Raw genomic sequence first — 144,179 nt, forward strand, 5'->3', positions numbered from 1 at the left:
ATTGTGGCCAGAGAAGAGAAGGGTGAGAATATGTGAGAGGAAAAACTATGCAGACACCAAGGTCAGTGGAGAAGGAAGGGGAAGAGGTGATCAGGCATAGGAGCTGAGACTCCTCTGCAGCCCATGGTGAAGACCATGGTGAAGTGACTGTACATCTGCAACCCATGGAGGACCACAGAGATGCAGACCTGGTGTGGAGGAGACACATGCCAGAGCAATTGAATACCTGAGAGGAGGCTGTGACCCCATGGGGGGCCGATGGAGATCCCCCACTTGAGCAGCTTGTCCTTGAAGGACTTGAACTCTGTGGAAGAGTGACCCATACTACAGCAGTCTGGGAACAACTATTGCCTGTGAGATGGACTCACATTGCAGAAGTTCTTGGAGAGCTGTCTCCTATGGTGGAACTCCTCAGTGGAGCAGGGGAACTACTCCTCTCCCTGAGCAGTGGGTGAAACCACAGGGGATGAAGTGACCATAACCACCATTCCTTGTCTCCTTGCACTGCTGGGAAGAGAGGCAAAGCTAGGAAGGAAGGAGGGGTTGGGGGAAGGTGTTTTTAAGGTTTTATTTTACTTCTCATTATCCTGCTCTGATTTTGTTAATAGTAAATCTAATTAATATGTCTAATTTCAGCCTGTTATTCCCATGGCAGTATTTGGTGAGTATTTTGTTAAATTCTCCATCTTTGTTGAAGTGTTTCTGAATTTAAAGTACTCAGCAAAAAGTTTAAAAAAAAGTAATAAAAGTCTAAAACCATTATTTTGATCAGCTGGATGGTTTAGCCTTGTGTTTGTCTAATAGGGTAGGATCTCTATTTGTGCAGCTGAAGAGAGTCAGTGTCTTTGTGCTTGCAGGACCCAACACGAAGAAGAAAATCCAGACTCCTGTCCCCCACAGCAACACAGTGGGGCATGTCCACAACTTCATGCTTGCTGTTTATTATCAACCTGACAGAAATCAACTCTGAAATAGAAACTTCATAACTTAAAATAGTCCTGAGCCTATGGGCAGTTACCTAAAAGTGCAGGTTGATGATAGACTTTACCAATGTTTCTGGCTTGAGTGCATGCTAAACACATAGTTCCAGACTAGTAGGGCTGTGTCGTGGCGAGGGAGAGCTCGGACGCTCAATATGAGTGATCAGCAAGCTTCATTTATTGATGAGAGCATCAGATATTTGTGCACAATAAGTAATAAGCTCATACATATTCTGTAAGCCAAGCAGTCAATTGGTTATACTATAGATATCAGCTCCTCTCTTACTTCCTCATTCCTTACGACTTACATCTTCTTTTTCTCATGTCTCTCTCTCAACTACAGCATCTTGTTATCACACCACAGCTATGCTCAAGGACACAGTGTCCTTGCAGCCCTCAGGGACTCAGATTAGCTGGGTCCAGTACTTTCCCAATTCTTGGTCAGCAATCCAGAGCATGTCTACGTGGCCTTTGTCATGTAGCCATTCCTCCACAGGGCTGTTTTGCTCATCATTTCTCCATACGTTGTGTTCAAGTCAGGCATAACTCTGTCAGCCTATTACAATCTCTGGAATGATGTCTTCTGGTTCTTGGTGTGTGTTGTTCCTTGGGGTTCTTGCCCCAAAGTTTTCATGCTTCAGCTGCTGTTACTGAGGAGAAATCTGTCAGCCCTTTCTGAATATTGAGAGTTCTTTAGGGTACACACACTTCCCTAAAGGGAGCATGCATTTTCTTTAGGAATGTTATTCTATTTATTTAAAAATAAAAAACATAAAAGAAAAACATACTTTTCTGAAAAGTATCCTGGCAGTTGGTTGTGCTGTTAAATCTACAAGATTATTTTGTGAAAGTATAAAGTAATATAATGAATGGGGTGATTTTGAAAACATCTTTGTTTTCTTTCTGTATTTCTAGAGCAATGTCAGTGAAGCCATCAATAAATTTGTTGTCTGTAACAGAAAATCTTATTCAGCCCCTTTTACCATATGTTGCAAAGCAGCAATCATTAAAAAAAAATCCTCTAGTCATTAATAGTATTGGAAAGACTTATTATGTGAAATGTCTGGCCTTAAAATACACATTACAGTCACCTTGAAGTCCCAGACACCAATATCAATCACATGGTATTCTGTCATTACTTGACGGTGGAATAATTTTATATGTTGACTTGTGACCCCTACCACAGTAGGTGCTTGTGAGAACATATTTGAACTGCATCTACAGCATGAGGCAGGGTTGAAATGATAACTGATCAGATGAAGCAGGGAAGAACCTTCGTCTGTGCCGCAATTAAAACCAACGTTTTTTGGTACTGTATATAAAGGAAGTTAAGTCTTGAGGAGCCTCTAAATATTCAAAGTATTTTTGATTGACAGTGTTTTCACCCCAGTCCTGGGAACATGCAAATAAAATCAAATTAATAAATTATGTTACTTAGAAATATTTTATATAAATCTGAACATTCAAGACTCTTTATGGATTTGCAACTGCATCCTAATGCTTTTCTTGTCAACACTAATGAGTGTCAGTGCTACAAAGACATAAATGTGACCATAGTTTTGCTCACCTGCAAGACCCATTGTTTGCTTATTAGGAATCCCATTTTAGTGCTCTTTGCTGAAGTAGGAGCATCGCCCTTCTCTTCTGATGCCTCTGCACTGGTGCTATGCATTCATATATGGCAGCTCTAGTGTCTTATGCCCCCTTTCTTCTAAATTTTTTACTTTTTTGGGAAAAGCTAAACTGAAGAAAAGTTCTTCAGTTATTCTTGTTTTCCTGGTCTAGCTTGTCATAGTTTTAATTCCAAAAGTTTAACCTGATTCTGTTAATTCAAAGCACCTCATTCAGTGAGGTGAGCTCTCCCGTTGATATGTAATGTGAAATTATCATTATGTCAGAGTAAGGATATTTGTACAATGTTATACCATCTGCAGGCTGTAGAGATAGCCTGCATCTTACACACAAAGATGACAAGTAACTTTGTTTTATTGACTTTTGCTCTTCAACCCTCTGAGGTACCAACATTAACTCTTTTGTTTAGTTGTGACTGAAGAACAAGGAATTAGTGCTCACCTGAATGGAATTTTAGTGCTTTCATCTAAGAAGCAGCACAACCTAGCAGAATTAGGCTCTACTAAGGAGTTTAAAACAAATACTTAACTGTTATTTATCTGTATGAATAAAATAGGAGTGAGGCTGCTGAAAGAAAGAAGGAAGTGGGAAATTTACACTACCAGAAAGATAACAAAACTAATTTAATTTGCTCAGTTTTAACTTAATATACTTGATTTACAAGAGATTGGATATGTTTCCATTCCAAACTATTAAGAGAACTAAAATTCTGACTCTGCAAATAAATTTCAGAAATTTGAAATTTCAAATTCAGTGAAATAATTTTAATTGGGCTCCTGTGTCAGGGCAGAATTTTTTGGTTGGGTGATATTGAGCTACAGAACTTTGTGAGTGGTTTTAGGGGCTAACTTGGGATTGTGAACTAGAAAGATTACTAGGCCAAGCAAGCTGAAAGGAAGAAAACAGAAAGCTTGAAGAAAGGCTATAACCGTGAGAAAAATTGAGGACAGTTCTTAAAAAAACATCTTGTGCAATTTTGTTGGCTAATTTGATTAATAGTGGAAAGATAAATTTTGAGAAAGAAGATGTGCTCATCTTAGCAATGTGAAGAGGGAACTAAAAATACCACTTTTTATTGTGTTCACCAACATGTCTGGTTTCTCAGATGATGAATATCTGTAGTCTGCCTGTAGGGATTTGAAGTGATGTACAGTTTATACATCTGAACATAGTCATCCTCTCTAGTATTTTTTTGGAAGGTTTTAGGGGTGTTCCTATAGATTGGATTAAGTGGGGAAAAAATACTCTGTTGGACAAAATGTTCTGGCCTGCCTTACACTGCTGTATAATAGGTAGACTAAGGTGTGTGGACTTGGAAGAATCATCTCAGTACCCTTTTCTCTTATGTATGTCAGCCAAGGCCTTAAACATGACAGAGGCCACAGAGAGGTGGAAATAAAACAGAGGAAAACAGTCCTTATGAGATAATTTATTTGATGACTTTAACCTTTTTTCTACCGGTTCTTGAATGAGTAGTGAACAGAATGTGATTTGTGCCCATTTTTTCATTATTTATAATAATTAGTTAAATGATTATAAGGCTATGGGTATGAGGATATCAGTCTGGATTTGCTTCTCAATGACTCACTGAAATTACTTCTTGAAGCGAAGTTCACTGCTAATTTTCTGTTTCTTCTGGTCCACCAAGGGCATGAAGTAGTTCTTTATTCCTGGACTGAAAGACTTTCACATTTTTTCAGATGGTGGTGTTCTTTCCTTATCACCTTGTCAGGGTTTGATGCTGGCACAATGCCAGTGCCCCCATGAAAATACATTCTCCCTGGTGTCTACTGTGAGATGTGACCAAGAATAGAGCAAAGCAGGCTCCAACTTAGGAACAAAAGGAAAATAAAACCAACTTTATTAACTTACAATATATAAAAGAAACACACAGAACTCAGGATAAAAACCTTCCAAACATTCCTCCTCCCCCCCACCAAATTCCCAATACATCACAGTGAGACAAAACCTTGGATTCTCAATTCAGTTACCATCCCTCAGATCACCAACTCTCAGTCCATCACCACCCTTCAGTTCATCAAGGAGTGAGGAGTCCCTCTTGTGCCATAGGCTTCCCCTGGAAACACACTTGAGACCTCTTGTGTTTCCTGTCACATGTGGCATCGCCCGGAGATCATTTGCCATGGTGACATCTTCCTTCCATGTCCAGTGCTTTCACCACTGTGCATGGACCAGAGCTGCTTCTAGGGTTCCCCTTTTAAGGATGCTTTGCCCAGTTCCAAAAAAAGCACAGTCTCTCACTTTTGGGACACCTGTCGCCCCCTAAATTCACCCCCTGGGGCTGAGGGGTCTCGAGAACAGAGATCTTCTTCTTCTCTGAAGACGGAGGACACCACCACCGTCCTCACCTGTCATCTCTGTTCACGCACTCCTTCACATAACATCACTGTATTCTCTTGGCTCCGAGCCATTGCCTCCCCCTAAATGCAGTCTCTGTGTCACAGGAAAAATGGTTCTGTCCATGGCGATACAAGAAAAGTCCAGCCAAAGGCCACTCCATCATCTCCTCCCACCTAAGATTCTTCTCAACTTCTCTCGGACATCTTTCACTTGCACAAACTTGCATCACACTTGCCCATTTCCTGCTATTCATCCCTGTCTCCCTTCTCATTCAACTCCAGGAGGATCAACATCTGTAAGGTTTCCATCATGCAAGGAAAGGGTTAAAAATCTCAGGCTCTGCCTGTCCAGAACTCCCATGGCTGCCCTGCTGGGCACCTTCTCGCTGAATCCCCCCTTCTCCTTCTCCGCTGGCCGTGCTGTCAAAAGGTGGCACAAGCACAGGCACCAGCTCTCTCTCTCTCTCTCCTGGTGGGTGGGTGGCTGCCCGATGCCTCTTGATGCTCCTCCACCCTTCCATCCTGCAGGGGCCTTCACCTCCCTTCTCTGTCCAAGGCCCGGCCTACCTCACCGGGCCGCACGGCTTCCCCTCTCCCGCCCAGCCCGCAGCCGGGCAGGGGAGCTCTGACCTCCCTCACGGACTGGACAGAACCCAGGAGAGCTTCCCCCTGGGAGTTCTCTGCTTTTAACCCCCTGTGTTCTCAGAGGCGTATCCATGTCCTCAGTGGCCGCACCAGGTGCCAATATTCAAATATGAGCACCCAATGGTTTGACCACAGCATCCCAAAAAACTCACTTCCTCTCAAACCAGGACACACCTGATTTCTAAGTGCTCATGTGCACATGCCATTATGCCCTTTAATCCCTTGGGGTTTTTCCAAATATCCTATTGAGTATGAATTTTTTTCCTCAGAGACCTGTATCAGTACTGAAAAGAGTTCAGGAATGTTACCTTTTCCATCAATGGTTCATGATTTTTTAAAAAATGAACCCAAACTTGGTTTTTCAGTGCTTGGCTTGTGTTAATAAGTTACTACTGCACAGCATTTTATGCAATGAGTAAATAACTCTTCCGGGGATGGAGGATAGGAGACTTTTTTTATCTATTAATAAAATGGCTTGTAACTTTCATTTCAAGGCAAAACCAAAGATTAGTCTAGAACAGTTTTATTAATTTCTAAATAATGTCTTGTAAGAAACACTGTACCTTTTCCCCTTAGTTAATTTTCATTTAACATTGGAATAGTGGGTTAACATTGAAAATAGTGCATCAGAAACAGGTTACCAGCTGTGGAAAAGGGACTCCTTTTTGTTCCTCATTTAAATATAATCATGTCCACTTATACTCCTGTCCACTTCTATTAGGCCCCAAGTCACACATTATCAATGCACCACTTCTCACTGTGTCAGGGAATTTTAATGAGTGCCCTTTTGTTGAGCATTCCTGAGGATTTCTCTTTAGTCTGTCTTTCATAGTTGTATGCAGTAACAGATCAACTGAAAGAGTATCATGAGGGATGAACCTATGGGATTATAATTAGATTTTACTTGGTGATTTTATTTCACTGAATATGTAAATAAAAAAGCATAAGCAATTGCTTTGCTATGAGGCAGCAGACACTGACCAATATTCAGTGGTATTGCTGACTACTCATGAGCAGATGTCTGTTTCATGAAGTGCAAGTCATCATGCTACTGAGCTTTGAAAATGAAGCTGAATTTTGATTTCAAGCTGCAGTTGAACAGGAGATGTTTTGAAAATGCTAAAATCTTTTCTTTTGCAGTTTTACTTTTGCACATCCTGCTTCTGTGTCCTCCTCCTTCTCTGGCTCTCAGCAACCCTATAGGAATGGGGTCTGCTAAGATGTAGAAGTGAGTAATTTTCCCCAGAAATGATATATGCCTCTCATTTCTCCCAGACTCTGGAAGAATATAATTTCTATTTCAGCAGGCAATATCTGAACTTTGGTTTCCAAATGATGAGGTATCTAGAAGGATTCAGCACAGTGTAAGCTCTACTATGTCAGTGATTTAAAAAGTGATTTGGAAGGAGGCTGCTGAAGTGAAAATTATAAAATTTCCTTTATTTTACAAATGGGGCAAACTGCAAATCCAAAACCTAATTTTGGCTGCTGCTTTAATCTAGTAAATGTCACTTAAAACAGTATTTCCTATTTTGCATAAAAGGGAGGCTTAAGTGAAACATTTCTCTCGTCAGCTTTCATGCTACCAGAGGAAAGTTTTTCCTTAGTATCTGGGGTCTCAGCTAGCGACGGGATCAGGACAAGGAGTAGCTAAGGGAGGCAACACAGGTCTAAACAACTGCTGATGTCTCACTCTTCCTCCCCACCAGTGGTGGGAATGACAGCCTTGTGTCCTTGGGACCAGAGATTCCAAAGGCATCTCCTGATGCTTTCAGGGAAAAAGGCAAATTTAGGCAGAGACTGAAACTGGAATAAAAACATTATAAGCCCTTCCCTGCTCTATTTCACTCTTTAGTGGTGTGTGAGAGCTTTGAATTCCTATGAGTGAAGGTTTTTTTGTGAAGAGTCAGTTGACTGTAAGGAAGAGTGATTTGGCAGGGTGGTATTTTAGGCCCCAGTAGCCAGTAAGTTGCAGTGGTATGTGTTATGAATGAGTGAGATTGCTTAAAAAATCACTGGTAAGGGTATAACTAAGAACTGATTAAATATTAAGTGACAGCACAACATTTGTTGGCAAGATTCAATCTACTACTTACTGGACAGTGGCACATAAGGGAAAAACCCAATGAACAAAATCCAGTCTGTGTGTGTGACAAAAGGAAAGCGAGGGCAAGGATAAAAAGGAATATGGCCTAAAAGTGTAACAGTACTCAAACCTAACAGTACTTACCCTTTACTTATAGCTTAACCTTAACAATTTAACAAAAGAACAACACTTAGCTTAAGCCTAACTTAACTGATAACTTATAACTTGACTGTAATAATATAACAGAAAAATTACACTTAACAGCATTTAACATAACTTGGAGGTGAAACTTAGCAGCTTAGAAAGAAACAATACTTAGCAGCATTCTACTTAGCTTTTATACTTACTTACATATCTAAGGTACTTAAAAGTCTAAGAAAGCAGCATTTCTCCCAGCTTTGCCATAGCATATGCACATGTGTATCACACAGAATAACAGGTTAGTGCAAGCAAGGTACCTGTGAAAAAATTCTCCTTGAAGGTAAGTGAAATACTTGTCTTGGATACCTTTGCATTTCCCCAATGGGTGAAGGGTTGAGTATTGAGGAGTGAAGATATTGGCCTAGGATTCATCATTGTTCGTTGATCCTCCAAGTACAAAAACCTGAGAATTCACTAGCTCTGAGAAAATTCACTAGCCCACTCAGAAAATTTCTGGTCACAGCCTGCTACACTCCAGGAGAGCCCAAAGCCCATTTTGGCTGCTTTGTCAAAGATTTCAGACAGGTCTGTTCCCCTCTGCACAGTCAGGTTGATCAATTTAGAATCATCCTCTAAGGTGTCTGTCAGCAGCATACATGCCGACTTATCCATGGACAAGACCATTGATTGACTGAAGCTACAGGTATTGGAGGAGTTTCAATTCTCAATAACTGACCAGCTTTATTCTATACAGCTCAAGAAGTTCAGCTCAAGGAACTCTCAGTTTACTAATACCAGTGTTTTATATCTTGTTACAGTCATTTTTGTGTAATACATATTCTTCAAAGTAAAGTAACAAATGCAGTCGGTGCTCAGTATCACAGTGGAGGGAATTAATTCTTTTGAGATAACGAACTTGTCATCAATGATAGTAGCTTTTGTGTTACAACTATCTTGTCACAGGGGTATACAGTTTGACCCACACACATCCTGCTGTTCACTTGACATGAAATTTAAATCAAATAATTCTCAAGAAAGCATAGGTTACTAGAGAGCATAGTAAGAGTTAGTTATTATTAGTTGCATAAGTAATGGTACTCACTTACAAGTTTCTGCTGCTGTTACAGGTTAGGTTTTGACTCCACTTCTGCTCAGGCACCTTTTAATTAAAAAATGTAGCCACAAAAACTGAACACAAACCTTTAACATGCCAAAAAATCATTAGCGTCATTATGAGACAACGAATTATAAGTAATACTCATAAATTCTGGTCTCTCTGCAGCTGAGGGGATGAGGACCTGGATCTCCATTCTGTTTTTCTAAGATAATTAAAAATCATCTTTGTACTGCATTTTTCTGTCATCTTCCATACTTAGGGAGATGCAGAGGTTTCTTTTAAACTACAGGAACTTCACAGTTTTTTCAAAAAATAAAGAAGCCTAAAGATTTATTTGGAGATTTGTTTTTAATCCTGTGACTTGCTCCTTGACCCAGGAAAGTAAATTGCTTACTCTCCTCTCCGTGGAGGATTTACTCACCAGGGCTGTCTCATTGAGATCTGTGCTGCCTCTAGTTTCCATGCCAATGTACCTGGCTCAAGGTCAGCTGGGACCGCATAGTCCTGGACAGTAGAATGATTTGTTCATCATCTAAGAGGAGCAGGAAGCAGTTGGGATCCCGATAGCAGTAAGTATCTGCTCTACTGTGTGATCAGAAGTGCTAAGTGATTGGCTTGGCATAAAACACAGCTAAGTGTATATAACGATTTTTTTCCACCTGTAATTATTCTTTTCTTGGTTTTTAATTAGTTGATAATTTTTGTCCAACACTGCAAAGCTGAATGGAAATATAAAAACAGGGATCTCTAAAGGAGATATGTCTATGGAATTTAGAGAAAGAAAAATGTTAGGTTAAATCTGTGCTTACACTTGCCTTAATCTGGTGATTTCAGTGGTGCCCTTCTGTTCTCTGATGATTTGTGGAGTACACAGTGTTTCATGTTGTAGATAACTCCAGCTCAAAGCTGGGACATGGTGGTTTTAATAAAATGCAACTAATCCTTAGAGCCATTTAGCATCTGGAAAGCAAGTTGTTAAAAACGTAAAGTACATCTAATCCTATGAGCTGCTCAGAGAGTAGAAGAGGAGCTTTTTCTTTATGGAGTGCTTTAAAGATGTGAACTCCTGCAAGTCTGCAAGTCTGGAGTGCTATTCAGGTTGTTAGGATTGTCTACCAAGTGCTGCATGAAAATGTTTATAGCATTGTCTATTACATTCTTCATTTAACATATGTATAACTCATATATATTTAGAAACAGAGAATGACAATGAGTGTCAGAAAAAATAAGCATTCTTTTTAAGAGTACATAAAGAGAAAATGCAAGAATATATGAACATCTGCAATAAAGATTTTTCCCTGCATTTATGATATTTTCCTGATTAATGAAAAGGACTTTGTTCTTCTCAGCAACGAACTGGCAGTTTGTGGATTCAAACCCCTTAGCTGGTGAATCTGAATATTTTTTTTTTTTGCTCTAGCAAAAAACTAAAAAGTGAGAGCCCTTTCATTTGCTTTATTAAACAGCCATATATAATTCTCACACCCTCTAGACTTACAGACATTGATCACATCAGAAGTCAAACACATAGGTGAATACAATATAAAATAGTATTTTTAATTCATTCTTCATAGTGCTAAGATGAACCCATATTCCTTCTCAAAATTTATCTTTTCACTATTTTATTCATCATGATAGCAAACAAAATTGCACAACCTGTTTTTTGTTATCTTTCTTGAATTGACTTGACTGTTATAGCCTCTACTCAAGCTTTCTGTTTGCTTCCTTTCAAATTATAGTTTATAGTAGGATACAGTGCTATAAAATATTCCTTAAAAATGAGGATTAGAATTGTGTGATATGTAGTAAATATGCTTTTACTCCATCTATGCTACAGAGTAGAATATTTAATAATATATTTTACCAAAAAAAGCTGTTTTGTTTGGCTGTGTAGGAAGTTGGGAAGCATGAAATATTAAATGTCTTAAAAATGAGAAGATAAAATTCAATATTTTTAAAAATTTCAGAAATAGTTATATCAAAAAGATTCACAAAGTCAAAGAATCAACTATGTTGGAAAAGACCTTTGATATCATCATGTCCAACTTATGACCTAACACCACCTTGTCAACTAGACTATGGCACTAGGTGCTATATCCAGTCTTAAACACCTCCAGGGATGGTGACTCCACAAACTCCCTTGGAAGCCCATTCTAATGCCCAGTCGTTCCTTCTGTGAAGAACTTCCTAATGCTCAAGCTGAACATCCACAGGTGCATCTTAAGGCTGTGTCCTCTTGTCCTGTTGCCTCGGAGAAGGACTGACCCCCACCTGCCTACTACGTCCTTTGAGAGAGGTGTAGAGTCAAAAGGGCTCCCCTGAGCCTCCTTTCCTCCAGGCTAAACAGTCCCAGCTCCCTCAACTGCCCCACACAGGACTTGTGCTCTTGACCCTTCACCAGTCTTGTTACATTTCTCTGGACATGCTCCAGCATCTCAACATCCTTCCTAAATTGAGAGGCCCAGAACTGGACACAGTCCTCAAGGTGTGGCCTTAGCAGTCCTCGGTACAGAGAAAGAATCACTTCCCTCATCCTGCTGGACACACTATTCCTGGTACAGGGCAGGATGCCACTGGCCTTCTTGGCCATGTGGGCACACTGCTGGCTCATGTTCAGGCTGCTGCCAATCAGTACCCCCAAGGTCCCTTTCTGCCTGGCCAATGTCCCGTCACTCTGTTCCCAGCCTGTAGTTCTGCAGGGGGTAGTTGTGACCAAAGCGCAGGATCTGACATTTGGGCTTGTTAAACTTTATATTGTTGGATTCATCCCATCAATCCAGCCCGTGCACGTTGATCTGCAGAGCTCTCCTACTCTCCAGCAGATTGATATTCACAACCAATTTGGTGTCATCTGCAAATTTGCTAATGGTAGACTCGATCCCTTCATCCAGATCATCAATAAGGATCTTAAACAGGACTGGGTCCAGCACAGATCCCTGGGGAACACCGCTAGTGACAGGCCACCAACTGGGGACAGCACCATTCTTCACCACTCTCTGGCCCAGCCATCCAGCCAGTTCTTAACCCAGCAAAGAGTGCACCTGTCGAAGCCATGGGCTGTCAGCTTTTCCAGGATTATTCTGTGGGAGACGGTGTCAAACACTTTGCTGAAGTCCAGGTAGACAACATCCACAGCCTTTCCCACATCTACCAGCTGGGTCACCTGGTGATAAAAGGATCAGGTTGGTTAGTCATGGCTGGCCCCTCCTAAATCTGTGCTGGCTGGGTCTGAATCCCAGGCCATCCTGTAAGTGCCATGTGGTCACACTCAAGATGAACTGGTGCATAATATTGCTGGGCACTGAGGTCGGGCTGACAGGCCTGCAGTTCCCTGGATCCTCCTTTTGGCCCTTCTTATGGATGGGCATCACACTGGCCAGCTTCCACTCATCTGGGACCTCCCTGGTTATCCAGGACTGATGATAAATGATGGAGTGCAGCTTGGTGAATCAGCTCCCTCATCACTCAGGATGGATCCCATTGCATCCCATAGATTGTGACCAACTGAGCATCAAAATGGCTCAGTTGGTCACTAACAGCTTCCTTGTGGATTACAGGGGATCTATTCTGCTCCCTGTCCTCATCCACTAGCTCAGAAGGCTGGTTGTCCCGAGGAACATATCTTATTGTTGAAAATGGACAAAAAGGTTTCAAGTACCTTAGCTTTTCCTCATTTTTGATAACTATGTTTCCAACAATGTCCAATAGAGAATGAAAGCTTTCCTTGCCCCTCCTTTTGTATTAAAGTGTTAATAAATCTGTTTTTTATTATCCTTTACAGAAACGGCTATGTTAAGTTTTAATTGAGCTTTTGCCTCTAATTTTCTTTCTGCATAACTAATGACACACTTAAACACTTCCTGATTTGCCTGCCCCTTTTTCCAGATGTGACATGTCCTCTTTTTTCTCCTGGCTTCCTTCACAAGCTCCCTTTCCATTCAGGCTGGTCATTTTCTCTGTCAGCTCATCCTTCAGCAGATAGGAAGAGCCTGCTCCTGTGCCTTGAAGATTTCTTTCTTGAAGTATGTCCAATCTTCCTGGATGCCATTGTTTTAAAGGCTGTTTCCCAAAGTACTGTCTGAATCTGCATCCTTAGTAGGCTGAAGTCTCTTCTGATAACCTTTAGCCATCCATTGCAGCACTCCAGTCATGCAACTCATCCCACCATGTTTCTGTGATGCAACTACATCATAGCTTCCCTCCTCTACAATGGCTTCCAGCGCCTCTTGTTTGTTACCCATATTACATGCATTAGTGTACATGCACTTCAGCTGGGTGCTGATTTCACCCCTGACTCTGGCTTACCACTCTTAGGCTCCTCTCTGGAGATCTTGGTTTAATTGTCTTCCCCATTCAGACCTAATTCAAAACCCTCTCAATCAGCCCTGCCAACTCACAGCCTAGAATTCTTTTGCCCTTAATTATGACCTCTGTTCTACTTTACATAATGGAAAGACAACAATGCACCAACATAGTCAGCAGTGATTAAATTTGGGGCAAGAATAATGTGGGGTTTTTAATGAATTTTAAAGTACTTATTGACCTGTAGAAGTGTGTTTAACAGAGTTGTTAACCGGGAGAGTTTAATGACAAGCCTGATGTGGCAGGCTAGAAAAATATATTGCTTTATTCTGAATATTTCAGTCTAGAAATATGATAGAGAAAATAAAGGAAAGATTACTTGTTCAGTTTAGTGAAAAATGCTTTTAAAATTCTCTTTTATTTTGCTCTTGTCTTTTCTGTTTAAGGAAACAAGAAGTCTTTTTCCCAGTTAGTTATAATGAGATTCATCTTGAAATAGGGTTTTCTTCAACCTATACAAAATGGATCTTTTCCAGCTAAGAGACATTAGTTTTTCTATATGCAATATAAAAGAAAATTTATGTCCTCTGGAAAAAGACTATTTTTAGTACAGTGAAGGTTAATTATTAGCTGTGGATATATTATTTTTTTAATGTGCAGGCTTTCCATCAGGAGGGGAGGCTGGAGACAGATGCATGTAAATCTCTCAAATTAAGGGATGTTGAATGAGTAACTAACTCTGCTTCTCTTTAATGACAGATTAATGACAATTAACCATTAACCTTAGGTTTCAGATGTTAGGAAGGCGTAGCAGCCAAACTAGCTGCTAATAAAGTCCCGGGTAAGGAAGCAAAAGGGCCTTTGCATAGATCACAGATGTTTAATTCAGCCACGTGGTAAGATGTTCAGGGTCTAAAGGCTCCACTCATGGGAAGAGTCTAGGTTTTTTGTGTATGGAGAGGTAGGGGTTGATCAGTGCAATGGGGCAGTACAAAGATGAGGGCCAATGGGGGAATAGGGACGAAGGGGTTGAGTGACATAGGAGCAAGGGGAAGGAGCCAACGGGGTCTAACAGAACAGGGTATCTTTTGAGAGAATCTTCTTGTGTCTCCCTAAGTCAAGGAATGCCCCTCAGGTTCTCCATAGGAAGGCATAAAAAGCATGGTAACAACTGCTCTCGAATTTATTAGTTCTGGCATATGTTCTATATATTTAGCCCCAAGGATTTAAGAAGAAACAGGGTCTTAAAGAGAACTTCCATAGCTCTTAGGCTCATTTTAATACAAGTGTTTGACATTTGGATTTTTATCTATCAATCAGATTTTTTATTTTGTCTTTTCATTAGTTTATCCTTGTTTCAACCAACTCTACTATTTCTTTCTTTTTATGACTTTCTCAAATTGTAATTCATCAGTGTTAAAATAACTGAAATAAAGGAATCTTCTCATGGGATAAAAGAACAGGTGTAGTGTTAGCAACGACACTAGGAAGATGCAATTTTAAACACCTCATGTTTGGGAGTACAACAACTGAATATGTAGTCTTAGCAGCACTGTACAAAAAGTGTAATTTTTAAAACCTGTGAAGGAAAATGGGTAAAAATATCAATAGAAGGAGTTTATGTAAAAAATACATAATACAGACAGATTGGGAAGGTTTTATCCATTTTACTAGTTCAATTTACTGAAGGGGGTTAACTGCTCTTGACTTTCCAGTAGTAAACAGTTATGCTGATAAACATTATACCCAAGAAAGACTGGTTTCATGTGGCTCTGGGGCCTCTTATTAGACAGATATAGCATCCAAAAACATTGCAGGCTTTTTTATGTCTTTGAAGCATTTACAGTATCACTGCTACTTGGAAGCCCTGAGGTTTAGTAAAAGTTGTGCTAGTACTGATACCTCTCTCAGATGCTTCTGTATACAGGTACTACTCAAAACTTTGAAAGTCTGTAACCTGATCAAGAGGGTGATCACACATCACCTGTGTATAAACACCCAAGTTTTAAAAAGAAAAGGATAGTATCTTTCATAGACCATTTGGAGAAAAAGCAAAGTATTTGAGACCTGAGGGTTTTTAAAGTTAATAGCATACTTTTTTTCCCTTCAGCTCTTCTAGGTGATCCAATAAAATATGCTTCCTCTCACAATTAGCTTTATGGTTTGCAGCCTTAAAACCTCATGTCTGCAGCCAGGATGATTGCACTCCGACTGGTGTAGGAAAATGAATAATTATCACAATATCATTTTCCAGGACTAAAATGAGTAAAATTGTTAATAATCTGTGTTCCTCTTTTTACTTGCAGAGGCCTTATTGTCACATAATTGCTTGGCTAACTTCTATATGAAACACACCCTCTGGGGCTAAGAAATATACCCCCACTCTTTACACATGTAGCTGATTATTTTTGTCTCTTGCATTCATCCCTTTTGTTTATTTTAGCAGTAACTTAATGTTTTGTCTGTACTGACTTCTAAAGATTTTTTAAGATTTCTTTTATAATAACTTTTTCAGTATATAGTACCCTAAAGTATCAACAGTATTTAGTAAAGATCCTTACTCTTCTAAGAGGAAAATCAGTGTTGACTTCCAGTAGAAATTGACATCACTGAGTGGAAAATGTCAAACTTGAGAGGAGATCAGAGAGTTTTGCTACTACTATCCTTCGCAGAAGTAGCCTACCTTTTGCTTGTGTTGGGTTTTATTTGCAGAGTAATTTCTGCTCACTGATGTTAATGTTGTTATATTCTTGGACCATGTGATAACACATATTGATAGTGATAGATGCTTGTGCTTGTGGGGCTGGAATGGAGAGCCAATTGGATCAAAGGGATGTTTTTCCCCAAAACTGACCATTTAAAGACTGAGCTCTCAATCATACAGACTCTCTTTAGCATTTGTTCTACACTGAAGCTCAGAAAGTTACAGTGGTGTCAGATGTCTCTTCACTTGCATTTGTAATCTGGACTATATATTCATTCCTCTAGGCCGAGAAATGGGCAAATTGTGAGTGCACTATAAAATTATTATTTTCCTCTTCCATTATTATTTGAAGGACTAATTTATGTAGATGCATTTTAAACAGTTTGGATAGATTCACTCCTTTTGAAAGCTCACCTTTTCATATAAGCTCAAAAGCTTTGCCTGTATAAATGAATAATCTTACTGACAAATTGAACTGTTGCTGAATGCCCTTGACAAACATGATAATTTTGTTTCTAAAGCACTTATTTTGCTCAAAGGCTTTCTATTTCTCCGATCCTCTTGCATGCTCATGGACAATATGAAAGAAAAGGAAGTATTGGCAAACAAGAATCAATCCAGCTCTGTCTCAGTTTGAACATGATCCTTTTTGATTTCTTTTACAAAGTCCAACTTGGGTCAAGTAGTTAGTCAAAAGTCAAGAACCTATTCAATTTGAAGGCTGGAATCTGGTCACTGCCCATACTAGGAGGAAGGCTCCTTCTCCTGAAGATTAGATGATGGCAGGAGGATTGGCACTTTTACAACAGGAATAAGGCCCTGGAACTAGAAGGACAGACAACTGATGAGATAGACAAAGGTCCTTCTGGGATAAAGGGGCAAACAAAATCTACCCCCAAATTGCAATCTCCTCTGCTAAGATGAAATGAAGAGTAATTGTCATAGATGACTCCCTTCTAAGGGGAACAGAAGGTATGCAGCATGCAGACCAGACCCAAACCATGGGGAATTCTGCTGCCTCTGAGAGGTTCAGGTAAGAGACATTGCTAGATAACTCTACAGTTTAGTAGGGCCCCCTGATTATTATCTGTATTGGTTCTTCAAATAGCAGTAACAAGATAACAAAGAGAAGTGCAAAGGAAATCAAAAGGCATTTCAGGGTCTTGGGACAATTGCTTGAAGGTTTAGGAGCACAGGTCATGTTTTCCTTGCTTATTCCACTGGCAAGGAATAATATCAAAAGAAGTAGACAGATCCATCAGATCAATGCATGGCTTCAAGGCTGGTATCATTAGAAAATTTTTGGGTTTTTTGGCTGCAGGATGATATATACAACTCCTAATCTATTGACATCTTGTGGGATGCACCTTTCTCAGAAAGGCTCATTGACAGAGCTTCAAACTAATTTAGAAGGAGCAAAGGGACAAAATCTGGCTTGCCAGTGATGAGCAACGGGTTGTATGCCAAAACTTGAGGAAATGAGCTCTAGTGGTCTCCCTCAGTCTGCTCCATGAGGTGTCAGATGCAGCGAAGCATATCTGAAATGTTTCTATACAGTGCATACAGCATGAGTAATAAACAAGATGAGCTCAAAGCTTTGGCCCAGTCCCATTTGACATGAATAGCATAAGCAAAACCTGGTGGAATGGGTCCGGTAGCTGGAATGCCATGTTGCCACAGGCTCTTTAGAAAGGATAGGCAGGGCAGGTGAGGGAGGGTGGATGGTGTTGTATATAATCAGGGGACTGGCTTACAGTTGGTGATGGCATGGTTGAGAGCTTCTGTGCCATGGCAGCCAGAAAGGCCAGTCATGTCCTTGGGTGCATCATCCCTGGTCAAGGGAGGGGATTGTCCCACTCTGCTCTGCACTGGGGAGACGTTGCCTCTAGTCCTTTGTGCAGTTTTGGGTGCCAAAATACAAGAACTATTTAAAGCTACTAGAGAGGTCCAAAGGAGGGCTATGAAGATGGTGAAGGGTCTAGAAGGGGATGGTATACAAGGAGGGGCTGAGGTAATTTGGTTTGGAGAAGAGGAAACAGAGGGGAGATCTCATAGCTGTTTACAACTTCCTCACAAGAAGCAGAGGGGCAGGCACTGATCTATTCTCTGTGTATTCCAGTGACAGGACCTAAGGGATTGGTATGACACTGTGTTAGGTGAGGTTTATTTTAGATATCAGGAAGAGGTTTTTCACCCACAGGGTGGTTGGGCACAGAAGCAGGCTCCCCAGGGAAGTGGTCAAAGCACAAAGCCTGCCAGAGTTCAAAAAGCATTTGGACAAAGTTCTCAGGCACATAGTGTGATACTTGGGACTGTCCAGTGCAGAACCAGGAGCTGGACTTTGATGATCTTGATGGTGCCTTCCAGCTCGAGACGTTTTATGATTCTATGCTTCTACCTGCGTCAACACTAGTAGCTGAAGTCAGAGAGTAGGGGTCAGGCATATTATGGCTTTTACACTAAGCTAATTGGGATGGTCTTTAATATATTCTGATTTTCTAAATTAAGAAAAATTCTTTGTCTTCCCTGGTGGCAGAATTAGACTAGCTCTGAGCATAGTAAAAACTTTTTCCCTTTTTGGACAAGTCGGAAATGAAACTCAGGCTGTCACAGTTGCTGCCACTCAGGTTTGCTGGCCAAGAGCCAGAGGGCAGAGTGCTTTTGCATCTTTAGCTGAATGAAAAAATTTTTGTTCTCCTTCCTGAAACAAATATTACTTTTTACTATACAAGGTGATTAGCTATTTAGCTGAAATCTGAAATGTTTTAGTGAACTATAACACTATCTAATGTAACTGTATGATTGATTGATTTTTCATATAAATATTCCTATCCTTGCTTGTAAAGTGTTGTTAGCATGGTTGAAAAATGTTTAGTGAACAATGCAGGATTTGGGATTTGCTGCAGACACATTAAAGTATTTTTTTTTACAATTTGATTGAGGCTGTCAAATCAAAATAGTGAAGATTCCTTCAGGATGTGCATGCAGCATATTTTAATGCAGAAAGGCCCCTCCAGGTGTGTATTAGGTTTAGACAGGATGGTACATGCTCCAGAATCATATTGCTGATCCAGAATAAATGGCCAAATCCCTAGTTTCCAGCTATCAGACCTGTGTTTTAATTGCCATGGTAATAAGTCCATCTTCATGTATGTTTTTAAGAAAGCACACTGATTCTGGGACACAGTAAGACCATATTACATACTGAGGTCAGTGAAAACTAATGAAGCAAAGAAATTTTAAAAACTGTCCTGTAGAAATCTTCATTATTATCCTTTACCTCAACTTTAAGACCAGTTCAAATCTATGTTTTATTACTTATCAAATACTACTTTAGAGGAATTCTGGGTCTTAACCATCTAGTGCTCCCTCTAATTACATTTGATTTATAATTCCTTAACTGTGTTCATTGGTTCTCCTGTGCTCTCAATCTGTTTCCAGAAGCTTTCAGTATCCCACTCTCTGCTAATTAACTCTTACTGACAAAATAGTTATGGCTCCTTCATTTCCTCTTTTGCAACCCTGAGGAAGACAGAGTGTTGTGGTAACAAGCATAGATATTTCAGAAAAACATGTAAGTCTCTTGTCATCTCAGAGATTATAGTGAGAAGGAGCATGAGCTATTGGTGAGATTACTAGTTATTAACTCAAAAGAAGTTTAATGAAATGCAGACAAAATTAAAATTACAAGGGGTTGTTAATTGTTAGAACTGAATCTGAAACAGCTTAACTTTAAGAACACTGCTTATTTGAGATAAAATTTCTCATTGTCTAAGGTGATCCACATGATTTGGGAAAACAGTCCCTCTTATCTGAAGGATCTATAAACCATGTTTATGTAATGTTAGACATTTTAGCTTAATGAAGCACATTCACACCAAAGCTTTATTGGTTTTGTTGGTGGCTTGTTAGACTGTGTTACTAGTCATTGAGAAGCAGACAGATTTTTCTATATACAGAGAAATGCTAATATTTTCAACTGTGTATAAATATAGCTGTTGGTTTATAGCTGTTAAGCTGTTAAACAGCTGTATAGCTGTCTCTCCTTATTCTGTTGACTGTGTTACCTGAACAATTTAATTTTTAAAAGAGATCATCTTTTTCCAAACGATGTAGCTATATAGTATTCACCCATGTCATTAAGATCTGCTGCAACAGATCTTAATGATGTGGGTGAATACTATATAGCTACATCAACAAATACAGCATTTCTGTTAAAAACCCCATTTCCCTAAAATAATTTTGTTAAATTTTATACTTTTGAGTATGAAATGGGACAGGAGGCTTTTTCAGTTCTGTTGTATCTTTGACCTATACAAAAGTGTTTTCTCAGGCTGCAGACATGTTTAATTACTTATATTGCAGAAAATTGTAATTGGGGAGCTTAAAAGCCATAAAAGTTGCTCGGTCAACTATTGTCAGTGTGCCATTCACTATTTCATGCAGTTCTAACTCAACAGTGTGGAACCTAAGTTCTTATGTTTCAAGTATGTAAAAGATTTAAAAAGTAACTTTATAGAAATGCATTTATGTATGGCAATTTAAACACAAAGCAGAGAAAGAAGACACAGTATCCCACAGTGAAACAATGAATACAGATGGATCCACATTTATAAATTTTTGCATAAGCATTGCCTATTAATCTCTTTTTTAACATTTTCTTCCCCAAAGTTATCAGTCACCAAGAAGAGGAAGAATGAACAGTATCATTCATGGGAAAAAAAAAAATAAACACCAGACAAAACAAAAACCTAAAACTGCATGCTTCTGTGATTTTTTTTTTTATTTTTTTTTTTTTTTTACTCACTGGAAAGCAGAGATGGTAATTTTATTGGTTCTTCTGTTAATCACCAACTCTAAAAGGGCTTAAGTTATTGGACTATGATACAGTAATATTTTTAGATGTTGACTAGTTATTTTTAGGAATCTTAACAGCTCCTTCTGCTCTGCAAAATTAATCTCAAGGCATTTTACAGAATGTTTATTAGAAATCATCTTATAATTAGAGATAAATTAGTTCAAAACCCTATAGCTGAGGCAGCTCTTCTGGTTTTTATATGCAGCAAACAATTTATTAGGGCTGTAGGAATCAGCATGTCAGGCGCCACCATGCCTAGCTGGTGGAAGAATGGCTCCTAGCTGGAGACCAGCACATGGAGATAATTCATGGTGTATCATTACTCCTGGGGCTTTTTAGAGGGTAAGGTGCTATAACATCTGAAGAACTCAGTACTCTACCTTTAAAATAATAATTAAAATGCTTACTATTTATTTTGTGATCTAGTATTTAGACCACTGTCATTGATAATGCCAAGAATTTGGCTCAAGGCCCTACATCTCAAAAGACAATTTACATAAAGTGACACAGCTGGAAGATCTCTAGCCCAAAGAAGTGTCAGATTTGTGAGGCCATACAGAAAGAAAGCAAGAAGAAATCACAGAATATTCTGAGCTTAAAGGGATCTGCAAGTCCCTTAGGGAATGACCCATATAGGAACTGAACCCACAACTTTGGCATTATTAGGACCATGCTCTAACTGAGCTAATCTCCTAATGGTTAATGTTGAAAGAAAGATTTCTGGATGCTAATTCCAGCTTCATACTTGGTTAATACTTTTTCTCTTCTCCTTTATGAAAATGGTAAAAATCTTTAGCAACAAGGCCGGGCAAAACTGTACTTTTGTAGATGTGACAATCAAATTATTGTTGTGCTCTATTTTACTTAATCTGTATTCTAAAGTTACAAGTCAAAACATCATGTCTAGTTTCATAGACACCTAAAGGAAGGAATTTGAGGATCTAAGTGGGAATTGGATCTTCTCACAGCATGAAGTAGTCCACCACAGATGAAGTATCATGTTTTAAGAAGCAGGATGGAAAGCAAGTAGCTAAATCTTGGCTGTGGCATTCCAGTTAAGCCACCTGCTGGCAGGAAGCTGAGTTTAAACCTTTCATCACTGTTCAGAAAATATTAAGCTTCCAGTTTTCGAGTCATGAGATCAAAGGGAATTACTGTTAATAAGACCTTGAATTTAATGTGTGAATTGTGCCATGGTACCTGATGCTGCAAAACTGAGTTAAAGGCTCCAGGGGTGGATGTGGAGCATTGTGGCAGGGATTGGCAGGCCCTGCCAGGCTGGGATACTGGCTCTAAGGGGGTGGTGTATGCAGGACAGTGTGCTGCTTCACCAAGGCAAGGCCCAACCTGTCCCTTCCCCTCTGCATGCGTCCCAAAATGTCCTGAGACATCAATCTTTCCAGTCTCTCACATCCTGCTTGATTGCAGTGTATGTTTTACAGTTGAGGATAACCTGAGAGATGGTGTCTGTGTTTATGTCCCCTGCTCAAACATGAGCCCGCCTGTATGTTGCATGTCTTCCTTAATGGCTCAAGGTGTCATGGGTCCACTAAGCCAGAAATAATTCACACTTATGCTGTCAATCCAGATCCACCTGAGACACTTTAATCTTGGCAGCTTGATCCACCTATTCATTGTTGTGGTGTTCTTCAGTAGCCCGACTGTTGGGTGTGTGTGCATCTCCATGACGTACCTTTACAGCCAAGTTCTCTACCTCTGCAGTGATGTGCTGCCACATTTCAGCAGCCCAAATTTGTTTCCCTCTGTGCTGCCAATGTGTCTTTCTTTCCATAGGTCTAACTATCACATAGAGAATTTGCTACTGTCAACAAGTCAGTCTTGGAGTAGAGCACTGGCCATTTATCTCTTTCAGTCACATCAGTAAAATGCAGCTGGACAGCTTTCAGCTCTGCAACCTAACTTGATCCACCTTCTTCCTTAATAGCTTCTGTGACTCACTGCATAGGACTCCATACAGCTTTTAATTTTTTATGTATCCCTACAATACAGCGGGAACTGTCAGTTAAGAGGATGTATCACTTTTCTTTTTCAGGTGGTTGATTATATGGTGTGGCCCCCTTAGCAGATGACATCTTTTCCTTTTCATCCTCTGCAGATAGTTCAAAATTTTTCCCTCAGGCCAATTCATGATGATTTCTGAGATCCCTGGGTGACTAGGTTTTCCTATTCAAGCTTGCTGTGTGATCAATGTGATCTACTTACTCCATGTATCAAAAGAGGCATGATGTGTGGAAGGGACTTTCCTTTTGAACATTCAGCACAGCAGTGGCTGTCAGGGGGCCAAGAGGAGCTGGTGCCAATCACTTCTTAAGCAGCTTGAACCCCTACATAAGCTGCCAGTATCTCTTTTTTGGCAGGGGTGTAGTAGGCTTTGCTTCTTTTGTATTCCTGACTCCATGGCTACTGCATGAACAGTCTCCTGTTTATTTGTTTAAAAGGTTGTTGTTGTTAAGGACCCCATTTGAAACCATTCTTCTTCCCCATCACTTGATAGAGAGGGCTTATGATCTGACTGTAATTCAGAACATGGATTCTCCAAAAACCCACAGCACTGAGGAAAACTTGTCTTTACTTTTAGCAGGTTGGCGGGGACATGGCTGCAATTTTCTTGACCACATCTCTTGGAATCTGATGATGTGCCATTTTATCCCTGAAAACTGATAATCTTGGGCAGGTCCTTTGACTTTGCTTTATGGCAATACCAGCCTTCAGGGGGTACGAATTATTTTCTCCCCTTTCTCAAAACTTCCTCAGCTGTTTTGCCCCACAAGAGGTACTGCACTGTTCTGGAGCTTCACCCTTTTCCAGTGCAGTCTGGATCAGCCCATGGCAAATAGTGGAGCTGTATTTCCTCCCTTTGGACAGCTATCTTGCTAAAGGAATGGAGAAAAATGCATTAGCAAAATATCAGTGGTGGCACTATTTTGCTGCCTAGGACTCCAGTTTGTACTGAAGCTCCAGCATGTCCACAGCAGCACTCAGAGGTGGTGTGACTTTGTTCAGGCCATGATAGTCCACTGTCAGCTTCCTCTCTTCATTGGACTTATGCACTGTCATATAGGGATATTAAAGGGTTGCTCTCCAGTTTATGAATCATCCCATGGATGGGGGTGACAGTCCTGGTTTGTGTGGTACTGTTGGTGCACTGTTGTGATAGCAATCAGTACATGTTGTTCTTCGATCATCACCCATCCCACAGCAGAAGATCCTCTGAGAAACCAAGCAAAGTATTCAGTTAATTTCCCTATCTCAACAACAGTTACCCCAAAATCCCAACAATCAACAATGTCCTTATGGATCCTTGAAATACCCTCTCTTGAGTTAATATATGCCAAGGACACTCAGGGCCTCTTGGCCAATCAGAATTGGAGTGTTTTTGCCATTCATTCCCAGTCCGGTTTGTTTGAGTTCCTATCCTGTCAGCTGTGACCCCAGAAATAGAGATAGATTCTGCCTCTATAAATCTTGATGGCATCAGGGTACATTGTATGCCAGTGTCAACTAAAGTCTTATACTCTTGCAGGTCTGATGCACAAAGCCATCAGATCCACATAGTCTAATAGATCAGATTGTCCCTTTCCTCCTGCTGGAGGCACAGCTCCTCTAGTTGTAGTCATAGTAGTCATTGTTCATGTCTTGTAAATATTAACTTTAAGTTCCTTCAGGAGGATCATAAATAACATTCAGCCCTTCTGTTGTGTCTGACAACTAGCCCACTGGAAACTGGAGCAGCATGTATCCTTGAAGAATTTTCTGTGGTGGTTGCCCTTCCTCTCAACTCACACACCTGTGCTGCTGGGACAGAGATGGGTTTTCCATCCCACTTCCTCACGTCCTCTCTGTGACCATGCAGGTAAAAGCACAGGTTACCTTGTGGTGTGTACTGTCTCTCAAGAGCAATTGGAATTGTAGTTCCCAAGTAAGTGTCTACTGAGACCCTGCAAACGATGCTGCTGCTCCTTTTGCTTCCCCACCTCACCCTCCCTCTGCCCTCTGTGGCAGGCTGGAAAGGAGAATTGGAAGTACAAAAATTAAAGGCTATGAAGATAAGAACAATTTACTGGAAACAGCATTTAGATAAGAACACAAACATAACAGCAACAATACTAAAAACAGAAGTGTACAAAAGAGAGAGATTCACATGCAAAATGTGAATGTGAATGCTCAATGCTCAATGATGCCAGACCCAACTGCAGCCACATAAAAGACCAGAAAAGACCTCTTAACCCTGTAGGAGACTCCCTTTTCCACTGGTAATGATGTGAGGTGATACAGAATACCCTCCAGGTTCTGGCCATGTTCCCTCTTGCTTACTGCAAAAATCTTCCCTGTCCTTGCTGGAACCAGAACAAGTTTCAAGTCCTCTGCCATAAGCATGGACTTCTCCCCCAAGAACAGGTTGCTTAGAGCCCCATCCTGCACTCTTAATGTTTTCAAGTATGGAGAATCCACAACAACCTGTTCCAGTACCTCACCACACTCACAATAAAGAATTTATTCTGTATATCTAACCCAAATTTCCCCCTTTGAATATGTTACTCCTCATTCTATGTCTAGGGGTCCTAATGGAGAGTCCCTCTCCAGCTTTTCTGTGGACCACCTTCAGATAATGGAAGGTTGCTATGAGGTCTCTATGCAGTTGTCCTGGTGTAGGACAAATTAGGGGAAATCTCCAAAAGGGAGCCCCCCAAAACAAAACAAACCTCCAACCACCCCTCCCCCAACACCGGGTTCGGGAAGGAATTTCTCGGAGGAGCAAAGTGGAAAACAAAACCTATTTATTTACAAGTAACAAAAGAACACTCCCCAACACAAGAAAAGGAAAGAAACAGACTGTGTATGGTGAGGGCGTCAAGCTTCTCTTGCAAGCTCCAGGTGTCCTGGACGTCTCAGGTCAGGTCCGGAACCAGTCCAGTATCTTCAGGGGAGGGTAAAGAAAGAGGGAACAAAAGAAAAGGAAAAAAAAACAGCGCAAAAAGCAGAAAGCAAGCAAGCAAAGCGGCTAGCCAAGCCAAGCAGCAAAAGGCCAAAAGCAAAAAGGCCTGGTCAAACACTCCCCCCCTCTCTTCCCCGCCCCGCCGCAGCAAGACGGCCGGTGGGGGGGGGGAAGAGAGAAAAGGCACAGCTGCCAGACACAACACACGATATTGGGATAAAGGCTGTCAACCCACGACACTCCACCCCTTATCCCATATCATGAACATACAATAAAAACCTTTCATTTCACTTACTCACACCTTTGACACTTACGCATTCCTCTCATCTTACTTGCTCAGACCTTTGACACTTACAGTTTCCTTCTGTCTCACATTCAGCAAACAATGACATTCATATATGAGTCTCATCCCACAATCAGGTCTCCCTGAGGTACACACCGTGTTGTTCCATCTTTCTGCATTATCCACCATGTATAACCTGGTCCTTGAGCAAAGACAATCCCACGGATGGGTTTGTCTGTGCTCGAGGCAGGGTTGATCCATACTGTCTTTCCCAACAAACCTCTGACATGGGCCACTGGGGCTTTATCCCCATCTACTATATTAAGGAGCTCAGACTGAGCAGGACCCGCTCGGTTGGTGGAACCTCGAGTGTTAACTAACCAGGTAGCCTTTGCTAAATGCTGCTCCCAGTTTTTTAAAGACCCCCCACCCAATGCTTTTAAGGTGGTTTTTAACAATCCATTATACCTTTCCACCTTCCCTGCAGCTGGTGCATGATAGGGGATATGGTATATCCACTCGATGCCATGTTCCCTAGCCCAAGTATTAATAAGATTGTTTTTAAAATGAGTCCCATTATCCGACTCAATTCTCTCGGGAGTACCGTGCCTCCAAAGGACCTGCTTTTCAAGGCCCAAGATAGTGTTACGGGCTGTGGCATGAGACACAGGGTAGGTTTCCAACCATCCCGTGGTGGCTTCTACCATGGTCAGTACATAGCGCTTGCCCTGGCGGGTTTGAGGCAGTGTGATGTAATCAATCTGCCAGGCCTCCCCGTATTTGTACTTAGACCACCGCCCCCCATACCAGAGGGGCTTCACCCGCTTGGCCTGCTTAATGGCAGCGCATGTCTCACAGTCACGAATAACCTGAGAGATACTGTCCATGGTTAGATCCACCCCTCGGTCTCGTGCCCACTTATAGGTGGCATCTCTACCCTGGTGGCCTGAGGCATCATGGGCCCATCGTGCTAAGAATAACTCTCTCTTATGCTCCCAGTCGAGATCTATCTTCAACTCCCCTATCTTTGCAGCCTGATGTACTTGCTGGTTGTTTTGCTGCTCTTCATTAGCTCTACTTCTGGGGACATGGGCATCTACATGGCGAACCTTCACAGGTAACTTCTCTAACCGAGTAGCGATATCTTTCCACTCTTCCGCAGCCCAAATTGGTTTTCCTCTTCGCTGCCAGTTCGCCTCTTTCCATCTCTTCAGCCATCCCCATAGAGCGTTGGCTACCATCCAAGAATCGGTATACAAATAGAGCCTTGGCCACTTCTCTCTCTCTGCAATACCTAGGGCCAATTGAATAGCTTTGATTTCGGCAAATTGACTGGATTCGCCTTCTCCTTCAGTAGCCTCTGCAACCCGTCGAGTGGGACTCCATACAGCTGCTTTCCACCTCCGTTTCATCCCTATGACGCGACAAGAACCATCGGTGAATAGAGCGTAACGCGTTTCTTCTGCTGGTAACTGATTGTATGGCGGAGCTTCCTCAACCCGGGTCACTGGCTCTTGTTCCTCATCCGCGACACTAAAGCTTTCACCTTCGGGCCAATTTGTAATTATTTCCAGGATCCCAGGGCGATTTAACTTCCCAATTCGAGCGCGCTGCGTAATGAGGGCAATCCACTTACTCCAAGTAGCATTGGTGGCATGGTGGGTAGAGGGAACCTTTCCTCTGAACATCCATCCCAGCACCGGTAGTCGGGGTGCCAGAAGGAGTTGTGCCTCTGTACCAATCACCTCTGAGGCGGCTTGGACTCCTTCATAGGCGGCCAAGATTTCCTTTTCTGTTGGAGTATAGTTATCTTCAGACCCCCTGTAGCTCCGACTCCAAAATCCCAATGGTCGGCCTCGGGTCTCGCCAGGCACCTTCTGCCAAAGGCTCCAGGACAGACCATGGCTCCCGGCTGCAGAGTAGAGCACGTTCTTCACATCTGGTCCCGTCCTGACTGGACCAAGGGCTACAGCATGAGCGATCTCCTGCTTGATCTGGATGAAAGCTTGCTGCTGCTCAGGGCCCCAATGGAAGTTGTTCTTCTTGCGGGTAACCAGATAAAGGGGTCTCACAATCTGACTATACTCAGGGATGTGCATCCTCCAGAAACCTATAGCACCTAAGAAAGCTTGTGTTTCCTTCTTATCAGTTGGTGGGGACATAGCAGTGATTTTGTTAATAACATCTGCAGGAATCTGACGCCGTCCATCTTGCCACTTCACTCCCAAAAACTGAATTTCTCGGGCAGGTCCCTTGACTTTGCTCTTCTTAATGGCAAATCCGGCTTCCAAGAGAATATGAATTATCTTCTCTCCTTTCTCGAACACTTCTATTGCCGTGTTCCCCCAAACAATGATATCATCAATATATTGTAAATGTTCTGGAGCCTCACCCTCTTCTAGTGCAGCCTGGATCAGTCCATGACAGATGGTAGGACTGTGTTTCCACCCCTGGGGCAGTCGGTTCCAGGTATACTGCACTCCCCTCCATGTAAAAGCAAACTGGGGCCTGCATTCTGCTGCCAGAGGGATGGAGAAAAACGCGTTAGCAATATCGATGGTCGCATACCACTTTGCTGCCTTGGACTCCAGCTCGTACTGCAGTTCCAGTATGTCCGGTACAGCTGCACTCAGTGGTGGAGTCACTTCATTCAAGGCACGATAGTCCACAGTCAATCTCCATTCTCCGTCAGATTTTCGCACGGGCCAGATAGGGCTGTTGAAGGGTGAGTGGGTTTTACTGACCACCCCTTGGCTCTCCAGCTCTCGGATCATTTTGTGGATGGGGATCACGGCATCTCGATTCGTCCGGTACTGCCTGCGGTGCACTGTTGAGGTGGCAATTGGCACTCGTTGTTCCTCTACCTTCAAGAGTCCTACTGCAGATGGGTTCTCTGATAGTCCAGACAAGGTATTCAATTGTTTAATACCCTCTATCTCCACTGCAGCTATTCCAAAAGCCCACCTGAATCCCTTAGGATCTTTGTAATAGCCATTCCGGAGGAAGTCTATGCCCAAAATACACGGAGCCTCTGGACCAGTCACAATCGGATGTTCCTGCCACTCCTTCCCAGTCAAGCTCACCTCAGCTTCCAACAAAGTCAACTGTTGTGATCCCCCTGTCACTCCAGCAATGGAAACAGGTTCTGTCCCCACGTGTTCCAATGGCATTAAGGTACACTGTGATCCAGTGTCAACCAATGCTTCATAGTCTTGTGGCTCTGATGTGCCAGGCCATCTGATCCACACCTTCCAGAAAACCCGGTTCTCCCGTGCCTCTTCCTGGCTGGAGGCAGGGCCCCTCTAAGCCAGATTGTCCTTCTTTCCTTGGGCATATGCCTTAGAAGTTCCTTCAAGGGGATCGGACATGTCATCGTCATCAGCATACTTAACATCTCGGCTACGAGCGACCGGAGCTGCTATCCTTTTGGTGATACTTTCTCTTTTCTTCAAATCATGCACCCGTTGTGCCAAAGCAGCGGTGGGTTTTCTGTCCCATCTCCTCATGTCTTCTCCAGAGTCACGCAGAAAAGCCCATAACTCAGCCCGTGGGATGTACCTTCTCTCCCCATCAAAGGAGCGCCAGCGTTGGACACCAGGGCCTCTAATTTGTACAGCTGAGATTTGAATAAGGTCCTCCTTAATCTCTTCCCGGAGTTTCTTATGATTCTCCTCTATTTTGTCCTCTAGTTTCTGCAGTCGGGTTTCCACTGCTGCAATTCTGGCATGAGTTGGGCCATGCACAGCATCTGCATACGCTCGAAGCTTCTTTGCCATATCGAGCACAGTCTCATATGTATCATCCCGCTTCATTATTGCTAGGGCAGAAGCGTATTCAGGTGGCCCAAGTCGCACAAGTTTCCTCCACATTATAGGTGTGCATGGTACCAGGTCCGGATTCCTAGTTGTTGTATCATCTGAGAAAATGAGCTCTGCCACCGCCATCTCTCTCAGGCATTGGATCCCCTGTTCTATGGTCTTCCACCGTGTCTGCTGCATATAGAGATCATCCGTACACAGGTATCGTTCTGCTACGCTTCTTAGGACCCGTTCCCAGAGGCTGTGAGGGTTAGCCCCCCTCATCATACCTTGATCAATGACAGGGTCATGTGACAGGGATCCCAAATGCCTCGCTTCAGTACCATCCAAAATTGTAACCTCCCCTGCAGCATCCCAAAGGCGGACTAACCAACTAATTATAGATTCGTCAGGTTGTCGTCTGTAATCCTTTCTTAGGCCTCTGAGGTCCTTCAGAGAAAAGGAGTCAATATTAGCTCCAGATTCTGTGCCCCTTGATGTGGCCTCTGATTTTGGTGAGGGTCCTTCTCCTGCATCATCATCATCATCCTCCACCTTTCGATCAGTCTTGCCTTTACACTTTCCACCTCTTGTATTAGCTGCAACAGCCATGGGTTGGGGCCTATTGTCTGATTCAGCTGCTAGCCTGGAGCCTGGGATGTTAGCTGCAGCCTGGGTCACTGGGATAGTAACTAACTTATCTCCCTGTTCCCTTTCTGCTATCTGCTGCTCCACAGTATCTAGCAGAGTATGGTAAACAAACGCCAAGGCCCAGCTCACTGCAGTAACCCTTTCCTCCTTAGTATTACCGTGGCACTTCTCCCTCAAATACTTTGCCACCTCGACTGGATCCTGAATTTGATCAGATGGAAAGTCCCAATCTATAGGATCGGAAAATTCCTTTAAAGTCTGGCCCATGTCCTCCCATTTCCCACTCCAGTCAAGATTTTTCCTGCTTTGTTTTACTCCTAAGTCAGGAGTGTCTCTAACCCCTCTAGAAATCTCAGTCTTCATTTTATACACACTCCAGACAGTATAGAAAAGGCTTAATAAATTAAATGCCAGAAAGATGGTTTCTTTCAAACTCAGGGGAAATTCAGTATTTTCTAATAGAGATGTCAACAATTTGGAGGACAAGAAGGAGGACAAAGGCTGAAAAGCCCCTTCCCCTTCTTCTCCCCAAACAAACTGAGTAAACAACCATAACAGCAATCCATACATTCCTGAAAAAAAGTCCAGCATTTTTATCCGACACATCATCACACATAAGACCAGCACAATGACTATTCTGGTTAGTGCCCCCCGCTTACAAAAGCTACTTATTAGGGACAACATCAGAGCTATTTTTGGGTAAGGAAATAACCCCAGGGACCACAAAAGTATTAAAACTTCAAAAAGGGACCAGAAATACCGGCAAGCTTCCACTCCAAATGACATTATGAATCACCAATATGCCCACCAAAATAGCCAAAACCAAAATATTATTGTTATAGGCTTTTTTCCACTGTTTTTTTTTTTTTGGCCTCCGTTTCCCGGCCAACGCACCAAAAAGTATATTGTCCTGGTGTAGGACAAATTAGGGGAAATCTCCAAAAGGGAGCCCCCCAAAACAAAACAAACCTCCAACCACCCCTCCCCCAACACCGGGTTCGGGAAGGAATTTCTCGGAGGAGCAAAGTGGAAAACAAAACCTATTTATTTACAAGTAACAAAAGAACACTCCCCAACACAAGAAAAGGAAAGAAACAGACTGTGTATGGTGAGGGCGTCAAGCTTCTCTTGCAAGCTCCAGGTGTCCTGGACGTCTCAGGTCAGGTCCGGAACCGGTCCAGTATCTTCAGGGGAGGGTAAGAAAGAGGGAACAAAAGAAAAGGAAAATAAAACAGCGCAAAAAGCAGAAAGCAAGCAAGCAAAGCGGCTAGCCAAGCCAAGCAGCAAAAGGCCAAAAGCAAAAAGGCCTGGTCAAACACTCCCCCCCTCTCTTCCCCGCCCCGCCGCAGCAAGACAGCCGGAGGGGGGGGGAAGAGAGAAAAGGCACAGCTGCCAGACACAACACACGATATTGGGATAAAGGCTGTCAACCCACGACAGCAGTCTTCTCTTCTTCAGGCTGAACAGCCTTGACTTTCTCAGCCTGCCTTCATATGGGAAGGACTCTGATCCCTTAATCAACTTTGTGGCCCTCCTCCGGACTTGTTCCAACAGTTCCATGCCCTTCTTATGTTGGGGGCACTGGAACTGTATCCAGTATTCCAGGTGGTGTTTCGCAAAAGCAGGGTACAGGGAGAATCACTTCCCTTGACCTGCTGACTGTGCTCCTTTTGATGCAGCCCAGGATTCGATTCACTTTCTAGGCTGTGAGCATACGCTGCTGGCTCCTGTTGAGTTCTTCATCACCTGTCACAGCCAAGTCCTTCTTCACAGAACTGCTCTCAATCACTTCTCTGCCCAGCCTATAGATGCTCCTGTGATTGCCCCAACAAACATGTAGGACCTTTCACTTCGCTTTATTGAACTTCATGAGGTTTGCACTGGCCAATGTCTCAAGCCTGTTGAGGTCTTTCTGGATGGCATTATTCCTTCCCTCCATCATATTGAGGTGTGCAGAGCTTGGTGTCAACAGTGAACTTGCTGAGGGTGCATCAATCTCACTGTCCATGTTGCCAACAAAGATGTTGAACAGTGTCAGCCCCAACACAAGTTCCTGAGGGACACCACTTGTCACTGGTTTCCATGTGGACAATGAGCCATTACCACACCACTGTTTGGGTACAGCCATCCAGCTAAGTCTTTATGCACTGAGTGGTCCATCCATCAAATACATGTCTCTCCTGTTTAGAGACAAGCAAGTCATGCAGGACAGCGTTGAGTACTTTGCACAAGTTCAGGTAAACAATGTCAATTGCTTTGCCCCTATCCACAAACTCTATAGCCCTGTCATAGAAAGCCATCAAACTTGTCAGGCATGATTTCCCCTTAATGAAGCCATGTTGGTTATCACCAGTCATCTCTTTGTTCACCAACATGGTTTCCAGGAGAATATGCTCCTTGATCTTGCGTGGTACAGATGTGAGACTGAATTGTCTGTAGTTCCTTGGGTCTTCCACTTTCCCCTTTTAAAAAATGGAGGTTATATTTCCCTTTTTTTCAGTCTGTCATGGTTTGATACTGGCCAGATGCCAGGCACCTACAAAAGTTTTTTGCTCCCGCTCTTCTGCAGTTCAGTAGAAGATAGAGGAAATAAAAATTAACAAAGGGCTCATGAGTTGAGATAAGCATTGGAAGAAAAACACTCTAAGGGCAAAACAGGCTCAAATTTGAAGTTATAAGGTAAATTTATTATTAACACAGTCAGGGGAGGATATTAGAGATCATTTCCCCCTAGTTCTCTCCCTCTTTCCCACTGACAGTGCAGAGAGACAGGCTATGGGGTTTTGGTCAGTTTGTTACTTGAGATCTTCTTGTGTTTGCTCAGAGAGAGGAGTCTTTCCTTTGCTACGCCATGAGGTCCCTCCTATGGGCAAATACTCTTCCAGAAAACTGTTGTAGTGTGGGTCACTCATCCAAAGGGTGCAGTCTTCTAAGCTACTCTAGTTTGGAAGCAAAGACCCTCTCTATCTCTGGAAGCAGGGGCCCTGTCTCTCTATTCAGATCTCCCACTGGATCACAGCTTTCTCTGACACTGTCACTCGCTCCAGCATGAGCACTTTTCCCACAGGCTGCAAGTGTATCTCTACATCTCCCATGGACTTCATGTACTACAAGGGGACAGTTTGTTTTGCCATAGTCCTCACCACAGCCTGCAGTGGAATTTCATCTCCAATGCTTGAAGCACCTTCTCCCCCTCCTTTGTTTTCCACTGAACTTGGTGTCACCACGTTATTTTCTCTAACATGTCCTCACTTCCTCCTCATCTGTGACTGGAAAAAAACCTGCTGCTTGTAGGTACCATTGGCAACACGTTCCACTAATTCAAAGATCTTGCAAGATCTTGCAGTGCTGAGAGGTCGATCTCATCTAGGTTCTGTGTTGAGGAGTTGCTTGTTATCTTTTTCTGCTGCTAGCTAGGTGACCCCGCCACCATTGTGGGGGCAGTGGTGGCTGCTGTGGCACTGGTGCTATTTAACGCCTCTCCTCATGTGGGACACTGGGAAGGAGAAGCCGCCAGCGCTGCCCCTGCCCTTCTGCCTGCGGCATGGCTGGCTAGGGGCAGCCAGGCAGGCAAGGCTCTTGGGGCCACACCAAGGTGGTGGTGGCTGCAGCAGCGCATCACCACTGGCTGTGCCAGGATGGCCCCTGGGGGCACCTCGCCATGCCTGGAAACAAAAACTGCTTGTGTACTATTTTTATTTTCTTCTTATACACTTTCACAGGGGTGGTAACAACCTCTTCTAATTGGGCCAGCAGCATGTCCATCTTCAAAACTGTTAGAGATTTATCCTTGAAGACTTTTCTGTGAAACTAAAGCCTCTTTTTTTAGTTTTGGGTATTGCAACATGATCTGGCTTTCTAGGTGTGTGAGACACAGTGGAAGCTTCTAGCAGCTTCTCACAGAAACTACCCCTGTAGCGCCCTACCTGCTACCAAAAACCAGGCTGTGCCAAATCAACACACAGTCATCAAGAATTTCACCTGACTGCCTCAGTTTCTCAAATATGGTGGATAATAGCTTAATAACTTTGTCTACCCTTAGGACCCATGGATGAATCTCATCAGATCCCATAGACTTGTGCACATTCTGGTTCCTTAGATGGTCTTGAACTTGATTCCCTCCTACAGTGGGCTTAGGCTCTTCACTCTTGCAGTCTTTGCATTTCCCTTTCATGACTTGGGCAGGGTGTCTGGAGCACTTGCTGTGGAAGACTGAGGCATAAAATTAATTTAGAATCTCAGTCTTCTCCATATCCCAGGCCTATCCAGGTAGCCACATCTCCCACTTCCTGCTAGAGAGGGCCCACATTATCCCTAGTAATTTTTTTGTTATCACGATACCTATAGAAACTCTTTCTATTGTCTTTGAAATCTCTGGCTAGACTCAATTCTAACTGGGCTTTAGCTTGTCTTTGCTTCTACCTTCAGTAAACTTCTTTTTTATCTCTGAGGTGCTCAGCAGCTCCTTATCCACATATGGATGCCTCTTGGCATTTTTGCCCCATATTCTCTTGTTAAAATGCATTGTTCCTGAGCTTGGAGGAAGAGATCCTTGAATACTAGACAGTATTCTTGTGCCACTCTGCTCGTCAGGGCTCTGCCACAGGGTACTCTATGACACGGGTTCCAATAGATACCAAAGTCTGCTCTCCTAAGTCCAGGGCAGGTGATCTTATTGTGTATGGTTTTATTATATGTATAATATGTTATCTATTTATTGCATATTAAATATATTTATTGACAGTTTCTTTCAGGTACCTATTTTTAAAGATGCAAATTAAAAATTGTTAGATTTGTGTCTGATGTGTTATAATGGATGTTGTTTTTTTATAAAAGGCAACAGTAGTTTGAAAATGCTTAATTCTGGAAGGTATAGTTTGTTGTGTTTGGATGTCATTGTCAACAAATTCAGTGACTATATTGTGCTTGAATAGTTTCCTTGAAAAACTAATTCACACTAATAACTCAAAAAGAACTAGTCTGCCAACAGGAAGGCATGCTTTGGGAAGTACTGTTTAGAAGATTGCTGGTTGTGAAAAAAGAATATAGCAGCCTTTCTTTCTCTCCCACATCTGAAAGTTATCCTTGTTCAGTTCTCACATTTATTCAGTGGAATGACTCATCTCACCTCATCTTAGCCTTCTGAAGCCACAATGACCACCTAAGATAATCTCCTGGCTCATTTCTTCCACTAGTGGGAGAAGGCAGTGCACACTTTCCTGAGGAAGTAGATGACAGACAGGTGGTTTATCATTGCTATCCACCCCCAGTGACTTCCATTATCATCTGTATGTCTGATTTCTATAGAAGGTTTGTGCTAGATGAAGAAGTTGACTTGAATTTAAAAAAAAACAAAACATGACCAATCCTTTTAACTGCTTATATTTGCTCATTCAGTTCCCAAAGTTCAGAACCTGAGAATGAGGGGGGTGTTTGCATATTGGAGGAGTTCCTTTGGACTCCTTTGGAGTTCTCAGTAGCAGGACAGGGAGACAATGATAATTTGCAGGACTTGGCGCTGAGGAAGTGCCTAGGCTATTGTAGTATTGAAAATCATTCAGTAAGCCAAAGTTTGCTAAAGTTTCCAGTGCAGGACTTCCTTTGATAGGCTTGAAGGAATTTGTAAATGGGAAGTGAAAACCTAAACTATTTAATTTCACTTATAGTTGACTAATGTTGTCAAAAGTTTATCTCAACGTTCTTTCATGTTCCACTCAAGGTGAGTTGAAACAAGCTTTTTACCATCCTGCCAAGGCCACTGAACTTATCGTTGTTGTACTTTCATGCTTCTAATAATAATAAAAATAATTGATTATTTAATTTTGAATGTTTATATTTTTATTCAAAGGAAGGAGAATATTTCAGGAAACATGAAGAAGGCAAAGCAATTACTTGGGAAATTGCATATAATTTTTTTTGGATTAAAATGTGTAGCAGTACTGTGTGTTTGCTCTTTGCACATGTTTTTATTTCCTCTGAATCTTGTGACTTGCATTTTTTTGTATACAAAAGCAGTGACAGAAGATAGCTATCAAGCCTTATAAAAATTCATTTTGTCACATGTTACCAGTTACTCTATTTTTAGTTTCAAGAATTGCAACATGATCTGGCTTTCTAGATGTGTCTTTTCCACAGTGAAAACATTATATATGTATGCAGAGCCTTACATTAAGATGCGGAAGAGTGTGGAATGAATAATACCCACTGACTGTTGTAAAAAGAGGTGTTGAACTTCTAGGTTACTTCTTGTGTATGCTGTGTTTCTCCCACCAATTCTCTCTTGGAAAGGGTTTCAGGGATTTGCTATACTGTTGGGGAAGATGAAACAGGGAAGCCTTACAAATATGATTGTCTGGCAAAAGATTTTGAGAATATAGAAACTATAGGCGAGATTGAAATGAAAGCAACCTTTGAGATACCTTAGTTAGTGAACAATTGGAAGACAATGGTGTGGCTGGCTGAAGGTAATCCCCTTTTGATGAAAAAATACCCTCTGCTTGCAGACAGGTCCAAGACTCAGAGCAGACCCTACTAGCTTGGCAGAAGGGGTCCAAAGAGTAATTTTTAGGGTTTAAAATGTAACACAGTATGGTAATGTAATGATTCTTGTAGGCTGTATGTAAATGCTGTAAGATTTATATATTATACTAGATTGGTTAGTGAGAATTAGAATATTCAACACAGAAGAGGATTTATTGTATTATAACAAGAACTTTGCTCTCTTACCCCTTTTACTCTCTTATGCTTTTGCTCTCTTACCCTTTTATGCTCTTACCCTCTCATCCTCTCTACCCCTCTCTTTTCTTGGGCCTGCTCTGAGCGGTGGCTGGCAGCTCCCAGCAGGGCCCTGCATCCAGGCCCTTTGCAATAAACCCAAAGTTCCACGACCTGGCTTCAGAGATCTCTCATCTCCGTCCGTCCTGACCGTCCTATCCCCCAACACTCCTACACTATGTGTACACTGTGTGTACACTGAAGACATCTGTCCGCCCAGCTGACTGAAACTACTGCACATGTGCATTACATGGTAGTGTGCGCTGGATACTTTTGGACAGTGTTAAATATCCTGTGTATTTGCTTTACAGTTCTTTTACACCCCAACAGGCAGACAGATACTGTTGCAGGGCATCTGCCACACTGTCTATGTGCTTAGATATTCTGCACATGCTCTTTAACTTTGACATGACTCTCGGAATATCCAAGTTATCAAGCTTGTCAATTATAATGAGATGACAGACGCATGCCTATTTCTACGTAGGAATTCTTTGATATGGTTCACTGCTTCTCAACTTAGTAAGAATTTCTTACCAGTAATTATGGTGGTTTTCCAGAGGAGACCGAGGAATGTGCTGAAGTTCAGAAGGAAGAGTTTGTCTTTCAGTTCAGCTGATGCTCATTTTCCAAAGTTTTTTGTGTGTATACTGAAGCCAGCTTTTATGCAGTCAGGTCTATTTCTGATAATTATTTTGTTAATTTATAAAGTTTGTTGTTGGTTTTACTTTTTTTTTTAAAGCTATTTGATCTGACTCTCAAAGGAATGTTATCACAAATGAGTTGATCTTAGAGTTGACTGCTAAGATCACTGTATCCAACCATTAACCCAGCACTGCCAAGCTCTCACTTAACTGTGTTCCTAAGTGCCACAGGTGAATTTGATTGAATTTCAAAATTATTTCAGCCACCTTGAAGCAGAATTTTCCCGGCAATAAATTTACCTGGATTCTCTTCAGTCCATTTAGGATTATTTAAAAAAAAAACCAAAACAGATACATTAAAGGCAAGCTATCACCAGGCTCTTATTTAATACAATTAATTGGGAGTAGCTGCTCAATGAATAGTGACTCAATGAATCAGCAATAGTTAAAGATAATGGATGGTAAGACAAAGACAAAAGTAAGTTATCCCAGTGTAATTTTTTCACATGATGGTGTGAGAAACAACAGTACTTCTGTTTTTCTAAATGATTGATGCACATAGTACTTTGCATAATCTTCATTGAAGAATGTTGGTTCCAAGAAGCAATCATTACTCACTGTGCTATTATTGAACATGAATTTTGAATGAGTTGCAGCATAAAGCTACCAATTACTTATATCAATTAGGTAAAAGTCAGGAAGAACCAAAGGTCATGTTCTTTCTGTAAAATTGACTGCTGTGGCTTGTACAGAGTGTTTCTGGTAGCTAGTTAAGTTGTCATAACTGCAGACTCCCCATACATGGAATGAAGAAAAAAGGAGGCATATGCAGCAATGCTTATTGTTCAAATGTGAAAGTAGTGAGTACTGTTTAATATACACGAGATATATGGTGGCTGCTTGATCTAATGAAAATCATAGCATTTCCTAACCTTGTATAGTATTTCTACAATAGTGTTTCTAAGTATAATCTAATAGAGTTTTGCATGTGTATGTCAATCATTAGGACTAAGAGTAATTTTTTAACAGATACCATTCAAGAAGTTCCTTCTTATGTCTAAATTGAAATTGTCCTCTCTTAGCTCCTGTGTTAAATTTAAAGTAATTTCTATTTTTACTTATTTCAGTTTTGAGTAGGGAACAGATGGCTGATTAATGGAAGTGATTGTCCTGCCCTGCTCTGCACTGGTATGGCCTCACCTTGAGTACTATGTGCAGTTTTGAGCACCACAATATAAGATATTATACTATTAGAAAGTATCCGTAGGAAAGACACAGGTATGGTGAAAGATCTGGAGGGGAAGCCTTACAAAGAATGACTGAGCCCACATGATCTGTTCAGACTGGAGAAGAGGAGACTAAGAGGAAACATTGCAGTCTTCAACAATCTCTTGAGGGGAAGTGAAGGGGTGGATACTGTTCTCTTCCCTCTCATGACTAGTGACAGCACTCAAGGAATCTGAGTTCAGAAGCCTTTGGGCACTGCTCTCAGGCATATGTTGTGATTCTTGGGGTGTCCTGTGTAGGGTCAGAGGCTGGACTCATTGATACTGATGAGTCCCTTCCAACTCATCATATTCTATCATTCTGTGTTGGTATGATTCTGATTCTGTGATAACCCATGGAATTATGTATATTTACCTGGCATCATTGTAACTGGTCTTTAAAAAGTAATTTTTGTTGACTTCCTGTATCAACATGAAAAAAAACTTCAAAATCTTGTAGACTTCCAAAAGTTCTCACCTGTCAGGGTGTATGCAAGGTCTCATCCTGGGAACTGACGCTCACTTTAAACCTATATTGTTTTATACTAATCAGATTTTTGTTTTCCTTTCTTTAGATTACGGTCTTTGGTAAAGCAATTGGAGAGAGGGGAAGCTTCAGTTGTAGATCTAAAGAAGAATTTGGAATATGCAGCGACTGTTCTTGAGTCAGTATACATTGATGAAACTAGGTGAGCTAACTACAGGCATCAGCACTCATATCTAGCAGCAGTTGCAATTTACACACCAGTTGTGAAAGTTGGTTGAGCCAAGATTTATTACTTGTAGACAATATGGTTTTAATCATTAGAATATTGTATTCAGCTTAGAAGAGATCTTCAGTCCTTCATTTATAAAGTTCTTTAGTTTCCTGGAAAAGGGAAGGAGATCAAAACCAAACATAACTGTAATACACTTTTTCTTAGAGAAATGCTTTCATAGTTATTGCAGCCTGAGTAGACTCAACTATTTCTTCTGAACAATGTTAAATTTTTCCCTTGTATGATGTCTTTGAAATAAAAAGAAAAATTACTCATGAACAGAGGTAGACTGGCAAAACATTGCAGAGGAGTTTCCCCATCTTGGTTTCATGCCATTTACCCAGTGATTAATGCACTTCTAGAGTCAACACAGATGACCAGAATGGGAGAGGAGAGGACTGTATGTTACTAACTCAGATGCTAGAAATTCGCAGAAATGACCATAAATTACCTTTGAAAGGCAGAAATCTCAGAAATATGATGAGCTGAAGATGTAAAGATATTAGAGGATCACGTAGTTTTGCTTCAGAAGGCTGATACGCCTTGTTTCTCAGCCGAGTAGCGAGTTCCACAATCTGAAACGTAAGTATATAAGAGAATAAACAGACAGTTGAAGAGTTGTACTAGTGTGTTTTGTTAGGGCTGATGAATCAAAGACTTTTAACAGTTGCTTTAATTAGAATATAGATGAGTTTCTTTTTTAATAATGTTGTAGTTCTCTCTAAAGAACTCTGTTTACCCTTCTGTTTCCTCATGCTTCTAGGCGTTTACTAGACACAGAAGATGAACTCAGTGATCTCCGGTCTGACTCTGTGCCCTCAGAGGTCCGTGACTGGTTGGCTTCCACCTTCACACGGCAAATGGGGATGATGCTTAAAAGGACTGAGGAAAAACCGCGGTTCAGGAGTATTGTCCATGCAGTGCAAGCTGGGATATTTGTGGAAAGGTGAAGTGTTATGTAATTACTTTATTCTACTATCTACCCAAGTACTGCAGTTTCACCTATAGTTGTCATGGCACCATGACAGGAGGTGGAGAGGAGTACCTTAGGCCAGAAGACCTCAGAGGACTTGCAGAAGACTTCTGCATGAAGGACACTTTAATGTGCTTCTGTTAATGTTTCTACATAGATCTGGGAAACACCTAAAACCATGTGATTTAGTAAACGACTGCAAACTGAAACAGTACCTAGTCCACTGTTCTTACTATAGTACGGATGTAATAGCACACGGTATAATTTTGATGGACAATATACACTTCTGCATAGTCCTAGATCAGGAGTGACAGCATTTAAAATTTGGACAGATCAAACTCTCCCTTGCTTCCATTTACTTCTGTGGTCTAGTATTTCTTATGAAGAAGTTCTAAGATACAGAAAAAGTCCTTTACCATATTATTACTGGAGCTAACCATAGATAAAACTGATGTGAAAATTCTGGACCTTAGAGAGGATTTCAAAAAAGCCTATGAGTTCTCTAAGCCTTCCCTCTTGTGATGTACATCACAACCTGTTGCTAAAACTGATTTTACTTTTTTAACCCTTAAAACATTTATTCATTTCAATTTGGACTCCTAATCTTACCTTTTCTTGTCAAGTAACCACTCTTCACTGACCTTTGTTTAAGCCACGAGGAGGGCTGGCATGTGTGAAACTGTCAGCATTCTTTGGACACCCTGAAAGATAGCAGCTCTCATATCTCTGGTGTAATTTTGTAACAGCAAAATTCAAGTCAGGAGTCGAAGAGCAGAACACCTTTCACTGTTGATCACAATCACAGTGACAGCCCAACAGCCCTCTGTGCAGGAGGTTATGCATATCAGACAGTGGACCACAATCCACACAGACTCACAGAAGCCTCCTTTGTCATGACTATAGCCAATATTTTTGTCCGTGCACTAAAGTTACCGTACATGTGTTAAGAGCAGCAGCAAACTGTAATAAGACTAAACCTCTAATTTCTCCTTGGGACAGATTTCTCCAAGGTTTGACAGGCTACTTGTGAATTAACCCTCATTCTGTGGGGCATTTGCTCAACAAGGAAGTAAATGCAGAAAGCTGGCTCAGTGGGCTCTTTTCCAGTTGACCTGGATCACTGTGATCCAAAGAAGGAAGTGTTCAGATATAATATGGCACTGGAAGAAGGTTGTGACTCTCCTGAGCTAAGGGAAAGGGGCTCTGCCTCAATTGTCTCTTAAGAGAATGCTATGGAGCTTCAGACTAGAGAAAGGAAGGGATAAGAGATTGGGAATAAGTCTCCAAAGGTGAATGACTTTTTTCAGGTCTGAGTGCAGAATATGACAAAGAAAAATGGCAGTGAAGGAAGACTTTGCACAGGATCATTCAGAGATAAGAATTTTCCATCATCTCCTTTTAGTCCAACAGTGTTTTAGGGCAAAAAAAAGGTGACCTGTGGAAAGACCTAGCTATGACAGAGTTTCTACATTTCCCAAATCCTGTTAAGCACAGTGTGTCCTGAAAACAATTTGAAATACTTGTACCTACTTTATAATCTGTTTAAAATATACTTTATAATCAAGTTTAAAATCTGGTACATTACATACTTTGTTTAATATGGTTACAGATGTTGATTATTGCCTTGTTCTTTTTCTCTCACTCCCTGAAACACAGACACATGGCAAACACTGAAAAGGTTTTATACTAATCTTGAAAACATGCAGACAAAAATAACAGCTGAATCACACTGAAGTTGATTCATTTCATACAAATGATTTCTGAAGTACACTCAGAATTGGCTTGCATGTGGGCCAGCAAGGACTAAGGGAACGGAAAGGTCAGTACAGTTAGTGCAATGGAAAATGGGGAGCACTTTGTTAATTTGAGTGTAGCCTTTCCATCTGATGAAGACTTGGTACTGGCAAATTCTTTGTAATGTTCAGCTCAGTAACCAAGCTGTGAGATACTGGGGAGTGTATAATCTCAAATTAAGCTATACAATAAGAATAGTATTGAGAATATTGGGCAAGTTAGGAACAAAATGGAAGGAAAAAAGGTCCATATTCCAGTTAGGATTTTCTATGCTAAACAAGGTCTCCTGTAAACAAGGTCTCTTTGTCAGTTGTTTTATGAGTTTTGTTGATTGTTTGTTTTGTTTAATTTAATTATATTTATGTGTTGCTTTATCTATTTAATCTTGGTAGAATGTACAGGCGTACTTCAAATATGGTCGGCTTGAGCTACCCACCAGCTGTAATTGCAGTGCTAAAGGTAATCCCAATAAAAAGGTGTTGAAGGGGGGTCTGTACAAAGCATAAAAATAATACTGTGATATTTGACAGGATACGGGGGGATCTTAATACTTGGTCTTTCTTTCTCTCTGACATTCAGTTAGTTCACATACATTAATCATTTAATGGGCCTAAGGGATTATCCTTTCAATAAATGAAAGAATGAACTTTAAGACTGTGGTCATTTTCAGGTTGTGAAGGTTGCAATTCTGTTCTAGATTACAGTGATTAAAATGAAGATTTAGGAATCACTCATATTTCACAAGGAAGAAAGAAAATGCAAATGGAGAGAGATGGAGAAGGGAAAGGATCTGTTGATGTGAGAGAAGGGAATTTCTTGCATTGTTCAGCTTCAGGTCTTCAAAGTGGCAATCGCTTTATAAAAATGGACCCTTCTTTGAGTTTTGAGGTTTCAGAGTGAAAACAGTTAGTCAGAAGAAGTCTGAAAAATAAACAGTGCTTCAATCCATGGGACAGATCCTTGACTTAGGCAGGAATTATCAAGACTACAAACAAGTTGACAACTATCTGCCAGTTCTGCAGATTACGTGTTGCATGTGGTTCAACCACGTCATGCAATGGTGAAGAAAGGTGATATAGTGGAGCAGTACCGAGGGGTATTAAGTATAAAACCCATTAAGACATCTTGCAGCATTTCTCCACACTGGAAAGATTTGCAGTTAAGCTATCCTTTTCATTTTGAATTGTAGAACTCATCAAAAGATGTGGTGGAATTGCAAGAATGATCAAACATGCCCTTCCTATACAGAATCAAAGTGTCCACCCGCACCTTTTTCCGACTGCATGTTGACTAGTGCTAGCTTCACTTGCTTCACTCCTGAAAGAGGATATAAATTCTTTGTTCTTCTGCAACTACTGTCTATAGCATCTTATGAGAGAAGATATCTATAATGGTACCTCTTCTCCTAAATTTCTTTGCAGTAACAACATAGTTGAAGAATCATCACCTACTCTCGACCGACTTAAGCCTTATAGAATTCCTCCATTTTTTCTATGTTTTCAAATTATTAGATTGTAAAAAGAAGTAATCATGTTAGAATAAGTTAAAACAAACCAATAACAGCAAAGGCATTGACTAATTTTCCCCAGAGTGAAATAGCATCTACCTGGTCATTGTGCACTCTAGAATATATATTTTTTTCCAAAACTGTTTTGAGAACATGTCTTTGCTTGGATGTTTTTGGAGTTGGTAATGGATTTGGTTAAAATGGGATTTACTTTGAAGAAACCAAAACAGTCTCCCTAGCAAAGTAGTCACAGCACCAAGCCTGATGGAATTCAAGAAACATTTGGATGATGCTCTCAGGCACAAGGTGTGACTCTTGGGGATGTCCTGTGAAGGACTAGGAGGTGGACTTGATGATCCTTGTGGGTCCTTTCCAACTCAGCATATTCTATGATTCTGTGAAGTCTTCTGTCTTAAAAACCATATTTCGTCTGAAATTTCTCAGTCCCATTTCCTCCATTGAAAGTGGTGTATTTTGTTGCTTGCTTCAGTCCAGTAAGGTCAATTAAAAACGCCTTACAGTGACCTGACTGCTCAGTGTGCTCTGTAAAATGACCTGATGATTTAAGCATGCAAAAGGGTCTAGGAGTGTACCACACACACACCTTCAGCAGTTCTGAATTGCCATAATCAACATTCCCCTCAGTCATGCTAATAAGGACAAGGACTGAGATGAAATGAAGTCAAAACAAGCTTATTTTTTAACTACAAATTCTCATTTTTGCTGCTGAGGTCAAGAGGACACCTGCACTTAATAACTCAAAGCTGCAGAATCACAGCTTTGCGACAGAGGTTGGTTTTAAAAAGAATGGAATACTGCAATTTCTACAGAAAAATGAAGGCTGTAGCAGCACAAGTTCTAGATGTGTAATCTTTCCCATTTTTTCAGTGGATGAGAAGTTAGGCTTTTTTTTAATTTAGTGCACAGCATCGCTCTCTCTTTATATATATTTTATACTAATTTTTCTACTGCAGTAATCTGTTGCCTTTCTGTGTGACATGGGTGTGAAGATAAAAGACTGGTTGCCATAAAAGGACAATCAGCCTTGTCTTTCATTTGAATAGTGGATATACAAACCATTCATAGAGACATGCTTACAGAGTACACTGTGGTGATCTGCTGTTCATCAGTCTAGTGCTAGAGATGGAATTTCACCGTCTAACATTAATTACTGTTGAAGGAGTTACATGGTTTAGAATTGAATTTTTCAGCCTTTTTGATGACCATGCCATGACAGGAATATTTTCTAGGCTAGCAAATATACAGGTAATGAACACAGAACCTGTAGTCACTTACAATGTCTGCAGTATAGACTTCTGCTTAGCTGTGGCTACAAAAATGTTGTGCCTTCCAGTAAGGTTGAGCAGAATAACATCTATCCCTGAATTTGCTTGTTGACTTATATATCAAGTCCCCAAAGGTTAAGAAGAGACAGAAAGCTAGGAAACTCAGCATTTAGAAAGAAGAAGAGTTTCTCTTCATCTCTTGATAGATAATGAATGCTGTCACCTCCCACAGCTTTCCCTAACATTTGAGATTCACACTCAAACTTCTGCAAGAAGATTAGACCTTAAAGTTTAGATGTAATAGCTGAGAAGTGAACTTGCCCTCCTTGATCTCTTGACTGACCAGCCTGAAACACTAGTAGGTAATTTACAGCTGACTGTAACTTTTGGAATTAGATATTTATTCTTCTGTTATAAAGGTTAGAATTTTATATAATTGTTAGCACTTAGTGTATCCCATCAGCCCAAATAGGACCATCTCAATGTCTCAGGTACTAAAACAAATAAGGATTTTTACCTTTTAGGATTCATCTTTTGGTGATTAAATTCCAGTGTAAAGAATTGCTGTGTTTAGAATAAACAAACAGCATATGTGTTCTTAATGGAAGCTTCTTAAACATAAATCACACCGCACTAATACGTATACTGATATATATTCATTGGTTAAATGGATTATGAAGAATATATTGAAAAATAAATTATACCTCTACATCACCACTGGAATTCTTAAATTGTGGGAGAAAGTGAAGAAATGGAATGATATTGTAAAAACGATAACCATATTAACTGCATTTTCTACCTCCTCTTGCAGAATGTAGACAAATGGTCCTTTGATGTATTTGCACTAAATGATGCCAGTGGAGATCATGCACTGAAATTCATTTTCTATGAACTTCTCACACGCTATGATCTGATCAATCGTTTCAAGGTCAGTAGTTAGAAGATGGCTATTTTTTTCAACTTCCCTCTCATCCTGCTTTTTTCAATTAAAAGTGCAATTTTAGTGATCTTTGAAGAATTTGTGAACATTGCACTTTCCCTCATAAGCAAAAACAGATGTGATTTAAATAGTACTGTCAATGGCAATGACATGCCATGAACTAGGTGGGGTTCTAAATGAAATCCATCAGAAATACTGCATTTGATCCTCTGAGAATGATGGTGTCATTTTCCTGAGCTTCATAGGCACAAAAGAGAACAGGAGAATATGAAAGAAAATTCAAATTCGTTCCAATTAGATTGGCCAGCAGGTTAAAGCAGGTGATTCTACTCCAAGCTCTACTCTCATAAGACCTCATTTGGAGTACTGCATCCAGATCATTCAGGTCTGGAGTTCTCAGCACAGGAAAGATATGGACTGTTGGAGCCATTGTAGAGGAAGGCCACAGAAATTATCAGAGGGCTGGAGCACTTTCCTGTGAGGAGCGGCCAACAGAGTCAATGTTTTTAAGCCTGGAGAAGAGAAGGTTCTGTGGATTGTTTATTGCAGCCTTCTGGTACTTGTAGGGGACGTATAAGAAAAATGGAAGAAAACTTTATAGCAGGGCCTGTTATTACTGCGCCTGAGTGGGTCACAGCTGGTGAGAGAGAGATGGTGAATCTTGTTTCTTGAATCAGAAGGCTTGATTTATTTAATATAATACATTATAACTATGCTAAATAGAATATAGGAGAGAGGTTTGCAGAGCTGCTAGGCCAGCTAAGAATCGATAGAAAAAATCTACAACAAAGTTGTGCCCAAGGACTGAGTCCCTGGCTTACACTTTGTGATTGGCCCTTAATTATAAACAAGAAGCATGAGCCAATCAAGGTGCATCCTATTACATCCCACAGCAGCTGATAATAATTGTTTACCTTCTCTTCGGAGGCCTCTGCCCTCCAGAAGACACAGAAATCCGAAAGAAAGGATTTCTGTGAAGAAATGTCTGCGACAGCCTGTTGCAATAGACAAGGGCTAATGATTGTAAACTACAAGTGGATAGATTTAAACTAGATATAAGGGAACATGTCCCTGTTCATTGCAGAGCAGGTTGACTAGGTGACTTTTCAAAGTCCCTTCCAGCCCAAACTATTCTATAATTTTGTAATTGTTACAGAGGTTTCCTCCAACTTTGAAGAGGAAATATTGCCATCCAGTTCTTGACCGCTGTCCCCATGCAGATACTCTGTCATCCCTTCCACTGTTGACATTTCCATTTTTGAGGGATTCCCAACTCACTTTGACTGGAAGGAGTTTACAGATGCCTAGATTTTTCAGGAACTGCCTATGCCTGATGAAACATCAAGATGCCTGCTTAGAATTGCATCCTTAGCTTAAATGTACCTAAGAGGAGAAGAGCAGTGATTTTTTTATATGGAAACCTTAGCGTTTAATATATTTGCTGTCTGAGCAGAGGAAACTGGAGAACCCATGTTGTCAGTAGCACGTTACCACCTGCACAGTCTCCTTTCTAGAAATCCCCTTAATTGCATTTTGTCAGGTAATTGCAGTTACTCTTGAAGGCAGAAAAACGTGGCAATCCCATTTGATGGGCAGGGTAGATTTTGCTGTGAAAACCCAGAGGTCTGATAAATTATAGTCCTCTTAGACTATCTAGGATTTGCTATATTGTGTGTTTCATTAGAAAATTTTAAATGTGAATAGTAAAGCAGAGATATATTCCAGTTGATTGTGAAGGAAACAGGCAGTTGCTTGCAATCTATTTGGAAATATTTCTCCATGGCAATCAATCCAGCGGTTGCTGTTACTTTTCATACTCTGTTCTCCAGACAACATTTCATAGTAGATATATTTTGTGTATTTATTTGTGAGAAGGAGTCACATGTAATGTAATTATGGATGGAAAAACCAATTTGAAGTAGTAACCTGGATTCACTCTCTCTCTCTTGAATGACTATTTAAAATGTTCTAGTGCTTTGTTTGTTTGTGAAGTACATATGTCTCTTGGAGAACCTATTATCAAAATACTCCTGTCTGAATGCTAGCCATTAAAGCTGGGAGTTTTTGCGGGGTTTTGTTTGTTCGTTTGGTGATGCTTTTTTCTTGTTTTTATTTTCCCCTTCCTTTGCTTCTGTGCTGCTTTACTTAGATTCCCATATCTGCCTTGGTGTCTTTTGTGGAAGCTCTGGAGGCTGGCTACAGTAAACACAAAAATCCTTATCACAACCTAATGCATGCTGCAGATGTCTCACAGACAGTCCATTACCTCCTTTTCAAGACAGGCACTGTGGTAAGTAAAAGACTTGGCATCCTGAATATATAGTGAGTTTACAAAAATTTCTGATTATTAATTGAGATAATGCACAGTGGAAGCTGTCTGTACTGTAGACACACTTAATTCGATATGGCTGGACTAATAAAGGTAAAGACTTTGGATTATTTAGGAACAGAGGGTAAATGAAGTTGTTGATTACTCTTTTAACAGTTATGTTAGGATGAATGACAGGATGAATGAGAAACCCAAGCTTGGTTTTTCATTCTGCCACAGATCCTCTTGTGTGAATTTGCCAATGCACATTTACTGGAATTCATTTCACCTAATATGAAGAATTGTATAGTCTAAGCTTTCTTCTTAACTTAAGTTAGGGACACAGTACATCCAAGTGATAATTCATTCCACTTATCTGAGCATAACAAGTGCTGGGATCTGGAAATGCTGGAAATGCTGACCTCAATCTACTTCTCTACAGCAAAAATATCTGGATTGGCTTGCACAGAAACCTACAGACAGCTGAAGTCTGACAACAATGACAGGAATGAACAAGGGCATAAAAAAACCTTAGTTCCCACAGTGGCTCTCAAGACAAACAAGAAAAATACATTTGAGGATGGACTAGAGAAATTGAAGGAAGATGGATTCCAGAGTGAAGTGATTCCATTACAGTTTGGATTTAGCTGGAGGCTCAGAAAGTTGCTGGCCCACATGGTTGTGGGGAGAATAAATAGCAGGGAAAGTTCAAAGGATACTTATGTATTCATTCTATTCTTTCTCCTGGCTACTGCTGCAGCCAGAAAAAAGAATGAAATTACCTTTAGTCTGATTATGTTGAGCAGATCTTTTCCCCACATTATTTGCCTCACTTTTTTCCATGCACCTAATTTGCCCTTGCTCTTGCACTGGCAGAAGTGTAGAGGCCAAAGTGACAGTGAAAGGGAGGTTAATCTGTTAAATGCTTACCAGTTACCTCCTGTTATACCAGGGCCCTTAAGTGATTGTTCTGTTTGTGGCTGGTGCTTGAATACATGTAATTCTGTTCTATTGCACTTCATTTCTCTGAGGTCCTTTCACTAAGCAGTGTGCAGTTCCAGGGTCATGGAGTCTTTGTATTGCAGAGCAGACACATGAACCCAGGTCAGCAGATGTTGAGGCTCTTACTGCAGCTCAGGCCTTCTTGAACACTCCCCAGTTGTTACAAACTCTGTGTCTGGAACTGTTGAAAAAAAGGGTAAGGAAAAACCAAGTGCCTCAGTCTAACCAAATTCTAACACTTTCTCATGCAATGAGCACCTTTGATCAACTATAAAAATCACTATAAAAATTGTCTGTCAGCAATGCTTGTGGTGATATTTGTTTGCTGATGATACATTTTTCTGTGCAGCTCAATAACAAACCCAAAAAACTGCCACCAGTGTCTACTTGGTGATGGAGTATAAGAGAGAGAGGTATAAGCTAACAAGGCATAGTGCAGCACTTGGTATGTCTTTTAGGCTAGTTTCAACCACTGTAGAGTTGCTCACACTTGGGAACTGTTTTGTGCATATGATCTGTATTTCTGCAGTTCTTTGATTGCCGCAAAGATGTTGCTTTCAATTCTGAAGCCAGAATTGGATGCTCTTCCTTGAGGAGTCACACAATCCACAGCCTCCTGTTAAGTTTCCTGTGTTGAATGTAGATTACACTCGTGAATTGCAGTCACACAGTAATTAGAGCAGTAAATGCTGCTATTTATCAAATGCAGATTTGGAAGGACTTAGGTGCTATCTGTCTCAAGAGGTGATTCAGACAGGCTGATCCTGATGGAAGTTGTGTCACTTGCTTCTGATTGTGCCTGAAGTAGAAAGCACTTAGGTCAGAATTGCAGCTAATACAGTTACCTACTCAAAACCGCCTGAGATACTAAATTGGTCACTGTTGCTTTTAGGACATTAGTTACTGAAAATGCACTGCAAGCTGTAGTCAGTAGGAACAGGTGCAATGTCGAGTAATGTGAATTGTATTCTAGTGGTATTCCTCTAGAATTGTATTCTAGAGGAAATGGATTTGCTTTTTCACCCCAAAACAATGGAAGAAGGGCAGTTTTCATGCTCCAAAAGACTACTGGATTACAACAGTTGCCCAAATATAGCTGATCTCCCTCCTATGCATGTTCAGAACTACCTTTTTTTCCATCTTGCTGCTTCTTGATCTGTTAGTCATTTAGCAACAACTCAGATGTGAGTGAACAACTAGTATTTCGTTCTAGCCTGTGATGCACCAGTGCTGAATGGGGTTTCCTATGTTGCCTCTGAGTGCAATAATGCAAGGAAAGTATTAAAAAAGAGACAAACAGAAGGACATGAAAATACATGAGTAAGCGATGGAGAAATGTGGACTTTTTTCCTCTGAGAGAGAGAATGCAGCAGACTAAAAAGAAATAAAAACCAAACTTAAAAGAACCCCCCCAAAACCACACTGAACCAACCTCTGTTTCAGAGGAAAAGATGATCTGAAATCATAGAACAAACCAGATTGGAAAAGACCTTTGAGATCATCCAGTCCAACCCATGACCTAGCACTACCTTCTCAACGAGACCATGGCACTAGGTGCTACTTCCAGTCTTTTCTTAACCACCTTCAGGGATGGTGACTCCAACACCTCCTTTGGCAGCCCATTGTAATCCCCAATCACTCTTTCTGTGGAGAACTTTTTCCTAATGTCCAGCCTACACCTCCACTGGTGCAGCTTAAACTGCTCTTGTCCTGGAGCTAGTTGCCTCAGAGAAGACATCAACTGCCACCTGCCTGCTGCCTTTGAGAGAGTTGTAGAGAGTGATAAGGTCTAGAGAGACCATTGTAATCCCCAATCGTTCCTTCTGTGAAGAACTTCCTAATGCTCAAGCTGAACTTCCACAGGTGCATCTTAAGGCTGTGTCCTCTTGTCCTGTCACTTGTTGCCTCGGAGAAGGACTGAACCTCACCTGTCTACTACGTCCTTTGAGAGAGGTGTAGAGTCAAAAGGGCTCCCCTGAGCCTCCTTTCCTCCAGGCTAAACAATCCCAGCTCCCTCAACTGCCCCATACAGGACTTGTGCTCCTGACCCTTCACCAGCCTTGTTACATTTCTCTGGACATGCTCCAGCATCTCAACATCCTTCCTAAATTGAGAGGCCCAGAACTGGACACAGTCCTCAAGGTGTGGCCTTAGCAGTCCTCGGTACAGAGAAAGAATCACTTCCCTCATCCTGCTGGACACACTATTCCTGGTACAGGGCAGGATGCCATCGGCCTTCTTGGCCATGTGGGCACACTGCTGGCTCATGTTCAGGCTGCTGCCAATCAGTACCCCCAAGGTCCCTTTCTGCCTGGCCAATGTCCCGTCACTCTGTTCCCAGCCTGTAGTTCTGCAGGGGGTGGTTGTGACCAAAGTGCAGGATCTGACATTTGGGCTTGTTAAACTTTATATTGTTGGATTCATCCCATCAATCCAGCCCGTGCACGTTGATCTGCAGAGCTCTCCTACTCTCCAGCAGATTGATATTCACAACCAATTTGGTGTCATCTGCAAATTTGCTAATGGTAGACTCGATCCCTTCATCCAGATCATCAATAAGGATCTTAAACAGGACTGGGTCCAGCACAGATCCCTGGGGAACACCGCTAGTGACAGGCCACCAACTGGGGACAGCACCATTCTTCACCACTCTCTGGCCCAGCCATCCAGCCAGTTCTTAACCCAGCAAAGAGTGCACCTGTCCAAGCCATGGGCTGTGAGCTTTTCCAGGGTGGAAGATTCTGTGGGAGATGGTGTCAAACACTTTGCTGAAGTCCAGGCAGACAACATCCACAGCCTTTCCCACATCCACCAGGCGGGTCACCTGGTGATAAAAGGATCAGGTTGGTTAGTCATGGCTGGCCCCTCCTAAATCTGTGCTGGCTGGGTCTGAATCCCAGGCCATCCTGTAAGTGCCATGTGGTCACACTCAAGATGAACTGCTGCATCATGTTGCTGGGCACTGAGGTCAGGCTGACAGGCCTGCAGTTCCCTGGATCCTCCTTTTGGCCCTTCTTATGGATGGGCATCACACTGGCCAGCTTCCACTCATCTGGGACCTCCCTGGTTAGCCAGGACTGATGATAAATGATGGAGTGCAGCTTGGTGAGCTCTTCTGCCAGCTCCCTCATCACTCAGGATGGATCCCACCTGGTCACATGGACTTCTGAACATGGAGGTGGCTCATCAGGTCACTAACAGCTTCCTTGTGGATTTCAGGGAATCTGTTCTTCTCTGTGTCCCTGTCTACTAGCTCAGGAGGCTGGTTGTCCTGAGGATGACCTGTCTTATTGATGAAGACTAATGTAAAGAAGGTTTTAAGTACCTCAGCTTTCCTCACCTTTGGTAACTGTATTCCCCACCATGTCCAATAAAGAACAGAAGTTTTCCTTGCCCCCCTCCTTTTGCCATTGATGTATTTATAAAAACATTTTTTTACCCTTTACAGAAGTGAATCTGTGCAATATGCATAAATATGTGCAGCAGTAAGAGAATGTACACATCCCAGACTTCCATCTAGAAAATAGGAAGTGGAGTGTGTGTGTTACAGACATCTTTTCATAAAAATCCTTTCTTTAAGATTTTTCCCCTTTCTGAGAAGCTGTGGCCTCAGCAACAAAATGTAAACAATGGTTATCTGCTGCTGTGGAATGCAACAGGTGTACCTGTGATTGGTCTTCTGTGAGTGTTTGGATTTGCTGACCACTCACAGGAGAGTTGTTCTTGCTTTCTGCCTGGACACAGAACTTTGTTAATTCATTCCTATTCTATTCTTAGCATAGCAAGCTTCTGAACTTTGCTCTCTATTCCTATTAGCATAGTCTTAATGTATTATATATCATAAATTAATAAATCCAGCCTTCTGATCATGGAGTCAAGATTCTCATCTCTCTCTTCACCCATGAAAGACCCTTGCAAGCCCTGTAACATGTGTGCTTGCAGGCTAGTGTGTATATTCTTGCACTGCAGCCAGTGCCTGAACTGAGCCTATTACTGCAATTAGCTACATAAACAGTAGTCCATGCAAACCAGTATGATAGAGTTGTGGTCCAGAGGAGTGTCTTCTGCTTTCCAGAAATATTCCCAAGTACTAATCATTCCCACACCCGCATCATATCTGTAATTTGGTTTAGGATCAAATATAGCACAACAGGAAACCACTCCACAGGCTCGCAGCACTGTGATATTTCAGCTTTGCTTCTCTTGTTTAAATGCTTTTTTAAACTTAGATTTTAGGGTTTTTTCTTTCTTCTTTGTTTTCGCCTTACCTTCCTTAAACTATACAACCAATCTCAAAATGCATAGATTAACGTAGTTTGAAAATGAGAAGTTATCAGTCCTAATGTCCTGCTGACAGCAGGGCTGGCCTCTTACGTGCATAATGTGCTCACACACAATAAAGAAACATAAGATAAATTTTCCTCTTTCCAGGATTTGCTCACATAACTATCTTATCATTACTGTAGCATGTATAGTTCTTTAGTTCATCACTTCTACAATATTTATGTAAGTAACTTGGACATGTTGGAATACAAGATTTTGGTTTCAGAAGTATGTTAGGGCCATTGGTTTAATTCTTCACCAATGGGATGAAGATCACGTTTAAAAAGTTATGTACAAAAATAGGAAAAAAACCCCTCATTTTTCTTGCTAATCTTTCTAGTTAATTGTAATGTGGAAAATTGTTTTTTTCATATTTAAATAGTCCATATAGTTAAAATTTGTGCTAGTCTTAAAAGTAAGAAACATGTTTCTGTTTTGTCTTCACATGGTTCATTTGCCTTTGTCATGCTCCCTGTTATTTATGAACTCTCTGAAGAGTTTTATTTCATCTCTCATTTTTTAAAAAATTTATTTTCAATTAAATCTTCTTTCCCTCCCCTTTCACAAAATTTCATCAGCTTTCCTGTTATTTTTTTCCCTCAGGATGATGCTTTGAAGTTAGTTTGTTATACTTTACTGTATGAACTACAAAGATTTTGGCTCTCTCATAGACAAAATGTTGAAAGAGAATTTGGAATTAATCTGATGTTTATCTGTCCTGCTTTAGGGCAAATTTGGGAGAAAACCTCCAAAGGAGTTTCTTCTAGCAAAGAAGAAGTGGCCCCTTTCCCAGCCAGTCTGGGAAAAGATTCCCTTGGAGAAAAGTGGAAAAAAATGTTTCTTTAACAGGCAAAGCATTCACCAGCACAAAAAATGAACAATATTAAACAACAAAACATCTTACCACTCCGAAGACTGTCAGTCTCTCCTGTGCTGGAAATGCCACGGCGCAAGTCTGGCCCAGGGGCCACAGGTGTGAGCTGCCGGTGCTCTTCTGGGCGTTCAGTCCAGAGCAGATTTATACAGTCCCAAGAAAAGAAAAAAAACAAACAAAAACCAAAACAAAACCAAACAAACAAACAAACAAAAAAAAACAAACAAAAAAAAACCCCAAACAAACAAAACAAAAAAAAAGACCAAACAAAACCTAAAAAACAAACCACAGTCCAGGGAACTTCTCTGCCTCAGCCAGCTAAAAACTAACTGAAAACAAAGGAGAGCTCTGTCCCGCTGTCTGTCTGTCCACAGACAACACAGTTCAGGAGCAGGAATGTGGAGGAGTGACTGCATTGTTTGAAAACAAAGTGTGCACTTCTTCTCTCCCTCCTCCCCTTTGCTCTCAGAACCAGTCTTAAAGGTGCAAAACTCATTTCTGGGCGAGACAGACAAATGGGGATACAATTCAGCATCATAAAGTCACCCCATGCTATTATCTCATAGCGGATTGGCATACAAGCATGATTTGCAGGGACAGCTTCCAAGAGCTGACACACTTTTTTGCTTATTTCATTCCTTCCTTTATTAAACTCTGTTGTTCAGCTCTGATTATTACTTTCTTTGGTATTGTTCTCTGATTAGTCTTTATTACTGTTTGGAAATACCACCATTTCTTTTTTAACCTACACAATGGTGGGAAAATTGTAAAGCTTAAGATTTCTTTCTCTGATACTGACAAGAATTACAGGAGACTATTTCCTGCAGCAGACTTGAAAAACTATGAAAGCGCAGGACTTCTGTCACATATTTTAGTACTAAAGGGAAGTGAGATAATCTTCTCCACTAGCCTGTTTTGATAATAAGCATATAATCATAAGCTTTGAAAATACCTGCTTTTGAATAGAAGTTAATAAACTCTTGGGAAGGAAACTAGTTAATTACATACATTGTAGCAATTTCTTGGAAATGCATTCTTTTTTTGTGAGATTTGGATACACTACTCTTTCTTCTTTCTTCCTTCTTCTTTCTATATTCATCGATCCTTTTGTTTACATGCAAATGAGCCACCCTAGGAGCTAATGCTTCACATTTATTGTATATTTTTGAAAGTCAGTTATGCTTCCTTGCCCTTTGTTTTCATTCTGCAAGCAAATACTTGGTATTTCATACTTTTTACCCTTCACCATTTCTGACCTACTACCATCCCAGAAATTTTGATAAGGTTTTATTCTGGATTGGTTTTATTAGCCCTTTAGAAATCAAAACTTTTTACATTTCCTTGCTCTTTTCATCTTTTGTGATACAGTCCTGCTGGTCTTGATGGCTTTGTTGTTTAAAAATTAGCTTTCTGTTTCCATGATGAAATCTACTACAAAGCAGTGAATTGAAAAGCCAGCACTTTGATGGAGATGGCATCCTTTCTCTTCAGGATCTTTGCTGTCTTGTTTGCTTTGTCTTGCAAGGTTGTGGCAGGAGAAAAGGGACTAAGAGTTTCTAGCTACTTCCCTTGTGTTACTCACAAGCCTATTTTGACTTTGTTCTACTTACACTGCTTTATTTAATACCAAAAATTACAATCTGTAATTCCAGTTTTATTCTGGGTGATCTTCCTGGAATGCTGTTATGATACCTAATACTGCTAATAAAAGATACTGATAATAATAAGATTTACTACACCATATTTGAAAACCTTCCTTACCCAAAATTGTTTAACAAGAGATGCTTTGGTAAGGTATACAAGTCAGCACTTTCCCTGTATGTGACTTAAGAGACAAGGTAGGAAACCTCAAACCTATTAGTGATGCTGTAAGACTTGGGTCATGAGATCTTGCTAGTGTGGGAATCATCAGATGCTGTCCAGGTGGTCTGCAGTGAATGTGTTGGACTAGCTGAATGTGTCTTGAATGAGTTCTGCAACCATAATACAGACTTGCTCTGGCTGTTTCTGAGCATGTGTGCCCTGATTTTTTTCTATCATTTGCAGTCTCTCCTTTTGGGAAATGGCAGACCCTTGTGGGCAATGAAAGTCCAGATCTAGACATGTAGCCTGGAAATCTTAGTTCCATTCGCAGTTGCTGGGAATTGTTGCTTGAAAGTTGAATTAATGTTCTTAATCATTTGGCAATCATTCCTTGTTCACATGTCACACCTGGAAACAAAATTGAACAGACTTCTCCACCATCAGTGCTCTCCAGTCATATCCTGGATCAGTTATGTGTAGATATGAGAAAACAGTGACATTTCTGTTTCTGATAATTTCTTGCACTCCTCACCATGCTGTCTCCCTTGCTATTAAAAAACCCAAAACAAACAAATAAAAAAAAAAAAAAAAAAAACCAAAAAAAAAAAAAAAAAAACCAAAAAAAAACCAAAAAAAAACCCCAAAAAAACCAAATCAAAACCCACCAAACAAAAAGAAACAACCCAAACCCAAGAACTATCTTGATTATGGTCAGTAGCATTGTGCAAAGTGTCTTTTCAAAAACATCTACATCTTTAATGTAAGGGGATCTTTAATACTGAGACTTGCTCCATTCTTCACTGGTTATGCAGAGATGACTGTGAAACACAGATAAAGAGCTAGACAGGTTGCTGTGTGCAGTCCCGTTGTTACCTGTGCTTCCCTGCACATGCTTAACATAGTAGCGGTGGCCCCTGAGCTCTAGAAGATATCTAGAATAGATTTTGGATGCCTTAGTGCCTTTGCTGGGCCTTGAATTAAAAGGCAGTTTGTATATGAATGCCTGTCAAAACATTTGCAGGTTGACAATGAGGTGTTACAGAAGTATTTGGCAGTCACTGTGATAAAGGCTTTACTAAATGCAATACATTTAAGCATTTCATACAAATATTTACAGCATCTACAGTATCTAAAACCTTTGACTCCTTTTCCACCTTTTCTGTGGAAAACCAGACAATGAAATTATTTGCCTGAGATACAAATTATTAAAAGCATCTGAATAACTTATAAATCTAAGGCAAAAATTCCCTAGACAAAAAGCATTGTCTAGGGAATTAGGAAAAATTCCACAAACTTCAGAGCTTTCTCAAGTGTTTTAAAAATGATAAACAAATAACAAGAGGTACATCTTTTGTAGTTATCTTCCTTGTTCTCCTCATGATTCAGTGATTGACAAAGACTTTTGTTTTCTGGAAAAAAATGACATTCTTCTGTATCTGAGTCTCTGCTCCTCAATTAAACTGAACTGAAAATACATACCGTGGTGGTATGCGTTTACCTGCACATATACCATCAAGTTCCCCTTGATGAACCTTGACTTTCTTGAGTTTTCCTCATTTCTCTCCTTGAAACATGGCTCTTTCAGAAGGGCACAGTTCCCCTTTCTCTGCCTTAGACCTTATTTGCTGTAGTTCAATTTACTTAGATGAAAGCCCAGGACGAACACTGGTTTGGCTTTTACGTATCAGCCAGAGAAGTTTCCTTTAAAACAGCTGTCAGACTTCAGGGGAAAGCTAATGACATGCAACACTGACTTTCAACAGAGGATAAATAACTTATTTTAGAAGAAAAAAGCCTGAGAAAATGACACCTTACCTGATTGCACTGTAATCTCTTTTCAGCACTGGCTGACCGAGCTGGAGATCTTCGCTATGATTTTTGCAGCTGCCATACATGATTATGAACACACTGGAACCACCAACAATTTTCACATCCAGACAAGGTGAGGCCACTGTAAATCATGATGAAGGGTCAGGAATTAGAGGGAGAAATCTTTGGAGAATAACAGCACAGCCACCTTGGAAAAGTGCAGGAACTTCTGCTTTCAAGTGTTGCGGGAGGAAAGTTAACTTTTTCAGGTTACATTTGATTTTCTCTTGTTCAAACATTCACAATGGAATGAATGTATTCTTCATTCCAGAGCGCTGTTTCATATTAATAACCAGGAAAAAGAAAGTTCCAAAAATATTTCCATGTAAAGTTTTCAAAGACATAAGGATGTATAGAGTGATGTATTTTGACAAAGTATTGTAGAAGCTACTGTAATTTTACAGTTTTTTCTCCTTGTTGAATTTGAGGATTTAGACAATATTGGCATAAATCAGGCATTCAGTCATGTTTGTTGCATTCATCAGTGAATATGAACACTACACATACTATTTTCACTTCAGTGGAAAGCCACACCTGCAGCAAGGGTATATGCTTATCACTACTTAATCAGGGAAATACTTTTTTAAAGTATCATAAATTCCTAGAGCATAATTAATTGATCACAACCTAGACGGAGCTATGTATTTTATAAAGCTTCTGGGTTGATGGCAGAGAGGAAAATAAGATGAAGACAGCAGCAAAATTCAGAAGTGTGCAAGATTATGAAGTCTCTAGTTTCAGTGATGATTGGACATCCAATGTCTGTGTATAATTTTGACATTAGGAGTGTACTGGTAGAAATGCCAAAATGTCTAAATGTCCTTGACTGACACTGCACGCTTGGGCATTTTTAAAATGCATTGTAATTGAATTAGATTACATGTTTGTAATAAAAATAGATGTCTGCAGTGTGTTAGCTGAATCATGTTGTGCATCAATAATAGTTTCCAGGATAAAGCACACATATGCACACTAAAGACTGGGAATGTAGAAAGAAGTCTCTGTCTCTATTCTGGATGAAGCCACACTACTCTTCCTGCAACTTTAGGCATACAGGAATTAGGGATCTGCTGTACTTTCCAAATACTTGTAAAAATATTCAAGGAAGGACAGTTGTAATTTAATTTTTCTAACATTAAACATCAGATGGTGTGAAGTGTCAGGGAATACAAATATACACTGCTCTCTTTGAAGCAGATATGAGTGACAACTATAACAAAACTTATCACCTTCTGTTGCTGTTAACTTCTTTGTCTTCAGACCAGTTTACCCATTCATCAATCACAGATCTCTGCTCTGGGGCTTAACATCAGGCATGAGGTACCTTTGATCCTACTCTGTCCCACTGGCAATTGCCTTTCCAGACAGTATAGTCTAGCACACAGATGTCAGAAATCAGTTGAGTTATATCTTGCTTACAGCCAGTTTGCTGTTCTGGAAACTGTATTGGGTCACATCTTGCAATTGCTTACTTGGGTACAGTCAGATTTTAATATCATAGAGACATCCATAAGAGTTAGGAAAAAGCCACATGGTTCTACTCTAAGTTTATATATCTCTCACAGCACTCAGTACTTGTTTTCAAGTATGTAAAAAGGCAGTTAGGCAAGTCTCATCTGGTGAAATAGATTTTTCAGTGTTCTTTAGATTTCTTTTACTGAGTAACAGCAATTAACATAGTATTACAAGAACTTTTAAAATGCGCATATCTATTCTATAGACTTAATTGCTGTAGCTGATCAAAGGAAAACTTCTGAGTCTCTTTAGACAGGGAAAAAACAACCTTTTCCATCTTTTCTTTTAAATGCTAGGTCAGACTCAGCCATTCTATATAATGACCGGTCTGTGCTTGAAAATCACCATGTTAGTGCGGCGTATCGTCTTTTGCAAGATGATGAAGAGATGAATATTTTATCTAATCTCTCAAAGGATGATTGGAGGTAAAAATGAGCATGGTGGCTGCCTAGGAATATTGGAGCACCATCATAGACTGGTATTACCTTGTTTGAATAAAAATATGCATTATTGTACATTGCATATTAGTCTTTCTATACTACAAGACAAAGAACTTTAAAAGGTGTTTGTTTTGTTTATTCCTGCTTTCAATTTTCACTTCTGATAGTAAGACTAGGCTTTGTGACAATGGGTTATAGGATACATGGGTTGACTCCCATATAATTATTAAGTATCACAGAGACACTCTTTGTATACATGTAATTAAGTGTAGACCTAGCTGTTTCTTTGTCCTAAAGTATAAATATAACCTTTATCTAATTTAACACTTCCTGTCTGGAAATTATAAATGGGACTGAAAGCAAAACATAATCTAGTCCAGGGAGCATAGATCTACTACATATGCTTAGAAGATTTAGGAAGCTGTAATTTAAAATAAGCCTCGTGAAATATATGATTTATGTGCCAAAATGAGCCCATGATTAACTTTCTAATAGCCCATTATTAACTTTCTAATAGTTCAAAGTGAGTTTTCTGTTTTTCATTAATTTGAAGGGGTGATAATTTAAAAACAGCCTATTGTGCTAGACAGGAAGGATCCAGCCCCGTGGTCTTTTTCATGGGAGTGGAAGCAGCTTATGAAATCCTATGTGACACACAGTGCCTTCTACATATTCTTAAATGTAGCATAGTGCTGTGTAGTTGTTTAATCTAATTTTAATATAAATGTGGGGAAATAAGCCTGCCTCTGGGGCTGACTTCTACCAAGATGGTCAGTGAAGGCTCTGCTTGCTAATGTGTTTCACCTGAGTTTCCTATTTATTTCAACTTGTCGACAGTGATTTGATCCTATAGTAAAACACCAGGAATTTATAGTGCTGATTTCAGTCAATGTTGTGGAGGAGTGCCCTGAAAATTCTACTCTCCATATATAGAACAGTGTCATGACAAGCAGCAAGAAGAAACAGAAAGAAAATATATCCACTGCAATGTCAAAATTCTATTTTATGTACATATGGAAATGCTTTGGCAAATATTGGCAGAAAATTACTGCTTCATTTAATGTTAGTGACGAAACATAAGGAACTAAGTTACTAGAAACATCAGTCTTAGAGCCACCATCTACAAGGAAAAGTCATGTTTTGGAGTGGAGCAGCTAATTGATTATGCTTCGTTGCATAGATACTGACTTTGGGAAAAGACTTTAGCCTGATTTTGAGCTTATTTTGAACTGTTTAAAGTTTCTGATTGAATCAAAGCCAGTTTCAGATATTTCTCATTGATTCTGTAGTGCCAATGTGTGTGTTCTGCTGATAAAATGTACTTAGAACCAAAGTTCTAAAAATTAACCCATCCCTTTAAAAATATTTTGACTGCCTGAGCAAAAAATATTCAATGCTTTGGGTTGCTTATTTGTTCTCTCTCAAGTATGATTTTCTAGCTCGTAATCAAACAGCAGTGCTGAAAAATAAAGGACATTGTGTGGAAGTGCTGTAATTCCAAAACATTGTGATTTCTACGTGCTTTTCCTTTGACTGCCACTACAAAATCCCATAGGCAAACATTTGGGAAGTGCTATAAACATCAACTGACTTCAGCAAAGCCTGTTGAAACATAAAACCCAAGAAGCCCAGAGTTTCCCCATTCTAAGACTTAAAAGTAGGACTTTTATTGAAAGATGATTTGGGCAACTAATATGATATGCCCAAATTAAACTTCACATTTGTAGACTGATAAATCTCCCTCTGCAAAAGGCCTAAGTGATGTTTTTTGGAATATAATTCTTGAGTACCTTTCTGAGCTGAGCCCTGACTCCTTTTTTCACATTACTGGGAAAAGAAGATCTGATGATCTGCAATCCTAGGTATCTGTGTGGATTTTATAACTTTTTTGTATTCTGTCATCTAATTAGGGAACATATTTTTCAGGAAAGATACATAGAAAATTGGAGACACATTTCACAGTTGAAAAATAAATGGTCATGGATTTTGTAAGGAAAGCAGATGAGAATGGAAGAGAACTTTTGGGCTACAGTCAAGAAGAAAAGAGTTGAATGCTTACTAGTGCTCCATAGAGAAATATGTACATTTCTCTGGTGCTTATTAAATATTAGAAAATTAATTGAGTTGCTGCATTTTGTGAATCCCATTTGTGCAAATTATAAAATGAAAAAACTCTTACAAAGCCAGATGACAGTGAGCTAAGAAAAACTGCAAATTGAACATATGTTTTCCAATATAATGTTACAGATATCATTTTTGACACTATATTTAATTGTTAGTAAGTTCCATGCAGTTTATTAAAATCTTTACTGCCAAGTATAAAATAAAAATAATAATTAAAATAAAGAGGTTGAATAAAGGCTGAATAAAAAGATATCTGCAAAATGTTCAGTTATTTAGCTTTGTATAGGAGTACAACTTCAGGAAGTAACTTTGAATTCAATACTAACTTTCTCAGTAAAGCTGCTTGGTGTTTTGCCCTCAAATAAATCTGAACCCTCTTTGTCAATCACTTTTATTTGTTTCAAGATTGTGGTGAGAAACTATGATGTTTTTTCTACTGACTTTGGTCATATGCTTTTTTTCATAAGTCATAGTGTGTGAGTGGTAGCAGGATCATGTAACATTTTCTTGTAAAATTTTGTTCCTATGCACTCAGGATGGGCACATGCATATTCTGAGTTTTATACCTTTAGTGAGAATTAGCCAATGATATTTCTTCTAAAGTAGTGTTTTCCTAATTATTTCTGTAATAATAAAGTTCTGAGACTTTGACTGAACAAAATTAACCACATAGATCAGTTCAGGAGACATAATTATTGTAACTGTGCAGTAAGTTTTCCTGGTTTAGACTTCTATAAATTCTTGTCACTGTTAGCAGACTTCATTGTCTGTGGGTTTCTATGTAAGCCAGCTGAGCTCGTTTGCTGTAAAGACTGATGGAGATCAGCCTTTAGATTGTGGCTTTTGTTTTCTTTGAGAAGTGGAATTATCCTTTGAATTATCTCAGCTTAGTGAGAAACATGAAAAAAAATGATGCCACCAGTGGGTACTGTGTGATGAAGTATAGAAGAGAGAAGTGCAAGCTAACAATGTGTAGTGCAGCTCTTGGTATGTCTTTTAGGCCAGTTTCAACAACTGTAGTGTTGCTCACAGTTGGGAACAACATTGTGTGGCTATGATCTGCATTTCCTTGATTGCCACACAGGTGTTGCTTTCAATTCTGAAGACAGAACTGGATGCTTTTCCCTGAGAAGTGTCTTGGTTAGAGACAATTCATGGGGTGGAGCTTGGGAAACAAGCTACCTTCTTTTTCTGTTTAACCCCTCCCCTGTCACCAACAAAGAGAGACAAATGCAAGAAAATATAAGTTGAAAAGTAAGTTTGCTACAATAAACCCAACCATAATCAAAGTATTTTTTTCTAAAATAAAAACCCAGCCATAATCAAGATAACAGTAATAACCACAAGATACAAAGTTCTGAATCCTATGGACTCCCACAAGAACAAAGAAAACAAGGTGGCAGAGATGCCCCTCCCCAATATGGAGACTTTTGTAGAAGACGACATCAGCCAGACAACAAAGACAAGATGGTGGAGAAGATCTGTTCTCCCAACCATGTGATAGAGAGACAGAGCAAAGGAAAAAAAACCAAAAAACCAGCAGTACAACTGAACCTCCATGATTACGAAACTCCCTCTTGCCCCAAACAGCAACGAAGGGGGAACAAGGATAAAAGAAAGGAATCCTGGAGAACTTGGGGAGCTATTCTTGTTCAAAACCAGTCAAATTTTACTGAACCATTTGCTCCATACCACCTGACAGGGTTTTTCCTAGTAGTGGCAGCTCTGTCAACAGTGGCAGCTGGATCGGGGGCAGCAGGTGAGTTACAAAGCTGTAACTCATGGAGGAAGAGGGGAGGATCAGTTTTCAAGCATGACTGTCCTGCATGACAGTAGCAAAAACAAAGCTCCCAAAAAAAAGAAAAGGTCCTATTCCAGCTGCAGGGACAGGGATTCCTTGTGGCAACTGTGACCAAAAAGTTGTTAGGACATTTCTTCCAAAACAGTCTAGGATTGACAAATGCAGTTTCTCAGAGACCTGCACCAGGCAATTTTCCACAGAGTTCAGAGAGAAACTAAAGAATGCTTCTGCTTCTCTCTGCCCTGGCCCGGAGAGTATGCCCAGGAAACTCTCTTGGCAGCCCACAGAGAAACAAGAAAGAGAGCTCTGCCTGCATTCCCCCACTCTTAAAGGGACCCTGGCACCTCCAGTCTCCATGGACCCAAAACACTGGTTCTGGATCCACTTCTGATCCCTGGGTCTTAATGAGACAGTAACACAAACTGCATGGACTGACATAGAGGAATAATAGAATACAATTCCCCTTTTTTGGGTTGCCCACCCAAGACTAGCCACTCTTTATTCCATATCATCTATATCATGTCCCAATTAATATATTTTAACTATATGTATATATATATATATATATATATATACATACAAACAACTACATACAAATACAGGTATTGTTTCAGTAGTCACTGATTGTTCACCCAAGATGTGGATTGAGTTCATTTGGTCCATGACTGATCTAATGGGAGCAGTTCATTCTCATTGTTCATGTTATTTCCAACATGGAGTGGCATTGCCATTCAGCAACAAATGTTACATATGCAATTCAACATTACAGACTGTTCTCATCCAAAGTCAAATCCCCTCAAGGTACATGACATGTTTCCCTGTCCCTCTGAATTACTCACCATATGTAACCAGGTCCTCAAGTAAAAACAACTCCATGACAGGGTTTGCCTTTGCTTGAAGTGGGATTAACCCAAACTGTTTTTCCTGACATCACTCTCATACGCGTCATGAGACATTATCTCCATCTATTGTGCACAGAGGTAATGATTGGGCCAGTTCAGTTAATTGAACCTCTGGTGTTAACTAACCAGATAGATAGCCTTTGCTAAATGCAGATGCCACAGCTTGAAGGCCCCATAAATCATTGCCTTCAGTGTTGCTTTTAACAGTCCATTGCTCTGCTTGACTTCCCCAGCAGCTGGTACAGGTGTCTGTCTATAAGGCTATTTATGGAATGAGTCCCATTGTCTGACTTAATTCTTTCAGGCTTGCCATGTTGCTATAGGGCCTGTTTTTCAAGGCCCAGCACAGTGTACTGGGCAGTGACACGAAGCAATGGGGAACATCTCCAGCCATCCAGTGGTAGTTTCTACCATTGTGGGCACACAGCATTTGCCTTGGTGGGTTTGTAGCAGTGTGATGTAATCAATCTGCCAGGCCTCCTCATACCTATATTCCAACCAATGCCCCCCATACCACAGAGACTTTACCTGCTTGGCCTGTTTGATTGCAGCCCATGTCTCACAATCATGGATTACTGGGGATATAGCGTCTGTGGTCAAATCCACCCCTTGGTCACAAGCCCATTGGTGTGTTGCAACTCTTCTTCCCTAATGACTTGAGGAATTATGGGCCCACCAAGCTAGAAATAACTTATACTTGTGTTGCCAATCTATATTTGCCTGAGACACTAATTTTGGCAGCTTGCTGTACCTGTTAATTGCTGTGAATCTCATAATCAGTTTGACTCTTAGGCACATATGTATCCGCATGACGAACTTTCATGATCATTTTCTCTACCTGGTCAGCAATGTCTTGCCATACTTGAGCAGCCAAGATGGGTTTTCCTCTGTGTTGCCAATTGGCTTTTATCCAACTTTTCAGCCACCTCTATAAAGGTTTGCTACCAGCTATGAGTCAGTGTAGAGATAGAGTTTTGGCCACTTCTCTCACTCAGTGATATCCATAGCCAGTTAGATGGCTTTCAGCTCTGCAATCTGACTGAATTCACCTTGTCTATTGGTAGCTTCCACAACTCACTGTTTAGGGCTCCATACAGCTGCTTTCCATTCCCTATTAGACCCTGTGATACAGCAAGAACTATCAGTGGAGAGAGTGTATTGCCTCTTACTCTCTGATAGCTGCTTACAGGGTGGGGTATCCTCAGCACGTCACCTACTCATCTTCCTCTTTAAGTGATACTCCAAAATTCTCCCCTTCGGGCCAGTTCAGTATGATTTCCAAGAACCCAGGGTTATTAGGATTTCCTGTATAAACTTGCTGTGTGATGAGAGCCATCCACTTAATTCATCTAGCATCAGTGGCATGATATGTGGAAGAGACTTTCCATTTTAATATCCAGCCCTGCACTGGTAGTCAGTGTGTGAGAATGACCAGTGCTTCAGTGGTAATCACTTCTAAGGTGGCTCAAACCTCTTCATAATCTGCTGAGATCACTTTTCCTGTTGGGGTGTAGTTGGCCTCATATCCTTTGTATCCCTGAACCCAAAGGTCATCCTTGAGTTTCTGCAGGCACCTTCTGCCAGAGGCTCCAGGAAAGACCATTCTTCCTGGCTGCAGTGTAGAGCATGTTCTTCTCATTCTGTCCCATCCTGACTGACCCAAGGGCTACTGCATGGGCAATCTGTTCAAAGTACTGTTGTTGTTCCACATAAAATAATTTTTCTTCTGTGTCACAAGGTAGAGAGGGCTTACAGTCTGGCTGTACCCTGGGATTTGCATCCCCACAAAATCCATGTTGCCTAGGAAAACTTGTGTTTCCTTCTTGCTGGTCAGAGGGGACATAGTAGCTATGTTGCTAATCACTTCTTCTGGAATTTGTTGATGTCTGTCTTGGCACTTCACTCCTAGCAACTGAATTTCTTGTGCAGGTCCCTTGATCTTACTTTGTTTGATGGCAAAACCGACTTTGAGGACAATGTGGATTATTTTTTCCCCTTTATCAAAAACTTCCTGTGCCATTTTAACCCAAAGGATCATGTCATCAATGTACTGTAGATGTTCTCACTTTTCACCTTTTTCCATGGCAAATGGTGGGACTCTGCTTTCACCCCTGGGGTCATTGTTTCCAGGTGAAGGGAATGCCCCTCCAAGTGAAAGCAAACTGTGGCCTGCACTCTGCTGCTAAAGGAGTGGAGAAAAATGCATTAGCAATGTCAATGGTAGCACCACTTTTTTGCCTTGGATCCCAATTCGTACTGAAGTTCTGGCATGTCTGACACAGCAATACTCAGTGGGGATGTGACTTCATTCAGGCCATGATTAGTTGCTGACTGCTCCCTGGATCTCCAGTAATGGATCATCATACTGATCGGAATCACAGTCTCAGTCAGTGTGGTATTGTCAATGGTTCACTGTTTGGCAGCAGTTGGTACCTGCTCTGCTTCAACCCTCAGATGTCCTACTGAAGAAGGGTCCTTTAAAAGACTAGGTAAGGTGTTTAATTGTTTACTGTCTTCTGTCTCCACAGCAGCTATCCCAAAAGCCCAACAAAGTCCTTTTGGGTCTTTGAAATAACCACTCCTAAGGTAATCTATGCCAAGAATACATGGAGCCTCTGGACCAGTCAAAATATGTTGTTTTTTCCATTCATACAGTACATTGATTACATGATCCTTTGGGGTAAAATGGCACAGAAAGTTTTTGAGAAAGCGGAAAAAATAATCCACATTGTTCTCAAAGTGGGTTTTGCCATCAAACAAACGCTGTTAACTATGCAACAGATTATACTTATGGGTTGGGAGGAGGAGGTGGTTATAGGGGGTGAAGATCAAAGCAAACTGATACCATCAGTGTTGCAGAACTGTGATGGTGAAGCATCCATTATGTGCCACCCATGGGATTAGGTAAGCACAGCTGTCTTGGGCCTATGCACTGTGGTGGCCTAGGGCTGGAATTTGAGCACAGTTACTATGAGCAAGAGAGGAATCATCAAAATAGACTTTGTGAGACATTCATAAAATGGACAGTAGTGATTTCTTTTAAAATGAGTGCTGACCCATTTCAATCTTCAAAATCTTGAGCTGGTATGCTAAACTTGAGCTGTTCTTCCTCTGGTAATCTGTAGAGACTGAATTGAGAGAAAGAGAAAACAAATTTGTATTGTGTGCTAGATCACAACATTCTGGTATTTTAAACTGTTTAGGAACATCCATATCACCTTCAGAGAAATTTCAACTGGAGCCTAAACTACTGTTGTAATACTACTACTAATGGTGATGATGATAATTATGATAAGAGTAATGAAAATATGAGAGAGAGAAATAACATCCAAGAGAAACAAGTGATGAACAATACCATTGCTCACCTCCTGCTGACTGATGCCTAGTCTGTCACCAAGTAATGATCACTGGCTCCAGTTTATATATTGGGGATAACGTTCTATGGTATAGAGTATGTCTTTGGCCAGATGGATCAACTGTCCTGGATATGCTCCCTCCCAGCTTCTTGTGCACCTGCTCACTGTCAGAGTATGGGAAACTCCAAGGTCTGTGTTTTGGAGTAAGTACTACTTATCAACAACAAAATCATCAAGTGTGTTATCAATATTATTCACATATTAAGCTCAAAACACAGCATTTTACCAGTTAAGAAGAAAATCAACTCTAGTCCAGAAAAACAAAACAAACAGGACAGCAAGTTTGCTTTACAAAATCTCATACAGGAGTATTTTGAATTAATAACAGCAGGGAAGTAGTGCAGGTTCTCAAAGGTCTTTATTTCATGTATGCATCATATACACTAGGCAATTTTTTTAATGTGGTGAGTTTCCACCATACGACTCAACTTTAAACATGCATATTGTTCAGCTGAATCAAGGTATCTCATTCTGAGGCTTTAAACAGTCTTTTCCCTTCCTTCTAAGAATGCCCTAGAGAAGAAAACAATTTAGGAAGTTTGTGCTTAATTGAAAAAGGAATACTAATACCAATGTGCTCTTCAGAAAACATCTAATATTTCTCTTACCAAAGATTAGCCACGTGGCTTCATTTGCATACCTCCCATTTCTATGTTTGTGCAGAAAATCCTTCATCCTCTTCCCCATCCCTGAAAAGGAATGAAGAGTTACATGCAAAAGCATTACTGCCAATAATTTGCAGATAACAAAAGAGACTGGAGTGTGTCTGATGGTGGTTTTTGTGCTTCTCTTTCCTTGCTTCCCTCACTGTGATGCTATCCAAAAGGGAATTTAGAGCTCTAGTCATTGAGATGGTGTTGGCTACCGATATGTCCTGTCACTTCCAGCAAATCAAAGCTATGAAGAATGCTTTGCAGCAACCAGAAGGGTGAGTCATTTCACAACATAGCCCAATGAGGGGGCTGCATTTCAGCTGGTGCTTTGCCAAAGTGCTAAACTTCAAAAGCACCTCTCCAGAGGCCCTCTCTTTCTTTGATATCTACAGCAATTTCCTTTCTGCTGGTGAGTTTTGAATTATTTCACTTATGAAGGGATGGGCACATACCTACATGCACATCTATATTCTTGCTGGTGGCCCAAAGCTTTCAAAAGTCACCATTGTTGGGACCAGCCTCATTGGGCATTTCCCTGGTGGGTAACATCAAGGACATGACTCATTAGAGTAACCTCTATAACTGAGTATGACTTAGGTTATAAGACCTGCAGAACATAACTTGCACTTTGCCCTCATGCAGATGGTATCAGCTGCCACCCCCAAAAGGGACCTTCTTCATAAACAGAGAACAGATGAAAACTTGAGATCCACTGAGGGAAGGACTGGAAAATAACAGATGGAGCACTATGGGGAAAGCCTTTTCTTCTCCCAGTATGCCACTGGGAGCTGTAGTATTTTGTCGACAGCTTTTTCCCAAAAATTCCTTCTACATTGCCTTGAGTGATGGGCAGTTATTCACCCTGGACACAGATATACCAGAATTATACCTGTATCAGGATTATATCTATATCAGTATTATACCTGTATCAGACTGGGGTGTTGCTGGCCATCTGGTCCCCTCAAAAGCTACAACTCCTTCAACTATTTTGGATAGCCAAAAAGCAGAATTTAAAAATGAGAGCACCCATACCAAGAAAGCATTATTTACTGGGTTCATGGGCTAGCCTCTTAGGTTATGATAATCAGAAATCACCAGCACTTTTTTTTCTGTGAAATCAGGATTCCCTTCTGTACTCATACTAGTCTTCTATCAGAGAAAAATTTATCAGTTATTGTCTAGATTTGTCAGAGCCCCAGATATCCCCACTCTTCATTAGAGTGGGATGATAGGGGCTATTTTCTCTTCTAAGCTGAATAAATACAGCACTGATTAAATGGGGAGCAAAGCAGCTCTGCAAGACCATAACCTAAGAGGCTAGCCCAAGAACCCAGTAAATAATGCTTTCTTGGTATGGGCGCTCTCATTTTTAAAATCTTTACAAGCAAGCCTGTAAAGTTTCTGAGCAAAGCTGAGCAATATTTCTTTTTGCATTTCTTAGTATCTCTTTTAAACCAGGAATCATGTATGTTGGAGAAATAAGACAGTCTTTCACAGTTGTTTGATTTTATGATCAAAAAAACCACTTCACAAATATCCTGGCCAAAGATTATAATTACCTTATTTTCCTGTAGGTAAGATTTTTGTCATTCTTCCCTTCAAGAGCAGACAATTAATTTTTTTGATCCTTTGGGTTTTCAGAATTGACAAGCCGAAAGCCTTATCACTGTTATTACATACAGCAGATATCAGTCATCCAGCCAAGGCCTGGGATCTCCATCATCGCTGGACCATGTCTCTGCTAGAGGAGTTCTTCAGACAGGTAAAGCTAGGGAAGTTTTTTCTTTTCTGCAGTTGAGAGGGAGTGTGTAGGATTGGGTAAGGAAGTAGGAAAATGTTAACACGGATATGTTTCTTTTTCTCTGATGTTTTTAAGAACCTCCCAAATAGTATGGAGTTTTGTCCTCTGGCACAATTAGCACTGGCTATTATGCCTCTTAGGCATAGGAAGCTAGTGTCTGATACATTCCCTATAGATTTAAACATTACCTACATAGAAAAAATTCTAATTTGGGAAGCTAATAAGTCTTTCAAATTAGGAAAAGATGGAATATATGTCACTCAGCTCTAGAACCATAAAACCATGTTTGTATAGGTGTAATTTAGAGAACTCTACTTTCATTGTTGGAATGGATGTGAAAAAGGCCTACTTTGCCCTTACTTTAAAAGAAGTGAACTGATCAAAATTATAGTTCATTGTGGATCACCTGTTGACTGACCCACAAATCTAGACAAATCATTGAGCTCTGTGTGATGATTATAAGGTTCTCAAGTGATTAATAAAAAGTATTTAAAGAATTAAATAAAAACAATAAGTAAAAGCAAACAGAGCACTTAAGGAGTGTATGGGATACTTTTCTCCAGTGTGAGTTGCTAACCTAAGCAGTGCTAGCACTTAAGTGCTTATTTTCTCTGCAAAGTCCAATAACTTCATGTTCTACAGTAAATCTAAATGCAAAAGGAGAAAATATGACAATTCTTTAAAAGCTCAGACAATTTTAAAAAATGGTATCTGTTTTTAAAGACACTGCAGTAATCCCTGTTTTAACAAGGATATTGCAAAAATTTGCTTTGAAATTTTTCCTTTGGTTTGTTTTTCAAACCAAGAGTTGTTTTACTGGGTGGAAGCAGATATCTGCAACTCATTCTGTCTTGCCACACAGGAGGCTCATGCATGTAGGATGAGGTTAACATGAATTTTAGGGAAAACCTGTGCATATTTATGCTTTTCTAGCTCAAAGTTATCCTAGATATGATAAAATACATGACTGCCAAAGACTTATGAGGAAATTAAGATTACCTCACTTTAGGATGCGAGACCACAAAACCTCCAAGTTTTGATTTATTTTACACATGTAATGAAGACAATCTATTATTTTATATGTTTTAAAGAGTATTTTAATTTCAGCCAACAAATTCTACTCTAATTTAGTAGACAGATTTATATTTTTTAGATAACGCTATATATAAAACTCATATTCTAATTCCAAATTCAGATGCAGTAATAATTTCCTCTTCAGGAAAACCATTAAGCTTACCATGAAGCATAGACATGTGTTCATTGAAATTATTGAGTACTAAATCAATGAGTACGTCCCTACTTAATATTAGAAGAAAAACTCACATCTCACAAATTGCTGTCCTAGTTCTGGCCATGACAGAGTTACTTTTTGCAGTAGACAGGAAGTGGCATGGCTAGGACCTGGAGGTTATTCTATCTCACTTCATTTTCCAGGGATGAAGGAAGGGCTGTTTTATGAGTTGGGGTGGTGTTCAGTGAGCATTTCCATGTGAATCACTTCCTGTCTCTTGAACTTTCTTATCTCATTGCTGTTTCCAGTAGATTACTGTTATTTCAATTGCTAATCTTTACCTTTGTGCCTCCAATTGTCCTTTCCAGCCCACTGCAGGGGAAGGGGAAGGGAAAGGAGAAGAGAGGAGAGGAGTAAGTGAGCAGTGAGCAGTCATGGTTTGGAGTTTTTTGGTGGGAGTACTAAATTTAAGAATACCATTCTTAAACCAAAACAGCCTAGTTTGGCACCCACTGTGGGACTCAAAGAATTGAGGTAACAGCAGATGTGGCCCCAGAGTGTTGGAAACAAATTTGATCTAGGCATTTGGTTTACTATGTATGGAGTGATCGCAGTGTTGCTTGGTCTGTTCACAAGGTTGTGGTACCTAACCCTGGTAGTGAAGCTATGCCACTGGGAGCCCTGTCCTGGGTGTGGGCATTGACAAAGGGTTTGGGAAGAGAACAGAAACTCTTAGCCTCTGGAGCAGCTCCATCAAGTGTGAGAGAAAGGTATTAATTCTTGCAAGTATATTCTAGTAGTGTGGTCAAGCAGGGGAAAAGCTGTGGAGAAATGTATCTAGTACCTGAAAGAATTAGCTGCACTGTAGGTACCTATAAGGGTTCAAGCAACAAGCAGTCCCTTGCAGACTCAGATCAGGTCCAGCTTACACAATCCATGTGGCAGAAGTTTGTATGCAGCACGCCATTGTTGTACACAAACTCATTAGCATTGATATCAATGAAGGAAAGATAATAAAGAGGGCTTCGGGTGACTACACTACCGTGGCAATATAAAATAATTTTTTTCCTTCCCAACTGCGGACAGACTCGAAAATTCAAGCATGTTAGAGGGAAAATGCCCTGTGCACCTCCAGTATGGGCCACAGTCTCTGGAAAAGGCACACACCATGAGATAACTTGCAGTTTTACCTGACCCCAGAGTAGACATGAGGAAGTGGGATGGAAAATCCACCCCTACCCTAGCAGCACAAGTGTGTGAATTGAGAGGAAGGGCAACAGAAAATTCTTCAAGCATAAATGCTGCTCCAGTTTCCAGTGGGCTAGTTGTCAGACTCAATGGAATGGAATCCATTCTTCTGATTCTCTTGAAAGGACATCCAGTTCACATTTACAAGACACGAACAATGACTATGACTACAACTAGAGGGGCTCTGCCTCCAGCAGCAGGAAAGGGACAACCTGATCAATTTGACTGTATGGATCTGATGGCTTTGTGCATCAGACCTGCAGGAGTATAAGGCTTTAGTTGACACTGGCACACCTGTACCCTGATGCCATCAGAATCTATAGGGACATATCAACAAGAAAGCTAAATTAATAAATGCAAAAGATTTTATTTTCGCGACTGAAAATACGGTCCTCAGAAGCCACAGTCAAAGAGACAGCGTCGAGCCTGGGATCGACACTGGGTGAACCTGGATCTGACTTCTGTCGCATCAGATCTCCCTCTGATCACGAATGCCATCTCCAGCAGGGCTGTTTTATACAGTTTTTTATGCCTGAGGCAGAGGTGCCCGATTTCTTTTGTTACCCTGCATTTGTATGAAGTTTCTAAAATTTTACTGTGCAGAGTTGGACAATTGCTGTTTCCTGGGTAGTGGCAGGCACTGATCATGTCAGGGGAAGTCGTATATTCAGATGTATGTTTATCGAAGACTTTGGTTATCTTGATTGATGGTATCTATCAAACACTGATCGTCCTTGGGTGTTCCCTGATGGTTCCAGGGGAAGCCCATCTCCACACCAGCCACGTTCTTTTATTAGTAAACTAGTCATTCTTCTCCTGCTGCCACCAGGAGTTTCGGAACTTCAGTGTGGTAATCTGTCTCCAGGTTGTCCGTGGTCAGAGGCTCACTGGATGTTAAATTCATTTTACAATTTTTATTTTTATACTTTTTCCCCCTAAGCATGAATTACTTTACATTATATATTACAGACAGAATCTATTTCTGTGTCTGTGGTGACAGGGGGATCCCAACAGATGAATGTACTGGAAACAAAAGGCAGAAATAACCCCATTCTGATTAGCGCAGAGGTCCTGAGTGTCCTTGGCATAGATTCACTCAGGAGAGCCTATTTCAAGGACCCAAGAGGGCATTGTTGGGCTTCTGGAATAGTTGCTGTGGAGACAGAGGAAATTAGACAGCTGAACACCTTGCCTGGTCTCTCAGAGGACCCTTCTGCTGTGGGACTGATGAAGGTTAAAGAACAGTAGGTACCAGTTACTGCCACAGCAGTGCATCATCAGCAATACTGCACCAACCGGGACTCTGTGACCCTCATCCATGAGATGATTCATGAACTGGAGAGCCAGGGAGTAGTCAATAAGACTCACTCACCCTTTAACAGCCCCATATGGCCATGTGTAAGTCCAGTGGAGACTGACAGTGGACTGTTGTATCCTGAACACAGTCACAACAGCACTGAGAGCTGCTGTGTTGGATATGTTGGAATTTAAGGATGATCTGGAGTCCAAGACAGCAAGATGGTGCCATCATGTACACTACTAATGTGTTTTTCTCAATTTCTTTGTCAAGAGAATGCAGGCCACAGTTTGCTTTTGCCTGGAGGGGTGTCCCCTACACCTGAAACTGATGACCCCAGGAGTGGAAGCCCCACTATTTGCTGTGGACTGATTCAGACTAAACTTCAAGAGAGTGGGGCTCCAGAACACTTGCAACATGTTGATGACATTATTGTATGGTGCAACACAACAGAGAGAGTTTTTTTGGAAAAAGGAATATAATCCACATCCTCCTGAAGGTCAATTTTGCCATAAAGCAAAGTCAAGGGACCTACCCAGGAACATCAGGTTTTAGGAGTAAAATAGCAAGATAGATATCATCAGATTCCAGTGGATATGGTCAAAAACATAGCAGCTATGTCCTCACCAGCCAGCAAGAAGGAAACACAAGCTTTCCTCAGTACTGTGGGTTTTAGAAGGATGCATATTCCAGATTACAATCAGATTGTAAACCCTCTCTAACAAATTACCCAGAAGAAGAAACATTTTAAGTGGGGTCCTGAACAGCAACAAGATTTGTAAAAAAATTAAACAGAAGACTCCTTGGGAGCAATAGGCCCAGTTAGGGCAGGACAAAATGTGAAAAGTGTGCTGTACACTGCAGCCAGGGAGCATGATCCTTCCTGAATCTCTGGCTGAAGGTACCCTGGGAGACTTGAAGAAAACCCCTGTGATTCTGGAGTCTGGAATACAAAGGATATGAGGCCTGTTACCTCTCAACTGAAAAAGAGCTACTGGCAGTTTATGAAGAAGGAGTTCTAACTGCTTCAGAAGTGATTGTCACTGCCAGCTCTTCGTGGCACCCTGATAGTCTGTTTGAGGCTGGATATTGAAAAGGAAAGTCCTCTTCACATATTCAGATGCATGCTAAGGGGTCTGTTCTGATCACTCAGAAACCCCTAATTGCCCAGAGATATTGGCCTGAAGGAAAAACCACAAATCACGAATTGGCCTCAAGGCAAAAATTTTAGACTATCATCATCATTGGAGGAGGAAAAGATGACATGTGCTGAGGAGCTCCCACCATACATAATCAGCTACCAGAAAATGAAAAGTGATATGCACTCTTTACTGATGGCTGTTTTGTAGGAATATACTGAAAATCAAAAGCTATTGTGTGGAGTTCTATGTGATGAGTTGCAGCAATTAGACAAAGTGGATTTAGGCTGCAGTTGTTAGATGTCCAGCTGGCTTTAGATTTTTCTGAATGAGACAAATGGCCAGCACTCTACCTCTACACTGATTTGTGGATGGTAACAAGTGCTCTGTGGGGGTGGCCCACAGACCAATGGAAAAAGACCGGTTGACTGTGTGGAGTAAACCCATCCGGACTGCTGAAATGTGGCAAGACACTGCTGCCTGGCTTGTAAAACTAAGTCATGTAGATGCAAGTACACCCAAGAATTGGGTTACTGAAGAGCAATGCAACAATGGATGAGTGGATTGAGCTGCCAAGATTAAAGTGTCTCAGGTGGATCTGGATTGGCAGAATAAGGGTGAATTATTTCTGGCTCGGTGGGCCCATGATACCTCAGGTCATCAAGGAAGAGATGCAACAGGGAGGAGATGGGCTTGTAACTGAGGGTGGACTTAACCATGGATCCTGTCTCTCAGGTTATCCACAACTGAGAAATATGCACTGCAGTCAAGGAGGCCAAGTGCGTAAATCCTCTGTGGGATGGGGGACAATGGTTGAAATATAAATATGGGGAAGCCAGGGAGATTGTTCACAAAACACTCGCTCAAACCCACCAAGTAGTATGTACTGACAGTAGTGGAAACAACCACTGGAGATGTGCTCACTGCCTGTAATGCCATCCTGGGCCTTGAAAAACAAGTTCTATGGCAACATGACACCCCAGAAAGAATTGAGTCAGACAACAGGACTAATTTTAAAAATCACCTCAGAAACACCTGGGCCAGAAATCATGGTATATCATATTCACTATCATACACCAGCCTCTGGGAATATTGAATGGTAAAACAGGCTGTTAAAAAAGACATAGAAAGTAATATGTGGTGAGATATTCAAGCATTAGGATCTACATTTTGTGGAGGCATCTGGTTAGTCCATACTAGAGGCCCCACTAATTGAGCTCCTCCTGTGCAATTAAAACCTCCACATACCATATAAGGGAGCAAAGTCACTGTGGTGCATATGAGGAATATGTTTGGAAAGAAGTTTGGCTTAGCCCTGCTTCAAGCAAATGTGGGATTGTTTTGCTGAAGGATCTGGGTGCATTTGGTGTGTAATGCAGAGTGATAGGGAAACATTACCTTGAAGGGATTTGATTTCTGGGTGAGAAGAGTCTGTAATGTTGAATTGTATGATACTGGCTGCTGAATGACACTGCCACTGTATGCCATAAGCACCATGAACAGTGGATATGGACTGCTCCAGATACACCAGTTGTGAGCTCCTGATGCATCTTGCACACACCCAACAGAACACCAGCCTTCCTGCCCTTGAAGACATCTAGGATGGATAGAATCCACAGTCATGGACTAAATCAACTTAACAGATATCTTGGAGGGATGGCCATTGACTACAAAAATTATAATAGTGCTTGTAAACACATACAGATATATATATTTTCTCTAAAATGATATAAATATATAGTTGGAAAGTGTAAGCTCTTGGCATAATGCAAATGGTATAGAATAAGGAGTGAGTACTGTTCTGGTTCAAACAGGACAGGGTAATTTTTCAGCAGCCAGAGGAGGCATCACTAGGACCTGGAGGTTATTCCATACCACTTCACATAATTTTCCTGAGATGGGGGAAGGGCTTTCTTCTGGGTTGGGGTAGTGTGGCAGCAGTCAGGTTGGGCTCCACGCTGAGCATCTGCATGTGAATCACTTGCTGTTCTCTTGTACAATTCTGCTATTCATATTGTTGCGATTATGGTTTGTTTTCTTACCTCATTGCTGTTTCCAAGAGATTGTTCTTAAGTCTGTATCTTTTTTTATGCCTTCAATTCTCCTTTCCAACCTTTCACTCCAGAGGGAGTGTAATGGGTAATAGGTAGTGAGCAAGTAGTGAGTTTTGAGGTTTTTAGTGGGAGCAGTAAATTGGAGAATACTGTCCCTAAACCATGATATTGAGAACTACTACTAGCCAAGGGGACTATGATTGTAAGGAACCTGCTTGACCTAGGATTGGAAATGTATTTCCTTATGGTCACTTATTGCAGACCCTTTCCTTTCCCTTATGCTAAGTGTTCTTCAGAGACATAAAGCCTGACTTAACCTATATTAGAAAAGGTCCCCAGCTCCGTTTATTTCCCAGTATTTTGAGATGTGACATGGCACAGGTCTTGGTACATCAAGTGACCATGCTGTAGGTATGAAAGATTCTAAGAACAAAACTGTTTTTTTTATACTCAACATGTTTGAGCATTTCTTAAAGCAAACCTTAATTAATTAGTTCTACTAATGCATTTTAGCTAGCCATTAGGAAGCTGCTCAAACAGCTTAGAAACCAAGTGTCTTTCTGAGCAGTCACAAAGGCAGGCAGGTGTTCTTTCCAAGATAATTAGCCAAGGTGATTTTTAGAAGGTCTAAGGAGTAAAAGAAGAATTATGAGCTGGCATTGAGAGATGTGTCATTGAGAGTGACACAGCTGACACAGTAAAGGAATGTTACTTAGAAATATTTCTGTGTTTAGTTTGTGTTCTACCCTGATATTTGTATATCAGGCTCCTAACATAAATCAGAATTGTTCTGCAATAGAAGGATACTATTGCTTGTTGTTCCACACAAAATCCTAACAGAAAATATGCATCCCTTTTATGTATGTTATATTAACAAAAATAGGAATTCAGCTCTTATATCCACAGAAGACTTTCTCTGCCTATGTTTCCTGAATATTATAGCTTCTATTTGACATTGGTCAGAACACTGGCAAGAAATTCAGCACAATTATAACGACCTGCTAATTTAAGTAAATTGTTTTACAGTATATTTAACAGGCTATTTAAATTTGAATGCTCTGTGGGGAGTACTGCAGCTGTGTCATCCTATACATATCTTCTCAACACAAAGCAATGTTACAGAGTGACTGAATTAAAATAACAGGCCTTTTGGACCATGTGACTTGAAAAACTGGAAAACTGGGAAATATGGGGTTATAACACTTGATCTTCTACCATCTTGTGATTCTAGAAAAGGACTTTCACTTCTGAGGGCTGGTAGGCATGTTTGGATTTATGTAGTTAAAATGTAAATGTAATCTAAAGGTAATGTGAAATGTCATATTCACAGCATCATAGAATACCAGGTTGGAAGGAAGCTGAAGGATCATCTGGTCCAACCTTTCTTAGCAAAAGCACAGTCTAGATGATCCAGCAACTTTTACAGCTGAATCTTCAGAGTGTCCAATGCTAGGGAATCCACCACTCCCCTGGGTGGATCATTTAAGTGGCTGATCTCATTGTGAAAATTTTTTGTCCTATGTCTAATCAGAATCTCTTCAGGAGTAACTTGTATCCATTACCCCATATCTTTCCATGTGCCTCCTTGTAAAGTGGGGGTCTCCATCTTCTCTGTAGCCACCCTTTAATTACTGGAACCTGGTGATACGGTCTCTTAAATTTTCTTTTCTCAAGGCTTAATGATGCAGTTCTCTCAGCCCTTTCTTACGTGACAGGCTTCACAGATGCTTCATCATCTCTGTAGCCCTTCTCTTGACCCTCTCCAGCCTATCCACTTATTTTTTTTTTTGCATGGGAGGACCAAAACTGAGCACTGTATTCCAGCTGTGACCTGGCAGGTGCTGAGTAGAGTGGAATAATAATTTCATTATCTCTGCTGGTGATGCCCTTGTTGCTGCAGCCCAAAATTCTGTTGTTTTCTTCACCAGAGCACCACATTTGTATTAGCTTTTAGTCCAACAGGACCCTCAGGTCCTTTTCCACAGAGCTGCTCCTCAGTTGGGTTGTTCCCAGCCTGTGTTGTGGTCCTGGATTATGTTTTCCCAGTGGTATCACCTTACATTTGTCCCTGTTGAACTTCATAAGGTTCTTGTAAGCACACTCTTCCAGCCTATCTAGCTCTACCAGCAGGATGGCTCTCCCTTTAGAAGTGCTCCATTTCCCACTTGGTTTGTACAATCAGCAAACTTCACCAGGGTACACTTGATCCCATCATCCAGATAATTTGTAAAGATATTAAACAGCATTGGGTCCAGTATTGAATACTGCAGTATCCCACTTGTGACAGGTTGCTAGTTTGAAAAGATGCTATTTACCACCACTTTCTGACAGGCTGGGGCCTGTCAGCCAGTTCCCTACCTGCTCCATGGACCACTTGTCTATACTATAATGCATCAGTGTCTTTAGGAGGAGGCTATTGGAAATCATATAAAAAGTCTTGGAGATATCCAGGTAGACAATGTCCACAGCTTGTCCCAACATCAAACAAGCACGTTACTTTCTCATAGAAAACTTAGTGTTTTCTTTGGAAAAAAATTACTAATCTGCATCCAGCCAGTCTTATCTAAAAGATGTGCAAAGAACTGCAAGCCCTGAAAAATCAGTCCTGACAGTGATCTTTGCTCATCAAAGATTTGCTCTGAGAACCGAGATCTCTGGAGAACTGCAGTGAGAAGCATTCTTGTGCTCAAGGGGTTTTTAGTTGGTGCATAGAAGTACCCAACAAGCAGGGAAAGGTCTCATGAAAAGTCACTGGAATCAAGATATTAATTCACTAAGTTCTTCTTGGACTATAACTTTTCCATCGAGACTCAAATTCTCCACAATTTATGTTAAAAAACTGCAATCTAAACAAAATCCAAACTTAATTAAAGAAAGTAAAATGAGAGGCTTTTACAGTCATGACATAATATATGAAAAGTGCAATGTGTTTTGTCTTTTTAAAATTTCTTCTCAATTTTTTCCTCCAGGGTGACAAGGAAGCAGAACTAGGGCTGCCCTTCTCTCCTCTATGTGATCGGACATCTACTATGGTTGCTCAGTCTCAAATAGGTATGTCCCTTTTGGTGCATGCAAAGTAGCATCTTAAAAGAAAAACTTCATCTTCTCAATAGTACTAAGATCCTAGTGATATAATTTGGATTTCTGTTAAAGAGAGGAAATAAGACACAATGGCATTATTTTCCCCAGATCAACAATTCAAAGAAGAGCCATTAAATTTATGGTGATGGTTCCAATACAGTAATCAAATTACCTCTGATGTGTTTGCAGAAATAACTACAGTACCTGGTTATGACACTTACTCCATGATTTCATGATTTGTGAAGACAGGGCACACATGAGAATATCATGTGAATGAATGTCGTTGGTGTACATGAAAAGGCAATGCCTGCTCCTTTGATGACCTGGACAAAATATTTTATTCCTTTCACCCTTTCCCTCCCGATGCTTTAAACCAAACATTATTTTTCACTGAATCCAAGCAACTTGCAAATCTTTTCCTGTGCCCGCAATTCAGAAAAAGAGATCTTTTTACAGACTCACTAACAGCACTTTCTCTACCTCTTCTTCAGTTACTGAGTGAAAAAGCAGGGGAAGCATGAGGCAACAAGCCTCACATTTAGTGAAAGAACAAGAGGCGCTAGTAAAACTATTCAGGGGGCTTCGTACAATGAAGAGAACATGGAAAAGGTGGATTTGTGGGTGGATTTTATACCTTTGAAGTAAGTGAAGAAGGTAGATGAATATGTTCCAGCCTCAACTGGAGAATAGGTAGCTAAATGGAATGAAAAGGGAAAGATAACATGGACACTAAAATTGAGAGAACTGAAAAAACCAGAAAGATAGAAAACATATTAAAGAAAGCAAACAAAAATTTAAAGCAAGAAATTTCTCTCAAATAATGAAAGAAAGATTTCGCTGAATCTAGGAAACTATAAATTCATATATTTGGCTAAGAGCTATTTCTGTTTAAAATTACTTCATTGTTCCTGGTAAGCAAGCCATTATCTCAGAGACAGCATCCCAGACTTTTCTGGCTTTGGAAATTTAGACAATTCACCTAAGAATCTGAGTCTGAAGAGCCCTATACAAGCCTGGCCTGGTTACCAGGCTTGTAGCATTTACTCCTCTGGAACAATAACCTACCAGAAACTGTGTGTTCTGCCAGTAGCTCGGTGGAGGAAAGCAGCAACAAAACTTGAAGTGCTACAGTCTCAGATGAAACTCATGTTGAAGACTCCTGGACATAGGCTTATTTCTGTGCTGTGGGAGAAGAAAAACTCTCCCTCTCTGATTGCTGTGAGAGAAGTTACAGGTAGATACTTCTCTTACACATCTGTTTTATCAACTTTCAGACATGTTCCTCACTCCTTACAGGGAAGAGGAGTTTTGCCTTCCCCAGGGTCCCTCCACATAGGGTTGTGTATGCTTGGGACCCCGTTCTCCTGGTCCTCTCCTTTCCGGCTCCTTTGCTCAGAAAGACCAGAAGAGGAAAGAATCTTGTGTTCTGATGCCCCTTGTGTGAAGCTACTGAAAAATTATTGTTATATTAAACCATCAGAAATACAATTTACCATAGAGGCACTTGTCAGTAGGCAAAGGCAGGCTTATTTAGTCATACATTATTTTATTTGTGCAGTTTAGTAATCCATTGACATTAATAGACTACTCTTTATTTTTGCCTTCTACCACTGTAAAATTATTAATTTCTCAGTCTGCTGCACTTTTTGACAGTGTCTTTCTTTATGTCCCTTTTGTTAAATTGCAACCACCTATTTTCTGGCTATCTGCTGAGATAAGACTTTCAAAGTTGTAGGGTAGATTCTCAGACAAATAATCTCCTTTCATTTATTTATTTACCCAATTAATAGTCTTAAAAAATGTTTCCTGGAATAGTAATTACATTTCTTTGCAGGAGTAAGTTCTTACTGAATTCCAAATTGTGCTATTATATGGTTGGACTTTACAATCTTAAAGGTTCTTTCCAACCTTAGTGATTCTATGACTGTCATCTGCACTAAGGACTAAGCCATCAATTCTCACAAATTAAAAGCTTTCATTCTTAGTGAAATATAATTGTGCTTTTGGTTCTATCAAGGACACAGCCTAGAAATTGTGTTCTAGTGGCTCAATTTGTTTGTAGTTGTTGGTTTGCTGCTGTAAGGTCACTGTAGATGCAACAACAGTAGGCACACATTTTCACTAATTAAAGATTCTCACACAGATGGCAGGGTATGGCAGTATGGTTGATAAAATTAAGCAATCCAACAGAAAAAAAACTCCTCAAAGGAAAGAATGTGTTTCTCCTGTTGTGCCAGGTTATGAAAAAATTGTTCAGTTTAAGCTGATAAATAAAAACCCAATGAATATAAATTATTGAACTTTATTTTGAAAACCTATTAATGTTAACAATGATCACCAATTTATCATCCCTTTTCTTATTCAATAGAATGAATATGGCAAGTGTTTCTGTACCATTGTGAAGTACAAAAACTGGTAGAGTTATGTTTGGAAGTCAAGCTGCTTGTTCATAGTGGGGGAGAGAAAAAAAATGCAAAGAAAACCGGACCAAGACTTTAATATTTTCCAACAAGCATATCAGGAGCTAAAACCTCTCTGGCTCAAACTCTAGGAAACTAGTGTAACTGAAGATCAGCCTTTATTGTCACTGTCCTCTTTTCGCAGCTGATATATGCAAGAGTATATTTTTTTGTCCTTTTACTATCAAGAAATAAAAATGTACTTTCAGAAAACAGTGGATGAAGGCTAATGAGTGCATGCTGCTGATTTTTTGTTTTATGGTGAACTTTAGAGAAACTGTCCTCTATCCATTTTTTTCAATGTTGGTGTTCACAGGTATAGCGAGTGAACACTAGGCATATGCCTGGAATTCACTCTTAACATGCAGTATTAACTGGTGAAATCATCTTAGTCTCTAGCATACAGAAGTGTTTATCATGTTCATTCTGTTGAAGGAGAAAAATGTTAAACTGGTCATTACCACTAATAGGTTTTAAAACTCAGGCTAATTTGATATTCAGGGTTTTAAATAGCAAACTAAAATACTGTGTTTAAATCTCAGTGTCTTCAGGTAAAGAGGAAGAGGAAACAAGGGGAGCAAGGCATGTGGGAATATGGCAAAAGTTACATAATGCTTAATAAAGTCCTAATTTCTTTTTCTACAATAGCAGATTATGATTCCAACTTTGTTATAATCCCTATTTTAAAGTAACAGAGTTGAATAACTTATTAATGTTACAGGTAATAGAGGAAAAATATGCCACTTACCAAAGAAAAGTTGTCCTATGTATTTGAGTTTGTTTACTTGTGGTCCCTTTTGGGACCTCTGCTCACCTTTTTTGATGAGATGCAAGACCTGTCACAGGGAAAACTTGATTCTTAAGCACAACTGTTTAATGTGTAACTGTTCAGTATCTCAGGAAACAGATCCCACCATCCTGCTGCTGAAGTTAGTGATGCATTCATCTGTCTGGTATCAGAGATTTGCATGTCTCAGGGTTTTTAATGGTGGAGGAGCAAATGGCAGTGGTATTACTTGCTGAGCAGAATCACAAGGTACTATGACTTGGGTTTCTTTGGTCATTAAGAGGTAAATAAGTTTTTGAGTGAAGGAGAATGGAAGAGACATATAGACAGCCAGACACACAAATGCCACAAAGGCGTAAATCAAGTTCTCATTATCCTTATGATTTCTGTGGCACATTTAACACTGTTCTAAGTTGGTTGCTTAAAAAAATTACATTAATTTTGCAGGGACTATCAGCATTGTGGTCTAGCATAAAATTTTCTGTTCAAGTTTTATACTGCATGCATTTCTGATTAACTACCTGGGAATTCTTTTTTTCTAAATTTTACTAGATAAGACTGATACAGTGTTATGCAGGCATGTGATTCACATGTACAGATAAGACTGCATGTGTCCCCAGATTTACAGCCTATAACATAAAAGTAACATTTTTTATTTGATTGTCATGAAAATACACCTAATAGTCCATCCTTTTCAAAACTCAGCAAAAAGATGGGGAGGGAAATGGAACTAGCAGGATACTTAACTTCTTTGCACTCAAGATGTGGATTGAAGCATGAATTCAGGTGCCTGAACCATATGATCACTTCTTTTGCTGTTCATGTTATCATCAAGAATCACCAGTAGCATATAAATATATCATGACTTGCCCAGAAAAATTAAAATATTGTTAATGAAAAATTAATTGTTAAAAATTTAAAAATACCTAAAATTTGTAATAGTGGGGGTTTGTAACAGTAGTAATTGTAACCTGAATTTCAACGTACCTTAGGAGGGATCAAGGACTTTGTTGTTTTCTTGGCTACCTGCAGCACTAAGTAATTTCATAAATGAAGTACTAAAAGAATTAGGGAAATATGTAAGCTACTCACTTCCACACTTTATTCATGTATCTTGGGTTGGAAATGGAAGATGTGGTTTGGGGTGTATATTCTATTGCCATCTGTTAGAGGTGGAGCAGTTATCTTCTGTTAATTTGGCCACCTGTTAAAACCAGGTGGGACAGTTTTCCTTATCTCTTCCACAACCAATCCTCCCTCCAGAAAATATCTTCTGTTAAAGGACCATTGAGTCTCACTGCATGACTGATAAAATTACATCATCCCATTGTGAAATGCTCCACCCAGGGGGAGGAACCAGGCATTTCTACCTGGATATGATCTGAGATTTGAAACACCAGAGTCAGCCTTTCCACTGGATTCCCTGAGGAAGACCAAGCCCATCTTCACCACCACTGGATCTTCAGAAGAAAACTACACCTTTCTACAGGATCACTGCTTTCAAAAGAACCATATCTATCACTTCAGGATGACTGCAGCCACCATTTAATCAGACTACTACCACCACCCTGACTGACAGTGAGTCAGGTCATATTCTGACTCTGTCAGTGTTGTTTTGTATTACTGCATTTTTACTTCACTTTTATTTTTTGCCTAATAAAGAACTGTTATTCCTACACCCATATCTTTGCCTAAGAGCCCCCAGTTTCAAAATTATAATAATTCAGAGGGAGGGAGTTTACATTCTTTATTTCAAGGGAGCCTCCTGCTTTCATTAGCTGACACCTGTCTTTTCAAACCAAGACAAATTTTGGCACCCAACGTGAGGCTTGAGGGCACTGAGAGAAAAAGGGTAGAAAAAGGAATAACAATTCTTAAATATATAATTTTTGTGTGCTGGACATAGAGACATAGAAGGCTCTTTAGGTGTCATATTATGTGGTCTAGCTTACCCTGGTAAGGGTACGTGGTCATGACTATATTTCTCCCATTTGCAGGGAGAAATATCAAATCATGGGTCCTATAACTAAGGCTACTGTGGCTGTTATCCAGTTTATGGGTTAATAAGGTGAGAAAATCATGGATTTTTAACTTCCTCTGGAAGGCGGACGCATCACACACTAAGTGTATTTTTCGAGAGTTACTACAATAATGGTACTTACTGCGACTAAATTACAGTGGGGCAAATTTTCTCCCAACCCTTATAACAGCTCTGGGTCTGCCCCACCAGTTTCCAATGATATCATACACGGCTAGTGTTTCTGATATGCCCATTCTATTTAGCATTCAGAGATAAGAGAAGATTGACTTGGATAACCACCCTGATATCTACCCCAGAAAATAGGGATGCTGCCCCCGAACCTGCTGCTGCCCCAGAGACTAGGGATGCTGCCCTACTGCATGACCCTGCCCCACAGCCTGCCTTAGAAATTAACCACCCAGACTGGGTGGTAGTTCTGGTGAAGGAGATAGCCAGGTGCTGAAGGAGTAAATTTCCCCAGATGGTGAGAAGCCCTCCTCCTGCCTCAAAGAAGGAGAGTCTAATACTGCAGCAGTGAAACCCACAAATGCTACAACTTTCCAGGCTCCAGATGAACTGCAAGGGCAGTCACAGCCAGCAGCAGTCACCCCTGTGGAAATGAGGAAGTCTAAAATGAAATCAGTGCACCCAGATAAGGATAAGAAAGGAGGGCCCTTGCAAGCCACAGGAGAGTCAGAGATTGTGATTATTTCCGAGTCCTTGCCATAGGAAAATCTCTGTAATCTGCACAAAGACATTGTACAACAGGAATGTGAGGCATATACAACCTGGTTACTTCAGGTCTGGGATCTTATGGGTACAGGCGTGCAACTGGAAGGTGGTGAGGCCACCATCAGGCCAGGAATTCAGGGTCCTTGACCCAGGACTCAGGTGTGAATCAGATATTCGTAAGGGAACCAGGGTCCCTTTCCTTCTGGGAGCAGCTTTTAATGAGTGTAAGAGAGAGGTTTGTCCACAGAGAGAAAATGCAGGAGTATCATCATAGAATGCACTGCAAGATCCTTGAGGAAGGGATCCAAGAGCTGAGAGAAGTGGCAGTACTGAAAGCACTCTTTGGGAAGGACGGACAGCGTGATAAAGACCCTGTCAAGGTCAGGAACACAGGGCAAATGTTTTGAAGTCTGGCAAATCTAGGGTCAGCTCAATACATCATCTTCATTGCAATGATTAATGCCAATAACAACCGAGAGACAGTGCGTTCTGTCACCAACAAGCTTAGAAATTGCGAGAGTATGATCAGTGGCCCAATGCAGGCTCATGTCTCTGCCATGGTTATGGATCTTGAAGAGGAGTTTAAAAGGAGATGAGGAAGGAGGTGAGGAAGATTAATGCAGCACCAGTGCAACTCATAGGCCCCAAAGTCAGAGCCCAACATCCCCCAGCTAGAGAGAGGGTACACTCCACAAGCTGACCTCTAGTTCTTCCTGCACGACCATAGGGAAGACATGGGAAGGTGGGATGGGAAACCTACTTCTGTCCTGGCAGCATGGATTCATCAACTCAAGGAGGAAAACACTAACTGAGGGAGTTCCAGAAAAGTGAAGGTAGCCTCAGCCTCCCATGACTGAGCTACTGGGTATGATCAGTCAGATCCCCTTGAAGGTATGTATGCCCAGGAAAGAAATAATAACCGGGGCTACAGGGGCCCTGCCTCTAGCCAGGAAGAGGCACAGGAAAACTGAGCCTTTTGGATGGTATGAATCTGACAGCCTAACACATCAGGGCCACAAAAATATGAAGCGTTAGTTGATACTGGTGCTCAGTGTACCCTAATGCTACGTGGGGGCAGAACTGGTTTCCATTGCCAGAGTAATGGGGGGATCACAGAAACTGACCCTGTTAGAAGCCAAGGTGAGCCTGACTAGGAAGGAGTGGCAGAAACATCCTATTGTGACCAGCCCAGAGGCCCCATGTATTCTGGGCATAGACTTTCTCCTGAATGGCTATTACAATGACCCAAAGGGACTCAGGTGGGCGTTTACAATAGCTGCTGTAGAAGCCGAGGACATTAAGCAATTAAACACATTACTGGGACTGTTAGAAAACCCATTTGCAGCAGGACTTGTGGAGGTGGAAGAGCAACAAGTACCAATTACCACCTTGACTGCGCACTGCTGGCAGTATCTGATGAATCAAGATGCTGTGATCCCCATCCACAAAATGATCCATGAGCTGGAGAGCCAAGGGGTGGTCAGAAAGACCTAATCACTCCTCAACAGTCCCATTTGTCCTGTGTGCAAGTTTGGAGATTGACTGTAGACTATCATGGCTTGAATGAGGTGACTTCACTGCTGAGCGCTGCCATGCCAGATATGCTGGAACTTCAAACAAGTTCAAGTCCAAGGCAGAAAAGTGGTATGCCAATATTGATGTTACTAATGTGTTTTTCTCCATTTCTCTGGCCACAGAGTGCAGGCTTCAGTTTGCCTTCAACTGAACGGGTGTGCAGTACACCTGGAACAACTGCCCCAGGGGTGGAAACACAGCCCCACCATCTGCCATGGACTGATCCCAGCTACAGTGGAAAAGGGTGAGGCTCCAGAACATCTGCAGTCAATCAATGAAATCATTATGTGGGAGAACACACCAGCAAAGTGTTTGAGAAAGAAGAGAAAATCATCCAGATACTGCTGGAAGCCAGCTTCGCCATCAAGAAGAGCAAAATCAAAGGACCTGCCTGAGAGATCAAGTTCCTGGGAGTAAAGTGGAAAGACAGACACCATCAGATTCTCACTGAAGTCATCAACAAGATCACTGCGATGTCTCCACCAACCAGCACCAACAGGCTTTCCTGGGTGCCATATGTTTTTGAAGAATGCACATTCCTGAATACAGCCCAATTGTGAGCTCTCTCTACCTGGTTACCTGCAAGAAGAATGATTTCCAGTGGGGCCCTGAGCAGCAACAAGCCTTTGCCCAGATCAAGCAGGAGACTGCTCATGCAGTAGCCCTCGGCCCAGTCAGGTCGGGACCAGAGTGAAGAATATGCTCGACTCCGCATCTGGGAACCATGGCTTGTCCTGGAGCCTTTGGCAGAAGGTGCTTGGGGAGATTTGAGGCTGACCACTGGGATTCTGGAGCTGAAGTTATAGACGTCTGAAATCAACTACACTCCCACAGAAAAGGAAATCTTGGCCACCCATGAAGGAGTTCAAGTGGCCTCAGAGGTAACTGGCACAGAAGCACAGCTCCTCCTGGGATCCCAACTACCCATGTTGGTGTAGATGGTTAAAGGAAAGATTTCCTGTACCCACTATGCCACCTACAATTACACGGAGCAAGTGGATTGCCCTCATCACACAGCACACCCACACTGGAAACCCGAATCACCCTGAGATTTTAGAAATAATTACAAACTGGCTGGAAGGTGAAAACTTTAGTTTCACTGATTAAAAGGAGCAAGAACAAGTGATATGGGCTGAAGAAGCTCCACCATACAACCATCTACCAGCAGAGGAAACACACTACGCTCTTTTCAGTGATAGTTCCTGTGAAGCAAATGTGGAAAGCAGTTGTATGGAGCCCTACACAAGTTGCACAAGCCACCAAAGGAGAAGGTAGATCAAATCAATTTATTGAACTCAAGGTCATTCAGCTGGCTCTGGACATGAAAGAAGGAAAGAAGGAAAGAAGGAAAGAAGGAAAGAAAGATAGAAGTGGCCAAAGCTATACCCTTATACCAATTTGTGGATGGCAGCTAATGCTCTATGAGGCTAGCTGGAAAGGTGGAAAAAGGCCAACTGGCAGCATAGAGGAAAACAAATATGGGCTGCCGATGAGTGGAAAGACATTACCACTCTGGTAGAGAAGCTACCTGTAGAAGTCTGTCGTGTAGGTGCCCATGTCCCCAAGAGTCAGGCTAATGAGGTACACCAAATCAAAGAGCAAATAGACCAGGCTGCAAAGATAGAGATGTCAAAGATAGACTTAGATTGGCAACATAAGGGAGAGTTGTTCCTAGCCCAATGGGCTATGATGCCTCAGGTCATTACTACCTATAAGTGGGCATGAGACTGAGGGGTGGATCTAACCAGACAGTATTTCTCGGGTTATCCATGACTGTGAGACATATGCTGAAATCAAGCAGGCCAAGCAAGTGAAGCCCATATGGCAGTGGTCCAAGTACAAGTATGGGAAGGCCTGGCAGATTGACTACATCTCACTGCCCCAGACATGCCAGGGCAAGCGCCACGTGCTGACCAAGGTAGAAGCCACCACTGGATAGTTAGACCTACCCTGTGCCTCACACTACTGCCCAGAAGACCATCTTAGGCCTAGAAAAGCAAGTGCTGTAGAGACATGGCACCCCTGAGAGAATCGAGTCGGACAACGGGACCTGTTTCAAGAGAAGTCTTATCAACACCTGGGCCAAAGAACATGATGTTGAATGGATATATCATATCCCTTATTATGCGCCAGCTGCCAAGAAAGTTGAACAGTGCAACAGACTACTTAAGACTATCTTGAATGCGCTTTGTGGGGGAACTTTTAGAAATTGGGAAATTACCTTAGCAAAAGTCACCTGGATGGTCAACACCCACGGGTCCATCAATTGAGCTGGTCCTGCCCAGTGTGAACTCTTGCACACAGTACATGGAGACAAAGTTCCTGTGGTACACATGAAAGGTATTTTAGGAAAGACTGGATTACTCCCATCTCAGGCAAAGGCAAATCCATCCATGGGATTGTTCTTGCTCTAGGACCTGGTTACACTTGGGTAATGCAGAAAGATGGAGAAGCCCATTGTGTACTACAGGGAAACCTAGTCTTAAGTGAGAATTGTGTGTAAGGTTCCATGGGTAGAGTTTATTGATTTGGGTATGATGCAGATGGTACTAGAATAAGGGGTGGATAATGGGATGGATCTTGAGTTGGAAATGGAAGATGTGGTTTGGGGTGTATATTCTATTGCCATCTGTTAGAGGTGGAGCAGTTATCTTCTGTTAATTTGGCCACCTGGTGGCCAAAAAAAAGGTGGGGCAGTTTTCCTTATCTCTTCCACAACCAATCCTCCCTCCAGAAAATATCTTCTGTTAAAGGACCATTGAGTCTCACTGCATGACTGATAAAATTACATCATCCCATTGTGAAATGCTCCACCCAGGGGGAGGAGCCAGGCATTTCTACCTGGATATGATCTGAGATTTGAAACACCAGAGTCAGCCTTTCCACTGGATTCCCTGAGGAAGACCAAGCCCATCTTCACCACCACTGGATCTTCAGAAGAAAACTACACCTTTCTACAGGATCACTGCTTTCAAAAGAACCATATCTATCACTTCAGGATGACTGCAGCCACCATTTAATCAGACTACTACCACCACCCTGACTGACAGTGAGTCAGGTCATATTCTGACTCTGTCAGTGTTGTTTTGTATTACTGCATTTTTACTTCACTTTTATTTTTTGCCTAATAAAGAACTGTTATTCCTACGCCCATATCTTTGCCTAAGAGCCCCCAGTTTCAAAATTATAATAATTCAGAGGGAGGGAGTTTACATTCTTTATTTCAAGGGAGCCTCCTGCTTTCATTAGCTGACACCTGGCCTTTCAAACCAAGACATCATACAATTTAGATTTTCCTTCATCTCATAACCTTATGTCCACAGAGCTCATCAGTCTGCATTTCCCAACATTCAGATCAGGCCCATATTCATTTCTGTCAAACTATATACTGAAGTAGAAAATATTTTTGTCTTTATTTTCTCTCTCTTTTTTTTAATATTAAAAAATGTGGGAAAAGCATCTAGATCTCTTTTATTGCCAGCAAGAAAAAACCGGCCAAGTGCTGAGGAGAGGGAATTCACAGCAACATATTGATGTTGTAAATAAGGGAGGTTCAAGGTTATTGGTATTATTGCTGTTTCTTCTTTGAGAGAGTTCTTCTTGGAAGGTGAATTTTAAGTTTTATCGAAATATACTAGGAATTTGACTTCAATATCACACTACTCCTCTTATAAAATAAGTCTTGATGAGTTTATGTTCTGATTTGCCAGAATTTCTTTCCAATGTTTAAAAATGTTCCTTTCATTGCATGCTATATTGAGGGTCTTGGGTCAGGGATTAATGTATAATTCAGTTTTCTCTTTCTAGTATTTGCCGGTCCTTCTTTCAAGGTATAATTTTTTTACTGTCATTTACAGTGTGGTCATCTGTATTCACTGAAGCAGAGATTCCACATAAATCTTCCTCTTGCCTGCTTGACTCTGCTTGTGTTTCTGCTCAGGTTTCATTGATTTCATTGTGGAACCCACCTTTACTGTGCTGACTGACATGACAGAGAAAATTGTGACTCCGCTAATTGATGAAGCTTCCCTCTCTGGCCTGTCTGGATTTAGGCGTTCCAGGTGAATAACCTTGCACTCTGTCCCTTCACTCTATGAGTTGCCATTGCAATCAACTGCCCTGATTTCCCCCCTCTTCTGTGTATGTCTTTCTTGTGGCTTAAGGACCCATTGTCAACACTGCAGCTCACCTCGTGAGGTAACTTTGTGCAGGGAAAGTGCAGCCTGGAGGAGGTCCAAGAGGGAGGAGGGTGGCATCAGCCTGAGTCATACCTTCTAAGGCAAGAAGCACAAATGGTTGTAGCCATGCACTCAGATACACTCTCAGTGCTCTCTCAGTCACTGTCAGCGAGAATGTAATGAGAGCAATTGGGAGGAACTTGTTTCTCCACGCCTAGGAGTATGAATGGGATTGAAACAGAAATGATAGCTGGAAAGAATAAGAACACTTTTGTGACAGTATTTAGGGTTATGCAAATGTGCAAAGAATCACCACAATTCACCTGGAGTTTAGGTGTAGGAAGTCTTGGACCATTCAACCTGTACTGCTGTTTTAGAGATAGCACTCTTTTAGTGGTTTAATTGACAAGGCATATCTTGGAATTCAAATGCCACGTGGCTAGTGATCCCTAGAGTAGGGCTATCAATTCAGGATTCGCTCTCCCAGCTGACTTTGCTCTTGGGCAAACAAAGACCAAACACTAATATCTTTCTATGTCAGTAATCTTGCTGTCTTTGTTAAAATGTTCACAATAAAGCATCAAAAGTCAACTGTAGAATCTGTAACAGAAATGAATGCCTAAGCCTCAGGTGAGGTCCCCAAGCCCTTAAATGAGATTTACCTGTGCCTAATACCTGCCATTGGTGAAATTAGGAGATTCCTTCTGTGACATATTTGATTTCTAGAATTGGCTGACTCTCCAGTAATATTTAGGGAGTGGATATACACAAAAATAGTAGTTACAGCACTTAGTGAGAATGAATGCCAAAAAATAAGACGGGGAAAAGCAGCCCTTTATTTCTAATACTGGCTCAGGTTGTACTCTTTACTTTAACATTGGTTGTCCTGGGGTAGGAGAGATAGGAAGGATAAGGGATTCAAGCTTAGTTTTTCCAGGGTAGCTCTGTTATCTGACTTTCAACCATTATTTTTTCTTAGCTGTATTTGAGTGTATGGGATGCTAATTTCTTCTGTGTTTTGTGATACTGTGTCCTAGTTTGAATAGCATTAGTCACTCTGAAGTAAAAAGATCAAGTGTCAAGAGCACTGGGTCCGAAGGAAGTGCCTCACTCAACTGCTCCATACTCACTGAGGACTTCAAATGTTTTAAAGCCACCTGGACTGAGGTGGTGCAGCAGAACAGGGAGAAATGGAAAGCACAAGCCACCAAAGGTAACAGCCAGGGTTCTTAGTGAAAGAATAAAATTATGTTGACCTCTTCTTTCTCAAATTCATCTTCAGTCCAACCATTCTCAAACTGTTAGTTGGAAAGAATCCACCTATTGAGTTCAATGACCCACTCTGAATCCAGAAAGATAGGAACATTGGGATTCATCTGTGCCTTATATTCTTCTTGTGCTGTGTAAATGTACATAACAAAGAGAATGTGAACAATGGGAAGAGAAAAAAATTTAAAGGGAATTCCCCTAAAGTCACAGATCAGACTCAGTGGGTGCAAAAATAGTTGGAATGGTATTTGTAAATCTATATTTATCTATATTTATAGATAAATATAGATATAGATAAATTTAAAAGATATATAGATAAAAATATATATAATTTTATTTATTTATTTATTTATTTATTTATTTATTTATTTATTTATTTATTGTTCAGGTTGCAAAGGGGTGGTACTTTTAGAGATGGATGGTAGTTGGGGGATAGTTCAGAGGAGAAGGACAGAATATTCTCTATTCACAGCTGGTTTTGTATTTCTGGTGATAATTTGGTAAATTAATTAGGAAGCAAGCTGAAACGGTGTGTGGTGTCATCGGTCTGGGAAGGACTGCTAATATTTCAGAAGAATATGAGGGCTGTGTTGGTTGAAGGTTGACTAGGGTTCAATACTGTCATGAAACTGAAAAACATCCTGACCAACATCCTACCATCACTGAAAAAAACCAAACAACAAATCAAAGCAACACTCCCCACATACACACACTAAAAATCCCCCCAAAAGACTTTGCTTCTAGGACCCCTTTGGCATTCTTCTCACCTTTTCTGCAGTGACAAGGCCCTCAGTGTTATCCTGTTTCCAGTTTTGGCCACTGCAGTTGAAAAAACATATGAACCAGCTGTAGACAAAGCAGAGTACAGCAATGAAAATTATGATAACTTGTTTATTGCTAAGAAGGTGTATAGCTGAAAGCAGTTTTTTGAAGACTACTGCAGCTGCAAAATAAGGAAATTATTTTTTATTCAAATATCCTGGACCATTAAGAGGAGAAACAAGTGGCAGGTTATTATAGACATTATTATAATGTCTAATAAGTTAGACATTACCAAATCTCTATTATTTGAGATCTTTCGGAAATACTGAGAGCCATCTTTTGAGAATTATTTAGGTACAAATTTCCCTCAGCTCAAGGGTATGAATGATTGTGCAAGGTATCTTAGAGCCCCTAGGTGATTTAGACCAGATTTGGAGCAAAAAAAAAGAAGGAATAGGTCACTGTTTTTTCTTTTCTCCATGAAACTGTGATACAATTTATTCTCTGATCTGAATGGTTGTTGCTCAATCCCTTATTTAATGGAGTTGTTCTATTTCATATAAATGGAAGGAGTTTGATTTTAATGTAATATGTGACTGTGATTTAGGGATTTGGCACAGTTCTCCAAAGTGTCAGAGCAGATTTTTTTCTCTCCAATTGAAAGACCTGTCTTAAGATTCAGGAAATCATGTATTATTCAAAACAAGTTTTCCTTTGTGATTAAAACTTGCCATTTAGGAAAAACTCTTCATGGGCTTTCCATGAAGATGAAAACAAAAGCATAATTTAAAATCTATTTCCCAGGGAATTTTTTTTTTGGTTGTTTAGTTTTGGTACTTTTATGTTTGTTTGTTTGTTTGTTTTTTTCCCTGGTGTGTGTTTTGCGGTATTTTTTTGCTTGTTTTTGTTTTTTTGTGGGTTTTTTGTTTGGTTGGTTTTGTTTGTTTTTTTTTGTTTTAATTAATACCTAGCAGTTCCCTATGGACCAAATTAAAGCTAACGAAAAAAGCAAAGCATGTAACATGTTCAGTGTCTTGCGATATAAAAGTGATGGGTGAATGAAGTTACAATACAGGTAACTAGTTTTAAGAATTTAATTTCACCATGTACCATATATATTTTCTTGACTAAGCATAAACAGTATAAAGATGCTATGTGCAAGACAGACTTGTGAGTGACTTTTACATAATTTCTGTGTTTCTAGGTACATTTACAGTACAAGCATGCATATTTTTTACATCCTGAAAGAGTTATACAAGAGTTATACAACTCTTGTATATCTATACAAGAGTTATAGCCCAGAATATCTTTGTATGGGCTAAGGACTAATTAACTGGTTTTGCACTCCACTTGCCCTCAGTATCTTTGCTCAGCTGCTATTTTCTATTGACTTGCAGCAAGTTTTCTGCATCACCCTCCTTGCCTGTCTTGTAGTAAGGCCTACCACACAGCAGGGGCTTAAATTGCTGACCCTTGACAAACTGGTGTCTTGCAGTCAAGATGCCTTGCCAATAAAAAAAATTATTATTAAGAGAATACAGAAATATTCACTGTTTGTTGACAGCAAGTAGTAATTTGGGGTTAGAAAGGAAGGAACCTATTAGCGCTATTTTTGTAGCTAATAGTATAATAAATTATTTATAAAATACTGTATTCCCTTTGGTAATGGCATTGTCCCTAGAAGCCTCAGTGAGCTGTTTTTAACCTATGATATTTATAAAAATTTCTCATACTGTTTGATAAAATTGAGATCATTACTGATTGGGGTTTTTTTGCCTAAATGGTCATCATGAAAGAGCAACAAACAAAAGAACTGACAAAACAAACACTCTAGTGTACAAAGCACCATTTAGATAAAGTATTTTCTGACACTACTTTTGACAAGAGACACTTATCCAATGGTGTTGTAGCAGGTCCAATTCTCCTGAGACAAAGTTCTGTCCTGTAGTTCAGGTGCAGAATAAAGCTTTTTTTTTCAGATCTCCAAATGAGAGGAATGCTTCTGTATGCCATGAGACCCTGAGATTAGCTCAGTTGTTTAGAGCAGAGCTTGACCTCTGAATGGCTCATTCACTTAAGAGTTGCATTCTATGGATCCCTTCGAACTCAGAATATTCTGTGAAATCTGTGAGACATCCCTACAGCCTTCAGTAGCTAGTATCTCTTTTTGCCATTCAAGAATTTTGGGTTCACCTTTTCAAGGTGAACTTTAAATGGGAAGAAAAGGACATACACATAAAATACATTTAGGACAACCAGGGTTGTCCCTGAAAACCAGTTGTTTTTAGAATATTTTGTTAAATGTCCTCTTATGTTCTTTTTCCATTCTCAGATCAGTTCCTGTATTTATCTAAGTAAATTTGTTTGCATGTGAAAAGCTGAAGTAGATTTAGATACGTGAGTTGTGCTTGTCAAATTGACTGATAGCTGTGACTTCTTTCCTTGCTTGGATGCCCTTTTTGCTGAAGATGCAGAAGAAAAGGCTAAGAGAGAAGCAGAGGAAAATGCTTATCAGGGAACACATGAAAAGGAAAGAGATGAACATGATGGGAAGCCAGGTGAAGATGTCACAGAAGCAAAGACAGAAGAGAGTAAAGAACCAAATCCTGGGGAAAGCAAAAGGACAGATTCCAGTAAGAATCCTGTAAATGGCACTTGGCAAAGTGGCATGAGCAAGCATGAAGCCTATCAAGGGAAAAATGCAGCTAGGACAGATAAGAAAATGGATCTTCATCATACTGTGGGAGAAGAGAAACAGCATGTCCAGAATGGTGAGTTCTCTTCTTCTACTTCTCTACTTCAAAACCTAAATCCAGCCCTAAAACCAGTAACTCACTTTAGTGATAGGGGAACCTGATGCCCTGAAAAAGCACTCCTGGGCCCAGAGTCTCTTCCTGAACATAGGCATAGTCACCTACATATGGGAATCAGAAACTAAATTAAATTCCAAGTAGTGTTCTTCTGTAGATGGGGTTCATCATCCTTGCTTGGAAAAAGGAAAAATTAGTTTTTTCATGGAACTGAAGTATCCTCTTATTATACAGAGCATGAAAAGCTGAAACAAATAACCTGCTTTAATGAACATTGTCATTGCTTGAGTAACTGATAGGAGAAGGCAAAGTTGGCTTCTAAACTCATTCTAAAGCAAATTAAATGCATCTTTGATTTGAACCTCAGAACAAAATATGTTTTGGAACAGAGAATTTTTCTCCACTCTTTTTTTAGGATTTATTTTATCTATCCTTCCTTTGTTCAGTTTTTTTTTAATGAGGACAACCACTAGCCTTTATTTTTTGAGGGTTGTTTTCACAGAAATTTTATTCCAGTTTTTTTAACTTGCTGTGGAACTGAGTTAAAATAAGAATCCCATTCTGGACCCAAAAAAAAGGTGGAAAAAATGTTTGAAAATTCCATTAAACATGAAAAAAAACTTATTAAACCCAACAGAAGAGATCCCTGGTCTCTCGGCCATTACACTGTCCTTTCCTGCACAGCTCCTGCTCCCTGGAGCCAATATCAAAAAATAGCATTACAGCCACATGTGTCTTGTCACAAACTTGGCTAGTATCATGCAGTCCAAGAGCAGCAGTAAAACCACTCAGAAGCCTCTTTTTAGAAAAAGACTGAATGGGCATTTAGGCTTTGAAAGTCCAGGCTCAAGCAGTGAGTTTAGATGGCAGGAGATGCAGAAATTCTGTTTAAAACATTCCTGATATTATTCTTAGGGTTGCAGGTCCAGTAATTCCTTTTTAATTAGGGTTTTTTTTAGAATGGAACTGTTGCGGGATCAAAGCTGTCAGTCTCTCAAATGTATGGGATGTTTCTTCAGACAGTGTTACATGTGTGAACATGAATGGGCCCCTCGGGAAGACAAAAAGGTCAGGGACATATGAAATGTGAGTTAGACTACACCAGACTTTACTTCTGCAATCTTTCGTTTTGCCTGCTTCTAGCAATGTGGGAACTAAGTGTGCTCTAGTGATTTTGCTAGTACTTTTTTCGACAGTCTGTCCCTGCTGCAGGTGTCAAAAGTGCTCTGAAAGGAATTATAATGATTTCTGAAAACTAGTGTCTTCCTCAGGAAAAGAAATTCTTCTCCTTTATTTATGGGATAAGGCCTTTATGAGGAGCAATCACTGCAGAGTCTCTGGGGACTGATGAAATCTTAACATTCATATGTCTAGATTTACCACAGCTTCCTTTATGCCTACATGTTAATATCTCATCTAATATATTTGTCTGATTATTTCTCTGCCTCTGTAATCTCTTTCAAAAAGATCATTATGATAATTATTCTGCTCTGCTGCTGGCAGGGTAGATATTACATTACTTAAAAGTCCCCTTTTCATAATATTCACTGAAAGTTCAGAAATTGTGTTATGCAGTGAGTTTAAAGGCTCTCTGTCATACACTGCCTTGTGCTTTCTCTGAGAGATCAAGCTCTGAAACAGTGCATGTGTAGATGTTCCTGCATTTTTTCCTGCACGCACTTAGGGTCAAGCAACTTTTTAATGCAATGGTTAAAAAAGGTTTGTTAGCTTATCATTACCATCAGCTGTATGATGGTGGAAGAAATGCAAGAATACTTTTGTGCATATTAGTTTCAGTTGAAGACTATGCCATTATTTTTTAAGACCACCTTAATCAAACAGACACCTAAACTTGTTTGGATCTGCTCATAACCTCTTTGTACGAAGACCCCAGGTCTGTGGAAGTCTAAGCAGCTGAGGAGGGTGCTGCTTGTCCTGTATCATCTTACATTCATTTTTTTTTTCATCCACACAGTGAGCTTAGGAAGATAAACATGAAAAATTTTGAATAAATACTGAACAGAACATACTTTAGTTCCATCTTGTTAAATATTTTAGGGTTTGAAAATCATTCCTCTTTTATACTATGATGAAATGTAATTGGAGAGAGAGATTGATCCACTACCATCCAAGAATAATGAATATGCTAATGGTTAAGGCACATTGTGGAAGAGGGAGATCTCATTTCTCTGCAATTTTTCTTTTTTTTGAACTGTTCCAAAAATAAATATCCACTGCCCATGAGTATTTGGAAGGCAGATAATATCCTCTTTAACACTTAATACCTTTAATCTTGATCTAAAGACTAGGAAGTCATTATAGTACCAAAAATAGTAATAAAAAAGGAATAAGCATCACTGTAATACAGCGTCACATGTAAAAATTCTGAAGTGAGACTTTTACAGCTTTTTGTGTTGAGGTGTGCATCACAAAAGGAAAAAGACCATTCTTGCTGTTTGGATACTGCAGCTAAAATATCTCTATTCTGCTACAGCTTTCCATTTAAGATTTTATTTGATCTAGCATTCAACATTCTCATTCAGTGAAGGGGTGGTCTGGTAAGATCTGATGTGCTTTGCTGTATGGCTAATAGAGGACCAAAAAAGAGTCACTCTTGGTTGACATTCCTAGCTTCATAAATTGCACCCCATCTTAAGCTGCTATTTTCATTCTGCATGAACCATTGCTGTGCCAAAGGCCTTGATTTTTTGTTTGCTACGTAGACTCTAAAGGCAATGATCAATGCTAGGATGATTGTTTCCTGATACCAACACAAATGAATCAATAGATAAAAGGAAAATAAGGCAAAATTACATAGGCGCGTTAAGGGTATCTAAGATGGTTCTTTAAAACAGACACTTATGATGAAGCCTTGCAGGTTCTCATTTCTTTGGAAAGCGTGAATGTTTCAGACACTGAAATGAAGCTTATGATCAAGTTTTTAATGGCCAACACGCAGTCAGAGACATTGTGAGTTTGCATATAACTTTAAAAGGTTTTGATAATTAGAAGAAATTTATAAGTGGATTTTTAATCTTGCTTATTTGTAGGAGTTGGATACATGTTTTCTGGTGCTTTGTTCTATGGAAATGAGTTAATTAAGTTCTTTTTGAGCTCAGACCTTTCCTCCTAAGGAACAACATCTCCTTTGGTGTTGCAATTTCATTGAGTTACAAGCATTAAAATGCACTCTGCATGCATTAAAATGCATTAAATGTTTCTTATTGCTTCTTTCTAGGTGAATCAAAGGAAGACAACAAATTGGACAGAAAATATAAGTGTAGTGTGGGGGATGAATCAAAGAAAACAGATGGTAAGGACAACATTTTATTGGATTTTTGACATCTATTTTTATATACAATCTGTTGTTTCCTAAACATCTCCAGTTTATTCTAAAATGAAAAAAATTGTGTGGTAACCAGAAACAAACTTAAACAAACAAACCAGAAACTGTCCTTAGATTTGAAAAATGCCATTGAAGCATTATGAGGGAAAATCATTCCTTTCACATAATGCTTAGTACTACTAAGTTCTGCTGGTAAGCCTTATCCATCAAATTTTGTGCAGAGCCTGAAAGAAAAATCCTGGATTATTAGAGTTGCTTAATGGGAAAAGCAGATTTTTGAGATTCTATCCTTCTGACTTTGTTCTGGCCATATTCTTCTGTCTGTAAGAACAGGACACATTGGACACGAAGAAAGCAGGCTGAAAAAAAAAACAGCTGCACAAGAGATTCTATTAAGGATGCTATTGAAAAGGGAGACTATGGAAATATTTTTAAACTGTAGCAATCCCAAGCCATAGGATGGTTTCATGGGCATCTGGGAATAATTTCAAGTGAGTCTGAGCCTAGTGTAGAAGTCTACAGCCTCAGCAGTTTGGAAAAACATCTCTAAGTTCTTCAGTGTGTTTATACTTTTGCACTTCCTCACCTGTGTACCACAGGCCCATGAGACGGTATCTGAACCCACATTTCTTCAAAGACTATTGCTGAATTATTAGGTAGCACAAGAAATGCAAACAATTTTTTCTAGCATTTTCTTTGTGCATGTATCAGTGAAATTCACTGAAATGTAACTATTCCTAAGTAAGTATAATACAGTGCTTTGTTTTGATAGTCAAACAATCAAAATTATTTAATTTCCTACTGCCCTAGCAAAGTGGTAAGTAGGAAGAAAATATAATAACTCAACTAAACACATAGAAAATTTCATCCAGAAGCATGTATTAATTTCAGACACACGATCATGTACTTTTTCTTAAGAGGCCCCTTACAAATAATTATTTAAAAAATCAGTTCTTTAAAGAGGTCATGTTACTTATATACTTGAGTTAAATGTCTGTCAGGAAAAAGTCTTGAACAAGTACCAATCACAGCTCTTACTGCAGTCATGCAGAAACTAAGGCTAAACACTGAAATACCACGTGACTCTTCAGCTTTTCAGGTGTATGTGCAGTTCCACATGTAACTATCAAGACTCCAGAAAGATTACGGGGCAGAATGACTGCTCTCCCTACTCGGATGGGTGGTGGCTGAGCAGCAGTTGTGCTGGAAGGGTGCTTCCTTGCAGGACCAGGTGAATGCAGAAACACTGGTCCAGAAACGTGGGCTTTTTAGGAGGACTCAAGAGCACCAGCTCAGCCAAGAGAGCAGACCCATGACTCTCTAACTTTGAGGAAAAGGTTACATTTGAAGGCCTTCACTCTCAAGGTCTTAGAAAGACTAGGGCCACGTATTTATTTGGGCTTGAGGACTATGAAATGAATGTGTCACAGTAACTTAAGATTGAAGATTGAGGATGTGAATTTGGTCTTTGCAAGTTGCTTATCTTTGGTGTTATTTATATTCGTTATCTATTGTCCTGTACAAGATAGCTAAGTTAATCTCTTTAGGGAAAAGACTGGTACCATGGGACCAATTGATTACAGCGAATAAGCAATTCTAATCATGCAAAAACAATTTGTAGGCAGACTGCTTCTGTCATTTAGACAGTGTAGAGGCAGATTATAGCTAATTATCTAATTGATGAAAATCAGAAAAAATACTGTGAATTATGCACCTTAGAAAGAAAAACACTGGAATGGCACTTTGCCAAATACTGCACAACCTATTCTATCCATTACCCACTCCAGAGCGAATCTCCTTACCAGCCATGTGAGGGGTGTGGAGAACGGAACATTTTCCATGGATAATACATAGCTGTTGGCAGACTACTAAAATGTTTACTTGAACATATGCTTTCTCTTGTGCCAGTGCATGGTCTTTCACACATCACATGCTGGAAAAAAGATTAAAGAATTAGAAAGATTGAGATTATGGCTATAATGTGCTTACCACATGCAATATGCTGCTGGGTGAAACTCAGCCTGGACTATTTTCAGGGTCTAGGGTTCTTGAGTTTCAAAACCTCTCTTCTGTTCTTGGGTTTTACAACCTCTGTTCAGTGTGTAGCTAGGGAATATTTGTATTAAAGAGGCCCATTTGTGTATGTTTAAAAGAGAAGCTTTAGCTTTCTCACCACTACCTTTTTGCATCAGTTGACAACCTGAACCCAACTGACAACACTCTGTCCTACTGCACAGGCATCCTGCACCCAGAAAAGAAAGCTGCAGATAGCATTTTGCATAAATCTTTGTAGGATATGTATCCAAGTTGCTTTTTAAATTATATACAAAGGAAGATATTGTAACATCTACTTATAGACATACATACATGCCACAATAATTCTAATATGTTTGGCCTTCTACTACATGGGGAATCTAGTGACTAGTCTTCTTCTCATGTTAATCTGATCCTCATATTATTGTTGTTGGTTGTTTTTTGGTTTGGTTTTTTTTTTCCTGCAGGAGATACTGCTTGTTATCCACTACTGCCTTTTTTCTCAGTTTCAAGAAAATAAATATGAGGATGCCATTTCACAAATAAAGATACATACCTGTCAGAAACATCATCAGCACAAGTGTTTCCTGTGGGATAGAACATTGTTAAACCATTTTGGAAAACTGAATTTTCTCATGTGAAATCATTGCTTGGCAAGTCTTTGAATGGAAAATTACAAGCAGCCCATGGACATAATTTTTCTTTACTTTCCAAACTTTTTTTAAAATAACATTATTTTCTAATAAAACTAACAGCAAATGAAAAAAAATATTCTTCCCCATCACAGACTTGATGTAAGCAAGAAATTTTTTACAGTAATCATGGCATTACTACTACAGGAACATTATCTCCATTGAGGTGGTAGAAACCTCATTCCTGGAAACATTCAAAGTCAGGTTGAACAGGGCTCTTAGCAACCTGATCTAGTTGTAGATGTCCCTGCTCATCACTGGGGTATTGGGCTATATGGCCTTTAAATGTCCCTTTCAAACCAAACTATTCTGATTGTATGATCCTATGATTAACACTTTCACAGGTGATTTCTACCACATCCTCATTTTTTTTTTTTCCTCACTGGGAAAAGATTCTGCAATGTTAATGCAAAATTTTCAGTATAACTTCTTGTTTTGGGGAAAACAGTCAATTCAATCAAATTACTGTCTCGGGTACCAACTGTACATAAATATAAAGTTCCCTTTTTGTGCGTTTGTCCTAGGAACTTATTACTCTAGTGGTAATGCGCATTTTTAGCATGGAAATATACAGGATGTTTGCATCTTCAACAGCTGGTACATACCGTGAAAGCCTAATGAGCTCTGGCCATGTGATGAGCCCTACTGCCACCTCATGGTCAAATCAAAACGGGTGTTTTGACAGATCTGCTTCAGTACTGCATTCTTCTATGCAGTGCAACACACTAGAATAGAATATAGTCACTATAATATAATGTAATATAATACTACATGTAGACTTTTTAATATATGGACTATATTTCAGATATGGAGGTTTTAGCTTTATTTTGATTTTTTTTTTAAGATATAATGTTGCTTTTAAGTAGTTAAAAGCTTTTCCTTTGAGTTCTTTACATTGCCCATGCCAACATGTAGAGCTACCTTTCAGTCTTAATTTTTCTTGATAATGATTTCTTGATCAGGAAGTTAAATTTTCCTGATTATTAAGTTAAAGCCTTCATTTCTTTCTATCCCAATTATCCCAAAAATAAAGTGGCAGAGTAGCTGGCACAGAATGTTATCTGACAATGCCTTTGGTATAGGAAAATGGTGGTGAAAAGACCCCGTGATAAGGTCTCTACAATTATTCAGAGAGAGTTGAATTAACAGGATTCTTCCCAGTTTCATTCGTCAAAACTTCTCAACCATTGAATAATGACTGTCTTTGCAGCCTTCTGCAAGATGCAATTTTTGTATGTGTCAATCTAGCCAAGACCCCGCCATAGCAATGAGCACTAAGCAGATGTCTAATGAAATCCTGGTTATGTAATATTCATGATTCTGATGTTGTTTTAAAGCAGGTTACTCAAACATATAAATAAAGAGCATGTCTATGTCTCCTTGAGAGAGGTAAAAAGGTAAATTACAGGTCATATAAATAATGGTGTCATTTCTAATTCTGCTTTGAAAGATAAACTGATCTCTCCATTATTTTCAGAAGTAAAAAATCCATTTCAGTTTATAAGGCAAAGACATTATATTTTTCCTTGCTGCTTGATAGTGCTCTGCATATTATGTGTCATCATCCAGCAGCACAGGAAAATTGGAATGACTGTAGTTTAAGTCTACTTACTAAAGACAATTTCCTTCCCTTTCTCACTTCTTTTTTTATGGCCTGTTACCTGAATTACATTAACAGCTATGGCTCCAAGTTACAAATCAGAAAGGCTTGTTAGGTTCTGGAAAAACTTGTTTGAAACATGAAGGAATTCTGCCTTCCCAAAAGACATATTTCACTGTAATCTGTCTCTGCTGAGCAATTGTTCCATAGTATTGCAGTATAGGATAACTGAGGGGGGGTGGAACAGTTTCTGTGCTTTTTAAAATCCTCTTTGTGCTTTTTTGAAAGAAACCGTTTGCCTAATTTAGCAAGTGGCACCTGAAGCAAGCTGGAATTTGCATAGAAGAATGCATTCTGAAGAAGATTTTATGCTGTTTTAATAGCAGATAAACATGATCTTTGATGCTAAGTGCCAAATGCATTGTTAGTATCTAGACAGGGCAAACAGTACATCACCATGGTATGCCTGCTTGGTGAGAAAAGATACGGAATATGTAGAAAGGTATCTTTTATAATTATGCAGATGATTTTGCAACATTTTTGTTTTGTGTGTTTGTAAGTCTCACGGAAGACACTTGGTTTTCCTTTGAGACTTTCATGTGTCTCTTGTTTAGCCTGCTTTTTATTACTCATAGGAGGCTAGATACATGGTCGTTAAGATGCTGGATTGCTTTTTGAATCTACTTTATGTGCATGGTGAAAAAAAATCGTCACTGGAGGCAACTTAACTAGGGTTTTTTGAGTAGTTACCTGTATGGGGAACATTTTTCCACATTAAGTCTGGTCCTTTAGATATATTTCTGCTCAGAGGTGACACATGATTGCATTGTTCCTCAGGGATAACATTCATGGTCCTAGAGACATGGAGCAATGTGTAACTTATACAGTGCATTGCAGAAATTGTTCCTTGATTTTGTACCATCAACTAATTTATTGCACCAGTCAGGGAATACAGCTGTGATTTTGCTTCTATTATAGTCCTTATCCCATTTAGGAAAATTTGCCTGTGCAATGATGCATAGAAATTTTCCACTTCAGCAAGAGGAAAGTCCTCCTTGCTGCCAGCTGCAAGAATTATGTTTGGTAGAGTGAGAATCAGGCTTCTTTTTCCTGATGCAACACTTAGTCCTGAAAGAGAAACAAGATCATGTCTTCTCATGAGAAGAAGGAAGAATATGAAATGGCTCTTTAAAAGACATTGGTGACATTTAGATTGCATTTTCAACAACTCACAAAACAGCTAACTTCCAATTTGAGCACACCAGCTACAGGAACCAGTCAGGACGACTCTTATAAGGTGTGGCATCCCATCCCAAAAAAGCAACATGCACGTACCCAGATATTCATGTCTGAAAATTCTAGTCTTTATTACTTATAATCATTAATTGATCCATCACTAGGCTATTCATTATTTTCTCTCCTTCTAAACCACTTCTTTCCTTTTCTTAACTTCAAAACCTGGTACTTGCAGGCAATAACAAATATAGAAGAAAGTCCACAACTGTTATCAGTTGAAAAGTGGTTTTTTTTGAGTCAGGCTGAAGTTTTTAGGAGTTTAAGTGGAATTAAAAACAAGTGATAAACAAAAACTGAAGACATATTGAAAAAATCGAAATGAGAATTTTTGCTTTGAAATGGTGTTTCACATTTTTTTTCACCATTATGTAAATGGTAAATAAAACAAAATTTGTTTTAGCTAGATGAAAATCTCAGGTTGATCTTTTATTTTCTATCTATCCACCCCACTACCCTACCCAAACCCCAATCTCCAACAGACATTTGGCCATGCAAAAATACACCATTTCCTTGTGTCTGACCCAGAGCTAGGCATTATCCTAATTTTTTTTTGTTTTGTCACTCAGCCAAAGATGCCCAGTGCTTATTACACAATTCTAATTCACATATGTGGCTGGAAACCTTGCTGGCTTTGATTCTCCTAATTCCTGTGGAAGGTTCTATGATTTGCATGGTTGGAAGACTGGCTTTTCTGCTAGCTTCTTTCTGCTAGAAGCTTCCCTCATGTCTGACAGAGCCACTCCCAGCCAGCTCCAAGATGGACCCACCCACCAAGGACAAGCCCATCAGTAGTTATGAGAGGAAAGAGCAGCAGAGACAATGTTTGAACAATTGATTCTAACCTCCATTCTCCATCCTTCTGTTCCCTATGGAGGAATAGGTAGAGAATCAGGAATGTAGTTAAGCCCAGGAAGGAGGGAGAGGTGGGAGAAAGATGTTTTAAGATTTGGTTTTACTTCACATTAGCCTACTGTGATTTTAATAATAAATTAAATACATTTTTCCAAGTCAAGTGTGTTTTACCTGAGACAGTAATTGGTTAACGATCTCCCTCTGCCCTCAAAACATGATCCTTATATTTTCTCTCCCCGTGCCAAGCTTAGGAGAGGAGTGATAGATTAGTACCTTGGGTCTAGCCAAGGTCAACCCACCACACAACTCATCCCCCTTGCTCCTTGAAAAGGACTGGGGTTCTTGTTTGCATCCACAATGGAATATGTCTTTATGAAAACAATTATCTAGCTTTTACCCCAAACACATGCAGAAGTTTGAATTATGTTTGATTATCAAATATAGAATGAGATTTTGCACCTAATTTTCTAGGTGGCTTTACCTAATAAGTATCTAATTCCATTCATACATGCTTTATTCAGGAAACTCAGTGATTACTTTGTGTAATCAAACCTTTGCCAGTGTATTCATTATATTTTTATCTGCTTAGATATATTTCCGTAATATGCTGGCAGTCAAATAACATATATTAAACCAAAACTGATCTCTTTCATCACTGATGTTATCCTAGGTCAAGTGGAATGCAAACTGTTAAGCCAACATAAAACTCAACATCAGTGTGAAAAGAACTAGAAATTTTTAGCTTCATGAATGATTTAGGCACAATTATGTGCCAAAGCTCTAAAAGCAGGATACCCTCTATGCTAATGCTATTTCTCATCATAGAAAAATTGATATTATGTGCTTGAGTCATGTGCTAAATTGGAGTGATGTTATTTAAATTCACTTACTAAACAAATATTCAAAACTTTTTCCCAAGAGCATTTATTCTTGTTTTCCCTTGCTTTAAAGAGAATGCAAGCACCTTCAAATAGCATTTTGTTTTCTTTGAAAAAATAATCACTCCAAAATTTCTCATTCATTAGACATACCAATAACAGAGATGAATTAACTTATGATGCATATTTCTTCTTTATTTCATTGATCTTCTGAACTTTGCTTCTTAAGCCACATACACCTCTCAGGCAATTGAAGAAAGAAAATACCATACTATACAGAATTTATTTCTTCATGGTCATAATTATCTTTGAAAAGGCTTTCAAATGGCTTCAGTAGGAGACAGGATTGTCCAGTCTGAGAACTGAGTTCTTAGATTTCAACATCTTTGTTTTATTTTGAGCACTAGAAATAGCTTCAATGGTCCTTTTCAGGTGGAAAAACTGCAGATTATTACTAAACTCACTTTAGTACTCAGGGAGAAAAAAATAACAGGTTTGGGGGAAAAAGCTTACAAAAAAGAAAATTCACTCCTTTACAAACTATAAGATGCTGAGTGAGTCCACAAAGGAATTAAAAAGGAATTAAAAGTGGCAGATTTGGTAATCTGTCTCAGCAACTGCAAATACTTCTGTCATTCGTGGTGGGAGAGACTGGATTATAGATTATGTGAGATGCAGTTACTCAGACTACTATTTCACCTCATTGTGCACTGCATCAGTAGTAATTGTTTTATGATATCAAAGGCCATACAAGAATTTGCAATTTCTTTTGTCATTTTACTCAGCGCTTCGATGGAGCTGGGTTCTGGAGACACCAGGGCTTGCAATAAATAATCTCATTTTGAAAAACCTATGCTTTTAATCAGTTGGGATAGAAGCTACTTTCAAACATCATGTCAGCTTTGCTATGAACGCTTGAACAACCTCACTGGTTGTTCAAGCATTCATAGACCAGATGTCCCTTCAGCTCTCCATCACCTGCGTGACAACATTTCATAGAAGAGACCTTAATGAACAAAAACCAAAATTAGAGCAATGGGTGTATCCCACTACAATGATGTGTTCCCACTACCCCTTCTGTTCCAGAGGGCCCAGGTAGAGGTCAAATCTCTGACTTGGATACACTCTGATGAATCTATTACTTCATTACTTTGTCAAATTATCTTTGGAGCCCTGGTACTTCTGTATACTGGGCACTGAGGCAACACAATTCAAAATTTACACAGGCATTATGTGATAAATGATATCTTTTTATTCTTCTCAAATTTACTGTTTGTAAGTTTGTTTGGTAATTCCCTTCTTGGATTGCGAGAAACAGTGAGTAATTGTTACCTTTCACATTCCTGGTACCACTAATAATTTCATTTACTTTTTGTTAGACTCTCTCTGCAACTCTGTTTCTAGGCTAGAGTCATAGCACATGAACTTTGTGTATTGAACTTTCCTTCAAGTGCAACCCTTTTGCTAACCGCTATGTTGGGATGTAACACTGACAGTCTGTGTTACACGTGTTTATTGCAATGTGACAAGAGAATCTCAGGTTAATGAAAATGAGATAACCTCTCTTTTTTCCCCTTTTATTTTCAATAGTATAGTCATGGATAATTGTGCTGCCCTCCTGTGCTTCCTTCAGAATTAAGTATGGTTATAATCCTTCAGAATTTGAGCAGAGAAAACAAGGACCCTGCAAGAACCTCACACTTTCATTCATGGGGATTCAAGCAGGCTAAATAGATGGTGAAAAAAATGCCGAAACCCCTGCCCAAAGACTCCTTAATCTACACCATACTGCCCTGCAGTCTGCATTCAGCATTTATTTTTTTTAGGAGAGAAAAGTGATTTTTCTTTTAAAAGCAATTTGAATACCATAGGGCTTGATAGGGGTCCTGATAGCCTGGCCTGACACTGGATGCCTCTGGGAAGTGTCTGTCTCGGTTTAAAATAATTTTTTTAAATTATTGTCTGCCAAGGAAGGCAGGAACCTTCCTGGGATGGAAAATATGACCCCTTCCCTCCAAATTATTGTAACTTTGAAATTATGGTGCTTTAAGGCAAAGATCTAGGAAAAGGAATAACAGTTCTTTACTTTTATATATATATATATGTGTGTGTGTGTGTATGTGTGTATGTAGGTACGTATATAAAGCAAGACAAACAAACAACAACGACGGCAGTAACAACACACAGAAAATCAGGAGCCCAGGAGCGGCCTGTCTCGGCTGCAGGCCCTTTCCCTTTTGTAGTGTAGTTATAGTGACAGCCAGCAGGGGCGCTGTTGGCTCAGGGCCAGACAAGGCAGGTGTGCTAATTCCGCCGCGGCTGCAGGGGGCGCTGTGGCGCACCTTCAGCCCCTCCCCACATGGCAATGGGGGCTTGGGCGATGAGAGAGAAGGGAAAGGGGCTCCCCTTGCGAAATTTACAGGGAGCCGCCGGTCTCAGTGCCTCTTGGGTGGTGAGCTGGTCTACAGGTGGAGTCTCGGAGCAGCAGGCTGTAACAGGAGAGACAACCAGGCCCCAGGTGGCAAACAAAGTGTAGCAAAAGCGCCGAAGCCATGGCAGGAGCAGCAAGAATCCAGGTGGATGAGGGGTGTCGAGTTAAACTGTAGCAAACCCCCCCGAATTAGTGGCAGAAAACAGCAGGTACAGGGCGAACCGACACGAGAGAGAAGGTAGAGGGAAGGTGTTGTTTCAGGTTTTCCTTTGGCTCTCACATTTCCTGTGTGATATCCTGGGAATATCCGTGGCAGCCGGAGTCCCTCAGGCAGCCCAGAAGTGCTCCCTCCAGAGGGTGGCCGGGGGTCCGGGTTCCAAGCTTCGCCTGAGACACCCAAGCAGATGGTGAGGGTCCCTCCCAGTGAGGTCAGGTGAAAAGGTCTCACTTCAGTGATCACTCTTGCTAGCAAAGGCTTACCCACGGCAAGGAGAAGCAGTGAAGGACAAAACTCCACAGTGGCAGCAAATCCTTCAGGCAGCAGCAGTCCGGCACCAAAACCACAGCTGTCAGCCCTCTGATCGAAAGAGAAAGAGAAAGAGAAAGAGAAAGAGAAAGAGAAAGAGAAAGAGAAAGAGAAAGAGAAAGAGAAAGAGAAAGAGAAAGAGAAAGAGAAAGAGAAAGAGAAAGAGAAAGAGAAAGAGAAAGAGGCCAGCCCCTCACCCCCAGCCATGGCTCCTGGCATCTCTACGCTTCCCAAGAACGCTGAGCTTCCCTGCCACCACACTCACTCCCCCAGCTGCAGCAAGACTGAAGCAAGCTGCATCCCTTCCCTGCCCTCCCCTATCCAGGTCACATCTTTTGTCTCTTAAGTACCCGTCATTCCCATCTCTTAGACAACAAATGGTAGAAGACCTTAGCGTTCAACAGTGTCCTAAGCCCTCTCTGAGCAGTACCATGGTTTTGGCAGCTGGAGAGGAAGGGGAGGAGGTAAAAGGCAGGCATTTATCTCGAGCAGCAGAGCTGGCCGCTACCAGAAGCAGTGCTGGGAGAGGTCAGCTCTCCGCTTCCAGTGGGTGGAACCAATGTAGTAATTATGTGTCCTCTGAACAGAGACAGACATGGTTCTCCCAGGATTTTAGAAGCTGTGGGAAACTTAGAAGAATTCAAACAACTATTATCTCTTTCTGTAACCATTGTTAATAGATATGGTTCTTCAGAGTGTGCTATTCAAAGTTCACCAATAGTGTGAGAGAAGATTCCTAAAGGCCAATCAGGTCTTAGGTCCACCATTGTTTCTATAAGAACTGCAGATTTCTAATAATAAAGTGTCTTTTCATGTCTTCTGAGAATGGAGTCTCTGTATCACCTTTGGCTGCCCCTGATACCCCTTCGGTGATAGAAACAGTACCACGTCTGTGAATTATACTTGGTGAGGAGGAGTCAAAACAGAAAAGATACTTCTGAGTTAGTTTAAACTCTCACCACAGTCTAAATGTTTCTGTGTGTCCTCCAACTGTGTTGAGAGAGCAGATTTTGAAAGTTTGATCTGGAGCAGATTTTGAAAGTTTGAATTAAACAGGCAGAATAAATGCCAACTGTTAAAATGGAAAGCTCTTCTAAGACTTTGGACTCGAAAACATCATTAAAAGAGTATAATTACTGTGCAAATCTGACAGTCAGCTTTCTTGCTGTATGGGTGTGCTCATACACTAATTCTGTGTGAAGAAAAATATGAACTGCGGTGTATTTTCATTTCAGTAAATCACCCTGTATAGATATATAGCTTCATAGTCCAGCAGGCAAAAGTTAAAAATGCCTCAGTATAAACTAGAAACTGATAGCAGAAATGGACTCACAGTGGGTGCTGGTATCACAACATAAAGTTGTAGAAGTCACTGGCATTCACATTAGCAATCAAAGTGAAGGCCAGTACTCACCCTTGACAATATAAGTTCCCCACAGACAAAGAAGGACTGAGATGTGTATCCAGGCAAGGTTATTTCAGATAATGGTAATCAATATATGCTAAGTGGACTACTTAAAGTCTTAGATGTACAGAGCACTGCATATTCATTCTTTTTCCTCTTTCCACTACCTCTGTTGATACATGCTAGTATTTACACTAGAGCTGTTGTATTTAATTGAGAAAGAGGCTGAATCTATCCAAGCTAGGGTAGTTGAAGGAAGTTCTATTACATAAAATGGGAAATTTGGCAAGAAAACCAAAACTTCTGCTCCACCAAGCAGAAAAACAATTCAGAGTAAGATCTATGCTGCTATGTTCTTGCTGGAGCTGATGAGGTAGCTAACAGAAAATAAAAAGCTATCACAGAATCATAGGAAGTTAAGGGGTTAGAATGAACCTTAAAGATCATCTAGGCCTAACCTCTCCTGCCATGGACAGGGGCATCTACCACTAGACCAGGTTGCTCAAGGCCTTAGACAATCTGGCTTTGAACACTGCCACGGTTGGGACATCCACAGCCTTTCTGCATTGACTCAGTTCTCCACAGGCAGGGAACTTCCAGAGAATGGAGAAAACTGCATTTTGCCTTGCTTCATCAACTGGGATGGGAGGGGTTAAAATTATTGTAAATGTGGATGGCATAGGAAGAGAAGCATGTGTGAGGTGGTATTTCAAGCCCTGTTTCAGATCCCTGGTGTGATTCAGCAAATCCATTAAGAAGTTCAGAAATACATACTGCTCAAATATGTCATTTAGTCCACCTGCCCCAAATAATTACCCTTCCTTCTGGGTCAGTCTTTTCTCTTTAAAATGTGGCTAATTATAAGTGTCATGGGATTGTTATGATCCTGTTAATGACAGTAAATCAGGCTGAATGTTTCAGCTGGGAAACATCATGGAAATGTACTACTGTTGTTATGGCTGTTACTACTGCCTGTTGTAGATTATGCTGGAAATGTGACAACTCACTCTAAATAAATCAAATAAAATGCTGAAACCCTAATTCTTCTGAAACCCTAATTCTAATGTCTTAGAATTGCATCAGTGAGCAAGATTTGGTAGTAGCAACTTACGGGGGACCATCCTGAAAGGAAAGGTTCCCCTGCTGTCTGTGTGGTAGAAGATACCAACTCACTAGTAGATCTGTGCAGTTGCTGTATACATTCAACACAGACAATGCAGTCCAGCAGTAAAAATCTTTGTTTTGGCAGTCCTTTTTCTCCTTTGCCCAAATGCCATTAAAAAAAAAAAAAAAAAAAAAAAAAAAAAAAAAAAAAGATTATTGAGTGCAAAAGAAATTGGTTTCCTGAAAGGAACCATAAGATGTTTTGATGCAATAATGTCTTCCAAGACATGCCCAGCCCTACAGGTACATTCATCTCTCCTTGGGCTGAATGTCCTTGGTTGAGAGATGCTTTCAAATGTTCTTTAAAACTCCTCTGGTATAAGCATTGTCAGAATTACAGCAGGTGCCAAGTGTACTCAGAAAGCCAGTTAGAGCAGCCAATATAGAGTAAAATAATCATGTTCCTGTTTGAAGCTTTTCCAGAGGATTTCTAGTGATAGTCATGACTATTGGATGGACTCTCCTCTTTAATTAGAAACTGTCAATTTTCACCAGAAATAACAAAAACTTTTCTTGTCTATACTTCTTTCTCAAGGAGATCTGTTTATTGTGAAGATGCACTTGTAGTATAACCACATAGAAAACATTGTCACATTTGTACATTCAGGATAATATTAGTCAAACATAACCTAATTATGAGGCCAAGGGATTATAAATATATGACAGAGGAGTCAAGCAGATTGTAAAATATACATCTTTTGTTATATCTTTGGTGCCTCTCCATACTTAAGGCTGTGTTTTTCACTGAAAGCTCAATGGGAGCAAACAGCTTTTAAAATGTAGCATTCTTTTGTGTTTGGAGCATTTTCTTCGTTTTAAACCACATGTACAACGTTCTTGCCTTCATAAGCAAAAAGGTGCTGGAAAAGCTGTTGATGAAAGATGATAAGGGAACCCCACAGCAAAGAAACCTAATAAAATCTCTTGATCTATGCATGATGGACTCTGTTATGTGATCTTCTTCATTCCTAAGTTTGAATTCTAGTTGGATTAGTCTGATCATAATAGATTTCAGTTTGTTTAGGACAGAATGATATTTCCAGTTGTACCTGTAAGAGGAATGCATTAGTGTGCCTCACCTTGTACGCTTTCAACAGTTGTGCAAACTTCACTGCTTGCAGAAAATAAGGCTGTCTAAACTGGTACCCTTGTTTTACTTTCCCAGATTATCTACCCCTTGGACAAAGTGGAGAAAGGCAGCATTTGACACTTTTCTATTTATTTTTCTTTTTTTTTCTTTTCTTTTTCCAGATACGGAAGAGTAAAAATATATTTAAAAAGCCACTGCAAATCTCTTTCATCATTTTATCTGACCTTCATTCCTGTTCTACTCCTGCAAAGACCAGATTCTGGGAAAGGCATTAAACAGCTTTCAAAACACTCCTCCTCTCACTGGCTACTTCACAGCTAATGAATCTGGTTCAAGGGTGGGGGCCTTGGTTTTTTTTTGTTAATTTTGTTTGTTTATTCATGTATGTACATTTTTTATTGTTGGTTTTTCTGGAGGGATTCTTGTTAAAAGGTCAAATTGTGATTTCATTGTAAATCATTTCATTTTACTGGACAGGTCAAGCAAATAGAAAAAAGTATTCTTCAAAAGCTGTTTTTGCCCTTTGCTGTGCCTCAGCTGGTGAAGCCAACACCAGGATGATGCAAAAGAATATAAAAGAAAAAAAAAATCAAAAAATCCCTGATAATAATTAACTTTTTCTTTTTCTTTTCACTGAAAGCCTTTTCCAATTGCTACGAGACAGAATTTGACATCAGTTTTATGCCCATAGAAGATTTTATTATTAAGAACGGTGAATTTGTAGAGCCATTTGACTATTTCTTGGGATTTGGTATCTTTTGCACGTAATACAATGACAGAAAAATGTTTTTCTTTCTAAAGAGCAGACTCCCTCAACCCTTGATTTTGTTCTTTTTTTGAAGTTAGGAAAAGAATACCCAATGAAAACAAAATTCTCTTGAGGCAAATTTTGTTTGTCAGACTCTCAGCACATGTATTACTGTATTGTGTGATGTGCCTGTATAACTGGATATTGCAGAAAACTATCTGTTTCCCACATTTTTTCATGGTCCACTAGTAGTAGCTGTTTGTCTGACCTGAAGATCTAGGAGAAGAGGAGCATCAGGGAATCACATGGGTCAGTTTTTACTTTCATCTCAATATCTCAGTTTAAACTTCCATCACTGACTGAATGGACAGTCCAATGAAAAGGAAAAGCATTGTTGGATAAGGATGGACAGAAAAGAATCAAAATAAGAATGTATGAGGAACATCAAGCATGTTTGTGTTTCTGGCTTGGTATCTTAATTGGAATCCAGTTAATGGTAAGCAATTTTGCCTGTTTGTGTGGAAGTCAAGACAAACATATACATACAATATACATATACAATACATACAACGATTTTTGCTTAACAGCTTGCTGTTCAGGATGAGATCTTGCTCTATTACTCATATATGTATTTTTTAAGGAATCATACTCCTGTCATGGAACTTTTCTATGTAGAATGTACATGCAAAATATTAGCTTAGGAAGGTAAATCTTAGTATTTCCTTTTCATGTTCAAAAGCCCAGAACTTAGCAATCAAAATTTGGGTCTCTGTTCCTTCTTAAACTATGCATATATAGGGAGGTGCATCCTGTGATACTAGGAAAAATTACAGCAGTAAGCTTAGACTAAATCCATTTAAAAGTGAACATATTCATACTTAAGAGTGTTTAGTATTTGGGATTTTCATTATTTGGGCTAGAGATACTTTAAGGGTTTTTTTTCTACTTCAGTTTGAATTTTTTCAAAGCCAGAGATTTATATTATGTTCATGCTGTGAAAAGGTTGCACTTCAATCGCGTGTTTTCAGAAAGAAGTACAAAAATAATTCCCGAAGTTTTTGGAACTCTCAATTGACTTCACTAAACCAGCTCATTTAAATGAAACAGAAGGGGAGATAGTGTTCCCATTTGTGAGTTTGTGGTTCAGTAGTAGCTCTGGTGTAAATTTTTGAGGAAAGGGAAGGGCTGGGAGGGCAGTGGCTCCACCACCTACACTGAGCACATTCCATGTTGTGGCAGGCTGTCATCTCTTAGCATTTTTTTGACTCCTCTTTTTCCTCCTCCATCAGCATTCAACCCCAATGAGAGTAGTAGAATATTAATTCCAGCCCTGAGCAGGTTCTTTGAAAGCACATTGATCAAATAACAATGATGCTCAACTAAATACCATAGTGGTGACAGTCTATGCTTAGTTAGACTTCTCTGTGGAGTCAGGGAAAATATACCCTAACAGAGTGTTTGATCAGAGGTGCAAAATAATTTAGTCAGTATTTTTTGTTCCTCTTACCTTTTACAGTGGCTAAAGATGCCTTAGATTAGGCACATTAGAAAAATAACATTTTTTAAAAAAACTATATCATTTTCTTCATCTCTTTCTGATATTTTCTTTCTTTCTTTCTTTCTTTCTTTCTTTCTTTCTTTCTTTCTTTCTTTCTTTCTTTCTTTCTTTCTTTCTTTCTTTCTTTCTTTCTTTCTTTCTTTCTTTCTTTCTTTCTTTCTTTCTTTCTTTCTTTCTTTCTTTCTTTCTTTCTTTCTTTCTTTCTTTCTTTCTTTCTTTCTTTCTTTCTTTTCATAGCTGGTCAGGCCTTGTTTATCATGCACCGGCACAAAAGTGTGAAATCAGGCTGGAAAACATTTTTCCTTGATTATTAGGTTTATTCACTACTGACAGGAGCTAGTAAAGTAAGTGGTAGATTTAATATCTCTTAGGGGCTGCAAATCAGACTTGCCATTGAAGAAGAGATGCTATAGGGAAACTTACTGATCTCAGAACAAAGGTGTACAGCAGAATGCTTTTTAATATATAGACAGTCAGAGACAGGCCTAACAGTCTCCTTCTTTTAACTTATTTGTGTAAGCTACAGTGGATTATTAGAATTTTTTAGATTATTTTTGTTGTTTTAAAAAAGAAGTGAAATCTATTAGCTGGGAAAACATATAAAGTGAAAGTGAAAGTGAAATCTAGAAATCAAAACCCTACAAAGAGACTGGGCTAGGTGAAAGCATCTATTGTGGGGTGGCCTCCTTACTTTTCCCCCTCGCCTTCCTGAAACACTCTGTACCCTTGTGCTGGTGCATCAGGATCATATATGCATACATAACTTCTGGGTATTTTTTGACACCTCCTAGTTAAGCTAGAGATCAGCCACTGTGAAAATGTGTAAAATAATAATAAAAAATAATTATCAAAGATACATAGATGCTTTTTCTTATTTTATTCCAAAGGAATCAATCAAAAACAGGAAAAGAATTAGGTGTTCATCAGCTAATGGCCTATGTTTATAGTGTGAGAAAGGATTTCTGGTTTTGCATCTTTACCTAAATTTCCTAGGTGTATAGAAATTATGTTTTCAAATGCCTTTCTTTCCCATCCTCAATAAGACTACACAAGCAATGAATAAGCCGAAAATTCTTCAAATATTGGGTTCATATTGCCTCATGCTGAAATTTTACAAAATTATATGGGAGAAACCATCTGTAGGCACAAAGGAGTCAGAGTGCTTTTTGCAGAGGGCAGACCAGGCTAGGAGACTGTGTGATAAAAATGACATTCTTCCACCTCTGCACAGAGACTGCTGGTGCTCTCAGAAAGCTCTACATGGCTGAAAGAGCACCACATGTCTTCTGCCTCCCAGAAACTGATATGTAGTTTGAGAGGGAGAATCCAGGCACTTTCCCTTCCTAAAACAGAGAGGACACAAGTATCAGGGTTTTGTTCTTTATCTGGGGCTTGTATTCAGAGAACTAGCAGACCCTGGACTCGTGGTGACATAGTGTTTGGATTCCTGAACACACTATAGAAAAAGAAGTGTCAGTGTGTTTTCAGAGAATTCTAGTATTAGAGTAATTTTGGTTGAAAGGGACATAGAGGATATATAAAAGCCATCTATTCCAAACCCTCCTGCAATGTACAGGGACATCTTCCATTAAGTAAGGTTGCTCAGACTCATCCAACCTAATCTTGAATGCTTCCAGGAATGGGGAATCTACTGCCTCTCTAGGCAACCTGCTCTAGTGTCTCACCAGTGTCTTAGTGTTTCATTGCATCCTGCTAATTATTTAAATGTCTCAAAGAGCAACAGATTAGGGAGGTCACTAATGTTTTCCATGTTTGAGAAAAAGTATAGGTAAGGGAAACCAACCTTTTTATTTTTCCTTGGTAATAAAATATGAAGTAAATTTTTAAAAAAATTTCAATTTTAGATTGATTTAAAACATTTCAGATGAATCAAAGCAGACAGAAGCTAGCTGCAGCCTTTTGTATAGCTCAGGCTAGAGTAAACATATTCCTATTTCTACTCTAGGATGTTTAGCATCAGAAGGAATCTGATATTTGGGGACCTGGTTCCTGATGTGTGGGTTAAGGAGACTAATACCTTTTTCTAGGTGTTTCTTTTTTCAAATTTTGTAAATTTTGTAGTTGGACAGAAGCTTTCCAAAATGTGGTTGGTTATGCTAGAGAAGAATGGTATACAGTGGTGTTTTTTGCAAACTACCCTTCGAGTATGAAAATATTTGCATGTGTACATACAAAGTCTTACAAGCTCGGTCTGGAAGTAAATATATTTCAAATTAGATAGCTGATGGTGCTATGCTGCTTTGTAATCAGAAGGTCCAAAAGCGCACCTAGCTAAAGGTAAATGCTACCTGAATTTTCTGTTAATACTTGCAATTTCTACAAGGGCTCCCAAATCTGCTTTTTAATTGAAAAGTACAACCTATTCAAATTAGTAAAGGTGGAACCTGACAAGTATAGTAGTAGTAGCCATTTATACTCAGAAAATGAGAGCATTATCAAGCCCTTTTCTTTTACATTTTTACAATCTATCATTTCATTTAATAATTAAAAACAGAAGGATACTTTGCTTTCATGTATTGAACCAGTGGTGATCTCAGAGCTTTACTGGCATGGTGTCAGAACATCATCACTCAAAAGCAGAAACATGCTGGCTGAGGAAGAGAAGGATCCCTGTGGCACTGACTACTTTCAAATTACTCCATGGACCTGACATCAGTGCTGGCCAGATAGAAAGGAGGAAAAAATCTTTGTCCTTTCACTTTTCATAATTCATCTTCCTCTGAAGTAAGTACAGAGCATTTTCCCAATTGTGTTAGCCACAACATGAGCAGGTCTTTTCAGTTTCAGATTGCTTCCTAATATGACGAGCAGCTTCTCCTGCTCCCAAGGGTAGATAAGTTCTGTGGTCCCAGATATCCCTTTTTCTGTCTGACTACTATGAAAAGCAAGGTCAGCACAGAAGCAGCACAAGTGACCACTGCCAAGGTCATTATTTTCTGTTAAAATTAAATGCTTTCTGTGCATGTCCACTTGATGAGAACTGCTTTCCTGTCACTGAAATGTCTCTTTTGATCCCTAGTAAGCACAGAGGATTCTGATCTGTACCCAAGCAGGACCAGGAAGCAGGCTTGTTTTGAGGCATCAGCTCACCCTGCTCTGCAGACTTAACCACTACGTAGAATAAAACTTTCATGCAAGCTGGCTGAGGACCTAAAACTCAGTTTTAGCAAATTTATTTACCCTTGCACTTAAGCGCAAGACTGCACACACTCACAAGTTTCATAGCACACTCTTGGCATTTTTTATTATTTTGGTTCTGTCTTCCAAGCACATATGCATTATAACACCCTGAGTTTAGATGTTATCCAGTGGCAGGAGGAAAATATACAATTCCATTGTCTTTGCTGCTGGTTGTAGGAGTGCATCTATCAGACCAAATTACTTATGGCCATTGGGGTTTTCTAGTATAAAATCTAGCAGTAGAATGACAGAGTAAGCATTTTGCTTTTCTTCTTGCTTGGTTGATATTTTATACAATTTTATATGCAATCTTTAAAAATCCTTACTGTTGTTCTTTTAGTGTTCTTGTTGGGCTTTTACCAGGTCTGCTGGTATTCTACAGGTCCAGATTCTCACAGTAATATTTCACTGCCCTTTTCTCCTCCCTATTCTTACTTGGGAGACAAAAGTCATTGCATTTGCATATAAGCTTAGTGCAAAATAATACTTAGGTCATGATGACTCTTTCAGTTGCACTGAAATCAAAGGACATTTCCTGCAAAGTTCTTTTAGTCCCACAGTAGCATCTAGGTACAAAAACTAAACAACAAAAAACATATACAGCTCACTGCATACAGGATATTCTGTGTAAAGGCCATCAGGGTGGGGCCACCTTCTTGTGTTGTGGTAGGAGCTGATTACACCACCATGAGTTTTAAAAATGACAGATTATCTGTCTTTGTTCCAATTATACAGTTCATAGTCTTGCCCTAGCGCACTGTCTACCTTCAGGTAGGCACTGTGGTTTATTTGTGACAGCAGATTTCACTGCTCTTATGGTTAACCTGACAGTGACACGTTTTAAATAAAGTTAAGAAACATTAAACCTCTTGTTTAAGGGGAGTAAGGGGAAATTAACCAAATTCAAGGATCTTATAAAATGACCTTTTCTCAGCTGGCATTTTGCAGTGAATTCCATGTATGAGATTGATAATATACTTTAGAGTAGGTTTATATAAGCTAAACTGATAATAGAGATGTCTTTCCTGAACTGAATTAAGATGAACAAAAGACTACTGTTGTCTAACATTTTTCAAGGAAGAAAAAAAGGCAGGTTATAATGCTATATTTTATATTCAGGAAATAGAAAACAAGTTAAAATGCAGGCTGAAAACAAAACTCAGTGCAAGTTTGCTCCTGGGACTGAGTGGGTAAAATAATGAAAAAACCTATTTGGCTTGTAAAGACTAAAAAGGGAAAAAATGGAAAACCAAAATGAATGACACCAAGTAATGGCAAATATTCTCAATTGTTCTGAAAAAAAATTTTAACAATATGCATTTATTGTTAGTTCTTGATTTGAATGAAGAGGCTTGTGGTCTCTAAAAGATTTTTCAACATTTCCAGTTTTTCTGTAACTGAGTTTGTGTATGTTCATCCTATTTCCAAATATAAACAATGAGATCTCCCCTGCATTTGAATTCAAGTTGTAGAAGGGTTAATTTTTTTTTTTTTTCACTTTTTACATCTGATGCAGGCATGGTTCTTGCTGTTTACTTTTCAGCATCTGGTGCCCCAGAGAGTCCTAGTAATAATCAAGGTGTTTTTAAGCATAGTGAGAATGTTGCTTGGACAGCTGTTATTTCTTACCACTTGCCCCCTGGGAGAAGTTAGTGTCATTACCAATGTAATTTCTAAAGATAGGGAAACTGATGTGGAGAATTCAACTAGCTTATTTAAGGACCCCAAGTTAATTCTCACCTTTCAACTTTTCTCTTGACTGAAATCACAATCTGAGAGAGCATCTCACCAAGAACAGCACACTGCAGCTCAGCAGCCTTTAGCTTAGCCGCTTTAGACATGCTATTAGTACTATAACTTGTTAGTTTATCCACAGTTCCTTTATTGGGAACTTTGTCTGTCCTCACTGGTGCCAGTTTCTGTCTGAAAAGAGTTGGAATGTTTAGCCTTGGAATTGTTGAGTCAGGTTACTCTCAGCATTCTTCAACACCAAAAGCAGCTTGATCCCCCTTATCCATCCACTGCTGATAACTTTTGCAAATAGGGTAAAGATGCCCACTTTGGCAGAGCAACCTTCTAGAGTGGCTACTACTTTTGATCACTCAGGATTTTCTTGCAGGTGGCATTTAGAGGTCTTGCTCTTTGGAGAGATCTTGCTTTTTGAAGAAAAACATTGTTTTAAGGAATGAATGAAAACATGAATGTCTCTCTACACCTATAATTCTCATGTAATATAAGCAGATCTATTATTAAAACTGACTAATTTTTATACTTGTTGGCATATTTGCATTGGTTTTTTTTGTTTATTTTTAATAAGAATGCTTACACAGGACTTTTCATTAATTTCTCCAACTCTATCCCACTTTTAACCCATTGATCCATTAATGAGAACTTGCAAACAGCAAATTGCACATCCCTTATATGTGGTACTTCTGAGCCTCCTGACCACCATTATAATAAGCAGGTCGAGGTATAAATAAGCAGACTGGCAGAAGAGAAGGTTTTGGCATAATGCTGTAAGTCCCCAAACAGCTTGCTCCATGAGGTTTTGAACAGGGCTCAGGGTTCTTCATGTACTCTGAGTTACATGATCAGGAGAAATATGGACAAGATATTCTCAAGAGGTCAAAATAACAAAAAAGACTTTGCTGACAGCTTCAGAAGATCAGAGGAATTTGGCAAAAGCTTTAGTACAACATTCAATCAGCATAAAACACTTCTCAATGGATGAACTTGGCCCTTCAGCTTAGGAAATTCTAAGCCCATTCTATTTTAAGTTACTCAAAAATTCCAAGAAAAGAGAATTAGAAGAAGAAAGAGAGAGAACATTTAGAAAAGCACACACATAGCTACCAAATTCTGAATTCCAGTTGTGTTTAGATAGAAATTCCAAGAGGTGGTAGGGCGAAGACATGATTTCCTCCTTAAATACGGCCTTAAATACCCCTTGGTCTTCCTGGGCCCATCCCCTGAGGTGGGACTTCTTGTCATTTGGCTACTCAAGAGTTTGATTAGGGGCTCCAGAGGTGAGTGAGAATCATTGCCTCTGATAGTGGGGCCCTGGAAAATGTTAAAGATGGACTCTGAAAATGTTAGGCTTTGTGTTTTGCCAGATCATTGCACCTGCGTAAGCAGTATGACAAATTATATAATTGTTAGATGTGATGATTGTTTAGTAATTAAATATAATTACTGTATAATCATAAGAAGAATCATGAGAAACTATGTTAGAAATTTAAAGGGAGGCCACAAGGAGCCATGCTTGGCTGAAATCTATGCATACAATAGAACAATAAAGTCTAATAATTAACATGAAAGTTATATAACGATAGAATATAAAAACATGCTCATCCCGAATGCATGTATGAGTCAGATTTGGGTTTGTACCCCTGACACCCAGAGCTCTTCAATAAAAGCACCTACATATAATTGCTCTTGTGATTAAATGTTTCTGAATGCTAACACCTCCAGGGATTGACAGGTTCTGCCAGACTGGAATACAGGCTCCAGGGTGGTATGAGGTACAGGGGTAGTGCATTGCCTTGCCAGGGCAAGGGCTGACCTGCCCCTTTCCCCACATACATGCACACCAAAATGTCTCGAGACATCAGTCTTTCCAATCTCTCACCGCTACCAAGTACAGTCCCTTCATTATGGCTTGCTAAATGACCTTGCTCAATTTCTTCATTTGTTTGAGAATTTGAGAATGATAACATTTAATCCCCTGTAAACGTATCTCCCTACTAGGGATCTGGTAACTGTTTTGATTAGAAAAATAGCAGTAGGGAGGATCCACCTTCAAAAGAGGGGAGCAATCAACCTAATAGTGTTCCTTTTTTGAAAAAACACATTGGATTTGTTGCCCGGTATGCCTTGCTTCCAATAGCAATGCTCACTGTGATCATGTCTCCTTAAATTATAGAAAGGTGCCTTCTGCCTGGCACTTCCACAAATGACTAGCCAGTGTTTTATTTCTCTCTTTGTTAAAGACCTACTACCTCAGTGTGTGTTTTGGCACCAATTGGATTAGGGATAGAGTGGAGGTTTTTCTGACTTGGCTGTTTTAACAATGGTAACTTCCAACCCATGCCCTGTTACTGTGGCTTATACAGCAATCAACTTGCTCGGGTGTGGCATGAAAATCTGCCCTTTTTGTGCAGTTATTTACAGTATGTGCTGGGGAGTAGATAATAGTACAATGTTTTCCATGCATATAGTCCAGTGCTGATGACATTTTGTTTTCAGCCATTATTGTGTGGTTTTTCTATGTTCTATATAGATCTTGTTTTGGGAGGGTTGGTTTTGCTGGAAGCGACCACTAACATGCAGTTAGGAAACAGTCTGGTGTTAATACACACACACAATACTCTAATTGAGTAAATGTTATTGTCTTCCCGGTTTTTGTGCAAATTGCACTCAGTATCTTGAATTAAAAAGGGAAACTTTATAACATTTTGTTTAATATCAATTCTAAAGGAGTGAGGGTGACCAAAAAAGGCATGTGTGTGTATGATCCCATCCATCTCTTTGTCAGCAGGCCAGTCTGCCTCACTGCTGTGTTTTGAATCTGTACCTTTGTAAATTTTAAGTATGAGAGAGGAAGAATCACCCAAGAGGTCACACAGCTGATCAAGTTTTATGAGGTGAGGTAGACACATACAGGAGTGAGCCCTGACAGTGTTCCTACCTTGACTTGACCACTGGTCAAACCAGAGTCAACTGGCAACTCAACAGCATATCACAGCACCATAGGGAACCCAGAGGCCATGGGCACATCTTCTGCTTCTTAGAATGACTCCTTTTTTGAGTACAAAGTGGTTGAACTAAACATTTCTTCAAGGAGCCTGGACTAAATGTGGTGAGAAAGCACAGCAGGGTTATTGATGTACCCAGGTTGTTATCATTTGCCATCACTGAGTGACCATATTTTCATTTCTGTGGCTTGGAAATGGAAGTGCACATAGTTCTCAGTGTATCCGGCCAGCCTTACCCAATACCCCCACCATCTTCCCCCAAGGATCCAGGGCTGATCCGAGCTCAGACTGGAACTTTCAGTCTGTGTGCTCTGTCCCTGTCTCCTGGAGAGGCCTGGAACCTGCACTGCAGAGAGCGGTTCTCCAGGATGGAGCCCTCAGACCTGGATCTTAGCTTGTCATAGAGAATTCTAGGAGTAACATGCTCTGTTCTATTTCTAGATCTATTTCTATTCCTATTTCTAATTACTATTAGAATTTATTTCTATTTATTTCTATTTCTATTCCCTGCACACCACGACTTAAATGGTGAAAAGCAATTTCATTTGCCTGAAATGCCATGGGTTTTTCAGCACCAAAAATGCTTTGAAGGACACACAACACAAAGGCTACAACTGGAATCAGGATTTTATTTTTGGGTTTTTTTTATCATTATTTTTCTGAAACCATTTCACGGCCCTTGCTCACAAGTGTTAACACAATGCCCATGTGTAGCCTGAATCTGGGTGATGCATTTCAATTTAGTTTAAAAAAAACATCCTTTGCAGTCTGTCAGTCTAACAGAACTACAGAAAGCTTTCTGTATTCATTAGAAGGAATACAGGCCTAGAAAACCCTATTTTCTAAAGAGAACATGAATAATTAGTTTCAGTAACAATCACACAAAGGAAGAAGACAAAAGAAGAATGAATGTGGGGCACAACAGTCTATCTTCATGGTGCGTGAGCAGCAGGCAGCAACCTGGCCAAAAGGGACTGGAGGAGGCTGACCAGTGGTCAGGTTTGATACTGCAGAGAAAGGCAAAAAGCCCCCAGGGATGAGTGCAAATCTGCTCAGGGGGAAAATTGCTTTCTGACCTCAGCATTAGAGGTTTATTATTCCCTGCACATGAGAGAAAAATCCACTTCCACTTCATCCCACAGGTTGGTCAAACCTCCCAGGAGATGTCCAAACCCTATTCTCCCTCAGACTGGAGCTATCTCAGGGGCCACAGTCCCTTGTTGGGGGAAGAATTCTTCCCATGCCTGGCAGCAGTGGGTGCTGCAAAGCACTTGGAACACTGGTGACATCTCTGCATCCCAAATCTCATAGCTTCTGCTCCTGGTTCCACAGAGAAGACCTCTCTAGTGGTCATATTAACTGACCAAGAGCTAGCTATCTTTGAACTTGCGTTGAGGTGTCTCATTGGATGAAAGTGAATTTTGTATAACCACAGATTTTCTTAACACTCCTGGGAGACTGGGTCTCTCTAAGTTTAGACCATTTCTTTAATCACTCTAATGAAACATAGGCTTGGTACTCCTGCTCTTCTGTCCTGCAGATCTTTCTGATAATTACAGCAGAAAACCTCCTTTCTTGACAAAGGCTGCAAAAGGGAGAAAGATGATTTTTATTAGTAGACTAGGTTTGTTTTTTATGTGCAGTTGTCTACTAAGCATCAGCTATGACATTTTTTCTTTCATCTGGTTTGCAAATCAAGGTGTAATGTAGACATAGGCCCAGGTGTTTATATGCATTGGCATCTGTCCAAGAAGCAAAGAAAGAGTTGTATGAAGGAAGGGTTAAGAGGAAATACTATGTGCATGCTATCCTAGCCAAATCTGAGGTTTCAAATATAAAATGCTGGGTTGCACATCCCACCGGTGAGAGCAAGCAGAGCAGCTCATGCACTCAGCCTCCTTGCTGAGTTAGTGTCTAGCACACAATCTGCATGATGTTACTGGTGTAACTATTCTTGTGCACACTGGCACTACCAACATAGTGCTACTAAATATGTTTGCACTGCTTTCATTGCCTTGATTATAGACATGATCTTAAAAAATAATTATTTTCCCTAAATTAAAAGGAAAAAAAAATAAAAGAAAAAAATACTTGCATCACTCCATGCACGAAGGTCCTGAGAATCACAACCAACCTATTGAATTTTAATGAATGTGAAACGAATCTAGTTGAGAACAGGAAGGATTATGATTATGCAGAAATCTGGACACACATTTCTAAAGTTTAGAAAATCCATAACTTTTTGTTCCCCAATACATTTTAGGGTATGATGAATCTCTTGAGGAGTTTAGCAAGATGGAGTGTGACTGTTGTAGCATTTGAATCAGTGATGTTAGCTAGCTCCCACAGTGGAATATTTTTTGCTTCTCAGGATTCCTGCTAAGAGCAATGAAAATTTATTTTTAAATCCTTGTCATACTAATCATTCAATTGGTCATTTTGAAAATAATAAATAAGCATAAGATTAAAATATTTTGATCATGGTCATGGTTAATTTTTTAGTCTATCTATGTAAACAGGTAAGAAAGCAAGATGCAGGTTCAAATAAACAGAGTCAAGAAGTTGAGAATGGTCAGATTATTATGTAGACCACTTCCAACTTTCACAATGGCCTGTAATTTATTGGAAAATCAGACAAAATGCCTCAAATCCCCCTATTCGAGAATTCTGAGAAACATTATCTCAAATCAGATTTCTTGCCTTAAAATTACCTTGACCAACAACATTTTTAAAATAGTGAAGTGTTTTGCTGTATATATGTAGATATGTAAGTATAAAGTTGCTTCTTCATTTAGTTTTGACAGTTTCATCTACTGTCTAAACTGTTGTTTTCTAACCACAAGAATGTTCTTTCCTGTGCTGATGTAGTCTGCTGAGATGTAAGAATAAGGGCATGATTTCAAGATTCAGTATTCTTAGTTCTTAATTGCCCTACTTTCAATTTTGGAGTTGCCTATGTTTCATTTTAGAGTTTTACATCTATATTTAAGATTTATATTTTTAAACTTTTTTTTTTTTCTGTGAACTTTTTCCTAACTGTCTGTAACTGCCCATTAACCCAAAAGAATCCTGGCTCTTAGGCTGAGAAGCACTCTTTTGCACAGACAGGCTATGGGATGGACACAGCTTCTGAGGAATCCATTTCTTCTCCACAAGTGAGTGAAATCTAGGCACAGTAATCATCATTGTTCTTCCTTTGTCACCACCAGCCATCAAACCTCAACTGCATTACCTCAGGAGGCCTACTCACAACCCAGGAGAGTATTTCCCTGTTTTACAGAAGAAATTGGAAGAAAATCCAGTGAGAGGTAAGGTGTTTGACACAAAGGGAAGAATGAAGAAAATTCAACATATTCCCCAGAGTTGGAAGAGGAAATAGCAGAAAAGGTAAAGAGGCCTTCTTCTGGAATGGCAGACAGAGAACATTGTGGAATCATTGCACAGGCTACACTGCATTGACAGCAGCAGCAATTTAACTAAAACCAAGTCTATGATTTAACTATACGATATAATGGACATTTTGTTAGAAATTACTTCAATAGCCTTATTATTGCAGCATATGCTCACTTAGTACTAAAATATTGGTCTGTTACCTTAAAAGAATTACATACACAAAGTAATTGTATGTGACTTACCTCCTATCAAATTAAGTCAATGCTTTCCTAGATTGTTGGTTTCCTTATGGTGTTCTCAATGTGACCTTCTGCCTACCACAGTTAAAACTACTCCTATTTCAGACTGTGTGGGAAATTTTTTTCTTTCCTAACAGTACTGAGAATAAATGTCCTCCTCTCAGTGTGATAGGTATTCAGGAGGATGCAGGTAGGAGGCTGGATTACAAAGGGACAAAGGGTCCTCTGTCTTCACTCACTAGAAAAGGAACATATAGCACAACATTAAAATTGTTCTTTGCTCAAATTCTGTTGAATGTTAAATAATACTGATTGTCTTTTATGACACTAATTAAGTTCGATTTGATCCCATGCATTCTTTCAGCACACAGTGTCCCATGGGCCTGAGTTTCACAGTTGAACATGTCCCTTGTGAAAACGTTCCTCTCACCCCCAGATTTTTGCACTTTGAGAAACAGTGGCAAATTGTTTCCCAAGAGGGAAACAATTGTTTCTCAAGCCTCTTTCCCCAAGCCCTGGTGATTTAGATACTACTTCATCTGTCCCTTTGCAGCCCTCTTTTTACTTTCATCACAGGCAAACCTAGTCTACTGTTCATTTTTCTTGCTGCTCTTCTCTATATCCTTGTTGGTTTTAATCTCATTTTGAAAGGAGAGAACAAGCACTGCATACTGCTCAAGTTGCAGGTATACCAGAAATGTTCAAAATAATGTAATTACACTTTCTGTTCTACCTTCTATGCTTTTCTGAATAGATTTTAAAGTTGTACTTTCATTTTTGAACCTCCTTCAGGACTGAACAGTAGTTTCTGTAGAATTTTCTGTAAAAAATCCTAATTAATGTTTAGCCCAAGTACACCCATGGACATGTGGAGTTAGTGTTGCCTCTCCCTATATGCATCTTTCTGCACTAACCAACCCTGAACTGGTGGATTTGCCAACTACACTTAAGTAAGCTGCTGCTTCTTCATCTTTTCTACTTCTTCACTTTTTTTAAATTTCTATTCCCTACTTGCTTTCTTCTTCCACCCACAACTTTTCCACATCATATCTTCTGGAGAAGCACATTGAAATAGCGGAAGCAACCCAATCCTTCTTTACTATGAATCCTGACCATTTCATCACACTTTTAAATTTATTTATGGATTTTGGTTTTTCTCCCCATTGTTATCTAGTTATTTAACCAATTTAAGATCATATGTTGCAATTCTCTTTTAATCCATGACAACTCAGTAGCTTTGACATTGTTTGGATCAGGACCTTGGAAAAATGGAGAAAACCATTGTTGGCTCCTCCAAGGAGTGTCAAAGTTTGTGAAGCAAAATTTGTTGTATAGAAATCTGTCTGAACACTCTTTGTTTTAAGTGTTCTTGTTAGAAGTATCCCTGACAACTACCAATTCTATTATTTCTATTTCTAAAAATTTGCTCACTGTTAATTAGCATTATTATACACTACAATTTTGTAATCATGTTCAACATTAAAACTGCACCAGCTGTCACCACTAGGTACCACCAGTGCTTTACAGTCACGTTAAAATCAAGGCTGATTGTCACATGAAAACAGCCAAGGTATTTTCCCAGTGTTAGCGATGCCCTTCACTCTCTTAAGAGAGGACCAATTCAATTTCAGGTGCACTCCCCTCAAGATTCACTTTTTATAATATTTTTTTATAATAACTTTTTTTTTTAACTTTTTATAATATTTTGCTAGTCATATTCACTGCCCAAGTACTCTGATGTTACCATGTTTCAGTTACCTTCATCCTTTATACTCTGCTTCATGTTTGTGATGTTGATCTTAACCACCACTGGAATTTGAGGCTCCAGCAGCAGGGCTGGGTCACTGCCTAAACACAATGCTAAAGGAATGCACTTTAAAGCCTCCTGCTTAGGAAATGTGATTTTTCTCTAGGAATTTTCTAACAACTATATTTTGCTTGTAGAATACCCTAAAATGTTTTACTCAAATAGGCTGTATACTGCATATATTGTATCCATATATATATATGTATATGCACAAAATTAGATTATCTTTCCAAATATATTTTCTGTCTGTGTCATTTCTTCCCCACAGGACTGTGGCAGCAGCTCTCTGGCCACTGAGAGAAACATAACCTTCCCAGGCATCATCCTGGGGAAGGCTATGAGAAGATCAGAGAAAAGAATGAGAAACAATTTTTATTTTAATTTGCTATACCTGGCATTGTGAACATGTGGAATGTGTTATGGAGATTTGTTTGCCAAAGGGTGGTTTCTTAACTAGCAATTAAGATGGTGTTGGTGATGGTGGTGGTGTTTGGATTAGATGACCAATATAATTAATACCTCTAATTTATTAGTGGGTTTGCCATTCATTAGGGTTTTTGGGATCCCTTTTTGTAAGCCCATATTCCACATGGTATTTCTTTTTCCTTGTGTTCTTCCCCTGCATTAGCTCATCCTCCTTGCCCAGGGAAGGACATGGCCTTTTGGAGTCTTACAGTTGTTTTGCACTCAGTGTGCTGAATTGATTTAAAATCAATTTTACTTGAAGGTATTGGGTCATATTTTCTTCCATAATAAATTATTCTTGTGCCACCTACCCCAGGTCCAAATTTTCTCTCAGTTATGGTTGGGAGTAATAGCTTCCTCCAAGGTGGCTACAGCTCTTTCCCCTTTCACGAGCCTTTCTACTTGTCCTTTTAGCTGGATGCCCATGCTTTAGGGCAGCCTCTCATGAGAGGTATCATTATTTCAGGATCCACAGTCATCATCATAGGGGATTCATGCATGTTAACTCCCTATCATGCATCATTTGTAAACAAGCAGCCTTTTTGTGCTTTTTACAATCTGATTAATGTTTCCTACTATAGCCAGGGGAATCTCCTCTCTGCAGGGGGTTGAATCCACCAGGCCAAAAAACTGCTTTTTGGGTAAGAGATCAGGGTCATTCCCCCCCAGAACCCTTCCCTCTTTTTCTGATAACAGAATTTGGTCACTCCAAGAAAGAGAGACTCTCCACTCAGTCTCAGATTCTTTAGGGGTTTCCTTTTCTAATTTAACCAACTCAGTAGCCATACATGGGATTTCTTTCATGATTATATGAATCAGAGAGGCAAGGTGGTCACTGCCACTACCTTCCCCACAAGCATCCTTGGAGGGAGAACGTTTGGGCAGGCACACAACAATCACGCACTAAAGCACTCAAGCACAACACAGCTAGCAGGCAGATGAGACACAGAAAGATCTGTATGGGGTTCCAGCGAGGGTTTGTTAGGGTCCGGCACTGAACGCGTCCAGGAACAGAAGACAATGGACGGTGGAGGGCCCAGGGTATAAATATGCAAGAGAGGAGGTGGAGGAAAGCATCAGGGCCAATCAACTGAGCGCATAGGTGCAGTACAAAGGGCAGGAGCCAATAGGGAGTGCCAGGGTAGAGAGGCGGGTTTACATTAACCAATGGGGAAACAGGGAGTGGGGAATATTCTAGAACAAGACCATATAGGAGTAAAAGAAGTAGAGATGGCCAATGGGCCAATGGGAAATGCAGAACTGGGGTAAATTAGCATAGTACTGCAGTGCACCATGGGGAAAGCCTTCTGTCTCACCCTAACCTAGGGGGATGTCTGGAGCCTATGGTGTATTCCTCCAGGGTATTGCCAGTGCCCTTTTCCCAATGGGCTCACGGGCCTCCGCAGTTATGTTAAGGTGTATCATCATCCAAACCCATGTGTTCTACCTTATTTAAGGGACAAAGTGAGACTGGCAGCTTCTCTGATTGATTATGCAAAGATTCTAAGTCAGAGAGGGGATATGTGGTTTTGGATAGCTTCAGCTCTACCTCCCCTTTTTGTTTCACTGGCTAATCTCGCATGCAGCTCCTCTCGAAGCACATGGGTGGTAGCTTTCTGATTTCTTATTTCCTCCTGGAGGAGACAGGTGTTAGTCTCATCTTCTTCTAGTTGCAGTTGTGACACTGTAACCAAATCTTGTAATGATGCAATAATTTCCATATCAGCTTTTTGTTGACATTCATTGTGTTCAACTGCAGCTAAGACAATAGCACCTAAGACAGAACAAACAATAGGTTTTCCTTTATTTTTTTTTTTTTCACTTTTGCACCTGCATGCAGGGTAGAGATTAGCTCAAAAATTTCTTGGATATTACACCAAGTAATTTTGTGCCCATTCCTGGAGGAGACAGTTTGGCACCAAATTCATCCAATAAATTGACCAGAGCTTGTGCATTATGTTTCATGTTACCACAAAAATGTGGTAGATTTTTCTGGAGGGTACCTTGTGTAATTTCTAAATTAACCCTTTATCTCTTTATCTCTGGAATAACATTTTACAAAGTTGCATAACGAGATTAGGTGATTGTTTCCAGAGGGTACCTTGTATAATTACAGATAATTTTCAAATTTAAATCCTTCACCCTAGAAAGACACTTTGTATACATTTCATAAAAAACACACAGGGGTGATCATTCCTGAGGGGCACCTTGTTTAAATTATTTTTCAATGTCTCACTCCTTATGCCTCAGGAGCACCTTATTTTAAACACTTAAACATAGTAATACACTCACTTTTGATGGGCACCTTGCATTAATGTCATCAAAAAGCAAACAGCTACAATGTTTTACAAAGCACTTTAGAAAAGAAAAGAAAAAAGAAAAAAGAAAAGAAAAGAAAAGAAAAGAAAAGAAAAGAAAAGAAAAGAAAAGAAAAGAAAAGAAAAGAAAAGGAAAAGACTTATAAGGGTATCTTGCTTTGTTTCTCTAACACAAAATGATCAATCATAAAAATTAGCAATTTATTGATTTTCTGGAATTAACACTCGAGTTTTAAGGGTTTTGTGCCGTGTTATTAAATGCTACAGTCCACTTAATTATGGAGGAGCATTCACCCCTGTGAGCTGCGGAAACCATTTCAGGTTCAAATATTCCCCAAAACATAACTAAAGCACCAAAGAATTTACATGTTGGTACCAAAAAAAATTTGATATTTTCATTTTATTAGCTGTAAAAGAGGCAAAGAAAGAGAAAGGGGGAAGTAGAAAAAAGTTGGAAAAAAGCTAAGATTACTTTACAAGCATAGGAGAGTTTACCAACCACACTTGCTACCTTTCCACTGAGGGGGGTGGTGGGCAAAGCAGTTTTTGCCCCGTTTTTTTTTTGTCTCTGCTACTTATCTGCTTTTCCAGTATTGCAGGTTAGCAGCTTTGATGGAATGCAGTCACTTACCTTCTGAAAAGTAGATGCAGCATGTGGTCCCTGCAGCTGACTTTGGTCCACTCTTGTTGCTCACATCGGAGGATGCAGGAGCAGAAGAGGGTTTTCACAAGTTGTGTGTGTTGCATAGGTTACTGTTTTTCCCAGGCTGGAGGCATCTAAGGCTTGGTGGCATCTCAGCTTTTGGAGGCTTTAGGTTCTTTTTCCAGCTGTGAAAAACCTTGGATGGCAGCAGTGGAGGCGGGGGCGGGGGGGTGAGAAGGCGAAGGCCAGAGTTTCTGTCATTTTCTTCCTCCTCCCTAGTTTTGCACAAGTTTTGCCTTCCTTTTTATGGACCTCAAGGTGGGCTGCTCATAGTGTTCAGGTATTCAAAGAGATAATGATAATGATGAAGCGCTTTTTGAGGCATTATTTTTACTCTCAGATCCTTACAACTCCTTGCTACGAATATTAAAAGAACTCCTATTTACTTAATTGATCAAGTGAAAAATTACTTTTAATTGCTCATGTTGATCCTGGGTGGAGAAAAAAAGAGAAAATGCTGAATTGGCAGGCTGTGAATATGCCATTTTTAAAGGAAGCAGCAGCATTCTCCTGTCTGGGCTTCAATTTCATCAATACAGGGATGATAAATTAGGCTGCTGTGCCATTAGAGATGTCACTCAGACTGTAACTCCTCTTCACCAAGCAATATACAGTGCTAGGCTTAAAAGAGGCTCTTTTTTATTATTATTTTTATTTATTATTTCCCATAAACTGTGTCAGCATTTTGCAGGTTTGGAAACAAATCCTTTTCAGAGCAGTGAAGTCAGTCACATTATATCTGTGTTCCTGCTTTGTATTGTTAAGCTCCTTCATGCCTAAACATGTCAATTTCATGGGTAATCCATTGCTGATGTTAATTTGAATATTTTCAGGACGCCACACTTCACTTGCTTATTGTGCTGTATTGGGTCTGGCTGAGATAAAGTTCTTTTTGCCTTAGCAGCCCTCACAGTGCTGTGCTTTGCATTGGTAGCCAGACAGTACTGGTGACACACCAGTGTTTTTGCTACTGTGGAGCAGCACTGGTCAAGGAACTGATGGGAGGCATGAGAGTGAACAGTGCTGCTGTGAGCACTCTCAAGTGAGCAAGATCCTGGTAAGGGACACAGCTATGCCAAAATAGCTGACCCAAATAAACCAAAGGGATATTCCCTACCATATGACATCATCTCAGATATAAAAGCTATGAGAGAGAGAGGGAATGGGGGATATTTATTATGTTACCCCTTTTGCCTTCTGAAGCAACTGTTCCAGAAATGTGTGCTGAAACCCTGCTTCTCAGAAGTGGCTAAGGTCAACCCACTACAGTCTTTTTGGCATCCAATGTGTGCTGTGAGTCAAAATCAGTAATATATAAATATACATATTTATAAATAGCATTTATCAAGTAGAAAGCTTATTTATGGGACATGGAGTTTGTCAGCTGCATTGCTTATCTCTCTTTTGAGTTTCGAGAACATGTTAATACAAACAGCGGCTGTGTGCTTTTCCTTCACACTGATGACCTTGTTATGCTGGGGGAGCTATCTTCTGTGGAGGATGAAGTAATATACCTCCTTCTCCCTGCCCGAGACTGATTTGAATGCTTTTATAATGCAGTCTTCCACAGTCTTTGCTCATCCTTATGTAAGCTATTTTATACTGTTAATAATATCAACGAATACTGCTGGTTAACTATGGAGTTTATGTAATCTGGTGCCATCCTGATGTAACAGAAAATAAATTTTGTGAGGAGATAATGAAATCTGCCCTGAGGCATTCAGTTTCTGGGTGGCAGAGTGCATGGAAGGTTTTGGGCCTATTTCTAGGGTAATTATCACCTCCCATTACTGGGGCTTTACAACTGAACAGGTGATCAACCCTGACAAGCTGGCTCATCGACTCATAGAAAAGTGTCTTGCCTACACCAATGAACACTAGCAGCTTCTCACCCTGCACTGGGGCCTGGCCTGTGCCTACTGAACCACAGGTCTGTGTTCTCAGAGGACTGTAGTTGTGGCAGGAACCCAAACTGCATTTGAGGACACCATAACTGAGACAGGGACTCAAACCACAGTAACTAAAGTAATTACCCCAGCAGTGAAAAAAAAAAAAAAATTGACAATGTGAGTAACAGGCCCATACCATTGATTAGTAAGGGAGGAAGAAGAAGAAGAGGAAGAAGAAGAAGAAGAAATAGGAGAGGAGGGGCCAGATGGAAGAAGCAGGTCCTTCAACAGTATGTCCTTCAACAGAGAAATTTAAAGGAGTGAGGCAAATCAAACAGGAAACCCAAGTTATTCTGACCTCATCAGAACTTTGAGACTTGTGAAAAGACTACAGTCACCAGCCAGATGAGCACATTTCTTCGATGCTGGGATGATGGAGCCAACAGTCAGCAGTTAGAAGGACATGAAGTCCAACAGCTGGGATCCCTTGTTAGAGATCAGGAAGTTGAAAGAAGAATTGGAAAAGAAAGAGCAATTTGCAGCCTCTCTAGACAGCTCCTCTCAAGTGTGAGGACAAGATATTAATTTAAGGAAGATCTTTAAAGATCATTTATGGAAGCCTCACTATTTGCTATGGAACAGGGTAGAGCTCCAGAACACCTGCAATGTCTTGATGATATAATTGTGTGGGGCAATACAGCAGAAGAAGTTTTTGAAAAGGGAAAGAATAAAAAAATCCAAATCCTTCTGAAAGCTGGTCTTGCCATAAAACAAAGTGAAGGGAACTGCACAAGAGATCCAGTTCTTGGGAATAAACTCTCCAGGAAAGTGGACCACTACAGGTGAAGTTATACAGTATCTGAGAGAATTAGCAGTGCTGGAAGTCATCTATAGAAATCTAAAAACGGATAAGATCCCTTAAGATCCAGAGGTTGTCCCTTGCACAATGGCCATGTGGAGGAAGGTGGTTCAAAGAGCCTCTGCATCATATTCCATCAGCTTCATATCATATTATTACCTGAAAATGCATTCATCAGCTGTAGAAATTGAATTCTCCTGGTCTGAAATGCAGCAGAAACTCTGCATACTTTCGCACACCTCTGAACCAGTAGCCCAGCTTTTAGGGGCAGCCAAGAGATCAGTTCTGTCCTGCCTCGCTCAGAGAAAAGGGAAGCCCCAGGTGGAGGCCACACAGCTAACTCTGGTTCTTTCTTCATGACTGGGGAAGGACATAAGGAAGTGGGATGGTGAATCTTTAAGCTAGAAGCTTGTGTCCGTGGACTGAGAGGGAAGAGAGCCAGAAGAAGTCACCCAAGAAGACTGTCAGTGTAGTTGCTGCAGAGAGACAAGAAGGCAATCAGCAATCTCCCAGACATAAAAAAAAACTAAAATAGTTTCCTTTAGCCCTTAAGAGAGACCTTCTGATCTGGCATTGCAAAGGTCAGATATTGAATACTCTGACCAGGAACAGAAATAGAAGGTCCCTGCCTTTGGCCAGGAAGAGGAAAGTGATGGCCAGACTATATGGATTCAATGGCCTGGCACATCAGATACACAGAAGTCTAAAGCTTTAGTACACACTGATGCCATCAAGGCACAGGAGTGCAGAACCCATCTGAATCTTTGAAGTGATGGGGGAACACCAGGAGCTCTCTGTATTTGAGACTGAGGTAAGTTTAACAGGCGGCAAGTGGGAAAAGCCCTCCATTGTGACTGGCCCAGAGGCCCCTTGTATCCTTGGCATCGACTGCCTGAGGAGAGGGTACTTCAAGGATCCCAAGGAGTATTGATGGCCTTTTTAGTGTAGCTACAGTGAATGCAGAGAAGATCAAACAGTTATCCACAATGCTCCTATAGGAGCCCTTCATTGTTGGATTGCATCAAGTTGAAGACCAGCAAGTGTCAATTGCTACCAGGACAGTGCACCAGAGGCAATATTGCACCAACAGAAATTCTTTAACTCGTATCCATGAACTAATTTGTCTACTGGAGAGCCAAGGAGTGATCAGCAGGACACACTCATCCTTTAACACATGGCCAGTGCAAAAGTCTAATTGGGAATGGAGGCTGATAGTAGACTATAATGGCCTGAATTAAGTCACACTGCCTGAGTGCTGACATACTGGACATATTGGAACTTCAGTATGACCTGGAGTCAAAGAAAGCCAGATCGTATGGCACAACTAATATTGCTAATGCATTTTTCTCAATTTCTCTGGCAGCAGAATGAAGATCACAGTTTGCTTTCACTTGGAGAGGTGTCCAGTACACCTGGAATCAACTGCCCCACGGGTAGAAATACTACCCAATTGTTTGCCATGGATTGATGCAGACTGCACTGGAACAGGGTGGAGCTCCAGAACACCTGCAATGTCTCGATAATGTCATTGTGTGTGGCAATACAGTAGAAGAAGTTTTTGAAAAAGGAAAGGAAATAATCCAAATCCTTCTGAAAGCTGTTACCATAAAACAAAGTAAAGGGAACTGCACAGGAGATCTAGCTCTTGGGAACAAAATGGTAGGATGGATGCCATCATGTGCCTTTGGATATAGTTAACAATATAGCAACTATGTCTCCACCAGCTAACAAGGAGGAAATCTTTGTCTAGGCTTTGTGGGGTTATGGAGAACGCACATTCCAGGTTATAGTCAACTTGTTAGCCCCCTCTATCAAGTGACCTGGAAGAACCAAGTTGAGTGGGTCCTTGAGCATCAACAGGCCTTTGAGCAGATCAGACTGGAAATAGCTTGTGTGGTAGCTCTTGGACCTGTTTGGACAGGATCAGCCATGTGAAATGCACTCTACTCTGCAGCTAGGAAGCATGGTCTCCTCTGGAGCCTCTGCCAAAGAACATCAGGAGAAACCCAAGGTCAAGGTTTTAGAGCCGAGTTTATAGACCATCAGAAGCCGACTATACTCTGATGGAAAAAGAAATATTAGCAGCCTCTGAGGAGTTTTGAACCACCTCAGAAGTTTTTGGAACATAAATAAGTCTCCTTTTGGCACCGTGATTACCCATGCTATGTTGGATTTTCAAAGAAAATACCCCTTCGACATATAATATAACCAGTACTACATGGAGTCAGTTGGTATCACTGATTGCACAACGAGCCTGAATGGGAAAAGCCACTTTCCCTGGAACACTGGAAGAGATTATGGACTGGCCAGAAGGCAGAGATTTTTGAGCATTGCCTGAGTGATGACTAGTGCCCAAGAAACACCACCATAAAACAAAAGAAAGAGAGAAAATGAAAGAGTCTATGCCCCGTTTACTGATGGATCCTGCTGTGTGATAGGAAATCATCAGAGGTGGAAAGCCGCTGTCTAGAGTCCCACACAAGGAGTCATTGATGCTGCTGGAGGGGAAGGTGAGTTGAGCCAACTTCAGAAGTGAAAGCCATCCTTCTAAGCCCTTGAGATTGGTGAACAAGAAAAGTGGCCTGTACTCTATCTCTTTACTCACTTCTGGATGGTGGCTAATGCCCTATATAAGAGTAGCTGCAGCAGTGGAAGAAGATCAATTGATGATGCAGGGGTAAACCCATCTGGGCTGCTGCATTGTGGCAGGACATTGCTGCATGTGTAGAAAACATAACTCTTAAAGGATGTCATGTAGATGCTCACATGCCCAAAAGTCATACCACTGAAGAATATCAAAATAATGAATTAATAAATAAGTGTGCTGGTTTTTCATTTGAGCCACCCATGGAAGTGAATTTTTCTGAGGAGAGCTACTGAGAGCTTCCTCTGTATGTAGCAACACCAATTGCTGGCTAGCTTTGAGAACAGGCATGTTTATAAGCCAATTAAAAGTTAGATACACCTCTGTGACATTCACATTTTAAGACAAGCAAACCCCCAGGAAGCTTTCTTTACTTCCTGCATTTTCTTCCCTTTCCCAGTTATGCTGGCCTGTGCTAGGCCCGTGCAGCCTGGCCATTGGGATGGGGAGAGGGTAAAGGGACACCCAAGACAAGGCAAGGCAAGGCAAGGCAAGCCAAGCCAAGCCAAGCCATGGCACAGGCTGTCGCTGAGCCCTGCCCGCAGTTGCTGGGTTGGGCCAGCTCTGCTGCTGGGCCATACTGGGTCTGCCAGGCCCTGGGAGCAGCCCAAGCTGGTTCTGCTAAGCCCCAGGCCAGACTGGCTCAGCCGTGATTCTGCCACCGTTGAGGCTTCTCCCTACCACTGGGCAGGGGGAGAGGAGGCCATCAGCCTACAGTTGAAATTTAACAAAGCAGGGGCCAGAGACAGCCGTGTGACCAGAGCAGCTGCTGCCATTCTGGCCGGGCCCCCTGAGATCCTGACTCAGCCCCCCAGTGCAGCCTGAAGATCCATCATTGCACCTGCTTCAGCCGCCCACAGCCTGGCTTGGGTCACGCAACCATCCGCAGGCCCCGAGCGAGACATTAACTCTTTTAGTGCATGGATGAAACCTACAAACATCAATTATCTCTCTCAAGTGACAGAAAAGGAAAGAGTGAAGATACAGAGAGAACAGCATTAGACATGAAGGTCAGTAAGAAGCCACGTCTCAGATGGGAGGGATTGAGGAGATGCCTCAGTCCTGGGCTGAAATCCTCTTGTCAGGCTATGGAGTAGATATAATTGATACATCAGGCTCTTTTTCCCTGTAACTCATTGAAAAGTACAGGGGATGAAGTGTTCAAATTGAAGTTATGAGCAAAGGCATCTGTGCTAAAGGTGGCAGATATTGAAGTAGCTGTGATCCCATGAGAAGTTTTAACAGAGAGAGAGGAGTGATGAGGAAAGAAGGAGAAGACAAAGACCCCAGGGAAAGAAGAAGAAGACAAAGACCTCTGTTCCCAGAGATGTAGATGATCTCTGGGAACAGATTAGAGATTAATAAAAATAAATTAATTAAATCAATAATTAATTAATTAAAGGTTCTCTTTATTAATCTCTGGAAAGAGATTAATAAAGAGAACCTTTGCTCTTGAGCAGTTCGTCCTTAGAATAGTACCCTGTAAGCTGACATGGCCCATGAGCACTGCTGTGGGAAGGCTGCAAGAGCTGGGAGGGGCTTCACAATTGCAGATTCCTGGGCAGCTGTTATTCATGAACATTAAAAGCCATGAGAGAACAGTTTTCTTGTAGGGAAGTCTCCATAGCATGACAAGAGAGACTCCTCTCCCCAAGTGAACTGATGAAAGAATATTCTAGAGGTGATAAACTGACTGAATTGTTTTTGTATGTTGTTAGGGGGAAAGAAAAGAGGGTGTGAGTGGAGGAGAAGTGTTCTAAAGGTTTTATTCTGATTCTTGTTATTCTTTATTTTAGTTACTGTTAATAAAATTTTCTTTATACCCTTTTAAAGTTTTGAGCCTGCTTTGCCTTCCTTCTAATCCTATCTCACAGGAGGAAATGAGTGAATCATTCTAGGGGGTACATGGACATTTAGCCAGCACTGAACCCACCACAGTAAGGCTGCCAAAACTGGAATTGCTCAGTTGGACCTAGACCGGGAGAGAAAGACTGAGCTATTTATAGCCCAATGAGCCCATGAAGCATCAGGATATTTAGGAAGGGATGCAATATATAGGTGGGCTTGCGATCGAGGGGTGGACCTGACTATGGAAGCTGTCACATAGGGTATTCGCAAATGTGAAATATGTGCTGCAATCAAGCAAGCTAAGCAGTAAAATCTCCTTGGAATTGAGGGTGGTAGCTGGGTTTCCAGTATGGTGAAGCTTGGCAGATTGACTATACTGGACCACTGCCACAAACATGCCAAGGCAAGAGCTATGTACTCACCATGGTAGAGGCCACAACTAGCTGGCTGGAAACATAAACTATAAACCATGTCACTGCTCAAAACACTATCTTAGCCTTTAAAAACACATTTTGTTGTGACATAGTACCTCAGAGAATAAAATCAGACAATGGGACTCATTTTCAAAATAGTCTTGGAAACTCTTGAACAAAGAAACATGGCATTGAGAGGATATATCACATCCTTTATCACTCACAAGCCTCTGGAAAGACTGAGAGAAGGACTGCTGAAGACTATGTTAATGATGTTAAGGTAAAAGGGCATAAATTTGCATTAGGATGCAAATTTAGCAGAAGCTTAAGCTGGTTAACAACAGCGGATCTGCTGGCCACCTGCTCCTGCCCAAACAAAACCCTTCCATACTGTGGGAGGAGATAAGGTCCCCTCCCTACACATGGAGAGGTGGCTGGGGAAGTTGGTGTGGATTTCTCCTTCCATGGGAAAAAGCAAACCCATTTGTGGGATTGTTTTTGCCCAGGGACCAGGGTGTATTTGGTAGGTAGTGTGGAAGAGTTGGGAGACCTGCTTTGTGACTCAAGGAAATTTAGCCTTGTGGGGAAAATAATCTGTGGCATAAATTATGTGTTGCAGGAAGTAAAGTAGCAGGAATGAATTGAACTGATGAAGAATTAATTTTGTGAAGGGCAAGGAGGATGCAATGATGACTCAAGCCAGGCTGGTCTTGGTGACCGATGATAAAGTATGCTTCTTCTCCTGTCTTGACTACCCATCCTGATTGAATGGAGCCCAAGTCATGGATCTGGAAAAATGGAGGAAGCCCATGAAAAGGGAAAGTAATATCAATCTGTGAAAGGACAGGGGTAGTAGTTAGTGAAAGTGTATATTGGGTATAGAGATGGTTGAAGGATGTAGTTTAAGTTGTAAGTGTGGGTAGAAAGAGATTCCAGTAATGACAAACATAATGGAAGAATTGGAAGATATATAAATCATGTGGGATCTGAGTAGGACGCAAATGGTATGGAATAAGGGGTGGAAATTGTATTGGGACTGACAGAAATTGAGTTCATTTTCCCACAGCAGCCCTCACAGTGCTGTGCTTTGCATTGGTAGCCGGAAAGGTGCTAGTGACACACCAGTGGTTTTGCTACTGCGGAGCAGCACTGGCATAGCATTGGCACTGTCTCTAACAGTGTCCTGGTAGGGAACACAGCTATGCCAAAATAGCTGACCCAAATAAACCAAAGGGATATTCCATACCATATGACATCAGCTCTGATACAAAAGCAATGGGAGAGAGGAGGAGTGGGGGACGTTTGTTATGTTACCACTTTTGCCTTCTGGAGCAACCATTCCAGAAGTGTGTGCTGAAATCCTGCTTTCTGGGAAATGGCAGAATATTGCTTGCTGATGGGAAGTAGATATTAATTGTTTTCCCTTTTGCTTATGCATGTGTAAACTTTTACTTTTCTTTTTTTTGGTTCTTTGCTTTTGTAAACTGCCTTATCTCAACTTACTAGTTGTTTTGCATCTTATTTTCTCTCCACTGTCCTGCTGTAAAGGGGAGTGATAGAGCAACCTGGTGGGCATCTGGCATCCAGCCAAGGTCAATTCACTACACATGCACTGAAAATATTCACCAACTTCACTGGTAAAGGTGAACCTGAGTCACATATATTTCTTGTCATGTACTTGTTGTGACATACTTTACTGTAGAGGCAGTTGGTCAGGGGTCTGATGGCTCGACCTGGATGCCACAACCTTCTCAGAGAGAGGTCCTGCAAGAGACAACTTTCTAGGAGCCTTAGGAAGTCCTTCAGCTGCCAGGTAACCTCAACAAGGGGCAGCTAGCTCAGCTCAGCTCTTAGCAGTGATTTCAGCTCTGCCTTGTGAGGCGTACCCTGGCCAACACAGAGACAAAGAGACAGGAGAGCCATGTGGTTGTTCCACAGAGGTAGCCTTTATTCCAGCACCCTGCAAAGGATGCCAGCAACAGCAGCTCTCTCCTGAACAGGGCAGAAACTGGGGTTTTTTCTGGGGAAAAGCAGGGGTGGTACAATGAGGGAAAAACCAATCAGTCCCAACAAATCTACATGGGGTTCCAAAGCATGCTGGG

At 40.3% G+C, this 144,179-nt stretch overlaps 1 protein-coding gene across 1 annotated transcript; it reads left to right on the top strand.

Moving 5' to 3' along the window:
• Positions 1-11,570: 11,570 nt before the first annotated feature.
• On the top strand, positions 11,571-115,862 carry LOC134429056 (dual specificity calcium/calmodulin-dependent 3',5'-cyclic nucleotide phosphodiesterase 1A-like). Its single transcript, XM_063176498.1, has 16 exons — positions 11,571-12,079; positions 39,769-39,882; positions 40,715-40,897; positions 43,111-43,177; positions 46,323-46,439; positions 48,601-48,741; positions 58,603-58,703; positions 60,442-60,570; positions 69,655-69,756; positions 71,123-71,243; positions 81,221-81,302; positions 92,846-92,966; positions 94,121-94,296; positions 97,589-97,885; positions 101,163-101,237; positions 115,400-115,862. Exons 1-16 carry the CDS (start codon positions 11,571-11,573, stop codon positions 115,411-115,413), a joined length of 2,349 nt encoding a protein of 782 aa, XP_063032568.1. The 3' UTR covers positions 115,414-115,862.
• The last annotated feature ends 28,317 nt before the right edge of the window (positions 115,863-144,179 follow it).

The sequence above is a fragment of the Melospiza melodia genome, chromosome 1 (assembly GCF_035770615.1).
Source record: "Melospiza melodia melodia isolate bMelMel2 chromosome 1, bMelMel2.pri, whole genome shotgun sequence".
Lineage (NCBI taxonomy): Eukaryota > Metazoa > Chordata > Aves > Passeriformes > Passerellidae > Melospiza > Melospiza melodia.

Bases quoted from the DNA above. Each gene is read 5' to 3' on its own strand.
- LOC134429056 (XM_063176498.1), top strand. From the start codon at position 11,571: ATGTTCAGGCTGCTGCCAATCAGTACCCCCAAGGTCCCTTTCTGCCTG. The intron at 39,883-40,714 runs GTGAGCTAACTA...TCATGCTTCTAG, and splicing joins GTATACATTGATGAAACTAG to GCGTTTACTAGACACAGAAG. The intron at 58,704-60,441 runs GTGAGGCCACTG...TTTAAATGCTAG, and splicing joins AATTTTCACATCCAGACAAG to GTCAGACTCAGCCATTCTAT.